The 128,539-nt window shown below is 36.7% G+C and overlaps 1 protein-coding gene and 1 pseudogene across 1 annotated transcript; both read right to left on the bottom strand.

The window, feature by feature from the left end:
* Nucleotides 1-8,016: 8,016 nt before the first annotated feature.
* Nucleotides 8,017-89,267, bottom strand: Tyr (tyrosinase). Its single transcript, XM_090349136.1, has 5 exons — nucleotides 88,449-89,267; nucleotides 79,282-79,498; nucleotides 60,820-60,967; nucleotides 15,093-15,274; nucleotides 8,017-8,243 (listed from the first exon to the last, which is right to left on the bottom strand). Exons 1-5 carry the CDS (start codon nucleotides 89,265-89,267, stop codon nucleotides 8,017-8,019), a joined length of 1,593 nt encoding a protein of 530 aa, XP_090205262.1.
* A 2,279-nt stretch (nucleotides 89,268-91,546) lies between these two features.
* LOC150053628 (small nucleolar RNA U3) lies at nucleotides 91,547-91,666 on the bottom strand (annotated as a pseudogene).
* Nucleotides 91,667-128,539: the final 36,873 nt, after the last annotated feature.

The raw sequence follows: 128,539 nt of genomic DNA, 5'->3' as shown, positions 1-128,539 counted from the left end.
TGTCCCTTGGTTATCTCATATTGTTACACTATCTCACTTTGTTACCTGATATATCGGATATATTTGTATTTGGTTATCTGAAATTGGATAGGGAACGGGGGAAAACAAGATGAGGGGTGGGGGAGGGGAGAAGGGAAATAGGGACCATGACATGTGAAAGGGTATCAATGTGTGGGAATTAAGGCACCATTTATCTGGCAAATATCATGTAACTCTTCTATTAATTACAATAAAATATACATATATATATATAAAAGAAATAAAACATCATGTTATAGAACTACCATGGAATTTCATCGGTTCAGAAAGACACCAAACAGTAAAGCAGTTGAAAGAAATCTTAATGCTTCAACTTTTTATTCTCCATATAATTTTGGAATAGAATTACAGCAGGTAGAGGAAATTTGTTCAATAGCACAGTGAAACATCGTACTACAGATATATGCCAATTTAAATTTAATTAAAAAACACTCCTCAAGAAATATTTCTTTAGTCATATAAATATAGAGAAATTAAAGAAATAATTTTATTGGTGCCTGCATTGGTTATTTATCTAAAGAAAAGATAGTATGTGACTTCAAAATGAAATATGAATTTTAGTTCCTTTGTCGAGTAAAAACTGCTTGTACACACAGTCTCAGCACTAATTAGCTTATTCACTGTCCAGTGTGTACCAGTAATGCAGTCAAGCCTGCTGGCCTTGACTTACATAATACAGATGACTTTTTCCTCATGTACTTGAAAATATCTTTCACTTTAAAAATTCAGTATCAGTTATACATGCTAGCTCACACCTGTAATCTGACCTACTTTTTGTGTCTAGGAGTAGATATAAGCTGGGGAAAAATAGCAATACCATGCTACAAAAACAGAGTTTTGCTTCAGTATTCTAAACTTGGACTTTTTTTTTTCTGGTCCTAGGGCTTAACTCAAGGCCAGGGGGCACTGTCCTTGGGCCTTCCTCAAGGTTAGTGCTCTACCACTTGAGCCACAGCACCACTCCTGGCTTTTGCTGTGTATGTGGTACCGAGAATTCGAACCCATGGTTTTGTGCATGCTAGGCAAGCAATCTACCACTAGGCCACACTCCCAGCTCCAAACTTTATGTCTATTCCTATGTACGACATACTTTTTGTTATCGAATGGTAAAACATTCAAGCTATATAGTATTTCTATTAAACTTTTCATGAGTATCACACCACTAATTTGGATCAAATAGCAAAACACAGAGCAAATATATGTATATATATATATATATTGAATTGCTAAATTAATTAACTATATATACTTAGTCATAATTGAAAGGGTATATATAGCTTTGAACATAGCTTGATACAATTGGAAAAGAAGGAAGACAGGAGTTTGGCCTAGTGGTAGAGGAAAAAACAATGAAGGTGAATGAAGGAGAATTTATCAGGATGAAAACATACCCCATGACAGAATTTAACCACATCCCAGAAAGAATTATGATGGCAGGCACCAAGCGACGATAAAAAGCAGAATTCCAGTGTCTAATAAATAAAGAACCAATGGACCAGCCAGAAAGGATGCAGTGATTGAAGCTGAAAAATTTCCTACTAATTACGTCTCATAGAAAACTATTATGAACCTATTTACCAAAGTCATAAAAAATCTCTAGAAAAGGCATCAGTGTTGTTGAGCAGTTCAGTGGTGTCCGTGTTCTTTAAGTTACAGCTAATGGTAGTTGATACAATTCTAGAACTAGGTCAGCCTCAGCAAAAGTACAGCATGGGACATAGCAAAGAGGATTCTCACGATAAATCACGTTATCCCTCACTCCACAGCTGTTCCCTTGTCCGTTTCATGGTAGGTAACTGGATAAAGAGAGTAGCCAATGGCCCAGAATATTTCAGAAATGTCACCAAAAAGCATCTGATCCTTCTCCAGGTGTGGTGGCTTTTGCTGTTTCAACTTGGATGTTTTGGAATACTGTCCCAGTTTCCTTTCTAGTATGATTCTAGTAGATATAATATAGGGCATTTGCTCATAGAGCTGAAAGACAGAAAGTGTATTTATAGTTACACATGTCTTCTCAAACAGAACTCTAGAGCCTCTTGAAGATATAATTAAAATTCATAATTAGCTCATTGTCAGGCTGATGAAAGGGAGACTATTTTGGTGTTTCCAATTTAATCATTTGTAAAGCCAATATGAAAGAACTTTGGCTTCCCCTAAAGGAATTGTTATCTGGGCCAAGAGTGTGGCTTAGTGAGAGTACTTGCCTAGTATGCATGAAACCCTGGGTTTGATTCCTCGGTACCACGTACAAAGAAAAAGCTGGAAGTGGTGCTGTAGCTCAAGTGGTAGAGCGCTAGCCTTGAGAAGGCCCAAGGACAGTACCCAGGCCCTGAGTTCCTGAGTTCAAATTCCAAGACTGGCAGAAAGAAAGGAAGGAAGGAAGAAAGGAAGGAAGGAAGGAAGGAAGGAAGGAAGGAAGGAAGGAAAAGAAGGAAAGGTACTAAAGAACCACTTCCCCTAGTACAGAGACTCCTATTGTCACCTTTGAACAACAAGGTCAGGACCTTGACATTCAAGTAGTCAAAGAAAAAGCTGAGTATGGCACTTCAAGCCTGTATGGAACTTCAGCTACCTGCAAAGTAAGTGTAAGTAAAAGGATCAAGGTCCAGAATCTGCCCAGGCAACCTTTTTCACTCCTTCCCTAAAAAAATAGCCCAAACAGGACTGGGAGTTTGGCCTAGTGATAGAGTGCTTGCATAGCATGCACAAAAACCTGGGTTCGATTCCTCGGTACCACATACATAGAAAGAAGGCGGAAGTGTTGCTGAGGCTTGAGTGGTAGAGCTCTAGCCTTGAGAAAGTCCAAGGACAGTGCTCAGGCCCTGAGCGCAAGCCCAGGACTGGCAAAAAAAATATAGACAAAACAAAAATTGTTTGAAGTCGTGGCATAAGGGTAAGCCCAAGACCCTGAGTTTAGTCTTCAGTACTGAAAACAAAACAAAACAACCAAAAAAAAGTTTTTTTTTTTAAAGATAATAGTGGTAGACACCTTATTTATGAGAAGCTCAGAAGAATCAGGGTCATGTAGTTTCTGTGGTGAGCCTTGGGAAAAATCATAAAGCTTTCTGAAAAAATGAGGTAAAAGCCAAAGGATGGGCAGTGAGGTTCTAGTGATAGGAGCTAACTTCGAAAGTAGGAATCCCTGAATTCTTTTTTTTTTTTTTTTTGGCCAGTCCTGGGGCCTGAACTCAGAGTCTGAGCACTGTCCTTGGGTTTTCTCAAGGCCAAATGCTCTACCACTTGAGCCACAGCACCACTTCTGTCTTTTTTTTTCTATGTATGTGGTACCAAGGCATCGAACCCAGGTCTTTGTGCATGGTTGGCAAGCACTCTACCACTAGGCCAAACTCCCGGCCCCAGAAATCCTGAGTCCTATTCTGAGGAAAGCTAACGAGACAGAAAGACAGACAGACCTGAGAATGGGAACTGGGTACTTCCTCCTATCAGGCTGGAAATCATGATTAGGTAAAATGCCTCTCCTGGCCTGAGCCTCTTGCATGGTAAGGGCCTGGCAGCTACTGACTCTACAATTCTAAAGCTCTAGGTACTCAGGCCAAATCCAGCTCCAAGCTTCGGCTGCTGGAAGCTCAGCACTTAAGCAGCTGGTAAAGTCCTTACCTCAAAGCAGCAATTAGCACTGGCAGTAGCATGAGATGACTCGTTTATTTAATGGCTCCTCAGCTGGAGGCATCACAGCCCTTTGCCTTGTACCAGCAGCTAGGATTGGCAGCAAGCAGCTGGTGAGGGCGAGTGTCACCCTCCAGGAGCCTGGAGTGGAGGAGACCTAGTGTCCCTCTGCCACTGTCTGGAACTCATTTAGTAACCAGGGTCTACGGAGTCCCAACCTTGGTGCTTTAGAGCCTGTGCTTTAAATCTAAATACTCCAGTCTTATTTATCCCTCCATACTTTTTTTAACCCTTGTCACCTCACGCACTGTAGATTCTGCTCCTGGTGGCTGCTAAGCCACCACCACTGTCGCTGTGACACACGTCCTGGGACATTGCTGTGAACATTTGACTGGGAGCTACATTTTGTTCTTGTTATGTTTAAAGCTATAACTAATATCATTCTCTACACAGATCTTTAGAGTCTGAAATTACTTTCTAGCAGTTGATATTCCAGCTGTAGAATAGAAGTGAATGGATAATCATTCTTTTTAGTAAATCATTGCATCGACTTTTTGGGGGGGAGGGGGGAATACGGTAAAGGAGTCTAAATGTAAGAGATCAGGAAGAATGAGGAAAAACATTGAAGTGGAAACAGCCTACAGGGGGGTTTATTCCTCTATAATTAGAAGGCAATTCAACCTGAAACCATTTTAGAATGATAATAACATGCGTGTTCGTCAGAACCCACACAGAGTATTTTCACAAATGTGTCCCTTAAGGAGAAAGGTGTGTAAGCTTCAAGAAACTGACAAGTTACAACATTTGTACATGTTGCATACTCTCTACTGCAAAATTTATTGAAAATCATATCAGAAAAATTGAATTTAAATTACAGGCAACATACCTAAGCAGTTCTTTGCATATCATAACTATTCAATAAATTGTCTTCCTTATTTAATTTTAAGATATTAGAAACAATGAGAATACCTTACTGTCACGATTATAAGATACACCCATCTGATAAGTGACTATGAAATCCTCATCAGAATAACTTCCTTCTTTGCTATTAGGAAAATAACTCAAAAGCAATAAAATAAATATGAACTACACAACAATTTCTTAAGGCTTTGAAAATACTGACATTGTTCATATTAAATCTTAAATTGCTGAACAATTTGAATACCCTTGAGGCCTCTGTGATGTTCATATCCAGTTTTTATTTCATTACATTGTTCACACTGGCAAATGCTTTTGTAAAGAAAAAATACAATGCTCATAAAAAGTACATCCTATTTCATTTGCATTTCAGAAGCTTTCAGGAATCTATTAGCAGAGGGAGGGGATCTTTCTTCTACTGTTGTGCTCTCCAAAATAGCAAATAGCACAGGCTCGTAATTGATAGCCTGAATGAGGTGTGTTTTATAGTAATCAAGAAAATTGTTCCTACAAATGAAAGGTCATCCCAACAAGAGAAAGGGTATTTAAGAACACCTCCATTTGTGTGAACAGCCAGCCTGCTAGAGGCACTGGTCAAAATGATCTCAGCCAGGACATATTCTGTTCAACATGTTGGGTACTAAAAATACACTTTATTTTTACAAAACTACACAAAGAGGAGAAAAGAGTTGCAGGGCCTTATTTCTGACTTTGTAACAAAATGTGACTAGTACTGGAGCCATAGAAGATCAATGCAGAAATGCCGTGATACCGAAGAGCCACAATGAGAGAAAATTCGTACAACATAATGTTGGTTAGAACTGAATGAAATTCTTAGATATCCTGAAATATCAGTCATGTAATTTTGTTACCCGATTGAGTAAACTTTGGGATCAAAGTGGTGCTGGTTTTACCACAGATGTGGCTATCACAGCCTTGCAATAACAACAAAAAAAACCAACCATGAGTTTATAAAGATGCCTGGTAGAGATATGAAGATTTATTGGGTATAAATGCTATGCAAGAGTTAAGAGTGGTGAGATTAGCTGGACACAGTGGCTCACACCTATGATCCTAGCTACTCAGGAGGCTGAGAGCTGAGGATCGAGGATCAAAGCCAGTCCAGGCACTAAAGTTCATGAGATGGTTATCTTCAACTAACCACCAGAAACCAGTAATGGCCTTGTGGCTCAAGGGGTAGGCCTTGAGCTGAAGAGTTCAGGAACAGTGCCCAGACCCAGAGTTCAAGTGCCATGACTGACAACAACTCAACAAAAGAGAGTGGTGAGGTTGTAGCCCTATAGTAGAACACTTTTCTAGCATACATAAAGCCCTAGATTGGATACCCAGTCTCTCCCTCCTCTCCCTTTCTTTCTCCCTCCCCTCTTCCTTCCTTACCTCACCTCACTTCCTCTGTTATGTCTCTATTACTATGTCTCTCTTGTACACAAACACAGACACAGACACACACACACACACACACACAAACACATACACACATAAACTGCTCTGCAAAAGTGGCTTAAAATAAAATCTTGGACTAAATTATTACTCTCAAATCAAGGCTAGAGATTAGTGATCTAAACATTTTGTAGTGTTTGTTGTTTACTGGTACACTAAACTCACTACCCATGTGTAGACTGAGACAAAAAGCTCCCTTGGTTACTGGAGTTTCTTCTTCAGAATCTTCTGCAGTATGTCCCATGATAGATATCCTTCTCATTCCTTTTGCTCTTGGTTTAGACAATCTCTAAATGTATTCTTTCAAGTAAATTAAGTCCAGGCTTAAGATGACATTGCTAATGATCTGTTTAAATCTTTAACTCTTTTGTGGTTCAATACCAAATTGAGGATATAATTTCCATTATTTGCATTCTTTTCTTACATCCTGCCACTGTGGAGATAGATAAACATGGAACTTTACCCTTGCCTGATTTTTCTCACCCGCTATTAGACGATCTAGCTTAAACAAGAGAGCTATTGAGAGCTAGTGGAAAATCATTGCTTACTGCAGAAGTAAACAACTATCAGTAATTTGTGATCATCAGTGACATAACAGAAGTAATTGAAATTTCCTTGTTTTTCAGAACTAAAAGCTGCCCAAATCACTTAACTAAATGTACAGCTAGATGATTTTCATTTTTCATTGGAATTTAAAATTTACTAAGTAATTGCAATTAGTTAAAAATTTCTAGGCATTGGTAGCCTACACCTGTAATCCTGGTTATTCAGGAAGCTGAGATCTGTGGCCACAGTTTGAAGTTAGCTCAGGCAGAAAAGTCTATAAGACTCTTATCTCCAATCAAGCAGCTAAATGCCAAAATTGGAGTTATGGCTTAAGTAGCAGAATACCAGCCTTGAGTGAAAAAGCTAAGAAACAGTACCCTGAGTTTAAATTCTATTATTGATACAAAAAGAATTTGATGAATCTAACTTTACATCAGTTTTACCTAAATGAAGATATTTCCAAGGACCCAGATATTTCAGTCAATTCATTTTCAAATCTTTTAAAATTGATGGAATGCTGCTCTTAATTTTTATGCTATAATAGAACATTTTATAGCTATATATATGGAATACATATATGGAGAGATAATATATAGATATAATAGAAATATGATATTCATTGGACTAGCTCAAATTTCAGCAGGGACCCAGAATTAAAATAGTAGGATATTCTGGACACCTTAGTTTAAGGTTTAATTAGCCAAGAAAAAATGGAAACTTATTATTTTACTAGAACTATGGACAGATTGATATTCAGCAAAATATCTATCTTCAAGAAGCATTTGTGGCATTCTAAATTCACTAATGAAAATAGACTTAGATAATATAAAAATGCTACTTGGCTTATTATTATCGAATAGTTATCAGGGAGGCAACTTGAGGTAGCGTTGATCAGGTTTACCCCCTTGCTCTCAATGACTTTCATGAGCGTAGTAAGGGGTCTGACAGGAAGGAGATGAATGCCATTTTCCTTATGAAGTCTACACACTGGGAAGCAGGAATGTGAAACACAAGGAAATTCTGATGACCAATGGAAGCAAAAGTGCATTAGCTCAAGGAATCAGATAGGATTGATTGGTTACCATTTTATTATAATCAAATATAGGGAGCCATAAAAAAGAAACATAACTTCAATGAAGAGGAAGAAAGTTTTAAAAGCACTTTTATTCAGATACAAGTAGCAGTGACTCATGATCAAATATGATACTTTCCTTGGCAGTAGGGAAAACTGGTAAGTGGGCTGAGCAAACACAGCAAAACAGAGGTTGTGTTCTACTTGGGAAGAATGGGAAGTGTTATTTGTATTGCATTACAATTCTGGGTTACAACTACCTTCAGTCACAACTACTAGGCATGTCTGTGCGAATCTGCTCACCTGTACAAATTGAGATAAAATGGTGTCAGAGTTTTTTGGCCTCACACCGTTTACAAATGGCTCTGATATAACAGGCTGTGGTAGTCTTCTTTGTCCGTGAGGAGTGGTTGCTTTTCCTCCAGAAGCACCTTTCTCTTGCGATAACACAGCAAGCGACTAAGCCCGACCAGCACCGCAGTGAGGCCAGCCCCAACCAGAGCTGCCCCAAGAAGCCAGGGCCAGATCCGACGGACTTGTTCCAAGTAGGGCTCAATATAATTTTGAAAAAAGTCTGAATCTGAAAGAGAAAGACATCTCAATGTTTTCACCATCATCTCCTCCTCCACATCACCATCATTCACACCAATATCATGACCATCATCATCAGCTTCATCATCACCATCATCACGGTACTCTGGTGTCAGATGCTTGGGTTTGAATGTCAGCTCTGCTCATTAGCTGTAAGACTAGGTAAAGTTATTCCAAATCTTCCTCAAGATAATTTCCTTCATCAAGAAAAAAAAGGAAAATTATGCCATCTTTTAAGATAATAGGAATGTAATTGATTATTCCTATACATTATTTGGTGCATGGCATGAAGTTTGCACCCAGTTAAATGCTAGTTACATACATTATCCATCAGATGCATTATCCATTGCATGATTAGCTCATGCCTATTATTAGCTCTATTATTAATAGTTCTAAGGTTTCTTCTGGAAACTGGGAAACAACCACAGCAATTTAGTACAACTGTAAATCAAATTTAAGTAAGAAAATAATGAAAATCTTCTATATGGATATGATCTAAGTTATAACAGCACCAAGAAGATGGAGGAAATATAAAAAGCTTATGAGAGAGTTAAAGTCATTATCAGGAATCTAGAGGTAAAGTTGATGAATTAAGAATAGTGACTGTTGTCCGTTATTTAACACATAAAGATATAATTTTCATAATAAGTAACTAAAAGTGTCATACTAGCTGATTTTCACTGAGGTATATTGTCTTTTATAATTTCAAAAAACAAAAAGGGGACAGAAGCCCAAACACAGTGGCAAGAGTTGGAGGATGGAAGAGAGAAATCTGTTCTTCTAGGCACTCCTCCTCCTCCTTCTCCTCCTCTCCCTCCTCCTCCTCTTTCTCCTCCTCTTCCTCCTTCTCCTCCTCTTCTTATTTTTCTTCATTTTCTTTTTGTTGGTTATGGGGCTTGAACTCTGGGCCTGGTTACTGTCCCTGAGATCTTTATCTGAAGACTAGCACTCTACCATTTCAAGCCACAGCACCACTTCTGGCATTTCTGTGTATGTCTACTGAGGAATCAAACCCAGGGCTTCGTGCATGCTAGGCAAGCACTCTACTACAAGGTCACACAAAACAATAAATTATGTTTGATCTAATCTTGTTCCTATAGTAGCAAGTTCACATGAATGCTTTGATACATTCTGGAATTAAACTTATATATACATTTAACCTATAGAAATCAAATCCACAAAACAAGGAAAGCAAATCAAGAAATAAAATATGTTAAAAAATGCTAACAATATAAAAAAGCATTACAAGTGAAAGAACCATTGTTTCCCATGAACATAGTCACATTCAAAATGTAAAACAAGAGTGTTTTCAATCAGGAACTTTGTTAAAAATGATTTTGAACACAGGCTCAATGGTTTCCCTCATTTGTCATAATCAGTAGAAACCTTGGGCTCTCCTAGCAGAAATTTACAATAGAACAAAATCTAGATACATAAGGACATCTAGAATGATGCTAAATGAAAGGACCTCTAGGATATAGAAACAAAAGCCATATAATGAGTGATTGTTGTCCTTAATGTACTATGTTATCTCTCATCTCTTTTGCTATCCCTTGGTTATCTCATATTGTTACAGTATTTCACCTGGTTATCTGATATATTGTATATATGCCTATTTGGTTATTTGAAGTCAGATAGGGAAGGGAGGAAAACAAGATGAGGGGCGGGGTGAGGGGAGGGAAATGGGGACCAAGACATGAGAAAGGGTATCAATGTATATGAAGTAATGCACCTTCTATCTGATGAGTATAATGTAACCCTTCTATTAATTACAATAAAAATATATGAAAAAAATGATTTTCTTTCAAATTCAAAGAGGATCAAGTGAAGTTCTTCTATCTAAAACATTGCTAGAGAGATTCCTCCAAATTCTCTTCTGTACCAGTTACTTCCCAGCCACTGTTTAGATCCTGCTAACTCTCTTACAAGTCACTAAGCATAATCTCAACAAACTGACTTTTATGTTTCTCCATCAGTAAATGAACATAGCTTGCAAAAGACTAACATTATGCAAATTGCAATTTAAAGAAAAAGATCTATAATCAGGTCCTGGTGTTCTTCTTAGTGGAAGAACAGATAACTCACTGAGTGCACTCACTTCCTGCAGGCTGTCTCACATGACTAGAGCACAACACGTTATGAAGCAGTTACAATAAGAATGTTTGAGCGAGGCCTTGGTAGTTCAACTCTGTCATCCTAGCTTCTCAGGAGGCTGAGGGCTGAGGATCACAATTTGAAGTCAGCCCAGGAAGGGAAGCCAGTGAGACTCTGACCGCTAATAAACCAGCAAAATAAGGCCAGAAGTAGAGATGTGGTTCAAGTGGTAGAGTGCTACCCTTGAGCAAAAACTATAAGGAACAGTGTGACCAGGCCCTGAGTTCATGCCCCAGGACCTACACATTCACACAAACACACACACACACACACACACACACACACACACACACACACTACACAAAATGTATAGGTCTGAAAGACATTACTTTGAAAGAACACAACCAATGAAGCTAAAAGAAAGAAGAAAAATGTGAAGTGTTCCCATTAAACATGAAAATTAATGTTTTAATATGTCTAAACATATATTGAAAATAAGACTTCAATGCCTAGTTCAGACTGCTATTGTTTCCATAGAATATTAAAAATGTCTGAAGTAATACATGAAGTTTGTATAACAGATAGTTATTTCCTCCATTATGAAAGACTCAGCTCAGGTGCTTTCACAGGTTTTAGTACTATTTTAATGTCTGACATTTGTTTTTTTCAGCTTCTTTTACTGTATCTATACTTTAATTCATTCCACATTACCTCAATTTTTACTAGTATATAAGGACTGCCTTCAAAACAGTCCTTTTCTCTCTCAATGCTTTCAAAGCTAAATTCTGAAATTGCTTTTCTTGGCTACTTCCACATGAAACCCCAACAATGTGTGTCTTCTTGTTTTTTAACTTTAAAAATTTTTTTATTGTTCAGGTAATGTATAGAGGGGTCACAGTTATATTTGCCAGATAGTAGGTACATTACTTCTCATACCCCTTCTTATGTTTTTGTCCCCATTTTCCTCCTCTCACTCCCTCCCATCTTGTTTTTTTGTTTGTTTTGCCAGTCCTGGGGCTTGAACTCAGAGCCTGGGCACTATTCTTGGACACTTTTTGCTCAAGGCAAAAAGTGCTCTGCCACTTGAGCCACAGTACCACTTCCAGCTTTTTCTGTATATGTGGTACCTAGGAATCAAAGCTAGGTCTTTGTGCATCCTGGGCGAGCACTCTACCACTAGTCTGCGCTCCTGGCCCCTCCTTGTTATTTTTAATGTTGCAATTTTTCTATCACCTTTAGTTATTTAAAGAAAATTTTTTTCTCTCATTCTCTTTGGAGTCATCACTGGTGGTTTATATGTTTAGTGTTCTATCAGTATCAAAGTGCATTCCCATTTTCCCACACATTAAACAAGAGAAAAATAATTCTGACTAATGAATTCGGAGTATGTGACTTATAAATTTTGGGAGAGGTGGGGAAAAAGAAGGCAATCAAACAGGTTACTCTAATTGACATATAATATATGCATGTCTAAAATATCAGGATGAAACTCTTTGGTACAACTAATAGCCCTAAAATATAAATGATGGGAAAATAAAATAGGGCTTTGTGAGGGAAAGTGGGAGGAGGGTGGGTAAGTGAGTGGAGAAGGTGAGTGAGAATGAATACAGTCAAAATAGTTTATCTGCATGAACAAAAATTTAAAAATGAAACCTGTTTTAGATGGTGGGGAAGGAGTAAGAGAGTGATTTGGAGGTTGAGTGATGGAATTCATTCTATCCATATGTAGGAATGTTGCCATAAACTCCACTTATGCACAACTCATATGCTAATAAAACCCTAGAAAACATTGTTGGTAATTTTTAAAGTACAGAATGTGTGGATTTTTCTTGGAAAAATTTTTGTTATATAAGACACAAGTAATGAACGTTACTGATTTCACTTTTGTACTTGGACAGAGCTTTACTTCAGGGCTTCATACTCTGACTTGGCTTTTTCCACTCAAGGTAGATGCTCTACCCTTTGAAACACAGCTTTATTTCCATCTTTTTTCCAAGCTTAATTGGAGAAGAGTCTTGCAGTTTTCTGTCTTATATGGTTTTGAACCTAGATTCTCAGATAGCCTTCTGAGAAGCTAGTATTGCAGGTCTGGGCCACCAATATCTGGCCTGTTACTGACTCTTGTTCTTTCAAAACAATTTAATGGACACTCCAAATGAGCCATCTCTAGTAAGAAATTTTCTCTCTCAAATCTGCTTTGATAATAGTCTTTGTTCTCTCTTTAGAGAGAATCATGTTTGTGATTCCATGACACCCCATTATTACAATTCTTAATTCATATTTCTTATTTTTAATTCCTATTACAAGCTCATGTAAGTATTATATCTCATTTTCTTTTTCATGCCTCCATGTAATCCTTCATTCTTTTTTTTTCTTTTCCATATTTTTTATTGTAATTAGTAAAAGGGTTACATGATATTTGCCAGATAGAAGGTGCATTAATTCACATACATTGATACCCTTTTACATGTCTTGGTACCCATTTCCCTCTCCCCCCCACCCCCCCCCCTCCGTAATCCTTCATTCTTAAAACAAATACTTTGGATACACAGTAAACAGCAGGAGGTAGTCTAGTCATTTGCACAAAAAACTACAAGCAAAATAGAGTAGCTGGCTTGAAAGAAACAATAATTATGAAAGGAGATTTGTAGGACAGTGAATTACTTTCTGTCATGTTCTAAGAGAAGCATGTACATGTCATTTTGAATCAGGCCCACTCTCTAAGCATGTACCCCTGTGAGATCCTGGGGAAAAGCCCCCTCCATTTGTTTACAGAGTGAGGAAAGGTGTCCCAGATGAGGATACCAGATGAGCTAGAGTTGAGAAGTGTGGTATTACCAGCCAGCAATTCACAGTGTACATACACATCAGGATACATGTGACCAAGCATGCCTGGTCAGCAAGTCCAGAAATGATATATGCATCATCAGACCCTATTTTCAGGACAGAGGAAGTCATTTTACATGTGGGTTCCTCATTCTTTTTTTTTTTGTGTGTGGGTCATGGGGCTTGAAATCTTGGCCTGCGCTCTGTTCCTCAGCTCTTCAGCTCAAGGCTGTGGCCCTACCACTTGACCACAGCCCCACTTCCCCTTTTCTAATGGTTAATTGGAGATAAGAATTTCAACGTGTTCAGTTCCCTGGCTGGCTTTGAGCCTTGATCCTCAGATCTCAGCCTCCTGAGTAGCTAGGATTACAGGTGTGAGCCTCTGTGCCAGTCTTCCTCATCCTTTTTTGAAGTTGAATTTTGAGTTTGTTTTACTCTACTGGAAGGAGAAGGTATCTCCAAGACAGAAGTACGTATGGAAAGTGAGGTTGCATTTACCAACAGCTCAAGGATATTGCTAAAACTATTTGTTCTCACCTTTTGCATGCAAGAAAATGGCCTGCTACATATTTTCTTTAAACTTCACTAAATTTTATTATAAGAGAAAATGTTTGACAAATGCCAGGCATTAGCTACCTTTTTAAAGAAAACACTTAAATAATTACGAACAGGAATATCTAAATGATAAATAATGACCTTCTTGAATTAAATTACCTGAAGGAATTTTAAAGGTTTTTTTTTAAAGAAAGCTTAAAGGTTAGCAATGAATAGAGGCAAATTTTAAATGCTTGAAAAGTACAAAGTAGAAGCAATAATAAACAATGATTCATAAGAGAAAATAGGCAACTGCTGTTGTTTTGAAGTCAAATTTCTCTAAATTTAACTATGTAAATTCAGAGCTACAGGAAAAGTATTCTAAGTAGATAAACCTTTTCAAGTTAATTTTATTTAGATAGTAGAAAAACTACCTTTCAGTCTCTATTTTGAATCTGAGCTTCCTCCCCAATGGTGTTTGTTGCCTTTACAGTATAAACATAATCCATGGTGCCAAGATAGGAACTGAGGTAGTGCATATTTAAGAGACAATATGGTGGCTAAAGGGAGATCACTTCATTAGAGCATGGAGGTTTCATATTTGAGGTTTATTGGCTTAGACTCCTACCTACTTCAATTACCAGAACTTTTAGGACCAATTCACAGTGATCCAATAACACTTGGAACATAATTTTCATATTGTACAATAGAATCAGACTTTTAAAAACATGTCAAAAGGAAGAACAAATGAGAGAGTCTGAAATATTTTGGCAATACAAATGGGTAATAAAGTTTTTTATGTTTGCCAGACCTAGGGCTTGAACTCAGGGCCTGGGCACTGTTTCTAAGCTTTTTAATTTTATCTATCTATCTATCTATCTATCTATCTATCTATCTATCTATCTATCTATCTATTTATTTGCTACAGGCTAGTGCTGTACAGTTTGAGCCACAGCTCTACTTCCAGCTTTTTGGTGGATTGTTGGAAGTAAGAGTCTCAATGGATTTTTCTGCCCAGGTTGGCTTTGAAACATAATCTTCACATCTCAGTTTCTTGAGTAGCTAGGCATATAAGACATCAGCACACCGTGGAAGTAAAATTTTAAACTCTAAATTTTAATGTTCTTTCTTTAGGCACTGTATGTGTAGTTTTGTAATTTTTAAGTGTTCTGCCATATTTGCCAGATACTCAAAAATCCTATATGGAGTTTAAAAATTCTTGTAATTTAGTTTATGTGAAAGTCAATTGGTGATGTTAAGGAAGACAATATGTATTTCTAGCTTAAGAGAATTTCATGATGAACTTACGGGACAATATGCTTTTGCACTTTCTCCTAAGAAATCAGTTAACTAGCTTCAGCAACATTTAACTTAAAAACCTTACCTGAATCTTGTAGGTAGCTATAGTCGTAGCCCAGATCTTTTGATGAAATAAAGAAATCACCATTTCTGTAGAGAGGTATGAAAGGAACCATGTAGGAGTCCCGGTTATGCCCAATGGGCGCATTGGCTACTGGGTAAACTTCTTGAAGAGGGCGGTGCCTTCGGAGCCACTGTTCGAAAATACTACAGAAGAGATGATTATCCAGTCTCAGAAACATGCTTCATAAAGAAATACTTTCAACTCTTAAAATAGGAAGGTATAGATGACATTCCCAGTGTTTACAAATATGCTCTCTTCAAACATTGAAATTTTCTAGGGCCAGGGGTATGGTTTAGGTGGTAGAGCATCTGACTAGCAATAAGTCCTGAGTTCAAGCCCATGTAACACTAAGCATCTTTTTTTCAAAAAATAAAATTGCTAGATCTTTTCCTGAAAAAGTTCATTCACTTAAAAACAAGTGAGAATAGCTTAGTTTCTTTCTCAAATGAGAGCACTGAAACTTCATTTAACTAGTCTACAAAGTTCAGACAACTATGGGACAAGAGCAATTATTGGTTGAGTGACACTTGGGTTTGAATTTATTTATTTATTTATTTATTTAATTTTCAGGGTAATGTATAGAGGGGCTACAGTTACACTTGTTAGTGAGTATATGACATTGTTACCCCTTCCCATGTTTTTCTCCCACTTTCCCTCCCTCTCCTCCCTCCCAAGTTGTAAAGATCATTTTCAACACATGCTCTTGTGAATATCACTGTTACACTGGTTCATCCTTTGTCTTTGTTTCATCATCTTGTTTTTCCCCTTCCCTTCCCTGATCCAAATAAACAAATAAATGTATATACAATACACTAGATACCAAGTCAGATACAGCAACAACAGAGGTTAAATCCTAAGAGAATAAAGAAAAAAATGAAAAAAAAGAATAAAGGAATAACTTCACCTAGTACATTAAAAACACCAATCACAAAGATAAATCTCTTGTTTCCCTATGCTGGAGTCCATTTCACTTAACCTCTTCCTATATGGCCATACATACACAGCTTTTGAGCTATTGCATTCCTCTGCTAAGAAAATCCTAGACACATACTAATTATTACACATGAGGGAAATCATGGATTCTGTGTACCTCTGTGTCTGGCTTATTTCACTTAATATGATTTTTTTCTAAGTCTTTCCATTTCCTTACAAGTGGGGCAATGTCAACCTTTCTGAAGGCAGCATAGAATTCCATTGTGTACAAACAGCACATTTTTCTTGACCCGTTCATCTACTGTGGAACATCTGAATTGGTTCCATATCTTAGCTGGGGTAAATAATGCTGCAGTAAACATAGTTGTTCTGGTAGTCCTTGTTTCTGGACATTTGGATAAATGCCTGGGAGTGTAATTGCTGGGTTTTGGTCTTGTTTAATCTTTTGAGGAACCATCTCCCTGCTTTCCAAAGTGATTGAACAAGTTTACACTTCCACCAACAGTGTAGTAGTGTTCCCTTCCAGCCACAGCCCCATCAGCATGTGTTGTCATAATATTTCTTGATAATGGCCATTCTAACTGGAATCTCAATGCTACTTTGATTCGCATTTCTTTTATGGCCAGAGTTGTTGAGCATTTCTTCATATGTCTCTTGGCAATTTATATTTGCTCTTCAGAGAAGTCTCTCTTAAAGACTGTGGCCCACTTTCAGTGGGGTGGCTATTTCTTAGGGAGTATATTTTTGGGGAATTTAATTTTCTGAGCTGTAGGTATATTTTAGATATGAGGCCCTTGTCTGTTGTATAGTTAGTGAAAATCTTCTCCCAGTCTGTGGGTTTCTGTTTACCTTGCTGGCTACATACTGTACTATACATACAGAACAATGCAGTTTAATGCAGTCCTATTGGTTTATGTCAAATAAAGTTAGCACAGAAAAGGAACATATAAAACCAAATCAGAAATGTTTGGTAATATGACAATTGTTTTGTTCATATGGGGATTTTCAATTACTTCAACTTCCATCTTATTCTTGAAAAACAGTATACTTAATGAGTCTTGATGGTAGATAGCATTTATCCCCAGTGACACATGTTGTAATAATTAGGTTTGGTTTCCAGCTTTTACTAAAGCTAGAATATGAGTATATGATTAACATTCAGCCCGTCATATACCCCCATGCCTGACATGAAAATCGGACCTAATGATACAAAGAAGAACATTCTAAACAATGGTAACCACTACAGCCATATCTAGTTGTCAGGGAAGCAAGAACAGTTCTATCAACAAATGAGTTGATGGCTACTGCCATTTTCCCATGTTACCAGTCTTTGGACTGGTTCCTCTGTAAATTTGGGAGCTGTTCAATATCTTCTCAAAACATCCTTTTCCTGGAGAAGTGGGACTGCATTAAACTGCAGTGCTTCTGTATGGCAAAGGACATAGCTAGCAAATTAACTAGAAAGCATACAGAGTGGGAGAAGGTCTTCATCAACCATACAATGGACAAAGGCCTCATATCTACAATATATCAACAGCTCAAAAAATTGAATCACTCCAAAACTAATCTCCAAAGAAAGAACAATCCCATTAAAAGATGGGCCAAAGGGGCCGGATGTTTGGCCTAGTGGTAGAGTGCTTGCCTAGCATACACGAATACCCGGGTTTGATTCCTTGGTACCACATACTTAGAAAAAGCCAGAAGTGGTGCTGAGGCTCAAGTGGTAGAGTTCTAGCCTTCAGAAAAAAACCCAAGGACAGTCCTCAGGCCCTGAGCTTAAGCCCAGAACTGGCAAAAACAAAAACAAAAACAACAAAAAAAGATGGGCCAAAGACTTAAAGAGAGTCTTCTCTGAAGAAGAAAAAAGAATGGTGTATAGACACATGAAGAAATGCTCGATATCTCTGGCCATAAAAGAAATGCAAATAAAAACAACTCTAAGATTCCACCTCATTCCAGTTAGAATGGCCATGATCAAGAAATCTAATAACAACAGATGCTGTCGGAGATGTGGCCAAGAGGGATCACTACTACACTGTTGGTGGGAGTGCAAACTCATTCAACCACTATGGAAAGCAGTATGGCAGTTCCTCAAAAGACTAAACATAGGGCTCCCCTATGACCCAGCAATTCCACTACTTGCCATTTACCCAATCATCCAGAAACAACAACACAGTAAAGCCACTAGCACAATGATGTTCATTGTAACATAGCAAAGATATGGAACCAACCCAGATGCCCCTCAGTTGATGAGTGGATCAACACGATGTGATATTTATACACAATGGAATTCTATGATGCTGTCAGAAAGAAATACATCCCTCCATTTGTAAGGAAATGGAAAGACTTAGAAAAAAAATCATGTTAAGTGAAGTAAGCCAGACTCAAAGGAACATAAGCTCAATGGTTTCCTTCATTTGTCACAATCAGTAGAAACCTTGGGCTCTCCTAGCAGAGATTTACAATAGAACAAAATCTAGATACATAAGGACATCTAGAATGACACTAAATGAAAGGACCTCCTGAATATAGAAAGAAAAGCCATATAATGAGTGATTGTTGTCTTTAATGTACTATGTTAACTCTCATCTCTTTTGCTGTCCCTTAGTTATCTCATATTGTTACAGTATTTCATCTTGATATCTGATATATTGTATATATGCATATTTGGTTATTTGAAGTAGGATAGGGAAGGGAGGAAAACAAGATGAGGGGCGGGGGTGGGGGGAGGGAAATGGGGACCAAGACATAAGAAAGGGTATCAATGTATGTGAATTAATGCACCTTCTATCTGGTGATAATGTAGCCCTTCTATTAATTACAATAAAAATATATGAAAAAAATAAAATATGCCAGTTTTTTGTTTATTTTCTCTTTTTTTTCTTTTCTTTTCTGGTGGCATCATATTAGAACTCAGGATTTTATTGTCTTGCATGGCTTCATTATTTGGCTGATGCTCCACCCTTTGAGTCACCCTTTGAGTCTGTTTTTTTTTTCTGCTAGTTATTGTTGTTCTTGGAGTGTCTTCTATCTAGACTCGTTTTGAATTGAGGTCATGTTGATATCAGAGTTCTGAGTAGCTAGAATTACAGATGTGAGCCACCATGCCTTGCAGGCAGTGTTAAGTTTTGTGGAGTGAAATTAAGAGCTCTAATAAAATAGCTGTACAATTAAGGGATCAAGAAATCCAGTGAGAATAGACTAGAATCTCAGGATATGGAAGGAGTTATGGCAATCCATGAAAGGCATTACAAAAAAATGGCATAAATTCTTATGCTGAGTAATGAGGCGAAGGAATGTTAGGCAGAAGTGGGAAAGGAAATTCCAAAACATTTTCTTCTGTGTCTCAGCTTTTTCAACTGAAGAAATTAACAAAAGAAATTTGTGGCTTCAGAAGCCACACATTTTATTCTAGTCTTATAATTTTAAAAATTATCTTTCTATGTTAATTCCTACTGTCCCTTTTGCAGAAGCACTATTTATTCAATATATGCAATTAAGAAAATGTAAGTAGAGGTGAAGCTATTCAAATGCAATTGTTCTATATAAATTGCTCTGATTTTGAAATATACATAAATATCATTCCCCAAGTACTTCGTTAAAAAGGAAAATTATATGACAGATGTTTTAAGACACTCTATCCATACAAAATCTTGTTCTGCCAAGTAGTAAATACATACTTAGTGAAAAAGAAGATCTCTGATAACTCCCTTCATACCCCTGTTACAATTTGACTGGTTTAAAACCAGCCTAGTCCACAATGAATAAGGGCTGAAGGCCATCAATTCTTAACATAAGACCAAATGGATAAAACCATCAATTTACTCACCCACCTTATCAACATTTAAATATGTTTTATTACATAGATCAATATGTATCTATGACATAAAAACCCTCAGCCTAGTTTTAATTATGTTCCAAAATCTAAGTGCCAGTGATTGTATATAGAGATTTTCTTCTTGAATACTTATTTGTTAAACCCTTCACTTGAAATAAGATGTAAAAATCAAGTTAATAAATTCTTTAAAAAAAAAACTCTGAACAGGACGGGGGCATGGCTGTACCTTGCCTTAGCTCCTTCTTATGTTCCCTCTGTTTCCTGTCCACCATGAAGTGAATAGTCTAGGTCACATTTCAACTACCCAGATGCTCTGTCTCACTCCAGGGCCAGAAACGTGGGCCATGTGAACACCAACTGAAACCACTGAAATGTGAGCCAAATAAATCTCTCTTCCCATAAAAAACAAACCTCTGAACAACAACAAAAAAGTATTAATCTTCAGTGCACTCTGTTGAAGTTCTTACCTTTCATTAGTCTCATCAGTATCTAAAATGCTAAACATTACAATACAAATGTAGAACTTAGATAAGCACACTGACATTTTTGAGGGAAAAACTTACAAATGATTTATTTGCGCTGTATCTGGAGAGTTTCCTGTAAATTTAGTCAACAGTGAAATTCACAGGAGAGGAATAAAGAAAAACATAAAAGGTGATCATCGGCAGAAATATTAAGAAATGTGCTCTGTAAATAATACTGGCTTGGGATGTCTCGTTTCAAGTCTGAAATGTGAAGGCCTTGCTTATACTCATCGTTATGATAACAAAAAGACAAAGAAAAAAATCCACAACCCCTCAAGGGCCCAAGAGACCACTGAGATTGTGGAGCAAAGTGTGAACGCTAGCACTGCAGAGGTGAGTGTATTTTAAAAAGCATAGTGCTAATAAGGTCCTGCAGTTGTCGAGAGATTCCTTTATGCATATTACATCCAGAAACTCCACAAGATCCTCATAATGAAAACCCAAGAAGAATTCTGGCCTGACTATGTCCAGAGCAGAGATAGGGCAAATATGTTTAGAAAGTAGATCAATCATTAGGAAGTATCTCTAGAAACTCCTCCAGAGAAAGGTTTTACCAGTCAATGGACATGACCACCAGGACCTTATTCCAGGTGAAAGGAAGGAGTTTTATTCCATTGACTCTTCCTCCATGCATCATCTAGGGGAAAGTATGCTGATTCTGGGCCCCAGAGTTCAATAGATTCGATTAGGAGGCTTCGGTCACAGAGCAAAGGATCCGGTGAGAAGGGGAGGGAATGGCAAAGACTAAAACACTGATTTTATCAGAGTATTTCACAAGGCCTCCACTTTCTCCACCCCACTACTGGAGCTCCCATGCAGCCATGGAATGCAGGCAGAAAGCTGAAGACACCATGGGAGAAAGAGTGTACAGATTTAGGAAAAAGTATCAGGGATGCACAAAACCTAGATAGGGAACAAAAATCAGACACAAGGCAAGATGAGGCCTTTGACAGCTGTAGCAACATTATAGCCTTGTTTCTTATGAAATTAATATCAAGGCCAGGCACAGTCACGCCTGTAACCCTAGCTATTCACAAGACTGAGATCTGAGGATCAAGGTTCAAAGCCAGGCACAAAAGAACCTGAGACTCTTATCTCCAATTAACTTCTAGAAAATGGAAAGTGGGGCTTGGCTCAGGGGTAGGTCGGTGGCCTTGAGCTGAAGAGCTCAGGGACAGTGTCCAGGCCCTGTTTAAGCCCCAGGACCCCTCCACACACACAAAAAGAAACTAATATCAAATCCTCAAATTAATTCCTTGTTTACTTTACTTCTATTCTTAGAATTTAGTCAACATGGATTCAATTCAAATAAGAAACAAAATACATGGCATGTCAAAAGGCAAGGCTATGCCTAAAGAGACAATATATATAACTATCAGAACTCAAATGAAACGTAATTTGTTATTTTGGAATTACCAACATGGAGTTTTTAAAATTCCCTATGATTCATATTTTAAGGGATCTAATGGAGAACTTTAGAAACCTATATGAACAGACATACAATTTAAACAGATAGGTGAAAACTCTAAGAAAAAAATCCATGGAAATTCTAGAGATCATACCTCAAGAGAGATAAATGTCTTTAACAAGTTTCAGACTTGAGTAGCTCAAAAAAATGTAAATTTGAAGATTAGTCAGCAAAAAATTAATTGTCCTCAGCAGAATCATGGTTACAGGCCAGTGAAGGCAACATGTGTGTAAGTCCCCATCTCAAGAAGCAAAGCTGAGCATGGGCGAAGTCAACTGAACCAAGTGACCAAGGCTGGAATAGTCTGAAGTATAAAAGAAATGATGATATGGTGAATAACTCAAATCACAGTGTATGTGTCCATACGAATGAATAAATACGTAGAGAATATATTTGTCTTTTTAAATATTGTTATTGTAAGGTTGATGCACAGAGGGGTTATAATTACCTTTCCTCAGGTAATGAATAATGAGTACAATTCTTTTTGAACCAAGTCTCCCCTTCCATCCTCTTTTGCATTTTTTCCTTCCAGTTAAAACATTTACATCTTGCATAAAGAAGACTTCCAAATAATTACTCTGCCTCTTAGTATGTAGTACATTGCTCTTTGTTTCCTAAGTGTGTAAAGACCGGTCCAGTAAGCAATATCAGCATTAATAATACTTTATATCATATACTCTGAAATCCTCTAAAGTCTTCCTCCCTAACAGTGAAAAAAATCATGAGACAAGTTTTAAATAAGAAACATTTGGCAAACCAAATGTACCCCTCAAAGTTGTTGAGATAATTACTTAAGGATAATGTAGAATGCTATCAGAGCTAAGAATTGACTAAGAAGGAACGATGGTAGAACGTAACCTGGACCAGGTGTTGGAACAGAAAAGTATATGAGGTAACTATCAAGTAAACTGAAAACTTTGCTGAATAATAATGCAGCAAATATTCATTTGTTAATCGCTGCAAGTGTTCCATCTCACTAATTGGCATCTATAATAAGAGAAACAAGATATGATGCATGTGAGAACTGAATACTATATGTTTGCATCACTTTTAGTAAAGAAAATGATGTCAAAGGAAACATTTATTTTAAAGAAAAAGCAAGTAGCAAGGAAGGCTTAACACAGTTTAACATTTAGAAAACCAATTTGCTTCAGAGAATCTAGCACCAGCAGCTCAACAAAGAATGTTGTATACATACATATCATCAAATTGAATTCACTTATTCACTTATTCTTCTACACAAGTAGATAAGTACTTTGGATAGCTGTAATGCCCTTGTTCTGTGCTTGGCATCGGTTAAGTTCTCCAGACTGTGGTACTTTGAAGTTCGTAGTAAAGATAAACACTGATCTGTAATTTCAGAAACAAATATATCATTCCAGATGGGTAAGCTCTGTGAAAGAACTGTGAGGAAAGGAATCCTATTTCATGGTAAGCAGTCTTGGTGGGAGACCTCATCTCTTCTGCAGTCTCAGGAAAATCTTTGACAGTGTATTTACATCAAGAAAAGAAGTGTGAATATTCAGAGAAAAGGAAAAACAGTGATTCTGAAAGAGAGAACGGTAATGCTCAAAGTGTTTGACAGAAGGTGCACAAAATTTCAAGAAATTAAAATATATTGCCTATGGAGAGCAAGAAAGAAATTATTTCACATGGAACACCAAAGGAAAATCAGATGAGCCTCAAGAGGGGAGGTCACTTGAGATAAAACATTATTTAGTTATTTCTAAAGAGAAGGAAGACATCCTTGTTTATATTTGGGATAGTAATTGGTAGCATGGTGAGACTGCCATTTAAAAATCACATACATTGCTTTGCAGTAAGGGCATAGTACAGCTGTAATGACTTGAAGGTATAGGTATGCATCCCTCCTGAATGAATTAATGTTGATAATTAATGGATTCCCTACTAGTAATTCATTAATAGTGTGGGTCAAAGACTATAAGGGGAGCTTGTTATAAAAGTGTATTTGGCCACCTGTTTTGTGCTCTTGGATCATTCTGCTCTTTAACTAAAGGATGTCAAATCAAGAAAAACATTGCACATAGAACCTTAACCTTCCAGCCTGCAAAACTGTATGAAATAAATCTTGATCTCTCATTAATTACTCAGTCTCAGCTAGTCCGCCATAAAGCAACTATAGACTTAAGAGTGTATGAACTGATGGATGCACAGTGCAAGGGATAAAGAATCAGTGAGAAAACCATGCCACCGCAAAAGATGACATGCGGAAATATCCAAAGTAACAGATGAGTGTGCTACCACAGGAGACCTGAAGGTTTATAGCTCATTTGACTGAGAAGCATTTTCATTCCCGGAGATAAAGATGACTGGAGAAGAAGCAGTGTATGAGGTGTGAGGATCAATATGATAATTGTAAACATGCTGTACCAAGTAGTGACTCAGAGATTTCAGTGTGAATGCATGTAGACAGGTAAACTTATTATTGTAAATTACAGAATGCAATTTACCTATAAATGTAAATTGAGGAGTTATCACCTCTTGGGAAGGAAAAAATGTAAGCTATGAGAGTACTGAACAACGAAAAAAGATAAGAGAATCACATAAGAGAGTCTGGGATTCTTTATTCATCTTGTTGAAAACAGGACAGATGAAGTGATAATCAACTGTGAGAACCACATTTGAGACACCTCTGGCCAGTCAAATTCACTCAAAATGGATTGCTCTATGGTTGTGTAGCAGCAACATCGGTGCCCTTCTATCTCCTTTATTTCTTTGATTCTTTGTTTCCTCCATTAGCCATTTTGAAGTAGTATTTTTATTACAGCAAACTAATTTTTCAATGACTATAAACTATTTGAACTTAGAGCAATCTCATAAAGTTTTAGTATACCCATTTATAGGACAAAAATAGTGCTACCTACTTCTAATTGGTTATGAAGAAATGAAATAAACAAGTGAAAGGTTGAAGAATAATATTAAAATACTATTCCACTATTTGAATATAATTTGGACAGAATAATACAATAGTTATTAGAGATGGACTGTGGGAAAGTATTTATGTGTTTTTCTCTCAACAAAGCTCTGGTTTGACACTGATCAAGATGCATTGTATTCATAAACTGCTTTGTAAATTGGTACCTTTTTTGTACAACTATTTAAAGATAATAAAACATTTTTAAGAAGAAAGCAAAAAGAAAAGCTGGGTGCCTCATGCCTGTCATCCTAGCTACTCAAGAGACCTCACAGGCAAGCCAGCACAGAAGCCAGCACAGGCAAGAAAGTCCTTGGGACCTTTATCTCCAAGAAACCACTCAGAAAAACCCAGAAGTGCTGCTGTAATAGCAGGTCAAAGTGGTAGAGTGCTGGCCTTAAGGAAATAAGCTCAGGGACAATGCCTAGGCCCTGAGTTCAAGCCCCGGCACTTGGAAAATAAAAAGAAAAAAGTTTCTCTCAGAAAGAGAGAGAAACAGAGGGAGGGAGGGAGGGAGGCAGACAGGAAGGCAGGGAGGGAGGGAGGAAGGGAGAGAGAGAGAAAGAAAGGAGAAAGATGAAAGAAAGAAAGAGAAAAAGAAAAGAAAAGAAAACAAGAAAGAAAAGAAAGAGTGCATGCCTAGCATACATGAAACCCTGCATTAGATTCCTTTGAACCATATACAAAGAAAAAGCACGAGGTGGTGCTGTGGCTCAAGTGGTAGAAAGCTAGCCTTGAGAAAGCCCAAAGGGCAGGCCTAAGCCCAAGGGAGGGAGGAGGGAGGGAGGGAGGGAGGGAGGGAGGGAGGGAGGGAGGGAGGGAGGGAGGAAAAGGAATTTGAAGCCAAATTTGACAACTATGTAACAAAACCAGGAATGGTTTTGACGGGCCTATGACTCTGCTGCTAGTTTGGGTGAATATCTATTCTGTGAGCTCACTTAGTTGGCAGCAGATTTTCTGCGACCGTGAATAGAAATAGATTTCTGCCAAGTTCTGATCTATACATTCTTAACCTCTAAGTCCACTTGGAAGAGATTCTGACCTTCACCTTGAAATATAAACTGTTTATTCTGCATTAATTAACATTAAACATTCAAGTGTTGTTTTAGTCCAATGACTCATTGGACTCACACCATTTGTACTAAAAGAACAGCAAATAATGCCATTGCATTCTACTGGATCCAGAAAAAGAAGAGAAAGAAGGGAACATTGAACAAAGTAAGCAAGGCTTTTCTGCCTCTTCCCTATGCCACTGGAGCAGACAGAGTGCTTCTATTGTTGTCTGACTAAACTTTCAGCTGGAGGCAATGTTTGGGATTGCACTAGAAAGAAGGAATAAACACATGCTGGAATAGAGATTAGGCAGGTTAATCCTTTAAGAAATTCGAACTATCAATTGCACTGTATTCCTCTGATCATTTCAAACTGCAGGAGAGACATTTTTTTTCCAGAAAAGGCACTTGGACATCTGGGAATGTGAAAATTCTAAACAGATTGACAGAACTGAGTTTCTCATCTTGTTTCCTTAATGACCAGTACATAACAAGTGTTGCATACTTACAAACAACCAATGTTCTCTTCAATTTTTTATTGTCAAGGATGACTTTTATTTTTTATTTTCTTTTTTAGTAAAGAATTTATTAACATTGATTTTTACATCATATTTCGAATGACATGTTTAACAAACAAGTGTTCAAGATCTCTTCAATTTGTAATCTAACTCAGAGGACTAATTTCTTTCCTTCTTTCGTGGGTCATGGAGCTTGAACTCGGCCTGGGTGCTATCCCTGAGCTCTTCAGCTCAAGGCTACCATGATCCTCAGATCTCAGCCTCGTGTATAGCTAGGATTACAGATGAGAGCCACCAGTGCCAGCTGTCTTGCCCATTTAAATCTCAGGAAGACAAAGTGACAACTGTTTTGTCAATCACATTTTGTCAAAGAGAAAGTTGAGTCAAAGGCCAGTATTTGCCAATATTGTCTCAGAATGTGGTATAAGGTCTGAAATTATTTTCAAACTTCTGGCTTTTATAATTGTATCTAGCTCCCTGGGATAGGCTCAGAGATCAGGTGCTCTATTCCAAGTTTCATATTTTCCCAATAACATGAAAAGAGTTGCTAATTAGGATTGAAAGCAGAGAGATGGAGAAAGCTTTAATAATTTGTTCTGGAAAAAAAAGTCCAAAGCTATAAATAGAAGCAGAAACTAGGCATCATTTTCTTTTGTCCATATGTGAGAAATAAGTATTTGATTACGAAATTTTAGAGTGCAAGGAGTTGAATCCACTAATATGAAAGCATGGCACTGATGGTATAAATAGGTGCTTTATCTTTGTGGAATTGAAATCTATGTTCTTTCACAGGCCACACGGACTCAAGACAAAGGCTGTCTTAGTAGGTTGCTACAAAGAAGGGGATGAAGGGTGGTGGGTGGGAGGAAAAAAGAACACTGGCATGGAATTGTGGATGGTCTGCACTGTGGAATGCTATCTTTGGTTGCCTGCCTTCCTGCTGGAGGCAGGTAGCACGTGTCCTGGGACTGTGAAGGTGCTGGGCGTGGCCTCGACAGAGGACATGCGCACTAAGCAGGTGAGAATGAAGGGATGAGCATACAAGAGGAGAAATCACAGCCACACTCAACTCCAACGTTGCCCTTAGATTTGGGAGTAAGGAAAGAAGCCAGAAACATAGAACCTCTTTGAAAGAATTCTAGTATTTGTTTATATTTTATGACAGTAATGGAGCTTGAACTCAGGGCCTTATGCTCTTGGTTAGCTTTTTTCTCCTCCAGGTTGGTGCTCTACCACTTGAATCACACCTCCATGGCTGGCTTTTTACTGGTTAGAGGTGAAAATCGCATGAGTCTATCTGCTTATGCTGGCTTAAAATGGAGATCCTCAGATCTCAGCCTCCTCAGTATAAGCAGGTGTGATCGGCCTCTTTTTAAGAATATTGTTTCAAATTACTGACATTCATTTTGTGATAGATGAAGAGGAAATCCATGTGTAAAATATCGATAATAACTGTTCCAAGGGCTAGGAGGTAAGTGAGATTAGGGATACAGCCTCTCCAGCCCTGTGCATTCCTTGCAAAGGGACCTAGCAAAGGCTGAAACCAACTACTCCACAGCGTAATACAAGAACCAGTTTGGGGGGCCTGTAGTGTAGCATAGTGGTAGAGTGCTTACCTAGCATGTATGAAGCCCTGGGTTCGAATCCTCGGTACCACATACACAGAAAAAGCCAGAAATGGTGCTATAGCTCAAGTGGTAGAGTGCTAGCCTTAATAAAACTCAAGGACACTGCCCAGGCCCTGAGTTCAAACCCCAGCACTGACAAAAACAAACAACAGCAAAACAGTCTTAACTACTTTTAGACCATAGAGTTCACTTTTCTATTCTTTGTCAAGGGCGATTTGTCTTTACCAAATAGTTAAGTGAGTTTCATACCTCATTTAAAAAATAAGCAGGGTGTAAAGGTAAACCTCAAAATTCTGAAGCCAGATGCTTGGGCTCAAATTTGGATTGATGACTTTACAAACTTAGGAAACCTTACTTTTGGGGGATCATAGTGAGGGATCATAATGAGGTGAATTATGTCCACATTTATATGCTGACATCCTCAGCCTATTACTTCAGAGTGTGACTGCACTTGGAAATGAGAAGTTTATGGATGTAACCAACTTAAAACTGGGGGTTTAGGGTAGACCAAAATCCTACATAATTTAAAAGAGAAAAGACAGAGGGAAGAAGTGTGGAAGTCCACTGAGAAAACAGTCAGCTATAAGTCAAGAAAAATATACCTTAGAAGAAAGTAATCTTGCTGACACGTTCACCACAGATTTAGGCTCCAACATTATAAGAAAACCAATGTTATCCTTTAAAGCCACCCAGTCTGTGATAGTATATTATGGCACACCTTGCAAAGTAATAAGTAATAATGCTTATCAAAGGTTGTTATAAATTTTTATTGAATCAACATATGTGATCTTACTTAAAATAATGTAGGGAAAATGTTATTAATATTCATGTTAATCTTATCATTGCTTTGCATGTAGAGGCATTTTTAAACCAATGTTTTTGTTTACTGTACAGAATGTTTACTTCAAAGAACAAGCCTTCCTCAATGGTTTCCCTTATTTGTCATAATCAGTAGAAACCTTGGGCTCTTCAGCAGAGATTTAAAAACCTAGGTACATAGGCCATATAGTATGACGCTAAAGGAAAGGACCTCTAGGATATAGAAACAAAAGCCATACAATGAGTGATTGTTGTCCTTAATGTACTATGTTATCTCTCATCTCTTTTGCTGTCCCTTGGTTATCTCATATTGTTACAGTATTTTACTTTGTTATCTGATATATTGTATATATGTTTATCTGGTTATTTGAAATTGGATAGGGAAGGGGAGAAAACCAGATGAGGGGCGGCAGTGGGGGGAGGGAAATGGGGACCAAGATATGAGAAAAGGTATCAATGTATGTAAAGTAATGCACCTTCTATCTGGTGAATATAATAATCCTTCTATTAATTACAATAAAAAATATATATGAAAAAAAGAGCAAGCCTTCAAGGTTTAGCTAAAATACTGCCATGTGAGCTGGTCAGTATCAGCTTATTCCTAATAGAGTCCCAGTCTTGAGCAAATATGGTAAAGGACAGAGCCCAGGCCCTGAGTTCAAGCTACAGTACCAACATACACACATACGGAATACTCACACACATAGAGTTACCACCATATGAAAACTTGGTATTGTAGTTACTTGGTTGTTTTTGATATGGAGGAAACACTGTGAACAATGGTGCTGTTTGAAGAATGTCACATAGCCTATGTCTACCACAGAGCCTATTCACAAGCCAGGGATTTGGATTCAAAATGTGAGGCCTAAATTAATTTTGAAGTTTGATGAACTTCAGTAAAAAGTTATTTCTAAGAAGTCTCCACTTTGTAAAATTCTGAGAAATCCCCTAACTGTCTCTTCTCAGGAGAACTGTAAGATGCGCCATCAGTTGTTTACTCAGACAGCTAGCAAGGACATTCGAAGGTCATCTCTAGAACTGCAGCTGTGTTCCACAGCTAGCAAGGACACCTAAGACTAAACTTCTGTGGGAAACGGTAACATAAGAAATTGTGAAATGTCTCTTACTATATGTCTCTGTGCTATAAAAGCTGTGCTAATTCAGTATTCGGGGCCTCCAAGTGTCACTGGTTTCTAAGGCGCAGAGGACCAAGCTTGAGCTTGCTAATAAATGGCTCTTGGTTGCTTGCATTGGTCGTGGACTCTGGTGGTCTTTCAGGTGGATTGGGAACTTTGGGCACAACAAAAGCACTTATAGTCTCTCAAAAGCTATATTTACAATTGATGAATATATCGTTCTTTTCTTTTAAGAATCCAAGCTATAAAATTCTTAAACCTAGTGCAAATTAAACAAGGAAGAGCAAGAGTTGCTGGTAATTTTGACTTGAAACTCTACAGATCTTCAACAGGTTGCACAGTGCCTGTGACATGCATTGTGTCAGATGGTAGAAACACAATCTTACCTTCCAGAACTTGAAGTTTGCTCAGTAAAGCAGCAGTATAGTGTGGATGACATGAGAGAATGTGAGTCTTCACATTGTGGGAGAACAAGAGAACGCTTGTGTGACAGGCAAGTCACCCCTTAATGACGTTTGGATTGAGTTTTGAGAAAATGAATAGCAGAAATCTTGGCAACATTAGAGAAGGGGGGGGTGAGGAAGAAAACCCAGAATTAATAAAGCAGAGAATAATGCAATCTAGGTGCATTTTGGTAGTTTTGCGAAGAAGAACTGTAAAAAGTATTTAAGAAGTATAAGAAGAATTCTTGCAAACACCTCTGGTTAGCCAGATAATGTATGGGTTGAACAAACAGAAGTGTGTCTCAATAGTTCTCTGAAAACTGTGAGGGATCTTTGGAGGATATTAAACAGCAGTATGACAGGATCATGTCGATAACTGGATGAACCAGCATCTTAGGCTGGAACCACATCACCACAGAAGAAACACATCATCTACTTATGTTGAGACCATTAGGGAAGATTTGGAATCTCTGATTGTGGATTAAAACCATCCCAATAGCTAAATTTCCTAATGTTCCTGACTAAACATGGGACACATTGAAGAGATATTTGGAGATTGTCACTGAAAAAAAGCTTCCCTTTCCAAACAAATTCACATGGTTTATCAGAGATGAGGAGCTTTAAGTGAAAAGCCTATCATATTATTAAGAAATTCAATTGGGACCAATATCAACTGATAGTGTTTTCAAGGTGTACAGCTTCTTAATTTAGCCAAAGAAAGTGAAAAGAAATCCTTGGAGAAATGAATAGATGCTTAAATCACATTAAAATCATTTAAACTAATGACTAAATTTGAAGGAGCTTAGCCTAATAACTAAAATTAAAAGTTCAAGAATGAAAAGAAGCAAGTTCCTTGTCTCTTTTCCCATAAACACTTAAGCATATTAATAAGTGGCAGATACTGTGCTATGAAGTGAGATGAAGGGAGCTGGTAGAAATGTGGACTTTGAATTGAGAGATATTGCATTAAGAAATTTCACTCAAATTCAATGAACAAGGCTGAACTCTTAAGTCACAGCTAATCAAAGTCATCTATGCAAAAGTATCCTAAAGAGACAGACCCTCAGAGCTACGTTTGATGTATAAAGGTGGGATGCCAGTGATTTGATTGTCAATGGATATTACTAATTGGCTTTTATGCCTTAGTGGTTTTACCTGTGAGGCCCTGATAAGACAGTTTACCTCTTCCCCTTTACTAAAGTGCCTGTTTAATTATTCAACAAATATTCCATCATGAACCATCAAGATGAAGGATAAAACAGTTTCTAATCTCAGGGAGTATGATGTTGGGATAAAAAAGTGTACAAAAAATTTCAAAGCACTGTAGGTGAAGCTCTTGGAGGCATTACCACTGGAACAACTAGCTGATGAAGACAAGGAAGGCTTCCCAGCAGGGGTGGCATTTGACTTGAGTGACTGAAAATTGTAGAAAAGGCACTGCATTCTAAACACTTACCTACAGGGAGATAGATGCCAATGTAGCTACAAAATAAAAGTGCTTTGGAGTAGAATGGAAGGCAGAATAGTACAGAAGTGGGAAGTGAGAAAAGAGATGGGTCAGATTGAGAAAAACCTTGTGTATGGAGGGCAGTGTTCTGACTTTCTCTGGAGGTTTGGTTTGCTATATTAGTGATTTACTTGAGTGACTGTGATCAAGTTTGAATTGTAGAACTATGGAAATAGTGGGTAATAACCCGAAATGTATTATTTTATCAGTCACAGACCAAGTGTCATGACATCCAATAGTGCAGAAGCAAACTAATACATAAAACAAATTAGTACAGTTAATACTTTTCACAGATTCCATATCTCTGCAATGACTGAAAAGAACAAATGAAAAAATTGCATTTGTACCTAGTTAGTTATGTGCAGAATTTGTTCTTCTCATATTTCAAACAACCACTAAAATGATTTAACTACCATTTACATTGTATTATTTGCATGTAATGCAAAGATAATTTAAAATGCATGGTAGCAGGTACATAAATACTACACTGTTATATACACAGCACTAGAACACTTGTACATTTTGGTGTCCTTGGTGTCCTGAATCATTTCCCTGAGGATATCAAGGAGTATCTGTCTTTCCTTAAGGCAGCTATGTGGTACCTCTTCCATAAATTTCACTTAGCAAAATGTTTCACTACTTTCTGCTATTCCTTTTAATTTTTTCTTTTCGTTTACCAATTCTAAAATTTTACTGGAGAGAGATTAGCTACCACAAATATATGACTTCCCTTAACAAACAAAGGAAAAGTCAAGGTAGAATCTATTTCAGGTACATAGATGAAAGTCAGAGTAGAAGGTTGTGCAAGCTTGAGAGAGTTATGAGTCAAGAGATAAAGTTCACTGAGGAGGGGACAGTGAATGAACAAAGCTCCAAGTATATTTCAGCTTTATTTAAAATTATGAGATAAAGACAAAAGATTTTATATTTGTAAGATACATTGTGATGTTTTGATAAATGCACACATTGTGTTTCATTTAGATAAGGATAATAATATCTATCTTCCCAAACATTCATTATTTGTGCTAAAATTGAGAGACTTTTGTCTAGCTTTCTGAACTATACAGTGCATTACCATTATCTACATTTATGCTACTATTCAGGAACACAGCAGAACTTATTACTTCTAGTTATAAATGATATCCATTGATCAAATTTTTTCCTTCCTCATGCCAAGTAGTGGAATTGCTGGGTCATAGGGGAGCTCTATGTTTAGTCTTTTGAGAAACTTCCATACTGCTTTCCATAGTGGTTGAACGAGTTTGCACTCCCACCAACAGTGTAGTAGTGATCCCTCCTGGCCACATCCCCTCCAGCATCTGTTGTTATTCGTTTTCCTGATCCTAGCCATTCTAACTGGAGTGAGGTGGAATCTTAGAGTTGTTTTGATTTGCATTTCTTTTATGACCAGAAATGTTGAGCATTTCTGCATGTGTCTATAGGCCATTTTTGTTTCTTCTTCAGAGAAGACTCTCTTTAAGTCTTTGGCCCATTTTTTAATGGGATGGTTGTTATTTTGGAGATTAGTTTTGGAGTGATTCAATTTTTTGAGTTGTTGATATATTTTAGATATGAGGCCTTTGTCCGTTGTATGATTAGTGAAGATCTTCTCCCATTCTGCAGGCTTCCAATTAATTTACTAGCTATGTCCTTTGCCATACAGAATTTCTGGGTTATCTGCAAATTCAACGCAATACCCATCAATATCCCAATGTCATTCTTTAAAGAAATAGAAGAGGCAATCCAAAATTTCATATGGAATAATAAAAGACCCCATATAGCAAAAATACTTCTTAGCAGAAAGAACAACACAGGAGGAATTTCAATACCATACTTTAGACTCTATTACAGAGCTATAATCATCAAAACAGCCTGGTACTGGCACAAGAACAAGCCTGAAGACCAATGGAATAGAACTGAGGACCTAGATATTAAACCACAGACCTATGGCCACCTAATCTTTGACAAGGGAGCCAAAAAAATAGAATGGAAGAAAGACAGCCTCTTCAACAAGTTGTGCTGGCAGAACTGGTTAAGCACCTGCAGAAAATTAAAGTTGGATCCTTCTTTTTCACCCTGCACTAGAATTAACTCTAAATGGATCAAAGACCTGGAGGTAAAAGCTGACACACTGAAAACTTTACAAGAAGGAATAGGAGATACACTAGACCTCCTTGGCACAAGTCGAAACTTTCTTAATAAGGACCAAGAAACACAAATCAGAGAAAGGCTGGATAAGTGGGACTGCATTAAACTGCAGAGCTTCTGTATGGCATTATTTCTTTACTTTTACTTTTTTCTTTTCTTCTTTTCCCCCCCTCCAGCTTCCTTCCTTCCACTCTAGTATTAAGTTATTCCAAAGTTAAGGAGCATTGTTTCTATACCTTCTCCTAGTAATTTCATAGTTGCAGGTCTTACATTTCATTCTATAATCTATTTTGACTAGTTTTGTCAAATTTATTTTTCTATGAATCTGAGACACATTACATTATTTGTTTGATGATAATACGATCCTATACTTCAAAAATCCTGAAGAATCCATCAAGTTGAGGTAAAAATAGCTGGATATAAAATTAACATACAGACATTAGTAGGTTTTCTATATACCTATAAAAAAAGACTAAAAATAAATCAAGAAAATGATTCCATTCACAATATCCTCGACTTAAAACAAAATACCCAGAAAGAAACTGAATGAAGGAATTAAAAGAATTATAAAATTAAGAATATAGAAGCTTGAAAAAATTCTTCAAGGAGAAACTTCTCATACTTATGGATTTGCAGAATTTATATCATGAAATGGCTACATTGCCAAAAGCAGTCTACAGATGATGTCATTTCCATCAAAATCCCAAGTTCATTCTTAACAGAACTTGAAAAAAATATCAGTCTATAAATTATTGAACCACAAATGACCTTAAATAGTGAATGAAATTTTGACATAATAATAATAATATTAATAATAATTATGCAATACTAGAAGTCTCACAGTGTCAGTTCTCCAACTATTCTACCTATGCTTAGCAAAACATCAGCAGAGTACTGGCACAAAAGAGACATGAAGACAAACAGAATGGAAAAAGACCTAGAGTGAAAACACACAGCCATCTTAGTTTTGACAAAGGAATACCAAAGAATGTTGAAAGACATGTGGCCTCTTCAATGTTGGTCCTGGGAAAACTGGATATATATATGCAGCTATCTGAGATACCTGTTTCTCTGTAGTAGCATCCACAAAGATGTCAATCTAAGACATGAAATTTTGAATCAACTATAGGAAAGAATATGAATGCACTGTGATGATAACTTATTGGACAAGATTCTAATTACTCAGAAAATAAGAGAAAAAAGTGACCTAGGAGATTACAATAATTTAAAGACTGTGGAACTATAAAATAAACAGCCACTAAATTGAAAACAGCCCGAGAGAAAATCTTTGCTCACTCTACATCTGAAGAGAAATTAATAACCAGAATATACAAAGAGCTAATGGAATTAAACTCCCAATAAATCAAAACCCTAGCCATAAATGGGCAGGTACATTGGACAATTTTCAAGAGAAAAAGTAGAAATAGCCAAGAAATTCCTGAACAAATGCTTGACATCTCTGGTAATTCTAGCTACTCAGGAGGTTGAGACCTGAGGATCATGGTTCAAAGCCAGCCCAGGCACTAAAGTCTGTGAGACTCATCTTCAATTAATCATCAGAAAACTGGAAGTGGTGCTGTGATAGCTTTGAGCTGAAGAACTCAGGGACAGTTCTCAGGCCTAGAGTTCAAGCCCCATGAGTGACAAAAAAAAAATCCCTAAAAACAAGAACAACAAAAAAACCCCTGTAAATCTAAAGGTCATTCAGATTTCATTACTTTTAGACAGAATGGCCATCATGATGCACACAAACAACAATTAATATTGGTGAAAATATAATATTGGTAGGAATGTAAAATAGTGCAACCACCATGGAAATCCGTAAGGTGTTTCTTAAAAATGTGATCCAGAGACACCATCTTTGGGCATCTGTTTAAGGAAATCTATATCAGGATGCAGGAGAAGCATTTGAAGATACATCCTGTAACACTATTTATAATAACTAAGGTATGGAGAGAGCCCAGATACCCTTTAACTTATGAATGAATTAAGAAAAAGTGGTATATATATCTGCCATGGATTATTAGGATTTGCAGATAAATGGATGGAATCATAATACTAATGGATTGATCATAATGTTAATCAAAATAAGTCAGGTTCAAAAGATAAAAATTCATATGTGTCTCTCCTACCCAGAAGACAAACAAGCACTAAATACATACAGGATTATATATACATATAAAGCAAATATTTTTAATTGTGGAACTAGAAGACTAGGAGGAGGAGGAAGGGAGAGAAAAAAATATGTTAGAAGGTGAAAATATAAAAATATGTTTGTATTAAGATGGCACTAACAAAACTCACTGGGAACTTACCAAGGAAGAGGGAGAAAGATAACAATGGACGAAAAAAATTAGATTACTTGAAGAAGTATATCTGTGAATTATCATGCTGAGACTTATTTGAACAAATATGCACCTAGTAAAATGAATGACAGGAATGTAAGTCCGATCCTCTGTGAGGGTGGTTTTAGTGTTCAAAGGGAGGTCAAAAGAAGGATGAGGGAGGATAATAAATATCAGTGAAGTACTTTATATACATATATGGAAATAGAAAAATGAAACTTCCTAAAACTGTTTTCAAAAGGATGGAGGACAGAGTGTGGGAACACTGAGTCTCATCAAGGTACATTGGGCAAATATGTGTGTCCAAGTAAAGTCTTCTTACAACACAATTAATAGATAATAAAAAAGAGATTTTAAATAAAGAAGGGAAAGAGCCCTAGAAAAAGAGGTTTGAGTGAAAAAACTCTGTGACATTTTCTATTAGAAATGAAAATCTAATTTCTTCACTGGTAGGCCAGAGAAGCTAGAATAGAGCTGGTACACAGTTGATAGTAAATAAATATTTGAGAAATAACTAGCAAGGAAGAATTCCAAGTCTATCTACAAGTAATGAAAATACTATCTTATGTATTCTCTTGAAATGTGTATTCAGCTTATAGTCATTAAGCATGTATCTCTTCAGGCAAGTTTAGGCAATGTATACAGGCAAAGTAGATTTAAAAGTTTCAAAAGGAATAGTCACTCTCTATTAAAAAATCTTTTGAGGGGAAAAGCCATTTACTGAAGTTACTTGTTCTACATATTCAGGAATTTATATTACTTCATGTCTTTAGTCAAGAGATCTAATACCTGAATTTAAAATGGAGTAATTGTTACAGAATGAGTTAAAAACACCATTTATGATAAACACTTCATAAGTTCAGGGTGTACACACATAGTATAGATACATTCGTGTATGTAATGTTCCTCTTTTGATCACCAGCCAACATTCTTTTTTTTCTATAGTCCTCAGGAAAAAATCTACTCCCTAGATCACTGACATTCAATATTAATAGCATTACTACTTTGCCAAATTGTGGTAGACTTTATTTTGTCTTGAAGATTAGAATAACAAAGCTTATCATACATCTAATAGCACTAGTGTAGATAAACGCCTTTTTTTGGAATAGCAAATCTTTACTGCAGACAAAAGGGTATTGTGTCCCTAATGTATATAGCTCTTCAGATACTAAGACTCCTAATATCACAGGGAATTAACATGATTGGATAAGTAATTAATTTTATCTAATAATTTACATCAGAACCAATATATCGTGCTGCATTGACAGTTGCACATGGTGTACAATTCTACTGGTCAACATTTCCAACACAACACCTGCAGTTATTTACTTCTGTTTTGGCACTAAGAGTGTTACTTTGTCATCCTATATCCCTAATAAGACACTTCTAAACTAATCTACCCTGACATGACCTACAAATCTTTTGTTTGTCTTTTCCAGAGCATAGGTCAGTTTCTTACATATAAAAGATTAAAAAGAAAAATAGAAACAAAGTGGGTAGACAAAAATAAAATATCATGAATTAGAGGACCAATCAATGAATTCTGAATTTGTTTTACATGCAGCAGGGGACTAATGGGAAAATTATAGTATACAGATAGAGTTATATGGATATGTCATACAGTACATATTTCTTTCCTGAAAGATTAGGTGTAGGGAATCAAAATATAGGATGGACTAAGTATATTGAGCCCATACTAAATATAAAAAGACTTAGAGGTAATGTGTATGGATGTGACAAAAAATGAAAAAGGTTACATGCACTTTAAGATCAGAGATTCCATCTGACAGGAAAAATTCTCTGTGAGTACAACTGTTTCTTTCCAACGAATAGTAAATGTTCGTTTATGTTTAGGAACATTTATGAAGTACAATTATAGAAGCATGCAAAAAAGAAGTATGCAGAATACAAATACACAAGTAATTTATCCTGTAATAATGCTAATATCATTAGAAATTTAGATGAAAACAAGTAGAATGTGTTCAAGTATGGCTTAATTAACAAAATAGATAATCTAAATCACCCTTCAGAAAGCAAATCTCTTGGATTTGACATTTTTATTACAAGTGATAGCAAAATGACAATCTGACATTTTAAGCACAACAAATAATTCTGAAAAATGAAAGGAAGGAACCCAAGAAAAGATAAAGACTGACAAAAATATATAATTTTCTGTGTAGATTATTCTTAGATAGCAGGTAAATATCTACCTTAGTCTCCAAGAAGTGGAAACAAGAGGATTTTTACTATCTTACTTCTTGTCTTTTTCCCACTTTGTGGCTGTTTTTATTTCTGCAGTTATTGTCTTGTGTGTAAGTTTTTCTGTTTGGTGGAGGGGAAGAGGGAACAGAGAAACTTTAAGACAACAGGTGAATAAATACAGCAGTGGTACTCACTAGACACCATGTTGAAAAAGAACTATACAACTTGTGGGAGAGAGGGACAGTCAGGAAAGAAATAAACTGGGAGAAAAAGAAGAGGTGACACGGTTCAAAAAGAAATAGACTCAGCTGGGAATTTGGCCCAGTGGTAGAATGCCTGCCTAGCATGCACGAAGACCGGGGTTCAATTCCTCAGAACAACATACATCGAAAAAAAGCCAGAAGTGGTGCTGAGGCTCAAGTGGTAGAGCTCTAGCCTTGAGAAAGTCCAAGGACAGTGCTCAGGCCATGAGTTCAAGCCCAGAACTGGCGAGAGGAAAGAGAGAGAGAGAAACAGACTCTAAGCTGGGTGCAATGGCTCATGCCTATAATCCTAGCTACTCAGGAGCTACCCTGGCACTAAAGACTTGGAAACTCTTATCTCCAATTAACCACAGAAAACTGAAAGTGGTGCTGTGGCTCAAGGGTTAGGGTGGTAGCCTTAAGCTGAAGAGCTCAGGGGCAGCACCCAGGCCCAGAGCTCAAGCCCCATGACTGAAAGAGGGAAAAAAATAAAGAAAGAAGAAGATGCATTACTTGATTTATGCAACTGCAATCCCTCTCTATATTACCTTTTAAACACAAACAAATAAAATACCACTAACAGCAGTTTTAAAAAACTGTAATGTGTTCTCAGAGGCTTTTTTTTGTATAATAAATCTGGATTCAAGCTCAACATAAAGATCAGTGAAGCTTGAAAAGAATCATGCATGTAATAAATTCGTTGATATTGGTGAGTAAGGATAAAGGGAACACGGTCTCCTTGAAACAATGGAAAGAAATGGCATTTGGGAAAAGCAGTTTTTTGGCAAAAAAAAAAAACAACAGGAAATTTCACAGATTCATAAAACCACAGAATATTAAGGCTTGGGTGAATGCTATCTTCTAGCTTAGGAGTTGACAAGTACTTGGCAAGGATTTACTCCAAGGACTTTCCATCTAAATAGGCTCCTGGAATCTTCCCTCAATCACAATGGGAGTGTTTATATTGGTGTTTGCCTTAGATATTGAGATGCTATGACAGATTTGATTAGAAAATAAGCTTCTAGATTTCCACCTCTGGATGAAATGGGGGGAGCTTCATAAACTTGGGTCTCTGCCAAATAAGCGTAACTGGTGGAAACCAGGGAAGAAAACAACCATTTAGTCTGTGGAAGTTGTTCTAAGGACATCTGGCATTTAAAGAAATATTTATTCACAATAATCTATTAAACAATCAAGACAGTTAGTCTGTGACATTTGGATAATGCCTTTTCACCTTTTCTCACTTGATAGGTTGTTTTAAGTCTGTATGCTCATTTCGAGGCTACTATCATCTCATAAGTAGTTATTTTCCAATCCATTAACATAGGATAGCTTTCTATTGATTTCCATCTTTAATAATCACAAATATTCTATGGTGGTTCCAAGTTCTTAGGAGGAACACAAGTTCCTGTTTCACCAAAGCAACATATTTTAACTCTCAAGAATAAGTAGAGAAGGTTAAAGAAGGTGAGTACAGTCCCCAAAACATAAGTACATGTGTGAAGATGGAACCATGAAGCATGTTGAGATTGGTTCAGAAAGGGAGGAGAGGGGACAAAGGAGAGTGGTGAAAGAGATGAGTAGATCAAGGTACTTGTATGCATGTATGGATATAACAAAATTAAATCCCCTTGAATTAATTGATGCTAATAAGAAATATTCCCACTACTCTCTTGGTTCCAGTGCAATTGCACATTATTTTCTTGAAAAAATGACCAAAAGACACATAATAAATACTCTGATATCTCTGGCTCTAAAGGAAATGTAAAGCAAAATGATATAGGTGCTACCACTCTCCAGTTAGAAAGGCCATTAACAAGAAATCAGAGTAGCAGATACTGGTGAATATGTCACCTAATACACTGTTACTGGGAATGAAAACTTGCTCAACTCTAGAAAGCAGTGTGGAAGTTTCTCAAAATATTAAATATAAAATTTCCATATAAATCTAGCAATTCTGCTGTGGGGCATTTATCAATGATTATCAACAGGATATAATAAAGCCACCAGAACAACCACATTCACCATATCCAAACTTTATAATCATCCCTGATAACTCTAAATGGACAAATGGATCAAACAAATGTGGCATATATATGTACAATGTAATGTTACCCATGCATTAGACAGAATGATATTCAAACATTTGTAAAGAAATGGAGAGAGTTGAAAAACATTAGGTTAAGTGAAGTAAATTAGGCTGGTGAGACAAAGAATTCATGTTTTCCCTTGTATTTGGAAGCTAATTTTAGCTTATAAACAATAAGTAAATGCACTGGGTAGTATGCAAGTATATACAATTATGTTAGCTGAAATATAACATATTCATAGGAGATTTCAAATGATGTAATTCCTTAGAAAGCCAAAATGAAAGTTCAGCAAATAAAGTGGGTATTCAAAAGGGGTTGGGTCAAGGGCAAAAGATCAATGAAGAAAAGAGGGAGAATGAAGTTAAGAAATTAATGTATATCCTACAAAATTAACCACAGAAAAATGGCAGAATTGGAGCTATGGATCCAGTGGTGAAGCACTAGCGTTGAACTAAAAATTTCAGCACACCTAGGCAGGTTCTGAGTCAAGACACAAGTCCAGCACAAAACAAAACAATAAAAAGAAAGAAAGAAAAGAAGGAAGGAAAGAGGGAGGGAGGGGGAAGAAGAGAGACAGGGAGAGAGAGAGAGACAGGGAGAGAGAGAGAGAGAGAGACAGGGAGAGAGAGAGAGAGAGAGAGAGAGAGAGAGAGAGAGAGAGAGAGAGAGAGGGAGGGAGGGAGGGAGGGAGGGAGGGAGGGAGGGAGGGAGAGAGAGAGAGAGAGAGAGAGAGAGAGAGAGAGAGAGAGACAGAGAGAGAGACAGAGAGAGAGACAGACAGAGAGAGAGAGACAACATAAAACCTCTTGAGCTGGGTGCAGTGGCTCAGGCCTGACATCCTAGCTACTTGGGAGGCTGAGATCTGAGGATCGAGGTTCAAAGCCAGCCCAGGTACTAAATCCATGAGACTCCAATTAACTACTAGAAAACTCCAATTAACTACTAGAAAGCCGGAAGTGGTGCTATGGCTCAAGGGGTAGGACAATAGCCTAGAACTGAAGAGCTCAGGGACAATTCCCAAACCCAGAGTTCAAGTCCCATGAGCTATTGTACTCCTCTGCTAGGAGAGCTCTAGATGTATACTAATTATGACAGCTGAGGGAGACCATTGAGCCTATATTCCTTTGGGACTGACTTACTTCACTTAATATGATTTTTTCAAAGTCTTTCCATTCCCTTACAAATGGGACGATGTTGTTCTTTCTGATGGCAGCATAGAATTCCATTGTTTATAAATACCACATTTTGTTGAACAATCATCAACTGAGGTGCATCTGGGTTGGTTCCATATCTTTGCTATGGTAAATAGGGTTTAGTATATTCCTGTTTCTGGATGATTGGGTAAATACCAAGTAGTGGAATTGTTGGGTCATAGGGGAGCTCTATGTTTAGTCTTTTGACGAACTGCCATACTGCTTTCTAGAAAATGGGAAATGGGGCTTGAACTCTAGGCCTAGGCTCTGTCCCTGAGCTATTCAGCTCAAGGCTACCACCCTACTCCTGAGCCACAGCCCCACTTCCCATTTTCTAGTGATTAATTGGAGATAAGATTCTCACAGTCTTTAGTGCCCTTGCTGGCTTTGAACTGTGATCCTCAGATCTCAGCCTGTTGAGTAGCTAGGATTATAGTTGTGAACAACTATGCCTGGCAAGGTATATTCTAAGTATTACAAATGAGGGAAACCATTCAGCATATGTTTTTCTTGGGTCTGGCTTGCTTCATTTTTTATTTCTATACAAATGGGGCAAAGGACATAGCTAGTGGGATAAACAGAAAGCTCACAGAATAGGAGATCTTTGCTAATTATGAGCAAACAAGGGCCTCATTTCTAAAATATACTTAGAACCCAAACAATGAAGCACCCCCAAAACAAATTCTCAAAGAAATATTAACCCCATGAAGAAGTGGGCTACAAACTTAGAGAGACTTCTCTGAAGAAGAAATTAGAATAGTTAATATACAAATGAAGAAATGTTCAACATCTCTGCTGATAAAAAAAAAAAACACCTCACCCCAGTTAGTGTGGCCATTATCAAGAAAACTAATAATAACAGATGCTGGCCTCTTTAGAAAGCAGTACGGAGGTTACTCAGAAGACAAAGCATTATGCTCTCCTATGACCCAGCATGACCCAGGAATCTGACTCCTGAGCATTTATCCTAATGACCACAAACCAGGCTGCACTAAAGTCTCCAGCACAACCATGTTCATTACAGCATTATTTTTCCCTAGCTAAAATTTGTGATCATGTCAGATGCCCCTTAGTGTTTGTATTTATTTCTGAGTTCTGATACTTTTGTTCTTAGGATTGTACTATTCTACTTCATAGCCTCTGTGGTGATTAGTTCTATATCAATATGTTTTAAAATTTTTATTCTATTCTTTTTTATTTTATTCTCTTATTATATATACATGCATTCTTTTATGTTAGACACTCTTCAATCTGTCAAGATTTTTTCCTCCTCTCCTCATTCCTTCTATAATGATTTTGCTTCATTATTTCCATCATAACAACACTGACACTTGTATTTCCTTTGCTTTTTGACTGAGAGGAGAAAATTGGCACTTGTCAAAGATAATTTCTGCTTAACAGAATAAAAAAATGATAAGAAAGTGCCATTGTTTATTTAACAACATGAAAAGAAGTTAAATTTATAGCCAGCCTTTAATCGCTAGTAAGACACGTGAGAAGGTACAAGATATGTCAGCTCAGGGACAGCGCCCAGGCCCAGAGTTCAAGCCCCATGACCAACAAGAAAAGCAAAACAAAAGCAAAACAAAACAAAACAAAAGATCATTTTTCCTTAAGTAAGTGTTGGGCTACTGCCCCTGATGATTACTTTGTCTAAAGATGCCTTGTTCCTGAGTTCTTATTCTCATTATTATGATGACTGTGATAGTTTGTATTTGATAAAACTTATCTCCATCTGCTTTCTTCTATATTGGAAACCAGCCTTTTTTTAAAATAATATATCCTGTTTCTTGTTTCCCTTTTTGTTAAATATACATGTGGAAATTTGGTCTTTACATGTCCTAAGGCCATAGACCATTACATTTATAAAACCAAGTCATAAAACAAAAATACTATATAATAATTTTACATGTGAAATTCACAATACATTTACTATGGAGGTTTTATAGCTCAGTAATATTTTCTTTAAATTTCCTTAAGGAAAATACGGAATCATTTTCATTAAAAAACAGTGCCTTTAATATCAAAGTCATTTTCTTCATAGTTTTAATTTCCTTCCATTAATATTAACTGCTAAATGTTTGTGTTAAGACAAATCGTACAAAATGTTGGTTCCACTCTGATACTATCAAACATGTATAATATAATTTTATTATATTAGTTTCCCTTCCTCACTCCAACAACTGAATCCCTTCCTGTTTTCAAGTAGTATCTATTCTACTTTAGAATCTTTTTAATAAATAGCTAGGTTTTGTCTATGAAGACTTGAGGTGTGACTCAGGTAGTGGAGTACCAGCTGTTAGCAAGATAGCTGAGCAAGATATCAAGACCCTAAGTTCAAACCTGGTACCTCCCCACACAAATTTCTAAAAGCTAGACTTGGAATATAAAAGAAAATGTGTTATATTTCTTCTTACCAGTCTAGCTAAGTTTGCTTAACACAATGTTCTCCTACTCATTTTCCTACAAATGATAAAATTTTGATTCTTTTTGTATACTAATATGTAAATATACTAATAGTATACCACACTTTTTAATTCACTCATTTATGGGCACATATACCAATTTATTAATGATTATTTTTAATAGTTTCACAATAAATAGAAGTATAGCGGTAGCTATTGTATCTTTAATGTATGAGGGATTTAAAAGCTACTTTTGCTAAGAAATGTTGATTCCTTAAGTGGGGCCCTGAGTGACCTAAAAGCATGGTAGCATTCACCCTTCACTTTGTGTCTGTGTTCTTTGTTCTGAGATATTCTCTCCTCTAGGCACTTTGTAATCACCTTCATTTCCAGTGAGAAAAAAGGATTTACTGATGAGTCAGTTGTTTGTGACACCAGGCAATACCCTCTTCTTATGCCACCTTGTGACAAAACTAGAAATTACCAGACAGGAAAAGAACAGTTAAGAACTGAGGACAGATAATCACTGCCAGATAACAGTAACAAGAATTTGGCCCCACAGTAGCAAGACAAGTTCCAATAACTTCTCCAGAAATCCCTCAGGATAGGGATTAAGATAATGATCTGCTGCTCAATCACTGCCTGGAATGTTTAATCACCATGTGAATTTTTATGAGCCTAGGTCTTTGTCTATGAAACCTGAACTCACTCTATGCCTTTAAAGATATCTGAAGGTCTTCAGAAGTATTCCTCTTCAACAGCACACATACCCATGCTATGGAATGAAATTCCTTTTCCTGAGTTTCACTACATTTCTTTATTTGTTATAAAGGGGCAAGCAGCTGGACGCTTTGGAACTCCTGGAATTTTGGCCTAGAGGAAAACTTTCTGGTTTCATGTTTACTTACATTGTTAAATGTATATACTAAAGAGAAGTATAGCTGTATCCCACGATATTTCTAGGTTTTGATAAAACTTCCTTACAGTTTTCAGAATGGCAAGACAAATTTACATTCCCACCAACAGTATACAAAAATTCTTCCTTATCCAAACCTCACTACCTCCCTTCCTACTTCTCTCCCCCTTTCTTTTCATTTGTTGGTCATGGAGCTTGAACTCAGGGCCTGGAGGCTGTCTCTGCTTTTTTGCTCAAGGCTAAACACTTTACTACTTTGAGCCAAAGCACCACTTCTGGTTTTCTTGAAGTTAACTGGAGATTAGAGACTCTGAGACTGTTGTGTCAGGATGGCGTTCAACCACAATTCTCAGATCTCAGCTTCCTGAGTAGCTAGGATTATAGACACTGACATATTTTATTGTCATGGTGATAGTACAGAGGGGTTAGGATTACATATATAAGGTAGTGAGTACATTTCTGCTCCAACACTGTTACTCCTCACTTTTGTCTCCCACTTTCCCTCCCCCCAACTCCCTCTCAAGTTGTAAAGTTCATTTACAACATATTCTCTTGTGTGAATGGCTATTAGTTTGGTTTGTCCTTTGTCTGTTGTCTCAGCATTTTGTTGTTTTCCTTCTCTTCCCTAATTCAAATAAATGTATGTACAATAAACAAGTTGCCAAACTCAGATGTTTGTTTTCTTGATAGCCAATTCAGTTTCACATGTTATGAGATCTTGACATTGATTTGATTTTCATTTCCCTGGTATCAGATTTTCATGCATATTTTTTCATTTGATCCGTTTAATGATTTTTATTTTGATTTTATTTAAGATGTATATATTCTACTTTTTTGTGGGTTGTGGAACTTGAACTCTGGGCCTAGGTGTTGTCACTGAGCTCTTCAGCTCAAGGCTTCTGTCGTACCCCTTGAGCCAAAGCACCACTAAGTTCTATGTATTCTAGATATTAATCTTCTGGAGAAAGATTTTCTCTCATTTCCTTATGGGCTCTTCACTTTTAAATTATCTTTTTCTATGTTAGAAGCTTTTTTAAAATTTGATATAATCCCATTTGTCAATTCCTTGTTATTATTTCTTAAATTAGTGGAACCTTATTCAGAAAAGCATTTTTTTATGTTCTCAACTTGAAGTATTTCTCTAATATTTTCATGTAGTAGTTTCAAACTTTAAAATATTGCATTAGGATCATTAATCTATCTTGAATTTATTTTGGAGCAGAGTGAGAGGTAGGGATCTAATTTCAGATTTCTACAGGTTGATATCCAGTTTTCTGGATGTGCTAAGGAGAATGTTTTCTCTGAAAAACAGTTTTGAAAAGTTTGTTGAGAATCAGACAGGAATATATATATATATATATAGTTATCTATACCTATGTCTATCTACATGTAAGTATCTTTATATATGTGTTATATGTAGGTCTGTTACTACTGCTCTTATTAGAGCAATCAGGTTGTGTGTGAGCTCAAAGGAGGATATTCTTTTTTGTTTTGCTTTGTTTTGCCAGTCCTGGGGCTTTCACTCAGAGCCTGCGTACTGTCCCTGGACAGTTTTTGCTTAAGGCTAGCACACTGCCCACTTGAACCACAGCACTACTTCCAGCTTTTTCTGTGTATGTGTTACCTAGGAATCAAAGGCAGGGCTTCGTGCATGTTAGGCAAGCTAGGGAGCTCTCTTGGAACCAAAGGAGGGTATTCTTACAGACGATCACATAGAGTGGTGTTTATCAAAATGAACTCCAGGGAAGATTAAACAAGAGGTTTTGTTATTTTACATTTTGGGGTTTTTTCCCCCTCTCTTGTCACTGTTTTTTATTTCTGTACATTTTGCCTTGTATGTAAGTCCATCTGTATTAAGGAGAGTTAAGGGGGAGCACAGAAGTGAGAAAGGATGAAATAATGCAGCAGTTATAATCACTAGACACTGTTGGAAATGAACAATACAACTTGTGGAGGAAGGGTGTCAGAGGGAAAAAAGAGTTGGTACTACTCAAAAAGAAATTTACTCATTATCTGACTTAGGTAACTGTATCCCTATGTACATCTCCTTTACAATAAAAAATAATCAAAAGTACTTTTTAAAATGTCAGGTTGTGTGACATTTCCTGCATTAGTCTTTTTTTGTGAAAGATTATTTCACTTACTAAGGGTCTTTTGTGCTTCTATACGAATTTGCATATTCTTAATTCTTTTTCTTTTCTTTTATAGATGTGAGGCCTGAATTTAGAATCCTGGACACTGACCCTGAGCTTTTACACTCAAGGCTAGCCCTCTACTACTTTGAGCCATAGCGCCACTTCTGATTTTCTGGTGGTTAATTGGAGATAAGAGTCTCTGAGACTGCCATTGTCATGGCTGGCTTTAAACCTCAATCCTCAGATCTCAGCCTCCTGATTAGCTAGGATTATAGGGATGAACTACTAGACCCAGCTTAAAACGTTTCCCTAAAAATAGCATCTGAATTTACTGTAATATGGCCATTTTAATCATACCAATTCCATTCATCCATGGACATGGAAAGTATTTCCATCTTCTAGTATGTAAGTTCTTTATTTGATGTTTTGTGGTTTTCATTGGAGGAGTCTTTCTGAATTGTTTAGATTTCTAGATAATTTTTGAAGCTATCTTGCATGAGATTTTTAGCCTTATTTACTGAGCACATTCACTATTACCATATAAAAAGTATCAAAAGCACAGCATAGAGAAAGAGTGTAGGGACAAGACATTCTTGTATTCTTCCTTAGTAGACGAAACATTTCCCATTGCTTTTACCATTTTGTACAATAGCTATCAATTTGTTTGTGCCTTTATTATGCTAAGTATTCATGAGTCTTCTATTCCTAGTCTCTTTGGGACTTTTGTTATGAAGAGATGTTAAATTTGTCAAACAGTTTTCAAAACTTATTGACACAAGCATGTGGGATTTTGTTCTTGATTCTACTTATGGGCTGTATTATGTTCATGAATTTCCATATGTTGAACAATCTTGAAAAGGACTGAAATCAGCTTAATCATAGTGTGTAATATTATTACTGTGTTTTTGAGTTAGGCTTGCAAGAATTTCATTGAATATTTTTACATCTATGTTTATTTAGTAAATTTGCCTACAATGTTTTCTTTTTTATTTTTTCCTTATCCAGTTTGAGAATCAAATACAATTGTGGTTTCATAAGAATGAATTGGAAAAAAACTGAATTTGAGGTGAACATCCATTTCTATTTTATAGAGAGCTTGAAAATCACTTGTGTTAGTACATTAAAGGTTGGATCAATTCAGCAATTAAAGCAGTCCATCAGGACTTTCCTTAATCTCTTCTCCTTTTCTTTCTTTCTTTCCTTCCTTCTTTCCTTCCTTCCTTCCTTCCTTCCTTCCTTCCTTCCTTCCTTCCTTCCTTCCTTCCTTCCTTCCTTCCTTCCTTCCTTTCTTCCCCATCCTGGAGTGTGAACTCAGGGCCTGGGCACTGTCCTTGAACACTTTTTGCTCAAGGCTAGCAGATTGCCCCTTGAGCCGCAGTGCTACTTCTGGCTTTTTCTTTGTCTGTGGTACCAAGGAATAGAATCCAGGGCTTTGTTCATGCTAGACCAGCACTCTACTGCTAGGCCATGCTCCTGGCCAGGGCTTTTCTTTCTTGGGACACTCTTATTATTGCTTTAATCTGATTGCTCATTCTAGATCTGTTTAGGTTCATAATTGACTTTTTTTGTGTGTATCATTCTTTGGGGCTTGAACTCAGAGTCATTCATTTCTGGCTTGATGGTGGTTAAGTGGAGATAAGAGTCTCACAGACTTTCTTTTCTGAGCTAGCTTCAAATGATGATTTACAGACCTTAGCCTCCTGAGTAGCTAGAATTACAGACACGAGCCATCAGTGTTTGGCCATAATTTGAAAATCTTATTAGTATGTTTCATTTAAGTGATATTTCCTCTATTATTTCTTTAACACTTTTTCCTTAAAGAATAAACCATATTTTCTATCACTTATTCTTGAAAGAAGAAAAGCTGTCTTAAAAAATTTCTTAGCTTGTATTCCTTCTAAATTGTCTATATATTATATTTTTGCATTGCAGTTTGAAAGTCTTGAGTGTAATTTAACATTACCAGTTCTTTCTTTGTTCCTTCCTTTCTTCCTTCTTTCCTTCCTTCCTTCCTAAACTGTATAAAAATAAACTTCTGCTGTGTAATCCACCCAGTGTGCAAAAGTGTGTTATGACAACCATATGAAACTAATACAGCACCCTAGAGATAATGTTTCTCTTATAATTATCATTGACTTCCTGAATTTTGATCATGACTGATGTGAGACTAATCCTATGTCAGTCAGTTAATGATACTAAAATTTTAGATAACATTTCAGAATATTTAAAAGGTTAAAATGAAAACTGAAAAATGCCAAAGGATGGTATATAAGGCATATTAGCATGGAATATCATATGTGAAAAATTATGGTAATAATCTGCATAGTAATAAGTAGATTTTAATGAAATGTATTAAATTCCTATTGTCTAAACCTGAAGCTCATTAAATTCAGCAGATAATTGCTGCATTAAATGACATTTAAAACAATTTATCTAATATTTCCTTAAACTTTGCACAATCCTTCTAATGATTATTCTTCCAGTCTGTCCTCACCTAACTTACAAACTTAGAAGTGATGACATCTACTCAGTTTTGAATGGGCAAATGAGAAAGAACCGGATCATTTTAAACTCAGCCTTTTCAACTCTTTTCAACAAGTACCCGTGCCTATCCTATATCTGTTCTCTACAAACAACACAAGGCACAGGCCCAGTCCTACCGAGGGCAAAAGTCCCAACATCTTCTTTGGCTTTGGACTGCATACCTCAAGGATTCTGTTGTGGTAGCTATTCTATTTTCCTTCTGTGTCTCTTCCTCTATCAGATATAATTCCAACAACATAGAAGCATCTTCCAATTTCCCCTATTTTTCAAAATGATGAAAAATGAAAAAGTGCCAACTCTTTCTTTGATATCCCATCCCCTGCTCCCCATTTTCCTGCAGTGTTTCTTGTGAAAACCTTAACAAGAGCTGTTCATAAATCTTCAGTCTGGCCCCTAAATCAGTATAGGTATTTAGCTCTCCTAATTCTATTGCTTTCTCAGGAGCACTCGATCTACTTGCCTATTTTCATGCTTTTCTTTTTCAGTTTGCCTATATGACTTTGGAACTCAATATTCTTTTTTTGAGATATTTTTTATTGTAATTAATAAAAGGGTTACATGATATTTGCCAGATAGAAGGTGCAATAATTCACATACATTGATACCCTTTCACATGTCTTGGTACCCATTTCCCTCCCCCCCACCCACCACCCACCCCCCATCTTGGTTTTCCCCCCTTCCCTATCAAATTTCAAATAACCAAATACAAATAAATTCAATATATCAGATAACAAAGTGAGATACTATAACAATATGAGATAACCAAGGGACAGCAAAAGAGATGAGAGATAACATAGTACATTAAGGACAACAATCATTCGTTATATGGCTTTTGTTTCAATATCCTGGAGGTCCTTTCAATTAGCTTCATACTATATGGCCTTACGTATCAAGGTTTTGCTCTATTGCAGATCTCTGCTAGTAGAGCCCAAGGTTTCTACTGATTATGACAAATGAGGGAAACCATTGAGCCTAAGTTCCTTTGAGTCTGGCTTACTTCACTTAATAGGATTTTTTTCTAAGTCTTGGAACTCAATATTCTTATTTCTGTCCATTTTCACGAGCAGTGCTTCTGCCCCTGCTAACTCATCTGTTCATCTCTTCAAGATATCTAGGCTTTTCTTAATACTCAGCTTCTTGGTGATTTCATCTTCTTTGTCATTTTAAATAATATTTATATCCTAAAAGTGATCAATTATGTGTCTCTAACCCCACTCTCTCCAAATGACTACTTGCAATTCACTCTTTGATATCTAATTACAATATCCCCAAAGTACTCTTATATATCCAGAAAAGAACTTAAAGTCATTTTCCTCAGTACCTTTGTTACTTGTCTAGCCTTTCTTTTTTGCTTCATTACTTCCCATAATATTCCCAATCTTAGGATTCACTTTTGAGTCTACCTTTTAAAAAACAGTATTTTCTATTTCATTGAGAATTCCATCAGTTTATCACTGAAATACAATGGGACTCAGTTTTCTTCCCAACAATTCCCTTGGTTCCCCCTGATTGACTTATTACTATCCCTCAATTGAATCAATTTGATGGAGTAATCCACATACTTGTTGATATTCTTACTCCAACAATAACAATAACCAGATTTGATATAGAACCATGAATGGTATTTTTTAGAATATACTGATATTATGGTCTGGATAAGTCCCCAGAAGTATATGTGTTAAAGACCACACTGAAAGTTGGTGTGGTCTTCAGCAAGGGAGGGGGTTCCACTAGAAGGTCTTTACTCATTGAGGTTGTGTCCTTGAAAGAGTTTATGGGATCCAAGTCTTTTATCTTTCCTTATTTATATACTTATTTATTTACTTATTTATTTTTAGCCAGCCTGGTAAAGATTTTGTAACTAGATGTAGCAGCTTTGGAATTTCAAATGGCACATGTCTGATTCCAAAACCCGTGATCTTAATCATTTGATTTATGGTCTGCTAGTCTCATGATTTCTAGCCTTTAATTTATTGTCTAGCCCCATTCATTGCATCTGCTATTTGGTGCTATTACAACCATTCTGACTTTTGGTATTCTAAATAATTATGATGAAACCTTTCCATGGCCAGATTACTTTTGCCTTTTTTTGTTCAATATCTGGCTGTCATTTCAAATATTCCATGCTACCTCCTAGGACCTTACAATCTATACTCATTTCTTGCTATGTTGCAACAAACTATGTCTTTGGGTAAGTCACTTTCTCTGTGTCCCACTTTTCTTAGGCAGAATAAGGGATTTTCAGTCACAGTCTTCAAATTCTTTCCCAGATTCAGAAATTCAGTAAAAATAATGAAAAATCATATTTCTCCTCTTGTATATGAGATATTTGGGCTTCAATTATCTTCATTTCAGCAATTTAATTTCTCTAGTTTGAAAACAAATTGTACTATAAAGAGTTGGGTGATTTTCCTCACTGTAACTAGAATAGTTTGTATGTTAATAGAGTATAGGATTTTTTTATCATTTGATGAAGTACAATTCAATATCCTTGGACTAATATTGTATTATACAATAAGATGTTATTGGAAACCCATCATATGGCTGTCTGTCTCTGAATCATTGATTGGTTTACTAAGCTCTTAAGGAATGACTCCTCTGGGTGTGAATATGTGGTATGGGAAAACAATGATCAATACATGGCACTGTCAGAAGGAACTTGGGATTCATGAGGAGAGACAGATAAGCCATGAATCAATATAAGAAATGCAAATTTCTCTGTGAGCTGAAAATAGCAACAAGAAAACAACTGTAGAAATATGGTCAAATATGATCCTAATAGCACCACTGCTATTTTATGCTAATATATTATATAATATAATTAAAACATATAACATATAATACTTATATATAATTGATTGTATTTCAGAGAATATAGGAAGCACTAAAACATGGTCATAGTTAAGCAGTAAAAAGAAACCCATGGGAAGGCAGTTTCTGATCCGCCATCCTATCTGATTGTGAGTACATACTTGAAGATATTTCTCTGAATTTTTTCCATATCCCTGAGATTTATGCTTTTCTGAGAAAACTTCAGCCTTGCTGAGTTTAGCAGGTAAACAATCTGCTCTTCATTCCTGAAGCCTCAGGAACTTCCTGGCAACTCCATTTCTTCCTATACTATTTCTGTGCTGCCAGGTTGGCAAGGCATCTGATTTGAGAGCATGAAGGTCAGGGCAGCCTTCTGGGCAGGATGCCCCAGGGGAGGGTTGGGGATTAAAGTGGAGAAGAAACCTCGAGGGTAGATGCAACTAAGAAATCCCTACAGAAGGTGTAATTAATGAGCGGTTGAGGAGTGAGGCAAGATAGTCATCCCAGAACAATATTGTTTCAACTTTACAGCTAACTGGAATTCCTATACAGTCAAAAGATGGCCTAGAGAATCACTTTGGCAAGAAGACAGTACACAGCCCATGATTGCTTAGGGAAGTTTCAATCTCCTGACATATCTGTCTTTGCCTAAGGAAAATCCCTGCAAAAGACCATCCCAAGATCACCAAAGGGTGCTAACATAAGACGCTGTAAAATACTGCCTACCTACTGCCACATCTTGATAACCAGATATTACCTCAACAAAGCACGACCCATACTCAGTTCACATGTTTAGGAAACAAGGACAGATTTGTCTGGAAAATCCAGATAAATGAGGACATGTGTAAGCATCTATATGTCCTATTTATTAAAGAGCCTGTCCATCAGACTACATAGCAAAGGAACATGCTAAATCTGCCCAACAATCTACCCTCTGAAAGATAGGAGGGAGTGCTGTCTTCCTCAAAAACTGGAATCAACATCAGAATAAGAATTCTCACTCTGGCTGGGAGTTTGGCCTAGTGGTTAAAGTGCTTGCCTAGCACGCACGAAGACCCAGGTTCGATTCCTTGGTACCACATACATAGAAAAGAGCCGGAAGTGGTAGATCTCTAGCCTTGAGAAAGTCCAAGGACAGTGCTCAGGCCCTGAGCCCAAGCCCAGGACTGGCAAAAAAAAAAAAAAAAAATTCTCACTCTGTCACCTTGTGACAGCCATATATCCATACTGGAGACTACTTGAACAAAAGGCGAAGAATAAAAGCGTGTGTGTACCTATTAAAAACCCCAAGAGCTCATCTTTCTATTATACATTGCAACTCATCACATATAAACTCATTCCTTTGAGACAGGTAAGATCCCTGCCACCTTTTCATCAGTGAGGAAACTGATACTAAGGGGCTCAGTGACGTTCTCAAGTATACACAAGAAGCACGAGGCGGCATCAGGACATGTGCCAAGATCCTCTGATCCTGGGGTCCTCAGTCACGCTGACCCCTCAGCTCCAGTCCTATCAAAAGAGGGTTTCAATGCTGTTTAAAACTATGAATCTGGGCTGGGAAGTATAGCCTAGTGGTAGAGAGCTCTCCTAATAAGCACAAAGCCCTAGCTTCGATTCCTCGGTACTACATACACAGAAAAAGCTGGAAGTGGCACTGTGCCTCAAGAGGTAAAGAGCTAGCCTAGAGCAAAAAGTTCTCCAAAGACAGTGCCCAGGCCTTGAGTTCAAGCTCCAGGACTGGCAAAACAAAAACAAACAAGAAACCCCTGCTAATCTAAACCTCTAAGAACTTTAAAGAGAAAATACCCCATTGTCATCCTACGCAGTGTTTCCATCTGAATTTTCTCCCCTTCTGATTCGCTTTATCTCTAATCTAAACCTTAAACCTCTGTTTCAACCTGCCAATTATTATTATTATTATTATTATTATTATTATTATTATTAACCAGACTGTTGTGTTCAAAATCAATAGCCAGCTGCTGACATCTCAGGCTTCCCCCTGGGAAATGAGTGTGCTCTGTATGCACATATGTAAACACACTTCTTCCATTAAGTTTTACTTTAGGTCCTTTATGGAACAACATTCAGTATACATTATTTATTCTCTAAACTTCCATTCAGTCATTCATAATATCGTGACAATAGTTTGACATTATCATTCACAGGATTTATGTAGATATTAAATGTCTATTTAGGTGACAAAATTTCATGTAGAGTAAATTCTTTTTTCCCCTAGTTGTGGGACTTGAACTCAGGGTGTGAGCACTGTTGTTGGACTTTTTTTCTCAAGGCTAGAGTTCTACCCTTGAGCCACAGTCCCACTTCCAGCTTTCTTCTCTGTATGTGATACCGAGGAATTGAACCCAGGTCCTTGTGCATGCTAGGCAAGCACTCTACCGTTAGGCCAAACTCCCGGCCCCAGTATATTCTTAATACATATTCAGTTGTGTTTTCAGTATTGAAGAAGAGTCTTAACTATTAGCTGTTGTCTGAAGTTTCTTTGAATTTCAGTGAACATTTCCATACTTCTAAGTAGTTTCTCTCCTACAGATTGATCAGTTTTATTTCCTATTTTATGTTTCAGAAGTTCTCAGATCACAACTATATCCCATACTCACATTTACTCATGTCAGGGTCTAAGTTAGTTCTCTTATATTAGTTTTTCTGTTTAAGCAGGAGTGAGGAAAGCTAAGGTTTATTTTCATTGAGGAGATCAAACAGTATAGCTCTTACTGGTCTACACTTGGAACAAAATTTGTCATAATGGACCACACCTGAAAAAACATAATGACCCATAGATATCAATCATAGAGCCTTTGGTTAAAGTTAAGCCAAAAAAGCCAAAGAGAATCAAATGAAGATCAAAAGTGCCACCACTTCAGCTAGTGGTGCCATTGCCCAATCTACAAACCATTTGGTAAGGCTCTAAGGTGAGGGCCTTGATTTCAAACCATTTTGTGACGGGACTCTATTGGATAAACCCCAACGATAAAAGACAGTGGGCTGTATCCTAAACGTAAATATTGTATCCAATTAATAAGGAGCATCTGGAATACCCCACCTTGGAATTATTTTTACTCTCAAATACCTATTAAGACACTATTACTGAAAAGTTGCATTTTGCTCTGAATTATATAATCATATATGACCTGGGGAGTTTAAGAGGAGAAGGGCACTGAGATTTAGCTTCATCAATCACAGTCTAAAAATATATAAAATAGACGTTTTATTGTTTATTGTTTTGTCAATGTATATGTTTATTGAATTAGTGAATGAGTGTGAACATTTGCAAAACATTTGGCATGGTTTTTTCCATGGAATCCCTTTTAGAGTGTTAAATGCAAAGGTGTGACATTTATCCCCAAAGCATCATCCAGTACCAACATCTTACTTTCTTCATCAGATCTTACTTTCATCAGATACAAGCTCCTCAGCCCACTGCCAAAACTTGAAAAATCCCTCACCAATGTGTAGCCAAAGGCAAACTCGATAGTATAAAAGAGAAGCATGGACTGGCAAGAGCTAATTCCAGAATTTCCATACAGCATCCAAACAGTAATTCCCATGAGGTAAGTCGAGCCCTGAGATGCAGAGCCCTTACCATGGGCAGGCTGTGTTCAGCTGGGTGGTTAAGCTGCTGCTAGACAGACATCAGATCAGCTTCTCAGGAAAATGACACTGCCCTGAACACAAGTGCCTAGTAGAATTCTTCATTTAACCAATAGGTGAGGGATAGAATTCTGTACTAGATACTAGGACACCAACTGCTTTCAATAAAACAGTTGCAAAGCAAAACCCCAAATGCAATCCTAAGACACTTTAAGTGTTCTAGACAAATAATTGCACATTTTTCTACTCCCTACTCTTTTATTTGCATGTATACCTGGCCAGTTTTCAGAATTGGCACTACTGATCATGTTAGTGTAAAAGTAAACAGACTCATTTAAAAGTTAAATGAAAAGAAACACATGAAAACTATGTCTTTTCTCATGGATTAGAGGTAAGTGATCACGACCTCTACTCTTCACCTCTACTAATAAATACACATACATGTATGCACACACAGGGACTGCCAGTTGAAATAGGATGTTATTAAATATCATATTGTATAAACATCCTTCCTTAATAACATCTAGAATATTTCAAATTCAACAATTGCAAGCATACTTTATTTTAACGGTTACTACCTCTGCCATTGTATGCAAGAGTTCACTGGGTGTGCAGTCCACATTTTGATAGCACTGTGGAGAATTATTTTAAAAATTCCTCTCTTGAATAGAACGTACTTAGCATATTGAAATTGGACATCATAATCTTTTATTCATTCAATTAAACATTATGAGATGGATATGCTGAATATTACAAACAAAAAGATGTGATAGACAAAATAAGAATTGAGGTAAGAACCCAAGACCTTGTTAGATAAACCAATAACTGAACGATTATAAAATGACATCTTAAGCTCTAACAGAAAATATCAATATACAAATTACTGACAATTCAGAAAAATGCAATGAGGGCCTTTGAGATGTAGACAAAGCAGTACAGAAAAGAGAAAGCTTGAGCTATTTCTTGACTTCCAAATGTTGGTGGAGTCCTTAGATTTATGAAGGAGGAAGAAATTAAAGCCCGATATATTGAAGTAGTATGAAAGCTGAAAAAATAGAGGACATAATGGAAAAATGGTGTTCTAAAATATGAATATTACCTATCATATTTATATAATTTTTATAAAACTTTTAAAGCCTCTGTAGCATACAGTATTTATTTTCAGTGTCCTATGAAGGTAATATCCTAAGGTTCTGAACATTAGAGAATGGTACTGGGGTTCAACTCAGAACTTTGTGTGCTCCCTTGGCCTTTTCACTGAAAATAGCACTCTGTCACTTCCACTTACTCTCTCCCTCCCTCCCTTTCTTTCTTCCTTTCTTTCTTTTTGCTGGTGAACTGGAAATAGGAGTTTCAATGACTGTTCTGCCTGGGCTGGCTTGGAACTTTGGTCCTCATAACTTTGTCTCTTGAGTAGCTAGAATTTTGAGTGTGAGCCAACATTCCCTGGCATAGCTATTTTATTTTATTAACAAATGTTATTCAAATTGTTGGATAATAATAATTATAGCTCTTTATTACAGAGTATCAACTATTTTTCTAATGTTCTTCATGATATTGTTATATTATCTATACAATCAGAGCTTCTATTTGGGTGACCAAGTCCTTTATATCTGAGTCTAGTAATAGGAGTTAGTAAGAAAGCAACAATCAGGGAATTGTCACCTCTACATTGCAGATAGTAGAATAAACAGATAAACCAAACAGGCTTGTTAATACAGGCCTGGAGCTAAAACAAAGGAGGAAATAAGTTAATGTTCAGTAAGGAGAAAATAATGAGGAAAAGTGGATGGAATATTAAACCTTTGGCACCATCACCCTTTAGGGAATAGGTAAATGACCCATCAGCCAGAAAGTGATCTTCAAGCAATCCAGTTTTTTCTGTTTATCCCAAAGTCAATCTCTGTGACCTTGAAAATGGCACAAGATGGTGGAGATGGCTGCATTGCTGTCTTCCCATAACACATGCCCCACTTTTCTGCCATATTTCTTTTCTAATAAACTTTCCTACTGTCTTTGCTAGGATCAAGTCTTGCTGGGGTTTTTCTTTCCCTAGACACTAAGACCAAGATCAACTTAGCATTCCAAAATTTCAGTAACACTAATTCTGATGGTTCTGTACTTTATTGTCCACCAATCACAGAAAGCATTAATTTAATTCTTCTTTGGTCTCCATAGTTTTCCTGTGAGTTAGGATCTTTAAAGACTCCTATTTTAGAGAGGAGGAAAGGAAGAATCAGAAAAGCAATTGGTTTTATCTAAGGTATTGGGGATTTTATTTTATTTTATTGCCAGTCCTAGGTCTTGAACTCAAGGCCTGGGCGCTGCCCTGGGTTTATCCTCAAGGCTAGTGCTATACCATTTGATTCACAGCACCACTTTGGCTTTTTTCTGTGTATATGGTGCTGAGGAATTGAACCCAGGGCTTCGTGCATGCTAGGTAAGCACTCTACCACTAGGCCACACTCCTGGCCCTTGGGGATTTTAAATAACAGATTCTAAATGTAAAATTAAATTAAAAAAAAAAGATTTTTCTTTCACTAGACCACACTATTTCCAATCCAGACTTCCTCTTGAGAAAACTCCTGCAATGGTATAAATTAGTGGAAATCCCAGTTGGTTTTGTATAGTCCAACTGACCGTTTTCACTGAACTCTTCTAACAATGACAGACCTGTCAAAGCAATACAGAATCAAAAATGTTTATGAAATGGAAGCCTAGCTGGTCATGTAAATTCCTACAAAATAATGTTTCATCTTTGTCCCTTCAGGAATGTATTTCTATAGTTTAATTAAAATTATTACCCTTAAGTATTCTTAGAAAGGAATTTCAATACAATGTGTCTGTTTGTGAGTATAATCAATCTTGATCAATGCCATCGCTTTCATCATTCTTCCTCATCTCTTTCAACCCCACCCATTTCCTCAATTGATCTAGTTTATTCTTCACTGTAGACATTGAATATTAATTATGATGTCATGACTACATGCATCTCTCGTTCCTCTTTTCACTCACTTATGTCTCTCCCCTTGACCTCTCTCCCCAACAGGCTCCAGCTTCCTGGTGGCATTCATTTCATGGAACTGTAAGTTGGGTTTTCAAAGGAGTTACATTATTGGAGTTCTTCCGTGCATGTATCATACTTCCGTGAGTTAATACATGCGTGCATTATGCTTATGACTCTGTATATGTTTATTGTGCTCAAGTATTTCTACAATTAACCTTCTTTTTCTCTTAACCTTTGCCTTTCCAACTTTCAGATATTAGAACTTAGAGCCTCATAATCTGTCAGGATCAAGTTTGTGTTTAGAACTTGATCCCTAATTCCCTAATTCTGGAAAACCTGTAGCTAATGGCTCTTCTGAAAAAGATTGGGAATCTGTCAGTCAGACCCAATGAAATGTGCTACCAAGATCTGGCTGACTCTGGATCTTCTTCTGAAACTGTACCATTGTTTGCCTTTTCATCCTTTCTTGTTCTATTTTACCTACCTGTTTCTTACTGATTTCTCTTTAATAAAACATTTCATTTCTAACAAGTACGCCGTGTGCCAGTAGCACACACCTGCAATCCTAGCACTTGGGAGGCTGAAATTGGAGGATTACAGCTCAAATCCATGCCATGCAGAAAAATCCAAGAGACTTTTTATCTCCAATTAACCAACAAAAAGCCAGATAGGGCTGGACTCGGTGGCTCACGCCTATAATTCTAGCTACTTAGGAGACTGAGATCTGAGGATCAAAGGTTCAAATGTAGCCTGGGCACAAAAGAACCTGAGACTCTTATCTCCAATTAATCTGTAAAAAATAGGAAGTGGGTCTTGGTTCGAAGATAGGGAAGTAGCCTTGAGCTGAAGAGCTCAAGGACAGCAATCAGGCCCAGGAGTATGATGGTAGCCTTGAGCAGAAGAGCTCAGGGACAGCGCCTAGGCCAAATTCAAGCCTCATGACCCACAAAAATAAATCCAAATATGGAGGCATAGCTGAAATGGTAGTGTAAGGCTTGAGTGAAAAAGCTAAGAAAGAACGTGAGGCCCTGAATTTGAGTGCAGTCAGTACTGGAACACAAACACACATATTTACTCATATACACAACATCCAAATCCTTAGCTTAGTGTTTTTCTTAAATGAAAATCCCCATAATTAATTAGTTTTTATGTGAAAACTAAAGTTGAATTTCACAGACATCCAATGTACAATGTATATAAATCCAATAAGCGTACAATTTATAAAGAAACATCAACCAACCTGTCAACAAATGCATGGTGTAGGAGAAAGATAGGATCGTTGGCTGACCCCTGTACTTTAGACATCGTTCCATTCATGTATATGTGCAAGGCATTGTGCATGCTGCTTTGAGAGGCATCTGCTATCCCAGTCAGTGGACTAGCAAATCCTGTGGGTAAAATGAAAACAGGCAAAGATTACCTAAATGTGAACATCTAAATGATACTTTCATTTGATTTACAAGTACAAAGAAGTCTAATTCCAAATGAAATCCATCATACAACAGGAAAAGAAGATTACCTAAATAGTTGGAAATCTAAGTGATAGCATCATTTGATTTATAAGTACAAAGGTAAGTCTAATTCCAAATAAAATTCTTAGGAAAATGAATATGATACTGAGATTCTTTACATTCTGAATAGCAATGAGTATTCAATACATCTTTGTAGAACTTATTAGTATTAGCATGTGTACAATGTGTGGGTCAACCAGAAGGAAAGGGCTTAGCCAATTCTTGTTTCATTCTTTTTTTTCCATATATTTTTATTGTCTTTAATACAAGGGTTACATTATATTCGACAGATAGAAGGTGCATTAATTTCCATACATTGATACCCTTTCCCATGTCTTGGTCCCCATTTCCCTCCCCCCCACCCTCATCCCTCATCTTGTTTTCCCCCCTTCCCTATCCAATTTCAAATAACCAAATACAAATATATCCACTATATCAGATAACAAAGTGAGATACTGTAACAATATGAGATAACCAATGGAAAGCAAAAGACATGAGAGATAACATAGTACATTAAGACAACAATCACTCTTTATATGGCTTTTGTTTTTATATCCTGGAAGACCTTTGGCATCATACTATCTGGCCTTATGTATCTAGGTTTTGCTCTATTGCAAATCTCTGCTAGGAGAGCCCAAGGTTTCTACTGATTATGACAGATGAGGGAAACCATTGAGCTTATGTTCCTTTGAATTTGGCTTACTTCACTTAATATGATTTTTTCTGTCTGTCCATTTCCTAACAAATAGGGCAATGTCATTCTTTCATTCTTTTTAAACATTCAAAGGTACAAGCTTTCTGCACTATTCACAATAGACAAGCAACGGAAACAACCCAGAGGCTTTACTGCAGATGAATGGATACAAAAAATGTGATATATATAGATATAGATATATATAATGGAATTTTACATAGCTAATAGACAAGATAAAATAATGGCATTCATTGGGAAATGAATGAAATTAGAGCGAATCATGTTGAGTGAGATAAGCCAAGACCAAAGGAACAAGAGGTGCATGGTCTCCTTAATATGTGGATATTAGATTCAAACAGTACAAGAGCAATGACTTAATATTCAGGTACTCAAGATTATGAACATGGTCCTGAAGATAAGAACATAACTACATAGGCATAAAAATATATGATGGGATAAATACTTTATAGACATAATGTTGTATTATATAGACATAATATTGTATTATATGTATCTATGACATACAAACCCTCAGCTTAATTTTAATCATGTTCTAAAATCTATGTGCCAGTGATTGTACATAGAAAAATCCTTTCTTGAATACTTGTTTGTTAGGTATGACATTTGAAATATGATGTAAAAATCAATGTTAATGAAATCTTTAAAAAAATCTAAAAAATATTAGATAAGAATCATCATTCACTCACTCTCTTTATTGCATTTAAAAGCAGTTCTTTGCAGTGCGCCAGAAACCCACCGAAATGATAGGTCAGTTCAAACAGCAAAGGTGTCAGTGGTTGCCCCAGCCATCAGTCAACCATGCTGAATTCCATTGGCCACCTGTATATGGCCAGCCCAACCACATGGCTGGGGCCTATAAAAGTAGCCTGTAAGATCAGGCGGGGTCGCTCTCTCTCACATCTTAGAGGCGGCCTTGACCGGTCAGTATGATTCTCGATGCTAGGTGCGGAATAAAACTCTGTTTAACTTAACTTCCAAATTCTGCTTTTGTGTCAGACTCGTTCCTTTGATCACGTACCCTAACAGATAACATATTAAAGATTGATTATGAAAATGTGGATAAATTGTTTTCTGTTTTACCTCTTCATACAGTTCAGGTCTTTGCTAGTAAAACTTCCTTTAAAAGACAGAACATTATTATACCGATATCAATTGCTTCTTTTTACATCTCTTCTGGAAAAGTAATTTAAGTCTAAGCATTGAATAATAAGTGATCATATTCATGGAATTCTTTCAATACCTTTCATGAACATGGTATCACATACATATAAGTACTCCTGACAGGAATGTATTGCCATTCTCCAATTTGACATTTGATAAAAAAAGAGTAAGCTTAAAATCAAATTATTGTTTGGGGGAATCAATAGACTAAACATATCTCTAATGATTTCCAAAAGCATGTGCTTCTTTCTGTGAGCCAAAGTTGAGGAATGTCTGGTCTAACTCAGAAACTTCTTTGTACTATGCTGAAATGTTCTGTGGACTTCTCATTTCCAAAATCCATTTAATTATAAAGAAGGGTAAATTGTTACTGTCTCATCCTTGTCCCAAGATTCCCTATGGGCAGAACATCTAACAAGCCATTAGGGACCTTGTTACTAGTCACAGAAGCCAACATGGCTCAAAGGTGTTTGCAAAGGGCAAGGACAAGATCCAAAACTACCTCATGCCATGCACTGATGTCATGTGGTGCATTCCTATGGGAAATTTATAGACACAGTTTCAGATGAGTGAAAAGAGGAAATTTCAATTTGTTGATCCATCTCCTTTTCTCTTTAACACTTCTCTGGGGAGTTTTTGTCTATTTGTTTGCTTTTAATACTGCTGCCTAACTCTGGTACCTGGAGATTTGCATTTAATTGGTCTAGAATGGAACTCAGGCACTAAAAGTTTAAAACACCCTAAGTAATTCTAATGTGTAATCAGGGCTGATATTCACTGAATGTGGCTAAATTGCTCTCTAGTCTCTAAACCTGAATACATGTTTCAAGAGCTTTGCTTCTGAATTGTACTATTTCCTGCACATGAAGTCTTTCTCTCTTTTATTTTGACAATTTGCAAACTTTTTTGACTTTTAAATCTCACAACACAAACTTCGACTGAAATGTGTTTTCTTAGTAATAACTGCCATAATGTGCTCCCTTGAATGGGAGTTTAAAATCAGAGCAACTCCCATATGGTAGGCACTTACTAGGGATTCTCATATATGTTACCTTATTTAATTACCTATCATTTCCTCCAAGAAACTGAATTATAGATGGTGATGCTTATGATTGCTGTCAAATTCTGAAGTATGAAAAGGTTCATGTTCAGAAGAGAACACATTTAATTTGATTTAAAAATCCATATGTAGGGGCCGGAAGTTTGGCCTGGTGGTAGAGTGCTTGCCTAGCATGCACGAAGACCTGGTTCGATTCCTCGGCACCACATACATAGGAAAAAAAAAAAAAGCCAGAAGTTGTGCTGAAGCTCAAGTGGTAACTCTAGCCTTGAGAAAGTCCAAGGACAGTGCTCAGGCCCAGGACTGGCAAAAAAAAAATCCATATGTATAGATTCATATATATGTATATCTATGTTCATATATGTTTGGGACTTAAAACTCAGAGCCTCAATTCTTGCTTGTTTTTGTTTTGTTTGAATTCAGGGCTGGTGCTCTACAAGTGAGCCACACCTGCACTTTCATTTTCTTGCTGGTTAAGCTGATTAATTAGAAAATGATTTTGTCAGCCTGAGAAGCTGTCCAGGCTGGCTTCAAACTCCAATCCTCAGATCTAGTGTTTTGAGATGTAGATTTAGGCCATTGGTACCTGAGTTAAAATCCAATATTGTAAGCTGTTTCAACATTCCATTATGATCTAGTGATTACAATGCAGAAAAGGAACTAAAACGAAGCTAGAAAGATACACATTTCTACATCTGAAGACAGAAAAGTAAACTTCAGACTTTTGACTTATATTCCTCCTAATGAACTCCCCTAATGAGCAATTTAATTGAGGAATAATGAAGTACAGTTTTGAAAATCACCTAATTATTTTAGGAGGTTGCCTTTAATGGCTGAGTCTGTTAAAAGGCTCATAATTTAAACTGCTTCTAGCAGAAATCTAACATTATCAATAATATATATATATATTGGCTCTAAACAAGTCTCCAAGTAAATATAATGAAAAGGGTTAAGTTTCAACTAATTTCTAGCTTTTTCAAATAAGTTACTAAGCTTTCTAACTATAGCCATAATTAATTGACATTTTTAATTATGAGAAAATGCTTTCACTTTTGAAAAGACGTTTTGAAAAGTCATTTAATGGTGGAGAACTACACCATAGAGCAAAGGTACTGGTGGGTGGGTATTTCTTCCGATGTAATTATTGTGTAATTGTAAAGCCATAAATGTACCACAATTCTGTGCTTTACAAGCATGGTCCAAAGCCAGTAGTATTTGTAAACTGACTATAAATTGACACTCTCTGGACCTCACACAGGATCACTGAATCATAAAGTGAATTGATCACACCAATATAAAGAAGTCCTCCAGAGATTCTAATCTAGCTTCTACTTTCAGAACAATGCATCCAGTTCTTGCTTGCACCAAGACAATGGTGAAGAGATCATAATTAATACCCTCTTCTTTTTTTGCCAGTCCTGGGGCTTGAGCTCAGGGGCTGGGCATTGTGCTTGGGCTTTCTCAAGGCTAGAGCTCTACCGCTTTGTGCATGTAGTACTGAGGAATCGAACCCAGGGCTTTGTACCTTCTTAGACAAGCACTCTACCCCTAGGCCATGATCCTGGCCCTAATACCCATTTTATAAACTGAAAGGAGGAACTTTTAGTTTTAGTTTCTGTTTTTTTTTTTTTTGAAAACTGGGAGCATCCAATTCCACAATTTGATAAGATACCGAGGTATGATTTTTTTTTTTTTTGCCAGTTTTGGGCTTGGGCTCAGGACCTGAGCACTGTCCTTGGACTTTCTCAAGGCTAGAGCTCTATCACTTGAGCCTCAGCACCATTTCCGACTTTTTTTCTATGTATGTGGTACCGAGGAATCGAACCCGGGTATTCGTGCATGCTAGGCAAGCACTCTACCACTAGGCCAAACTCCCGGCCCCAGGTATGATTTTTTTTTATGTGCATGTTATTATGTAATGTGTCAGGCACTTTCAGTATTTTTCCTAGATCATGCTAGCCTTTAACCATATGCACAATGTGATCTAGTATTGTACAAAACTCATGGTACATCAATTCATTTAAAGTTGTGTCTAAAGCTTATTGAAAGGCAAACTTTTATAATAAGCTTCTATACACAAATTTTTTCATATATTTTTATTGTAATTAATAGAAGGGTTACATTATATTCACCAGATAGAAGGTGATACCCTTCTCATGTCTTGGTCCCCATTTCCCTCCCCCCACCCTTACCCTTCATCTTGTTTCTCCCCCTTATCTACCTATTTCAAATAACCAAATAAACATATATACAATATATCAGATAACAAGGTAAAATACTGTAACAATATGAGATAATCAAGGGACAGCAAAAGAGATGAGAGATAACATAGCACATTAAGGACAATAATCACTCGTTATATGGTTTTTGTTTCTATATTCTGGAGGTCTTTTCATTTAGCATCATACTATATGGCCTTATGTATCTAGGTTTTGCTCTATTATGCACGAATATTTTAAGACCATAAAATTATCTATTTACTAAAACTTTTGTGAACCAAGTGTTATTCAAGCTACATTAGACATCTGTTCTTCAGTTCAGATGGAAATGATAGTACCTAGTCCATTTGGTATATTTTATAGCTAAATTTCAATTTGGATAGGACATGAACAGCAATTTTTTTTGTGAGTCTTGGGTCTTAAACTCTGGTCCTGGGCTTTGTCCCTGGGAGCTTTAGCTCAAGGCTATGACCCTACCCCTTGAGCTACCATGCTACTTCTGGTTTTCTAGTGGTTATTTGGAGATAAGTCTCATGGACTTTTGTGCACAAGGCTGGCTTTGATCCTCAGATCTCAGTCTCCTGAGTAGCTAGGATTACAGGCATAAGCCACCGTACCCAGCTGAACACCAATTTTTTTAATGTAAACTCAAGCTAATCAACCATTATAGACCTAGTTTGAGAAGACTATTTTTGTTTTTAGTTCTGGAAGTACTCTTTTAGAAAGGCAGCAACTGTGTTTCTTCAATTGGAACTGTTCATGCTTGATTGAAGTTTCTGCTGCTGCCACCTTGAATTCTTAATTGAACACATGTATTCTATATTTTCATTTGAGCTGCTCTTCTCTACAAATCTTATATCTGGCCTAGTGCTGGTCTTGGGAAATCCCACAGTTTCTTGAAAACAGCTGTACAGCAGGGTAAACTCAGCTGTAGCAACCTCATTGGATGCCTCACAGTGATCCGTCTAGATAGAATCAATCCCAAATGTTATCTTGCAAATGAAGATTACAAAATCTACATGAGTTATATTAAAGTCAATGTGTCTATTAATTAGCAATGCCAAAATTTAATCTTATTCTAAGTCCAGGGATTTCGCCTACTACCATTCTGATTTTCTTATATCTCATATGGATAAACTCATATAAAGGGATTATTGCTCTAAGCGTATAATGAGCAGGTACATATGTCATGGATTAAAATTTAGCATCAAATAAAGTTAATTCAAGGAAGGATAACTGATAAAACTTCTACTTATATCCAGTGTGAGTCATTAAGATTGAATTCACTTTAGAAGTTGGAATTTTTCATGTTTTTAATTTTAGTGTTTCATAGTCTTATCCTCAAATGCTAATTATACATGCTAATAGCATTCCTGTTTTTCTTACGTTTTGTCCTCCTTTTCCTTCTCTTCTTCCTCCTTATCTTTATCTTTCTCTTCCTCCTTCTCTTCTGTACTGGGGCTAGAAATAACTTGCAGCCTTACACTTGTTAAGCAGAATCTCTACCACTTAGGCCACTGGCTAGTACCCAAAGCATGCTATCATTATATCTTCTACTCCTATGTGGTAGGAGCTAGGCTGTTTTCTGCATGCTTTTATGGAAATTACTCCACTACACCACAAAGTGCCATTTAACAAACTTTCAGTTAGTGATAAAATTAAGACTTAAAAAAAATGGTTTACACTCGGCTCTTGTGATTCAAAACTAAAATTCTAGTTACCCAGGGAGCTGAGATATGAGGATCTTTGCTCAAAGCCAGATAGGACAGATAAATCCTTATATCCAAGTAACTCCAGAAAAATACTGGAAGTGGAAATGTGGCTCAAGTAGTATAGAGTACTAACCTTGAGCCAAACACTAAACAGGAGTGTGTGGTTGAGTTCAAATCTCAGTAATGACATACACATGAGTGGTTTAGCTGGTAAGTGATGGAATGAATACTTGTGCCAGTTATTAGCCAAACCTAATATCTGACTTTTATGATTCCATTAAATTCTCTCATTGATTAGTTGTATTGCAAGTTAAAATCATTGCTAAATGTTTGGTTCCAATTATATTCTTCTCAATTCTTTTCATGACCACTGAGAGAAGAGGCCGAGACTAGATTTTTTTCCAATGTGATCTGCCAGGGTAGAACAGCCTATGAAGGTATTCCCACAGCAGAAGAGTCCTTTTCAGCTAAAATAGCTTGAATATGGAAGAGCAGATGGCAGACTTGTCTAGATCAATCAGATTGCTGTCATAGGACAGAGAAGGCTGGAATTTCTAGCATGAGAACTGGATGCCCACCTCCTTATGGCCACTCTGTCATATTTAAATTCCTTTCCTAAACTTCAAGGGTTGATGGAAATTTATAATTCAAACTCAACTGCTACTCTTAAAAGTCATCCTAAGTAGAAAGCACTTTCAATTTGCTATTCTTTACTCCTTGAATATAAATGTGAGTTCAAATGTTTTTTCATATATTTTTATTGTAATTAATAGAAGGGTTACATTATATTCACCAGATAGAAGGTGCACAAACATTGATACCCTTTCTCATGTCTTGGTCCCCATTTCCCTCCCCCAACCACCACCCCTCATCTTGTTTTCCCCCCTTCCCTATCCTATCTCAAATAACCAAATATAAATGTTTTTGTGAAAACATTTCTTTTCCATTTGAAGTCTCAAGTACTAGTTTAGTCCATTGATTAGAATTTGGATTATAAAGGTAGGAAATTACAAACTGACTTAATGTTACTTAATGATTTTTTTGACCATTATAGAAAGTGGACTCTCCTAAGTAATTTACAAGTAATAACTTGTGGTTTTTTTGGTAGTACTAGGGTTTGAACTTGGGGCTTATGCCTTTCAGCTTGCTTGCTTCATTTTCAGTCTATCATCTGATGCTTCCAGTTGCTTTTTATTGGTTATTTTGGAATACAGCCTGAAGAATTTTTCAGCCCAGGTTGTCCTCAAATACTAATCCTCCAGGTAACTAGTATGATCTTTACAACACAGGAATTGGGTAATGTGACTATCTTCACTTTGTAAAGAAGAGCTAGGCTAATGTTAACAAAAGTCTTGTAGAACTATCAGGATTGAAAGGTAGATAATCTATCAAAAATAATTTGCCTAGGGCTGGGAGTTTGGTACAGTGGTAGAGTGCTTGCCTAGCATGCACAAAAACCTGGGTTCAATTCCTAAGTACCACATACACAGAAAAAAAAGCCAGAAGTGGTGCTGCTCTAGCCTTGAGAAAGCTCAGACCCTGAGCTCAAGCCCAGAACTGGCAAAAGAATTGCCTGTTCCCTCTGTATTGATATCTCAATAATTACAGTGTCTGTGTCTCAGTTCCCTCGTCTGAAGATGTACATAGAAATAAATAAAGTAAGGGGTTGGAAAGGAGTTGTAGTAATTGACATAAAAATATTTGGGAACTGAAAAGTTAGGATTATATTGATGTTAGTAGCTGTTATTAGTTATAGAGTTCTCTAGGGTTTTGTTTGGCTACTTTACAAGGATATTAGAAAGATTTTGTGAAGTTTCCCCTTCTTTGTGTTTTATCAGAATTTGTTCTTAAGGGTTCAGAGCCCCAAATATGATTTCATCCAATGACAGACATTTGGCTATGTCTCTTATTTTAATAACACATATACTTCCCAATTTTAAATCATTTTTTGAACTGTAGTTATTCATGATCTATTTCTTTTAATTTTTATATATTTTGTGGCACTGGAGTTTGAGCTCTGGGCCTTTGGCTTGCCAAGCACTCTTCTGTGTCAGCTACATCACCAGTTCCTTTTGTTGGATTTTTGCCAGTCCTGGGGCTTGAACTCCTGGCCTTGGCACTGTGCTTGGGTTTTCTCAAAACTAGTGCTCTACCACTTGAATCACAGCACCACTTCCTGCTTTTTATTCTGTGTTTGTGGTACCAAGAATTTGAATACAGGGCTTTATGTGTGCTAGGCAAGCACTCTACCACTAGGCAACACTCCTGGCCCCACCAGTTCATTTTTGATTGTGTCTTTTTTTTTCCCACAAATAGGCTCTCCCTTTTCCTAAGCTTGTGTACACTGTGATCTTCCTATGGGTGTTTCCTATGGGTGGATAACCCCATGCCTAGCTTTTTACTTATTGAGATTGGAAAATCACAGTCAATTTTGCCGGTTGGTCTTGTATGTTGATCCTCCCAATCAGTTAGGATAATAGGCAGTTAGTATCACACTTGGCTATGAATTTGACTCTAAATTCTAAGAGAATAAGGTATGGGTCATATTTACTAGTTATTCCTGATGCATTCTAAAGTGTCTGTACATTCTACATGCTTGGTAAATGTTAATAGGCACATACATATGAATTGTTTGAATTGTTTATGTCCTTTTCTTTTCTTTCTTTTCTTTCTTTTTTTTTCTTCCTTTTTTTTTTTTTTTTTTTTGGTTGGTCACGGAACTTGAACTCTGCGCCTGAGTGCTATCCCTTAGCTCTTCAGCTTAAGGCTAATAATGCTCAGCCTCTTGAGCCACTTCCAGTGTTCTAGTGGTTAAATGGAGATATGAATCTCATGAATTTAGTGTCTGAGCTGGCTTTGAACCAACTGAAATCCTCAGATCTCAGCTTCTTGAGTAGCTAGGATTACAGGTGTGAGCCACGGTGCCTGCTTATTTATGTCCCTTTCTAAAGCAGATCATCTCAGTTGCTAATGTAATTTTAAATGAGTAAATATATTATGGAACATTCTTATAGCATTTCTAAGGTTTATTATTGAGTAAGAAAATAGACCAAGGTTCTGAATCTGGCCCTTGAATTTTATGTTATAGGCCATTCTCTTATCAGTATCCTGGTGGGATAGTTATTTAGGAAGGAACAAATTTGTATGAAAAATAATTTTAGAATTGTGCAGCATGTTAGGGCAAAGTAGACAGATGATTCTTCATTCACACGAAGCAGATTACTTAATAAAATCAAACATTCACCCATAAAACACGCAGTCAATTTGGGGGTGACTTTTTGGATAAAAAGTATATATTGAGTAGGGCAAATAGAATTTCTTAGCTTTTCTCCTATTTGGTGAAAAGTGAGATAACATGGTAAGACAATATTTGAAGAATGCAATGGTGAGCAAGAAAAAGAACTTTGAACAGCTAAAATGATGTTTCCATGCATTTCAGACTAGAACAAAGGCCCTAGCAAGTTCAGGGTCCTAAGAAAGAAGAATCTGCAAAGAAAATGACAAAGCTTTCACCATTCAAGGTGTTTGTGAGCCTGTTTGCTCTAATTCTATGCACAGTGAAGTCTGTAATGAAATGTGATTCTGTGAGTGAATTGTGGGCAGTGAAATGAAGTCAGAATGTGAGAATGTAGGTGGGGACATTTTAAATATATATATATATACATACATGTATATACATATACATTATATATACATTTATATACATATACATATATACACATATATTTACATCATATACATATACATATATACATGTGTGTGCATGTTCCTCCTGTGCAATTCTCCATATACTACATTTTACTGTCTTCCAGGAAAATACCAAATTGATAATCAGGGCACTGAGGAATAGTTGTGTCTCCTCACTTTATTTGAAATTTTGTAGACACAACTCTCTGATAAGAGTAGTTGATTTTTGTGTGTTTCATTAAACACTAGGGAAGAACTTTGAGCAGAGACTGGTCATTTTTCTTCCAATACTATTTCTCTTTTCTCCCCACTGATAATAAATCTTCTGCTAGATATCATTAGATGAAGATAACATTTTTCAGTGTCCTAAAAGACGTGACTGAGTTTATTTGGCCATTGAACAGAACAGAAATGATAAGAGACTCTATCTATCTATCTATCTATCTATCTATCTATCTATCTATCTATCTACCTATTATCTATCTATCTATCATTTATCTTCTCATCTATCTATCCATGGTGATATAAAGGCTAAGAACTCAAGGCCTGGGAATTGTCCTTTAAATTTTATGCCCAAAGCTGGTGCTCTACTACTTGAGCCACAATTTCATTTCTAATTTTCATTATTTGGAGATCAGAGTTCCATGGACTTTTCTTCTTGGGCTGATATTAAACTGATTCCTCAGATCTTAACCTCTTAAGTAACTATGATTTCAGATATAAATCATTGATGTACTGTTCAACTACTAATTTTAAAGTCAAACTATTTGGGCTTTCTTTTATCTAATAATTTAAAGTTAGTAATAATAAAACTAATTATAAAAGGTGAAAGAAGGGCTGGGATTGTAGCCTAGGGTCAAAGTGCTTACCTAGCATGCACGAAGCCCTGGGTTTGATTCCCTGGTATTATATGCACAGAAAAGGCCAGAAGTGGTGCTGTGGCTCAAGAGAAAGCCTTGAGAAAGCTCAGGAACAGTGCCTAGGCCCTGAGTTCAAGTCCCAGGACTGGAAAAATAAAGAAGTTGAAGGAGTCTAATTTACCAGTATATTGAGCTAATGGCCTGTGCAATCTCAGAATGGTTCCTGTGAAAAAGAACTTTGCTATATTTACAAGTGAGGCTTCATATGCTTAGCTTTACCCTTCATGTATTGCAATTGATAAAGTTTATCTTTTTTAAGCATTAAAAATACACTTTCAAAACATATTGATCTCTTGCTGTAACATCGCTTATTTAAATAAAATTCTGATTTTGCTGCAGAATTAAAAACAAAAAATAAACTGGGTTAAATTTGGGAAATACATACTAAAACCTGAGTACTTTGAATAAATCCTTAATGTTTACTTTATAGTGTGCTAACAGAGATTTCCTATGCTTAGTGTACATTACCTTAGTTGACGCTCCTTAAAACTCAAAGCACATACTATATCGCTGTTTGATAGATGAGAAAGGTGAATTGGATTGGGGTTATATGATTTGCAGTCTTTTAGTTCTAGTAGTAGTGAACTTCCAAGTATGATAGTGTTTTTATCACATCTGTAAACACTTCATAGTGTTGTTGACAGCTTAGAATTCAGAAGTGGGTACCAGTGACTCATGCCTATAATCCTAGCTCTCTTGCTAGGCAAGTTCCATCCCCAGTACCAAAAAGGGAGAAACAAAAATACTTTCTAAAAAGTTAAAAATAAAACCCAAACAAGAATTGGTAAAGAATTATATACTTTCTATGCCTCGAATGGCTAAACTATCTGCTTGGCAGTCTGCTTTGCACAATTGGTTTCAGTTGAATTAATTGATTAATACAAGAGTTAGAATTTATACTTGCTATGCAGGTTCTCTATTCTTTGAGCCAAGTTGATAGATAGCTATTTGAATTAAATGAAATTGGAATTTGGCTTAACTTAAAATGTCCCCCCAACCTGTTCTTGAATATTCATGTAGGGATGCTATCCGAGTGGGTATCTGAACACAGTGTGGAATGGAGGACATACTAAGTCTTTTTCTTTTCTTTTGGTCCCAGACTGGGACTTAAATTCTACTGAAATCCAGTGCATGATTACCCAACATTCTACTAACTGAACAGTCTTCTAATGGCAGTGTGCCATGATGCAAACTTTCCTTTTTTAAAGGACAATAGTTAAGGAAAAGTAATTATCACTCAAGGGGATTCACATAGATCTACCTGGTAATAATTTCATTTTACAGTTTACTTACTATATATAAATGTTATAATGACCCAGCATTCTTTTTTTTTTTGCCAGTCCTGGGCTTGAGCTCAGGGCCTGAGCACTGTCCTTGGACTTTCTCAAGGCTAGAGCTCTACCACTTGAGCCTCAGCACCACTTCCAGATTTTTTGTATGTATGTGGTACCAAGGAATCGAACCCAGGTGTTTGTGCATGCTAGGCAAGCACTTTAACCACTAGGCCAACCTCCCAGACCCCAGCATTCTTTTTTTAATTGATTCACTGGTTAGTCAACTAAGTTTAATGTTAGCCACTGTGCTTACAGTAGGAACAAGCCATTAGACTGAATGTGTTACTTTGCATTTTGAACAACAAGAGATGAATGACTTTTTCCTGCTTCTCTAGTTCTGTGTTCTCTTGACTACGTTCACTTGTGTGTCCCCTCTAGTCCAGAATACCTCACACTCCCACACTTTTAGCTGTATGTTCAAATGTGTCTCTGAAGTGTGGAAAGCCTCCTAGACCTTGTTCTCTAAGATCATTCCAAATGAAAGGACTCGTGTCTCCTGGGAGACAAATGCTGATTCCAGGTGTAGGGCAATTTAGGGACAAAATGCAGAACTTATTGTACCAGAAAGAAAATTCTTCAATGATGTACATCTGAAACAGTAAACACTTGACAGTGTATATATGAGAAATTTTTGCACATGAAAATAATCATGTAGATGCATCGTACACCATTGAAAATAGAGAAAAACATTCTCCTTTTCAATAATCCAATAAATGAGAGATAGACTGAGAGAAAGCCTCTTGTAAATAGTAGAATTCTAAATGTTAGCTAATCACCCTAAAAGTAGTGTTTAAGTTGGAAACCCTAAGCCTGTGAACACTGATACATGCTGCTTGCATGAGAGAGCTGTGAATCTTTCCACCATCTTAACAAGTGCTTATAGACAGTAGTGAGTGGGAAAGCTAAAACACATCTGGATGTAGAACAGGTGATCAGATAGGCATCAGCAGTGTGAGACAGCAGACTCATTATTTGTTGCCAGATGGATAGCCCTCTGAGAAAGATACACAACTCCCTACAAGGAATTCTGATCAAATGCATGCCCTAATTCAGTGAGAAGGAAATTTCAAACAAACTCACAATAAAGAGCATTCAACTTAAAATTGTAGGGAGAGGGAAACTGTTTTCTCACCATATGTCAATTTCATTAAGATGTGCATTGGGGATTTCAGATTAAATAATGCCCGTAGTTTAAACACTAGTAAAATACACATACACACAAACACATACACACAATTTTTTTAATGATAAGTAAATTCTACCTTGTCATATGTTGGATCTTCTCTAGAATTAAAAAAATATTATAAAGAATCATGTTAGGGTTAGAGAATAAAAGCTGAATATTTTATGTAATTAACCTCTGTATACATCACATTCATAATAGCAATAAAAAATAAAAATTAAAAAAGTTGAACGTGGACAGTATATTAGATAAAGCCACTATGATATTGGAGAATGTACCGAGGTTAAAACTTCCCTGTGGTTTTTAAGAGGATATTTCCAACTTTATGAAATATTCATTGAAATTTATAGGAATGCTATTATTCATGCTTCTCACATTCACATGGTTAAACTGAGAGGTTAAGGAAGCAAATTGGATAAAATGTAAAATTTAAGTGAAACCAGAAATTGTGCTTTGCACCTAATATTTTTGCAATTTTCTGAAAACTTATGAATAGAAGTTTAAAGAAAGATGTTACCTTTTGTTATTAGTCAGAAGGAAAGTACTTGTGAGTCGTTTGTGGTTTTCAAAAACATTTTTCCAGAATTGAAGAATCAGGCCTTACCATGTTGAATGGTGGATTTGATGTGATATGAATGACTCTGGCTATTATTTATACATTCAGTTACCATAAACTTATGACACATCTGGCCCCTGCCAATAATCAGGTTATGATGTGCCTTTTATCTGATTCTTAAATAAGAATAGTAGGGTACATGTAAGCGAGAATCTATTACTGAAAAATAACTTGCATACATTATTAGCAACAGAAAGATCTTAGTAGTGAATCAAGAGATTTTCTGCACACCAGTGCATGTTAGAACCTCATCTGAAAGACACACTCATTCAACTAAGCCGATACCATCAGAGCCTTCTTGACTTGCAATCTTCCAGTAGTGAGATTCCTCTGTCTTATTTATATAACTAGGCCATGTTGTTTAGTATTAGTAATAAACTTTTCCCCCATGGTTGAGAAAGCTGCCTGAAAAAAACCTGCCAAGTACTCCCTTGCAAGTGAAATCTTGCTTTGCAAAGTCATGCAAGTCAGCATTTGGAGAACTCTTTCCAGCACCTTTAATGTCCAACGGAACAAAAAGTCTTTGCATTCTAGTGGCTGACAGTTGTGTGTGCTCTACTCTGCCCACATCTCTGAGACTTCTGTGGGAATTCTCTTGGAAAAAACAGACAGAAATTGTCTGTTTGCAAGAAACTCTCAACCCACTCTGGATCATCAATGTGATGGAAAGAACTTGAATTTTGAAACATCTAAGGTGCAGATTATAAAGATCAAGGACAGTCAAGTTATTATTGACCTCTTTTTCTGTCTTTCAATAGAATAATGACATAGTCATCCTCAGAGAAAGCTGTGACAATATTACAGTGCTCAGAACAGTATCTTGCACACAGCAAATACTTAAAAGGTATTAGTTCTTAATATTATTTCAAGAGGATAAATATAATTTCTATTTTCACAGCTAGCACCACAATTTCTCTTTAGGATGGGCTCTTCTTTATAAAGGACTTACAGACTTTATAATCTTATGATTTAGAATAAGATGCTACTGCCTCTTTTTCCTTATGGAAAGGAATTGGGAATGAAACAGTCATCCTCTCAATACATTTGCTCAATGGAACAATGAGTTACAAAACAACAAGAAAAGAAAGTTTAAGACCATGGAAGACAAGAGGCTGTCTTTAAGAGTAGGGTACAAAAAATTAAAAACAGAGACATCAAGGAATAAAGTGAAGGAGAAAAAAGAAAAGAAAGAACTGAAAATAGTATGATTTAAAAAAAATCCTATTTCCTCTGTGCTGCTGTCAGAAAGAACGACATCACCATATTTGTAAGGAAATGGAAAGACTTAGAAAAAATCATATTAAGTGAAGTAAGCCAGATTCAAAGGAGCATAGGCTCAATGGTTTCCCTCATTTGTCATAATCAGTAGAAACCTTGGGCTCTCCTAGCAGAGATTTACAATAGAGCAAAACCTAGATACGTAAGGATGATGCTAAATGAAAGGACCTCCAGGATATAGAAACAAAAGCCCTATAACAAGTGATTGTTGTCCTTAATGTACTATGTTATCTCTCATCTCTTTTGCTGTCCCTTGGTTATCTCATATTGTTACAGTATTTCACCTTGTTGTCTGATATATTGTATATATGCTTATTTATTTATTTGAAATAGGATAGGTAGGGGGAAAGCAAGATGAGGGGTGGGGGTCGGGGGAGGGAAATGGGGACCAAGACATGAGAAAGGGTATCAGTGTTTGTGAAATAAGGCACCTTCTATCTGGTGAATATAATGTAACCCTTTTATTAATTACAATAAAAAAACATATGGAAAAAACCCTCAATGTTAAGAAAACAAAAAGAATTTACCTTTATGGGTTTTTTTGGGTAAGCTTTATGTATACTGAAAATTTGTTCAAGGATATATTTCCTTTTAGCATATTCTATTTTAAAGCATAATCTTCAATATCTTGTTGAAAAAAAGAAAAAAATAAATATATACAATTAAAAAATCCTGTTTCCATTTCCTGGAGTTCATGCCAGTAAGCAAGATTTTATGATCATATTCATATAGCCATTAGGAATCTCTCCTAAAATATTCTCCTTTGTTTTCAGTGTGGGAATGCTTAGAGTGCTATTCAATTAATCATGTCCAAGTATATTTTTTGTCTCTTACCTTTCATTGCATTTACATGTAGATTTATTGACACATTCCAATTATTACAAATGAGGGAAACCATTGAGCCTGTTCCTTTGGATCTGGCTTACTTCACCTAATACCCTTTTTTCCAAGACTTACCATTTTCTTATGAATGGGGCAAAGCCATTCTTTCTGATGGAAGCAGAGAATTCCATGGTGGGGAAAAAAGAAAGAGTAAGGTACCCAAGGATTTGTGTAGGGACAATGTGTGCAGTAAGTCTTGATGTGCTTTGCCAGTATGTCCCCTATGTTTTCCTTCCTGTTAAGTCTGTAACTGAAGTATTTTGATTTTTGCATTCTGTTTCTCTTCTTCTATTGTTATTTGTTGTTGTTCTACTTGTTAATAGGTCTGCTTCCCTAAAGCTAATTGAGGTGGATCTATATTTTTATTTTAATTTTATTTTTTTTTGTGGGTCATGGGGCTTGAACTCTTGTCCTGAGCACTCTCCCTGAGTTCTTCAGCTCAAGGCTACCTCCCTACCCCTGGGCCTTGGAGCTGTCCCTGAGCTCTTCAGCTTTGTAGTGTCCAGGGTGGCTTTGAACCATGATCCTCAGATCTCAGCCTCCTGAGTAGCTAGGATTACAGGGGTGAGTCACCATGTCTGGCCTGAGATAGATCTATGACTGGGCTGGCTATTAACAAGGAAGAACAAACTGATGGAGAAGGGGCGATGCAGCCAGGATGGGGAAACATAAAGTAAACAATGGATAGAAAATGCTATGATAAGAAATTTCAAACAAGAAATGGAAATCTTGAGGGAGGGTAGAGAAGGCTTGAACTGTGTCTATATTATAGATAAGCAAACAACTTTGCTTCAGATAATCTACTATGGATAATACTTTAAATCAAAGGGGAAAAAAAGCCTTTAAAACTTAAAGTAAGGGGCAGGTGTTTTGTCTAGTGGTAAAATGCTTGCCTTGCGTGCACCTAGGTCCGAGTTCCATTCCTCGGTGCTACATACATAGAAAAAAGCCAAAAGTAGTACTATGGCTCAAGTGGTAGAGCCTTGAGAAAGCCCAAGGACAGTGCTCAGGCCCTGAGTTCAAGCCCCAGGACTGCAAAACAAACAAAAAAAAGAAAACGAAAAAAAAACTTAAAAATACCGCCTTCCATCTATAGTCCTTCCTTTATAATACAAAGAGCTCTAAAAATTGAGTTATTTTCTCTTGTACCAATAATATTTTTGAGGACCTATTCATTCTCGGCTGCCTCTTGTCTCTATTTATTCCTGTGGTGAGGCTATTCACACACTTGATAAACCATTATCAATGCATTGGATAATGATGTGCTGTCTAGAAAATGGTGGGGTTATTGTCAATTCAGCTACATTCTTACTCAACTCAGAAAAGTGTGACTTCCCAAACACTGCTGGGTACATAATTTTTAATAAGAGATTGTGAACCCACATTCAGGGAGGAACAATATAGGAAGTAAACAAAAGTATTACCTTCCAGTGTGTTTCTGAAGCTGAAATTAGCAGCTTTATCCATGGAACCAGATTCATACTGTGTCAAACTGAGGCAAAATTCCACATCCAATGAAGAGGGGAGGCGTGGGGTCTTGGATTTGTCATGGTTTCCAGGATTGCGAAGGATTGGTCCCTCGGGAGTGCCGTCACATAAAACTCGACGGCGGTTGTACTCCTCCAGGCGGCTGCAAACAATCTGAGCAAAAAAATGATTATTATTTTCATGATAAAACTATTGTCATCATCTCATAGTCAACTAAGTAGGAAAGTCGGAAGTTTTGATGACTGTCTTCAGATTCCTAGTCTTCAGGAGATCAACATTCCAAAGTAAAGGAATTAGTTCACTTGAATTTGCAGAATAAGTGAGCAAAAATTAAAATAATTGAGAAAAATTAAAATGACACCTGCTACTAAAGAAAAGACTTAGGTCCTATTGTATCTATTAGAACATAATAATAGGAAATACTTCATGTTAACATTGAATGAAATACTTAATCCAACAAATATTTATTAAACATTGCTTGTATGGTACAGTCAGTGCTAGTTACCAAGTCTAGGTTGACAATGGGAGAAGCTGTTGCCTTTCTATAAAAAGCCAAGGTTTGGCCTAGTGGTAGATTGCTTGCCTAGCATGTTCGAAGACCTGGGTTTGATTCCCCCGTAGCATATACATAGAAAAAAAAGCCAGAATGGTGCTGTGGCTCAAGTGGCAGAGCTCTAGCCTTAGAAAGCCCAAGGACAGTGCTCAGGCCCAGGACTTGAAAAAAAAAAGGAAGTTTTTGCCGTGCCTAGGAGTTTTAGTGTCTCTCCTACTTCATGAGGACAATTTTTTTTAACATTTCACTGTTTTGTTCATTTCTTTATTGTTTGAATTTAGAGTAGCCAACCAACCTTCTCTCAGGCTCATTAAACAGTTGTTCAAAGAATGATCAAAATGAGTGAACTAACAGGTGTCCAACACCCATTTTTCTTAGTACATTTATTGGTAGTAGTATTTACCTTAGAATATATTACCAAAACTATACCATTTCCCATAAAAATATACAATGTCCTGTTCCAGTACAAAAGAGGAATTTCTCAATGGGCTTTTTTTTCTTTTGAAATAAAGAAACAGTCATTTATTCCAATGGCTAGAATACTATGCTAAATACATCAGACAGTACAATCTGGTCAGAATTCCTCTGTGGAACATGGATTGATGACTTGTTTGTCTTTATGATTAACTGCCACAAACTTATTTACTAGGTCTCAATGTGGTTTTAAAATGGAAATTTACGGCCGGGAGTTTGGCCTAGTGGTTGAGTGCTTGCCTAGCATGCATGAAGACCTGGGTTCGATTCCTTGGTACCACATATCTAGAAAAAAGCCAGAAGTGGTGCTGAGGCTCAAGTGGTAGAGCTCTAGCCTTGAGAAAGTCCAAGGACAGTGCTCAGGCCCTGAGCTCCAGCCCAGGACTGGCAAAAAAAAAAACCCAACAACAACAAAAAAATAAAATGGAAATTTACATAGAAATTCAATTTCTATGATTTTTTAAAAATCACATTAGATAGAGAAACTAAGTCTGAGGGTAGAAGAATGTCAAATTCTAGTAGAATGTAAAATGATGTGTCATAATTGATAAGCTCATCAACAATAAGCAAGGCACTTGTAATTTATTCATTGTATGTGTGCGTGCATGTGCATGTGTGTTTGTGTGTGTATGGTGTGTGATGTTCCAGTCTTGGGGTTTACACTCAGGGCTTCATGCTTCACTTGTCTCAAGGCTAGCACTCTCCCACTAAAGCCACACTTTGCTTTCTGGCTTCTTGCTATTTATTTGAAGACTAGAACCTCATGGACTTTCCTGCCCGGACTGGCTTTTGAAACAATAATCCTTAGATCTTGTCCCATTATCAAAAATAGTTAAATGATTCATGTCAGTAACCTCAGTGATAATGTTAGATGAGAGACTTCCATGTTACTCATAGTTTTAATTCTCTGATGTATAATTTATGAACTGAAACATCATGTGGCAGGAAAGAATTGGACTTCAGATTCAAGTCAGTGCATACTTCCAATTGCTTAGCTAGCTACTGGCAAGCTACTACTTTTAGACTCACTATATCTCAATTTCTTCAGTTGTACACTGATATAATGTACAAAAAGGAACTCATCAACTAGTTCCCAGATCGATAAATGTCACTTACTAGTTTTATTTGTTCTCTGAAACATTTCTCAATCCCTTGATGTAACTATAATGGAAAACTAGACTGACTGGTTTTGCTATCATAAGATGTTTTGAGTCAGAACTAGAGCTCTAAAGCACTTTCTCTGTTTTCAAAGCTACATACACTGTGTTTATTTCTGCCTGTAAATGGCCCAGAAATGGTTTAATAAAACTAACCTATTGCACTCACTGCAGATGTCTTTATAATGTTAACTAGACACCACAGCAGGCACATAGACAAAAGCCATTCTCATTCTTCTTTGAATAATGAATCTCAAGATATTTTCAAAAGATCCTTTGGCATAAAAGACTCTCACAGCAGAGTTAGTTAAATTAGAGAGGTTGAATGGAGCTATTTTTACTGAAATTCCCACTGCCAAGAGACTTAAGTGTTCAGACACCAGGAGATATTTTCCAAGGAAGATCACCTCTTAATCATTTTCTTTGTATTTGATATAGAACAGGAGGCGGTGTAGGAGAAACAGCACTAAGCTTGTGATTATGGAGATTGCAGTCAAGAAAAGATTTGGTTCCCAACACTGTCTCTATTCATTACATGACCTTGGGCAATTTGCTTAAGCTCTCTATTAAGTTTTTCATGTGTCAATGCGATCTCCACAACTTTGCATCAGTGATCAATAGAGTGCCAGATGTAGAGTGTTTAATAATAGTGGTCTGAAGGTGTAAGTCTCTCACAGAATGCTTGCACAAAGGATGAAATGTCCTGGGTTCTATCCCCAATACCACTGTCTCGAAATAATGACAACTAACACAATAACAGACTATTGGACAACCTGCTAAGTTGTTTCTTATTAGTGTACATTAATTGTACAAAGGGCTTTCATTGTGCTAATTCCATGCATGAATATAAAATGTAATGTGATCAAACTAACTCTCCATTCCTCTTTCCTATTTTCTTTTTATTTTTTTTCCCAGTCATGGGGCTTGAACTCTGGTGGTTGCTGTCCCTGAGCTCTTCAGCTCAATGTTACTGCCCTACCCCTTGAGCCACAGCCCCACTTCCCATTTTCTAGTGGTTAATTAGAGATAAGAGTCTCACATTCTTTCATGGCCAGACTGGCTTTGAACTGCAATCCTCAGATCTGAGCGTCCTGAGTGGCTAAGATTAGAGTTGTGAGCCACCATGCCCAGCTTTTTTTCCTTTTTTCTTGTAATGAGTTTTATTTTTATGCATGCATATAAAATGTTCAGTTATACTTACTTCCTCATATATTTAACACTAGTTAGATAACCCTGATTGAGAATTCATTATTACAACTAATTTTGGTGCAGTGTATAAAATCTGTTATATTTCCCCCATATGGAATATAACTCCATCAGATACTAACCAAGTTATTTGCAAGCCAGACACTAGTGGCTCAGTCTGTAATCCTAGCAGCTTCGGAGGATGAGATCTAAGGATTGTGGTTCAAAGCCAGCCCAGGCACTAAAGTCGATCAGAAAACCAGAAGTGGCACTGTGGCTCAAGTGGTAGAGCTGTAGCTTTGAACTGAAGAACTCAGGGACAACGCCCAGGCCCAGAATTCAAGCCCCACAAGTGACAAAAGGAAACAAAGAAAGAAAGTGATTTGCATAAACATATTTCCCCCCATTGTTTTTTGCCAGTCCTGGGGCTTGAACTCAGGGTCTGGGCTCTGTCCTTGGACACACTTTGCTCAAGGCTAATGCTCTGCCATTTGAGTCACAGTGCCACTTCTATTTTTTTTTTCTGCATATGTGGTACAGAGGGCTTCGTGCATGCTAGGCAAGCACTCTACCACTATGCTCCCAGCCCATAAACATATTTCTTTAAAGCACTTTAGAGTAATGGTATATATAGAGAAATCTATCTCAGCATACCCAAGTAACATTTCTACTATGTTGCATTGTTTTCCAGTTCATTCTGCCCTCCCCATAGTACACAGAACAATTCTAACCCATTTTCTTTCCCTGAAAATCAAAGATCAAATCTCTAAATGTCTTATCTGGTAACTGAGGCTGAATTTAAGCTCCAATCTTTTCACAATGGCTTTATTCTTTATTTCAGCCACAATTGATTTACAACATTTATAGATAGAAAATATCAAGCATCCAGTCAAAAGGAAGGTGAACCTGGATGATGTTCCCTTTAATTTTAGGAAATAAACATAAATAGCTGCCTTTAAAAGCTTTCAGGAGGAAAGATTCCATTGTGGTATTAGGATTTATCTGAAAAAAAAAAAACAGTAAACCATATGACATTCCACAGAATCTTTTCATAAAGGAAAAGGAGAAGCTGTTATTTCACTGAGCCGTTGTCATGGTTACTTAAAAACCCATGACTCTCTGATGAAATGTGACTTTCTTTTTTTCCCCACTGTTTGCTTCCATGTGATATGCTTTTCACCTGATGAGTGAATTCTCTGGCCACAGTTTACTCATGTCTGTCATGTATGATATGCCGTTTCCTTTTTGTTCAGCATGACAGCATGTTTTTGGATATACCTTTTCTTTTTATAGCTTGCTTCTCTGTTGGTTGTATAACATTAGATCGAATCATGTTGAACTTTGTATTTTGAACATTAATGTTACTGAATAACCTCCTTTCTACAATAATAATGGATTGTTCCAATTGATGGAAAATATATTTCTAAATTTAAAAGCTTCTGGATATCAAACAAATGAACAAATAAACCAACAAACAAAAGGCATGAATTGTAGGTGAATTCTAAAATTATCGTTTATGACTGTTAGTTTTTCTGTGCTTTTATTCATAGAAAACGTCACAAATAAATATTATCAATCTAATTTAAACAACAGTCAGATGCAGTATGATTTTCTTCATTATGTTCTCTTTCACACGTGCCCATATCCCCATATGCAAGTCCAGAGAGAATTACATAAAATGAAAATGTTCTATCCTAGATTTTGAGTGAATGTAAGCTTAATAGTTATAAAATACTACAGAGTACAGATTATGGTCTACAAATCTTTCACTTATAGTGTTTAATTTGCTTTCTGTCTTTGGTAATGGCAAACAATATTTCTTTGATTTAAATTTTTTCAATCCAGTGGACATTTTTGTGTATACCTATACTTGGTGGAGCTTGAACTCAGGGTCTGGGCACTGTCTCTTAGCAGTTTTTCTCAAAAAGCTGAGACGTACTTCCATTTCGGACTTCTTTTCTGGTTAAGAGGGAAAAATACAGACAAGAATCCAATGTATATCCTACCAAATTAAGAATAATAAGCAAATGGGTAGGCAGGGGAAAGATGTGTGAGAATGTTGAGACGGGTAACATTGATCAAGATATACTGTATTCTAACCTCTTTTTTATAAATGCAACTTATTTGTATAACTACCTAAATATAATTATGAAATAAAAAGAAAAGAAAGTCTATGGGACTGCCTTTGAATCTTGATGTTGAGACATCAGCCTCCTGAGTAGCTGGGATTACAGGCATGATCCACCAGCCTGGTTCAACATGTATTTATAAAGCTCCTTTCAGGTACATATCATGGCCCTGAATGCTATAGATACAAAAACATTTATAAATGGTCTCTTTGTGGGAGGTGCTATAATAATTAATCTATATAAAATATAATGATGGAACAAAGGAGAGAGGGTGACTAATTTTATTTGACTAAAGAATATGATGACTCATAATATGCTTTCACATTAATGAAAAAAGATGCATTTCTGTGTCTCTTTATGTTTCTAGGACACATGAATTGAGTAGTTTTCAATAGCAGGGTAATCGGAGGGATTTCTGAGGTTTTCATCCTCAGATGTATGAATTTGGACATATCATGCTGTAGTCTGATGCCTTTCTGTCTTTTTATTAACTCATAAAACTGGAGCCCTAGGCTAGAAACCACGAGAGATTTCTTTGCTGGTAGTTAATAAATGGTCTCACATTTCAATGAGTTCCATTAGTGGGCCACATGAAAAGATAACCAAAGTCAACTAAAATAAGGAGATGCTGTATCACAGGTGCTCTCAGCCTGGCTAAGTTGCAAGGTATTAATGAACTCACTTAGCTTGGGAGCTTTCTGACCCTATCTTACACAAAAGAGTCTAGGTGAAGAATTTAAGTGTTCCATTTAGGCAAAAGCATCCAAGTGGATGGTGTGTTTATTAGACAGCATGAATTTTTATAAAGTGAAAGTATAGATACAAAACAGTCTCCATATTAATGAAATTAGTGTTTCACAGGACTGCCTGAATATTAGAATCGCATGAAGAAGTTTTACAAATAGCAACAGTTAAACTTCACAGGAGTCTAAATGTCTGGGAAAAGATTAGATATGTGAAACCTAGGCAACCACTTTTATAAAAAAATATACCCCCCCCAAACTCAAAAAATCCATTAAGCTTCCTCAATAGCTCTGACAATAAGAACTCCTGACTTAACCCCCCCAATTAAAAAATATGAGCCACCAGATGCCTGTGGCCCATGTCTGTAATCCTAGCTACTCAGGGGTCTTAAATCTGAGAATCGCAGTGCAAATTCAGCCTGGGCAGGGAAGTCTGTGAGACTCTTATTTCTAATTAACCACCAGAAAACCAGGAGCAGCATTGTAGCTCAAGTGGTACAGCTGTAACCTTGAACTGAAGAACTCAGAGACAGTACCTAGATCCAGATTTCAAACTCCAGGACCAACAAAAAAAATAATAATACATATATACATATATAAACATTGAAACATGAAATTGAGAGGATGAGTTGTGTTCAAAGAGATGAAAGAGAATGATAAACAGGGTAAAGTAGATCAAGGTACCTTGTACTCACTAACATGTTAAACTGAAACACCTTTGTACAACTACTTAAGAATAATAAAAATAAATCATAAAGAATCTTAATTTGTTGAAAGACTCTCACTAGACAGGTTACTATTGTAACAATTTTCACAATCAGCAAGAGAAAGGAGAAAACACTCAGTTCATTAATCAATAAATAATTAGGAAACTGTTAGATAATTGTGGGTGCTAGCATATACATCTTATAATATCATTATATACACATCTAATATAGAATATTCTGTGGACTGGTAAGATTTCGTTTTTATAATATAGCCTTGTTTAGGGAATTTAGATAACCCTTTAACCTTTCAGGGTCAAGTGAAAATCTGTAGTTAGGGAAGTATTTTAACTTCATATCCAAACTCCTACTATTTTCAGCAGTAATCAGAAGACACAAGTGCTAAATGAGAGCTTTGTAGTTGGAAGATTTAAAAAAGAGGCCTGAAAAGTTATTGAAATAGATGTTTTCAAGCACGGTGTTCACTCATTACTCTTAGGGAATAGCTGATACTCATGACATTCAGGATTAGTGGCCATTTTTATGTGGTTGTTAATAAGTTCAATTTTAAAGATGTGTGACCATGAGGAAGGGAATTGCACTTCAAAATTAAAATGTGAGGCAGTTGGTGCCTGGTACTTTTTCTTTTTCTTTTTTTGCCAGTCCTGGGGCTTGAACTCAGGGCATGGGCCCTGTCCTTGGGCTTTCTCAAGACTAGAGTTCTACCACTTGAGCCACAGCACCACTTCTGGCTTTTTCTGTGCATGTGGTACAAAGGAATGAGACCCAGGGCTTTGTGCATGCTACTCAAGCACTCTACCACTAGGCCATGCTCTCAGCACTGTGTGGTACTTTTTGTCCCATTCAAACATTGGATTTAATTCTATAAAGTATTGCTGGTCAGAAAAGTTTTATTAGAAAGTTTTGGAATACAAAGCAGAAAGGCATTTCTTTCAATTATATTTATTTTAAATAATAAATAACTAAACATATATCTCTTTGGTTATCTTGGTTTTGACTAAGAATAAATAAAAACTGAATAGAGTACTTTGAAAATAGCAATCCCTATATTATATCTGCAATTTACAATTACTAGGAAAAAATAATCTTATTTATTCTGAAGTCTAATAAAAGTAGTGAGGCAGACTGGGCTAGATTATTTGACCAGAACGCTTGTATGACCTTGAAAAATCATAGACAGTCATCAGGCAGACAGGCCATCTGAGAAAAGAAATATTATCTTTGCTATGTACCATCTGTGTGTTTTTAAATGAATTAAAAATTAGTTGATTATTTTATATTAATAGATGACAAGTATATGCACAAAACATTTGGCAATATGATTTCATACATGCTAAGCACTCCATGAATATTAATTGTTTTCATTATTAACCTATTTGAACTGTAATACTCATATTTAGTTAAAAATGAAGATTCCCATCCAATCAACATTCAAGTTTCTCCCCAATAATCATCATCATTGATACTAAACTTTGCCTTTTCAAGATTCTCTCTTGAATACTCTGGTTCATGGATCTGGGGCAAAACCAGAGATTTTGCATTTCATGTAAATAAGATTTTATGTAATTATTTTATATTTTATATATGTACTTGATATTTGATAATGGTGGGTTTTGAAGTAAGGACCTCATGCACGCTAGACAAGTATGTTACTATTTGAACTATATCGCCCAGCAATTTTTTTATTTTTATATTTTTGATTCAGTCTATTTTAGATAGGGTCTTTCAGTTTTAAATGATTATTTATTTATTTTTGCTTCGATTGACCTCAGATTACAGTCCTATCTCTTCTTCAAAGCTTTGATTGCAGATGTTCAACATATCTTACTTGTTTGTTGGGATAATATCTTAATCACTTTTGATTGGGGCTGGTTTAGAATCACAATTCTCCAAACTCCATTATCTCAAGAGTTTGGAACTCAGGCAAATACTACCATATCCACCCTCAATATTTTATTTAGAAACATTAGGTTAGATAATTTACTTGTTCATCTAAAATACTTGCATTCTTTCATCTATTTCTTCATTCACAAATACTTTCTGAGCCAATGCCACATGCCAGATTCCATCCCCGTGCTGGACATAACAAGAAGGAAAAAATGGTTGTTAATGACATTGTACATCCAATGACGCTTACCTGCCACGAGGAAAAGAAGGACACAGGACTGAGCAGGTTAGGGTTTGCAGGGTGGGGGCCTCCCATGTATTCATCGGTGCAAATCTCACAGCTTTCTGCATCCCTCCAGTCCCAGTAGGGAATGCTAAAATTCTCATCTCCCGTCAGCTTCTGGATTTCTTGTTCCCACAGCAGCAAGAACAATCTGTGCCAAGGCAGGAAACCTGGTGCTTCGTGGGCAAAATCAATGTCCGTCCAGATTTCAGATTCCCCAAGAAATGTGTCCATGGACACATAGTAATGCATCCAGACAAAGAGGTCATAAATGTTAATATCATTAAACATCGGAGCTGAGCCATTTTTCATTTGGTTATAGGTTCCAACGGGAATGACATAGTCTGGACTGATAGTATGCTTTGCTAAAGTGAGATAGGCCAAGAATTTATCCTTTTCTGACACACTTAAATCAAAGATGTTTTTTCTCACCAACAATCTCTTCTCTGTGCAGTTTGCTCCTCTGAATCCAAATCTACAGTCTCCACAGTTGAATCCCATGAAGTTGCCAGAGCATTGGCAGGTCCTGTTATAAAACACAGATGGCCAGGACTCTCGGTCATCCACCCCTCGAAAGGGAAACTGAGGCCCGAGTGGTGCGCTGGACAGAAGGATGCTCTCGCACGACCCTCTGCCCGAGCGCTGGCCACAGGGGCTCCCGTCGCCTTCCCACAGTGGGCAGCATTCCCTCTCCATGAGGCTCTTGGAGGAAGCACAGGCTCGAGGGAAATGGCCCGTAGAGATCTGGAGACACCACAGCAGGCAGCACACAACAGCCAGGAACATTGTTTCTCTCGACCTGACAAGATCTGCTTGAGCTGCCTAATTGGAGCCAAAGGCTTTCTTCTGCTGTCCCTAAGTGACCATCACATGTCTTGGCTAAGTCCTTCATAACTCCACCCCTACCTCGAACATCAAATACTCTCAGGCCTCATCTTAAGCTTTCATCTTCTGGAGAGCACATGACTGACTTCCCCTGTGAGCTGGCATACATCCCACAGTGGATAAGTCTAAAGACCATGAAGAGCTAATACTCACGATAATAATAATATTCAATTGGAGTAACGACTGACCCAAGTAAATTAATCATGGAATTAAGCAATGATCTGAGTTTGCAAATGAGAAGTAGTATGAGGAATTAAGAAATGTCTCACGAAGAAAAGTCAGGACATGCTCTGAATTATGGACACAAGGCTGTTTTTCAGGAATCTTAATGCAACCCCAGCATTTCCTGAACTCAATCTGTGGAAGGACTTAGTTCAGAACTGAGCAACTTCTTTCTCTGTTTCTTTCTTTTCTCTTTTATGTGTATTCTCCACCCTCCCCCCATTTTTAGATAGACTATTGAAATACTAGTTTCATATATTCAAAGAGAACATACTTTTTGACATGATCAGGAAAATTTCTTCCTTCCTTCCTTCCTTCCTTCTTTCCTTCCTTCCTTCCTTCCTTCCTTCCTTCCTTCCTTCCTTCCTTCCTGCCAGTCATGGGGACTAAATTCAGGGCCTGGGAACTGTCCTTGAGTTTTCTCAAGGCTAGTGCTCTACCACTTGAGCCACAATATCACTTTCAGCCTTTTCTATTTGTGTAGTAGCAAGGAATCAAACCCGGGTCTTGGTGCACGCTAGGCAAGCACTCTACCACTAGGCTAAACTTCCAGCACCCCACAATTATTTCTTATATCTGATTAGAAGAAAAAATGCTGCTAGATAACTTTCCCTGGTTATCTTTATGCATTTCCTATTAATGATGATAATTCTTTTTCTTAGCATGGACTACTTCAATACGGAAACTTCTGTAGTTTGATTTCCAAAAATCAGTTTTCTCTATTCTTCCTCCTTCTCCTTTTCTGTCTCCTTATAGTCACATTATTTCTAATCACAGACTGGGGAAATTAGAATTTTATTTGAATTATTTTGTAATGTCATTCTTGCAAGTGAATTTGCCAAGTGAATTAATACAGATGAAAGAAAGCATTTGTTTGACAAAAATTTTGATGACCTCAATTTTTCCAGGTGATATTTCTCTAAGTGTATATAATAAACTAAGGAAATTGAAAAGGGTATTAGCAATATACTCACAGCTACTTAGGTTTGTTACAAATTGCCTAGCAGAGATAAGAAGTACATTGTACTTTGAAGAGATTATTTTTTGTGTGTGAACTGGGAATCTTGGGAAAAGCTGTCATTTTGGTTAATAGTATGCAAATGGTATTTAGAGAGTGGCCCTTGAGTAAAACCTCAATTGGTAGAAATTAAGTTGAAAAGGTAAAGGGAATGGAGGAAATATTGAGGCAGGGAAAATGAGGTGAGGATGGGAATCATGTTTCGCTTGCTGAGATGGAACATTTGATTTAGATCAGACTTTTACATTGTTGGTAATTACTTAATTAGAGATCAATCATGAAGAGATTTGAAAACTTGGTGGTTAGAAGTAAAGTGGGCCTTGATGAGAATTCCTTCCCTACCTCCCATGTCACTTAAAGCTAGGTGGTCCTAGGAGCACAAGAGAATGCTTGAGGAAATCATTAGTGTCCAGAGCCTCAGCAGAACACAATTAAAGAAACATCACTTTCCTGGGCCTTCTGGAATGTCACCCTGCTCTGTTTTCTTCCCTTCTTGAAAGGATTTGTTATTTGGGAAAATGTCAGGACCCCTGCATATGACTCCTGTGAGATTCAGGCAGTCTTTGCAGGTAGATTGTGCAGTGTGTGGGAGCAGAGGAGGAGAAGTTTCCATGGAAATTCTGCCTCGTGCTGAGTTCACTGAGTTATCACATGATCTCCTTCAGGACACTAAGTTCTTTTTCTTTTCCTGCTTTCAAAACCAAAAAGGAGATTAACACAGGCTTCCTGCCCCTAGGGAGCCCTGGATCTCTAGGACTTTAACCACACTTGGACTTTGGAAGTGCTTTTCCATCTAGTTGCAGGCAGTAGTCCACTTCTTAGGTACAATTTAATTAAGAATTTTGCCTTTCATCCCATCTTTGTTACACTCCCCAGTTGGGCTTCTCTGTGAAGTAACATCTCTGATCTCCATTATGTGTTCTATCAGTGTTTGTGTCTGGTCTCTCGAGACTTAATTTTGTCATAATCTTCAGGACTGGCTCAAAGAATGGCCAAAATTTACTTTGCCCTCTTCACTTTCTTCACATACTATAGAAATGATCCCTGAAAGTATAGTCTTTCTCTTCACTTTCTTCAGAATGAATTTCTTTCAAGTGAATTCTCTTTATTCTTCCCAACATAGAAACTGTCTCTTCTAAGCAATACATATATAATATTTATACATATATCAATAAGTATATATAATATATACTTATATAAATATATACTGTTAAAACATATAAAACTATAATATATTATAAATTATCTTCATTATATTGTTTACATATTTATGACATATAACATTAATATATACTTACATATTTATATTTTATTGTTATATTTATATACACATATATGTATATATATATAGCCAGTTCTGGGGCTTGAACTCAGGGCCTGGGCACTGTCCTTGTGCCTTCTCAAGACTGGAGCTCTACCACTTGAGCCAAAGCACAACTTCTGGCTTTTTCTGTATATGTGATACCAATGAATTGAATCTAGGGCTTTATGCATGCTAGACAAGCACTCTGCCACTAGGCTTCATTTCCAGCTCTCTCTCTATAACAATCACCTTGCCAATACTGGCCCCATTGAAACTGAGTTTCTCTAAGTTCTTCTTGTTGCTGCTTTGGCTATTTATGATGATGGTGGCAGTAGTATTGCTGGGGTTTGAATTTAAGGGATCAGACAGAGGTGCTTTATGACTAAGCCATACTTACAACCCGTTAGCTATCCCACCCCTAAAATACCTCTAGGTTTTAGGATTTGAAGTTGTTCTACAACTTGTCCTGGGCAATTTTTTTTATGTTTTAACACAGAATTGGTGCAATACTAATTAGCTAGAACATGGTGTGAATATGTACTGACCATCAAGTAGGAGACATTTGCTAGGAAAGGAAACTGTGTTAAACACCAAAGAAAAGTCTTTCCCATTATGAAAGTTACTTTTTGGCCTAGTAGCAATGTCTCACACTTGTAAGCCTGGAAAGTCTAACCTTTACCTCATGAGCCCATGTGCATCAGGAAATACCTGTCTCTTGGTAAAGCATACCATTCAGGAGGTTCAGCATCTCTTGCTGAGGCATTGCAGGCCTAACCACATGTACCCCCCCACCCCCGTTTCCAGAAAAACCATGTCCTGTTATTGATGTCACTTACCTCTCCCACCTGCCCCCACTCTTGGGTCATGATCTGTTACCTTGAGTCTCCTCCTACTTCTGCTCTGACCAGATATAATCTTAGCCCTGGCTTCATGTGGGCCTGTTCTTTCTGCTCTATTTTCCTAACAGTCCTAGTTACTCAGAAGACTGAGATCTGAGGATTGCAGTTCCAAGCCAATCCAGGCAGGAAAGTCTGTGAAAATTGTATCTCCAATTAACCACCAAAAAACTGGAAGTGGGGCTGTTGCTCAAGTGGTAAAGCACTAACATTGAGCACAAAAGCTAAGGGACAGTGGCCCAGGCTCCGAGATCTAGCCCCAGCACACCAACAATAGCTTTTTTAATTTTAGTAATTTTAGTAATACAAGTGATCATATTGTGGTAACATTTTACTGTATTATATGACTTAAAACGGTTTAGCGAGGGTTTATTTATTTTACTATAATAATGTTAAAGTAGGGAGAAATAGTACAAGAGATAAACTTCTTGTTCACACACAGGGAATGGGAGTTAAACTCTTAAATGACTTTGTAAAGTTTCTATAAAGGAAAATTACAGAGAATAGTAAAGATGGTTGAAGTATCTATTTTTGGAGAGAATGTTTTCTTGGGGAAATGAGAAGAGGAAAACATTTGGATGTATAATAGAGAGTACAAGAAACTAGCACTCCGCATGACATTTTCAGTGCTCATAAGGACATTTAAAGTACCTATTGTGCCAAGGTACCACTGCTGTGACCTAAGTATGAAATCATGAACTGGCTCTTACTCTAAAATGTTTAAAGCAGAGTTTTGATGCAATCATTTGTGGGTTCAAACATTTCACTCAAGCTGCTGAGATAAGAACAGATATAGAGGTGATAAGAACTATAAAACGTAAACAAAATTGTTAGGAGACTGTTGGTGTATACTAGGCAAGAATGAGGCTTGGACAAGAGGAATTACACCTGTAATGGACATAAATGAAAACACGGTGAGATGCCCAGGTGATGGCTTCAGCCGTGTAAGAAGAGAGGGAGCAAGGGTTTTAGAGCTGCCCCTCAGGTCTGGAATGTGCTAGTAACCAGAATAACAAATAAGAGATAGTTGAGAGTGTGACCTAGTATTACAGTGCTTGGATGAAATGCACAAAGCCCTGGGTTCAATTCCTCAGTCCCACATATACAGATAAAACTGGAAGTGGTGCTGTGACTCAAGTGGTAGAGCTCTAGTCTTGAGAAAGCTCAAGGGCAGTGCTCAGGTCGTGAGTTCAAGCCTCTGGACTGGCAAGGAAAGAAAGAAAGAAAGAAAGAAAGAAAGAAAGAAAGAAAGAAAGAAAGAAAGAAAGAAAGAAAGAAAGAAAGGGGGGGAGGCAGGGAAGGAGGAAGAAAGAGAAAAGAAAGGGAGAGAGAAAAGAAAGAAAGAGAGAGAGGGAGGGGGAGAGAGGGAGGGAGGGCAGAAAAGAAGGAAGAAAGGAAAGAGGGGAGGAAGGGAGGGAAGGAAAGAATAAGAGATGGCCAAGGAACTGATGACTCATGCCTTCACTAGTTACTGAGATTGCATTGGTCCTTTTCCACTTGCTGACATCCACCTACTCTTTCCTCACTCTTCTTGTATGAATTTGCTCTTCTGGTTTATGGCAAATTGAATATTTTTTTCTGTTTTGTTGTCTATATGTTTTCTTGTCATTTATAACAATGGCTTCCATATAATCATACAGGTAGCATAAAAATTCACAAATAGCTTTTATGTAAAATAAAAATTTACTACTGGGACAGTTAAATGAGCTCAAAAAGAAATGTACTCATTACTTGATCAAATATTTCTTTAAATGTGCTCAAATAAGAGCACTAAGCAGCATACATTTGTCACCTAGCTCAATAACAATTCTTTTTTTTTTTTTTTGCCAGTCCTGGGGCTTAGACTCAGAGCTAAGCACTGTCCTTGGGCTTTCCTCAAGGCTAGCGCTTTACCATTTCAGCCTCAGGGCCACTTCTGGCTTTTTTTTGGTATATGAGGTATCGAGGAATTGAACCCAGGGCTTCATGTATATTAGACAAGCACTCTACTACTGGGCCAAGCTCCTGGCCCCTAATGTGACTTTTTTCCAGTCCTGGACCTTGAACTTTGGCCTGAGCACTGTCCTTAGGCATTCGCAAGGCTAGAGCTCTACCACTTGAGCCACAGCACCATTTCTGGCTTTTTTTTTTCTGTATATGTGGTACTGAGGAATCGAATCTGGATTTTGCTAAGCAAACAATCTTACCACTAGGCCAAATTCCCGGTCCCTAACATTTCTTTCTTTTTTTTTTTTTTTCCTAACATTTCTTTATAAGCATTATTTCTTCTGTTGCTACCAGCTTAAACATTCTGGAGTATTTTAAAAGTAGATAGTAAATAGCATACTTTATATAGATATAGACAAAATGAGGTGTATAAAAATACATCTCAGGGTCGGGAGTTTGGCCTAGTGGTAGAGTGCTTGCCTGGCATGCACAAAGACCCAGGTCTGATTCCTCGGAACCACACAGATAGAAAAAAAAAGCTGGAAGTGGTGCTGTGGCTCAAGTGGTAGAGCTCTAGTCTTGAGAAAGCCCAAGGACAGTGCTCAGTCCCTCAGCTTAACGCCCAGGACTGGCAAAAGAAAAAAGATACATCTCAAACAAAAATAAAATAATATGGTAGTATTTCAATCCTGTTAAATTTATTTTAATTATCTCTATGTTGTATTTTTTTTTCAAGATCCAAAGGAGACTCATATATCTCACTTGGTTTCTATATCATGTCAGTTTCTTTTCATTTATGTCAGTTTCATTTCCTTCATTTTTTAAATGTTTGCCTGGAGCAGAGTTCACTCTTAATTTATTCAGGAAGATGAACCTTTGAGGATCAAAATGTGAAGCTAGACAATGAAAAAACTCAGAGAGACTTTATCTATAATTTACCAGCAAAACACAGAGCCAGTTGTGTGACTCAATGGGTAGAGTGCCATCGGTGATCAACAAAGCTGAGTGTGAGAACAAGGACTTGGGTTGTAAGAAACACACTACAGTCTGGACAGACTGGGGTCTCATGCCTGGAGTCCTACTCACTCAGGAGGCTGAGATCTGATTAAGGATTATGGGTTGAAGCCAGTCCAGGTAGGAAAGTTCATGAGATTCTTATCTCAAACCAAATCCAGAAAACCAGAAGTGGTTCTATTTCTCAAAGTGGTACAGCACTAGCTTTTAGTGAATAGCTCAGACATAGCTCCCATAACCCTGAGTTCAAGTCCCAGGACAGACAACACATATACACACACACACGAATCACACATTATACTTATTACATGAGTTTTCTTAACATAGATATGATTGTGTAAGATCAAACTTTTAGCAAATTATGGCAGTTGTATCATTTTGAATAATTTCAAGTCTCATAAATCATTCATTGTTATCATAAGGATTTTTATAATGGTAGATTATTATTTTGGATAAAAATACTGATTGCTTTTTACTGTACTAACTTTTCAGTTATTTTACTTAGCCTGGGCAAAGTGTTTTCAGGTCCCCTCTGGCTATTTGACCAGGTTCTGGATCAGATTGTAGAGTAAAGATGACCCTTACTTGCCATTGCTTGAGTTAAAGGTGATGTTTTGTGAGGCATTATCTCAAGTTCATACAAAAGCTTTCCTCGGGGACTGAAGTTTAGCCTAGTAGTAGAGTGCTTGACTAGCATACACTAGACCCAGGTCTGATTCCTTGAAACCAGATACCCAGAAAAAGCTGGAAGTGTTGCTGTGGCTCAAGTGGTAGAGCTTTAGCCTTGAGAAAGCCCAAGGACAGTGCTCAGGCCCTGAGTTCACGCCCCAGGACTGGTAAAAAAAAAAAACAAAAACAAAAACAAAAAAACCCAGCTTTCCTCAGCACTGGCATTAACTGTGTTAAAGTACCAAGTACCTTGGGCTACTCACAGCTCAAATCCTAACTACTCAGAGGGCTGAGACCCTAAGGATAGCACATTGAAGTTTGCCTTGGAAGAAAAGTCTGTGAGTTTCCATCTCCAACTAACATGCAAAAAGCTGAGCTAAAGCATTGTTCAAGTGGTAGACTGCAAACTGAGCAAGTAGGAAATTCCAACTTCTAACTCTGGTGCCTGCAAAAAAGGAAAAGAATAAAACTCTGTTAATGTCACTAAGTCATAAGACTATGTTATCACCACTATGTTAAAATATTTTTGCTTTTTAAAATTTCATTTGATCACTCTACAAATTATCCTGAAGGCAGAAACTATTCATTTTCTGGGAATCAATTTCTTGATTATGCACACACTTCTACTACATGCAGAAAATAGTTCTGCTATTGTTTCATGCAAACACTACTTAATGAAATCTTTATTAGAAATTATTCCCATAGCAATACCAAAGAGCAAGATCTATGTTATAATAAGAACTGAGGGCAACATATAATACATATTACAGGAAAAATAGCTAATAGGAAAAAAGCAACTGGAATTTCAAGATGTCTTCTGCAAAGAACCTCCAGGTCTGTTTAAGCAAATCTAGCTATTGAGTCAAAGGCAAACCTAAAATGTACAGAATTTGGTTTATAAAGGAGCTTGTTTTGATGTCAACAAATTATTCAGATCTTCCAGAGAGAAGTACTGAAATTTCAGTGTCTATTGAACATAAACAATGACATAAGCTGTCAGTGTAGCAATTCTCTGTGCCAGCCTTAGAGGATATTGGTTAAAGGATGTAGTTCTAGAAAGGTTATTGCTCAAGATGAAGGAGATTGGGAAGGCAACAGTAGCAGGAAGGATTCCTTGACCTTTTCTAGTCCCATTTTCTTCTGTGAAAAGCAGAGTCATAGAGATGGGATTTCTTCTTCAACAGAACAATACATGAATCCGATTTCAAGGCCTAGATCCTGTTCCTTAGTATTTTTTGTTCAAGGCTGGTGTTCTACCACTTGAAGTACAGCACTAATTCTGGCACTTTGGCATTTGATAAGAGATTTGAATTGAGCTCCTCAGATCTCATCCTCTTTTTTTCATATATTTTTATTGTAATTAATAGAGGAGTTACAGTTATACTCGCCAGATTGAACCAGCATTACTTCACAAACATTGATATCCCTTCTCATGTTTTTGTCCTCATTTCCCTCTCCCTTTATCTTGTTTTCCCCCCTTCCCTTTCCTATTTCAAATAAACAAATAAACATATATAGAGCATACCAGGTAACAAAGTCAGATACAATAACAATATGAGATTAACCATAAGGGCAAAAAAAGAGAAGAGAAATAACATAGTACATTAAGAATAACAATCATACAAGATAAAGTTCTTGTTTCCATATCCTAGAGATCCTTTCATTTAGTCTCATCCTATATGACTTTATATACATAGATTTTGAGCTATTGTAATCCTCTGCAAGGAGAGTCCAAGATGCAACATCACAGTTAGTTTTAAAAAGCACTTTTCTGGAGAAACAAAAAATTAGCCTCATTGACAATTTTTTAATTAAAGAATTCATTAACATTGATTTTTACATCATATTTCAAATGACATGTTTAACAAACAAGTATTCAAGAAGGGAATCTATATATAATCACTGGCACTTTTTTTCAGAACATAATCAAAATTAGGCTAAGGGTTTGTATATCATGGATACATGATATACCCCTTGGTACCACACACATATAAAAAAAAAAAAGAGCCAGAAATAGTGCTGATGCTCAAGTGGTAGAGCTCTGGCCTTAAGAAAGCCCAAGGGCAGTGCTCAGGCCCTGAGTTGAAGCCCCAGGACTGGCAAAAAAAAAAAAAGAAAAGAAAGAAAGAACCCTCATTCCAATTAGAATGGCCATTATCAAGAAATCTAACAGCAACAGATGCTGGTGGGGATATGGCCAGGAGGGATCACTACTACACTGTTGGTGGGAGTGTAAACTCTTCCAAATACTATGGAAAGCAGTATGGTGATTCCTCAAAAGGCTAAACAAAGAGCTTCCCTATGACCAAGCAATTCTACTATTTGGTATTTACCCAATCGTCCAGAAACAAGGACATACTAAAGCAAATGATGTTCATTGCAGCACTATTTACCATAGCAAAGATATGGAACCAGATGCCCCTCAGTTGATGGGTGGATCAACAAGATGTGGTATTTATACACAATGGAATTCTATGCTGCTGTCAGAAAGAACAACATTGCCCAATTTGTAAGGAAATGGAAAGACTTAGAAAAAATCATAGTAAGTGAAGTAAGCCAGACTCAAAGGAACTTAGGCTCAATGGTTTCCCTCATTTGTCATAATCAGTAGAAACCTTGGGCTCTCCTAGCAGAGATTTACAATAGAACAAAACCTTGATACATAAGGCCATATAGTATGAAGCTAATTGAAAGGACCTCCAGGATACAGAAACAAAAGCCATATAATGAGTGATTGTTGTCCTTAATGTACTATGTTATCTCTCATCTCTTTTGCTGTCCCTTGGGTATCTCATATTGTTACAGTATCTCACCTTGTTATCTGATATATGTGTATTTGGTTATTTGAAATCGGATAGGGAAGGGGGAAACAAGATGAGGGATAGGGGTGGGGGAAGGGAAATGGGGACCAAGACATGAAAAAGGGTATCAATGTATGTGAAGTAATGCATCTTCTATCTGGTGAATATAATTAACCCTTCTATTAATTACAATAAAAATATATGGAAAAGAAAAGTAATACTATTTGTAAGCTTCTATGAAAGCTGAAAATCTGAGGATTGTAGCTCAAAGCCAGCCTGGCAGGAAAGTCTGTCAGACTCTTATCTCCAGTTAACTGCCAGAAAAATGAGCTGTGTCTCAAATAGTAGAGCACCAGCCTTGAAATCAGCGACAACAGCCTAAATCCAAGTCCCTGGATATCTCATATCTCTCTCTCTCTCTCTCTCTCTCTCTCTCTCTCTCTCTCTCTCTCTCTCTCTCTCTCTCTCTCTCTCTCTCTCTCTCTCTCTCTCTCTCTCTCTCTCTCTCTTTCTCTCTCTCTCTCTCTCTCTCATACAGATGTACACACACTCACATAATTAATTTTAGCATTATTTCACACCCTATATTTTAAATTTGGTACATAAATATCTGTTACGTTTTTATATCATTTTTATGGATTGTGCCTATGAACATATACTTATTTATGAAAGATGACAAAACTCATCTATATTTTCTTCTAGTTCTTTTTGATTGTAAACTAATTCTTACCTCAAACTATTCATGCAAAGTTATGTTACATAACTAGTCAAATTTCAATGGGATTTGGTTTAACTTTCATTTTTGTGAATTTTAGTCAAATCATTGTTAATGTCTCTGAAAAATCACCATTGTATGTTTTTATTCTATGATTCTACATTGACTCTCCCTGAGGTTACAATATGGAGAAATTAAAGCATTGATTATGTTATTAAGGACTTGATACTTTCACAAGCAAGTATTTTATTTTTCAGAACGGGAAACTGATACATTAAAAATCATTTCCAAAAACCAAATTTTAAATTGTTCTCCATTAAGAGGGAGCTAACACAGCTGTATGTGTTCGATTGTTGCCAGTGCTGGATTGTTTTCTTCTAATGGTTGGCAAATACATCTTATTCATAGTAGCAGCGTCCTCACTCAATCAATTCACGTATTTTTTAAACTTCATGAATGCACTTATAAAAGTCTTATATCACTTCACCCTCTCCTCCCATTCATCTCTTTCTATAATTGTGCGGATTGACCAAAAGAACTGTAATTTCTCATTTCTCTTAGTGAATATTATGAAATGACCTTTAAAGTGATAGTAACTGTAGTTAAAAAATATGTAACAGATCAGTCAGTGGAAATTCTGATGAAAAAGCTCAAAGCCAGCCCAGGTACTAAAGTCCATGAGACTCTTATCTCCAATTAACTACCAGAAAACTGAAAGTGGTGCTGTGGCTCAAAGGGTAAAGCACTAGCCTTGCACTGAGGAGCTCAGGCCCAGAGTTCAAGCCCCATGACTGACCCCAAAAAACAGAAAAAACAAATACACATATGAATGATGGAAAATTCTTATGCTAAAATACATTTCTGTGCTTTCTATAAAATCTCTAGTATGGAATAGTTGAAGTACTTCCCATTAATGATAGATCCAGCAGGTGTCAACTGTATCAAGCATACATGGGATCAGGTTTTACTGTGCACTGTCTTTATCTTTAAGATACTGTTCCTAAAACCTTTTGACATTAAAATGCATTCAGATGTAAAATGCATTCTAATGTAAAATAGAAGACCTCCAAATTGTATATTCAAAATGGTCACTGTGCCACGAAAATAAATAACTAAAAATAGACAGAAACCTTTATTTTCTTTAATAGAGAAAAATGAATGATATATTTAGGTAAATTTCTCCTTTTTTTCTTTTTGGGTTCTGCATTTTACAAAATACTAACCTTATTATTCACATTATTTATTTTCCTTTTAAAGAGCAATAAAATTAAACAATTGGGGTGTGTGTGTATGTGTGTGTGTGTGTGTGTGTGTGGGTGGGTGGGTGTGTGTGTGCTTATACTGAATTCAGGGTCTTATGCTCTCAATGGCATTTTTGCTGAAGACTGGAGCTCTACTATGAAGCTACATTTCCATTTCCAGCTTTTAAAAGGAAAATAAATAGTATGAATAATAAGGTTAGTATTTTGTAACGCACAGAACCAAAAAGAAAAAAAAGGGAGAAATTTTAAAAATGAAAGCTTCCTGATTTTATCTTGGAATGGCTCAGTGGAGAGCTCTGGAAATGGAGGCCGGAGAACTGCATGTTTAGTCTGGTGTGGAGATGGTGCCTGTAGAGTCCTGTCTGCTTTCAGGCTGCAGAGTTGTGTATCACTGGACTTAAGGAGATCAGTTTCTCTTATTAGTCTGAAGGAGGCTTTCACTTTCTCTCTTCCCTTCAAGTACCTCTTGAACATGTTTCTTATTCTTCCACATTTTGATCAGATACCTTCATCCAAAAAATAAATGTTGACTGGAATAAAGTGTTTTTGTAAGCACCTTTGAAGGGCTAGAAAGAAGAGCTTGTCTGGACAGCTCTGGGACTCAAGGGTGGTTCTATATTTTATAACTATGCTCTGAATTGAAGTCTAGAATATCTCACAGGCTTGTTGATTATGTCAATCAAACAGTCCCTGCAGGTGGAATAAACTGTTTCCAGGCCAAAAACCTGTCAGTAAACAGGAATCTCTGAGAAAGAAGCAATAAGTCTATAGAGAGAATCTGTTACAGTGGTTCATTCATGTAATTCCACCTTCAAACAAGTCAAAGATTAAAAGGATCATTGCTCGAAACTTTGTATCTATAAAACCAAGCCTAAGTAGGAAGATTATGATCCAAACACTTCAACATGGTACCTGAAGTATAACTAAAGCAAAAAGGACTCGGATGTTGCTTGTGTGGAAGGATGCTTGACTTAAGTCCAAGGCCTCGAGTTCAAGCTCAGTGCTGACAAAGGAAATGAGGCTGTTGGAAGGACAGCCACAATGTCATCCATCACCAGTGACTTCGAAGAAAGAGAAAGTGGGATTGGATCTAGCTTGGCTTGTGAGTCGCTGATCTCAGGCCACTTTTTCTACTATGTCTGTCCAAACCACCTGTGAAGTTCGAAACAGAGGTGCTGAGCCTGGGGTTCCCTGAAGCAGCAGGGAGCAAGACACACCTTCCAACTCCAGAGCCATCATTGTTTCAGAACCTAAAACTAGAATATAGTCGTTTTCAGATGTGAAGCCATTTCGAAGTTGTTCTCAAAGTGAAGCTTACACTTCCAAAAGCCAGCCTGTCTCTTCCACACTGACAGCACCTAGTTCCTCAGGTTCTTCTTGGATGAAGAAGGAAGAGCCTACTTTGACCCTTCAGCAAGTTGGAATTATATGTGAGCAACCCTTACAAGACAATGAAGAAAAAATTCAGGCGGAGGGGCCGGGAGTTTGGCCTAGTGGTAGATTGCTTACCTAGAATGCACGAAGGCCTGGGTTCGATTCCTCAGTACCACATACATAGAAAAAAGCCAGAAATGGTGCTGTGGCTCAAGTGGTAGAGCCCTAACCTTGAGAAAGCCCAAGGACAGTGCCTAGGCTCTGGGTTCAGCACCCAGGACTGGCAAAAAAATCTGAAGGAATATGGACAAATCTTCAATGCCAAACTAGCAGAACAGTATGAATCTTTTGCGAAATTCACACATGATCAGATTTTGCTGTGATATGGGACAAGGCCAACAAGCTATGGGTCCTGAAGCTCTTTTGCACACCTGTGGACCAGTTTTAACCTCAAGAGATGGCTGCTGTCCATTTTTACAACTGCTTTGATATTACATTTCAACTCCAAATTTGCACCCTGAGAACACTTCAATGTTTCTGCAGGTCCATTTTATGCAACCTGAAAGATCTTCCAACTTTCTGGTTGCCACAAGCATGTCTTTATTTTTGCTCATCCAACAAATAGCGGTGCCTTACCGTGATCAATTTTACAAACAAAAATACATTGAGCAGCAGTTGAGCAAAATATGACTTCAGTGAGAGTCAACAAATGGAGTTTCCCCAAGCACAATTCTGTAAGAATTGTGTGTGTGAGAGCGTATGTATGTTTGTTTTTGTGCCAATTTTTTTCCTTTTTTGATCTTGGAGATTCTGGCTGTGAATTTGATGCACGACAATTATGGTTAAAAACATTTGTTTGGTTCTACAAAAGAACATTCATATTTTGTGACCATTTAAGTTGTAACAGTAGGTTGTTTTATGGGTAGGTATTATTGTTAAAAAAACACAGGCATAATTTGAATCCTATGTTAGAGTGGACATACAATGTGATAATGATTATATAGCAATGGTCGTTAGTCTTAGATCTATAAGTGTGTGGCATTAGAACAGACTTTAGTCCTAGATCTATAAGTGTGAGACATTAGAATAGACTGGGGACAAGCAATGGACACATGGACTCATGGCTGGCCATGTTAGAAAAAAATACTTTGACTTCAAGCCTTAAAATACCCTGTGGAGTCTACACTCATCTCATTCACTAAAGAGCTTGCTGGACACTAAACCTCTATAGGGTTGGCAATGGAGCAGGGCCATCAGACTTTTCTCAGGACCAGCCACTTCACCTTTCAGTTATTAAAAATAGAATTTGGATCCTTACATCAGGTTCCTTCAAATTTCTGAGGTACCCATATTCAACTGCTTAAGCTTTGTTTTGGCAACACTCTGCCTGAAATAACTTATGTATTGTTCTTCATCTTTTTTCCAAGACTGTAGAATAGAAAGTAGCCTCTGTTTTGAGGAGATAGAAGTTACGTATGCATTTACTTTTTACTGTGACTTGTTCAGGACCACCTTTTACAAAATGTCTTGATTCCTTTGCTATTGTTTCTGAAAAGGAAAGTTCTATTAAAATTGTTTTAGTTTAAATATAGAATCGTATTTTTTAACATTATGGCTTATTTCACAAAACATCTTAAGTTTTAATTCAGCTTTATGCCAATACTTTCAAATTAAGGTAATATTCAGAGACAGCTGGTCTGATCAGATGGCTTAGAGAAATTTCTGGGATGTTCACCTTCAAAGATTCCTTATTGATAAATATCTTTGATTTGAATATCTTTGATTTGATTTGAATATCTTCTATTTAAATCTAACTAAAAACTGCAGAATATCTTTGACTTAAAACTAAACACTGCAATGTTATTTTTTGTACATTTTCGCTATTTAGTTGCAAACAAATAAAATACTTAAGCTATTTAAAAAGAGTAAATGAGTGGGAGAAAATCTCACAGCAGTACAAATGGCTGTATATGAGTTCTTCACATGTGAAGGATTTGCTTTCAGGGAATGAAGTCTTCATATCTTGACATCTTTAAAGTTGCTCACAATATTTGGAGGTGAAGAATACATTTAATTAGAGTCAGGAGAAGTGGACTTGGATTTGGTTGTTATTCTTTCTAATCATAATCTTCAGTACTTCACTACATTCCTTTTAACCCTGTTTCCCCAGTAAGAGATGAAAAAATTTAACTTTTAAATTCCTTTCCTGTTTAAAAAAATATACTCATCTAAATTTTTCATGCTAACCTTCACTATGAAGCATAAGAAGCTGAAAATTTGATACTAAGTCCTACAATACTACACAATACTGAGGGGACCTCAATCCCCTCAGTAATAGAGCCAGCAGCACTCAGTGAACGGAGCTAGGAGTCAGTTTAATAGCAGCACAGTGGCCACTCTCCACCTTTGGGCTGATAGAGAGCAGCCCTGACCTTCCTTGGGGCTGAGCTTTTAAAGGAAGGCACCACACATAGGTGGTCCTGATCACCAGGAAAACACCACACACAGGAGTCACAAGGAAACACCACAAACAGGTGGTCACAAGAAAACACTACATGCAAGTGTTCACAAGGAAAACGCCACACACAGGTGGTCAAGCAGTTTAAGTAGTTTTCCAAAAAACAAAAGCAGAATTAGACAGCTAATCCTGACCAGTTACTACATTACTAAATTATTAACCTCATTAGCATAGCAGAAGTACAGAAACCGATAAATAGAGGCATGAATAAATAATAGATAAGGATGATAGACAGAGGATAGTAGTAGATAGGTAGTTAATAGATAAATTAATAAAGGATAGATTAATATCAAATTCAGATCTAGTTCTATAATAACTATAATGTTTGCATAAACTGTTTGATAGTCACGATATGCCACCAACAAAGCGCTAGTGTAATCCAAATCTTGACGAGCTGGAAGAATTGATGACAGATACCTAAACAAGAATGAGGAGCATTCTTCATGCATGGATTCTTTTTTCTTCCTGCTTACTGTAGCTTATGACGTGAGAATGAGAACAGATGGGCTCAGCAAACATCAGTGAAGAGACTTCCTTTCCTTGATTAAATCAAGTGATATGCTTTGAAATTACATTGTTTGCTATTTCCTTTTTCTTGCATCTGTCTTTAATATATTCAATTTGGGATCTGAATGAGATACCTGGAAGATTTTGGAAAGAGAATGATACCAAATACGTCTGTTAGTCATGAAAATCCAAATGAATAGGAGTTCATGCCAACTGAAATCTTAATCTGTTCGACTTCATCCACAACACTTTCTGAAGAAGCAGATGAGATGTGTTGATATACCATTCCTTTACATGTTTCAAAAGTTCTCCATTGTGTGGGTATATCATATTTTATTTATTCATTGACCTAGTGAGAAGCCTCAGAGTTGTTTCCACCTTTTTGATTTATTAATATCAATGCTATAAACTTTAAGGCAGAAGTTTCCATGTGAATATATGTTTTTCTTTTTTCTTTTCTTTTTTGCCAGTCTTGGGCATGAGCTCAGGGCCTGAGCACTGTCCCTGGATTTTCTCAAGGATAGGGCTCTACCACTTGAGCCACAGCACCACTTCTGGCTTTTTGTTGTATATATGGTACCGAGGAATCAAACCCGGGTCTTTGTGCATGCTAGGCAATCACTCTATGACTAGGCAAAACTCCCGGCCCCTGGTTTTTCTTTCTGCAAGATAGATACCTAGCAGTGGAATTCCTGGGTCATGTGGCAACATCATTTTCAATGAAAATATTTTATTTTAAGAGATTCTAGTCATAGACATTTCAGGGAATGCTATTATAGTGTTGGTGGGAACATAAACCTGTTGAAGTCTAAAAGCAGTGTGGCAGTTCTTCAAAAGACTAAATAAACATACAGCTCCTCTATGAGCTGGCAATCCCACTCCTGGGAATTTACCCAAATGTCCAGAAACAAGGCCCTACTAAACCTTCCAACACAACTGTGTTCATTCAAGCATTATTTATCATAACTAAGATATGGAATCAACCCAGATACCCATCAGTAGATGAGTGGATCAAGAAGATGGAATTCTATGCTGTCATCAGAAAGAATGACACCGACCCATTTGTAAGGAAATAGAAAGACTTGGAAAAAATCCTATTAAAAGAAGCCAGACCCAAAGGAACATAGACTCTATGGTTTCCCTCATTTGTAATAATTAGTGTATGCCTAGGATTTTCATAGCAAAGGAGCACAGTATCTCAAAAGTTATGTGCATATGGCCGTATAAGATGAGGGTAAGTGAAATGAACTCCAGGATAGGGAAACAAGAGATTTATTCTTGAGCTTGTTGTCTTTAATGTACTATGTGACAATATTTCTTTATTCTTTTGGTTTTTTTGTTTGTTTTGTTTTCCCTATTTTTGCTTTGGTACCTAGTGAATTGTATATACATTTATTTGTTTATTTGAATCAGGGAAGAGAAGGGGAAAAACCAACATGATGAGACAAAAGACAAAGGGTGAACCAGTATAACAGCAATACTCACAAGACAATTTGTTGGAAAGGAAACTTGGTAAGCGGTGGGGGAAGGAAAGTAGGAGAAAAACATGGGAAGGGGTAACAATGTTCAAGAAATAATACACTCACTACATCAAATTTAACTGTAAACCCTCTATACATAACCCTGACAATAAAATAAATTTTTAAACAAGAAATGTCTTTATATAGTCCACTCATATAAGGTTATGTTTGGAAAGTCCATAAAGAGGAAAACCTTCAATGAATATGTACAACTTGAAGAAGAGAGTGACTAGAGAGGATAAAAGCTAACAGGCAATGAATTTCTTTAGGAAGAGATGAAAATTCCCTCAGTTTGACATTTATAACTATACTGAAATCATTGAATCATAATCTTTGAAGAAGAAAAGCATAAGATGTAAATTTGATCTCAATGAGAAAAATGCATTCTCATTAAATTAAGAAAAGAACACAAGGGAGCATTTTACCATACTCAGAACATTTTTTTACACATTTAGTACTAAATTTTCATTCCAAGAAGTGCTCTGTTCCCCAGGCTGATGTAAGTGGAACTATTCTGGGCTTGGAATGGTTCCAGCTCCTATTTGTAGTGAATTTATCTGTGTCATGGCTGTCTTCACATCAGATTGTTATCCCTTTGGGAAGTACAATAATATAATATTAATAATTATTCCCTAGAGCTAAACTCAGAGTCTTGTACATAGTAGATAAAGTAAATATAAGATATGGGTTAAGACCCTACATCATTTCCCCCTGGAGAATTGCAGAGCTGTCGTAAAGAGGCATACAACAATAATTAACTTAGGCCTATCAACTCTACTAAATGACAACTCAGACTTTTTGTTTAAACCAGCCCTATAACATTAGTTCCAGACCTACCAAGATATTTGAATGATAAAACTACACATTGAATGATAAAAAGGTGCAGTGGCTCATGCCTATAATCTTAACTATTCAGAAGGCTGAGATATAAGAATTATACTTCACAGCCAGCCAAAAAAGTCAAAAGGCTCCATTTCCAATTAAATAAGTACTGGCGGCATGACTCAAAAGGTAGGGCCACAAACCTGAGTGAGAATGCAAGGCCCTGAATTCAAGCATTGTTCCAGTGCTAGAACATAGGTAAATATAAGTAACTACTCAACTACACATCAGTAAGTGTTCTAGTCATGGATTATTCTTTGACATAGAGGAATCAAGATCTATGAGTGAAATAAAAGGAATGGCTTATCACCACCTATTTGCTTGGAATTCTCTTTAGATATGTAGAACTTTTGTCAAATAGGATAGTCAGCGTTCATCTTTCCAAAATAACCATTTCTTTATGAAGTATATGCTAGATATGTAAGTTTACTTTTCATTTGTACAACTCTTGGACCCTTCCTTTGATTATAAAACAATTTTCTTTTAAGAAACCAGATAGAGCTGGGCACTCATGGCACACTCCTGTAATCATAGCTACTCATGAGACTGACATATGAGCATTACAAAACCAGCTTGGGCAAGAAAGTCTGAGACTTATCTCTAGTATACTACTCAGAAAAAGCCAGAAGTGGTGCTATGGCTGAAATGGTAGAGCACTAGTCTTGGGCATAAAGAAGCTTAGGACAGTGCCCATGCCCTGATTTCAGGCCCCAGGACTGGCTTAAAAAAAAAAAGGATTAAAAACAAAAAAGAAGAATAAATGGAGAAATATTCTGACCTAAGAGTTTCGGAGGAGACCACCTTTGTGTTAAGCTAAAATTTATAGCTTTACCCCTTTCCTTTTTCTTTGATTAAACATTTCTGCAGGTATTGTGTGAGTTTCATTTACATCTCAATTTGAAAACTTAAAGCAGGCACTGGGAGTTCAAGTGTTAGCCTAGCTACTCAAGAAGCTGAGATCTGAGTCTTGAGGTTTGAAGGTACCCTAGACAGACATGTCAGTGCGACATTTATGTCCAATAAACCAGCAAGAAGCTGGAAATGGAGGCGTGGCTTCATTGGTAGGGTTCCAACGGGAGCGAAATGGCTAAGTAAAGTGCAAAACACCTAGTTCAAGCCCTAATACTGGGGGACACACACACACACACACACACACACACACACACACACACACACACACACTTTTTGAAAAATAGGAACAACTGTAGGATTCTTTTAGATTTGAGTCACTGAGGGAGCAGCTTCACTTTCAAACAACCTTCGGATTTCATTCGACATGAATACATTTATAGTTGCTTTATAGGGCTGATCAAATTGCTTGAAGAAAAGTTCCAATATTCTCCCTTAAGAAAAGCAAGCAAACAAACACTGGGAACAACAACATAACAGCTCTCTGAAAATTTAGAAATTAAGTTTTGATAATGGTTGAGGTTAGGGATTCATCGTGCTTTCTCCAGCCTCTTCTTTGGGGTACCCTTATCTCGGTTCAGGACTGCAGACAGGCTACTTGGAACACATTTTTCTATGTTCCTGTTGGCTTTTTAGTGTGAAATAGGAGTCAGGAATCCGGAAATACACTACTATTTATTTATTTATTTATTTATTTATTTATTTATTTATTTAATTGCCAGTCCTAGCTTGAACTGAGGGTCTGATCACTGTCCTTGGTCTTTCTCAAGGCTAGAGCTCTACCACTTGAGCCACGGCAACACTTCCGTTCTTTCTATGTATGTGGTCCCAAGGAATCAAACCCTGGGTCTTCGTGCATGCTAGGCAAGCGGTCTACCACTTGGCCAAATTTCTGGCCCTGAAATACGCTACATTTTTTAAAGGCTTTCAAAGAAACATATTCATTTGTTTTCCCTCTAAGCTGACTTGCATGGGGAGGAAGGTGGACAATTTCTCACTCTGCAGTGCAGAGTGACATGCTCTGTGGATATCCACTCTTTAGTACAAGGCTCGTCTTTGTTAGCAGTAATTTTTCAGGATGAACCCACCTCACATTTGTGTGCAGTCACCCCTGTGCATATTAAATGATTGCTTTATCATCTGTTCTTCTTTAACTGTAGTAGTACACTAGATTAAATGATGCTTTAACCAAAGTCTGCCAATAGATTTTTCCCATTTAAAATTGTCTTCTAATCACTGAAATGAATTCTAGCTTGTTATAATGTGTTACTTTAATCGCTTTTCAAATTCCCTAAAGATTAAACTTTATTGAGATTTTTGCATCACACCAATAAAGGACATTTCCCAAAGATTTGCCTTTTTGTGGTGTTGAGGTTTTATTTTCAAGTAAAGTGGACGCATGAAATTAAATGTAGAGATATTTCTCAGTTTTATTATGGGACACAGACTAATGTATGGGTGCTCATAGAAGCCTTGACAACTGAAAAATCGTCTGGAAATATGATCCTTTCAAACAGGCAGTTATTTTATTACTTTTTAAATATGATTAGTAGTTTTTCATTTGTTTAGATGTTTCTTGTAAGCTTATTTATACTTTGGTTGTTGTATTTTGCATCCAAAGCCTGAATTCAGGGCCTTGTGCTTCCTTGCCTTGCTTACTTGGCTTAGAGCTGACACTTTACCACTTAAGCTGTTTCCAGCCCAATTTTTTGTTGGTTATTTTGGAGTTAAGAGTCTCATTCTACCCACACTGGATCAAATGGAACTCTTTCAGATCCCAGGCTCCTGTGTATCTAGGATTATAACCATGAGCCACCAGTGTAAGCTCGATTAGTATCTTAAATTTATGCAGTAATGTTTAATTATATTCCACAGTGTTTTGCGAATTTCCATGGATATGGGCATCAATATAAAACAGGAAAATAACAGCTGAATAATATAAAACAGAGGAGAAATATATTGTTCCAATTCTGTCAAGCAATTCTCTTTTCACCCCTCTTCTTTTTTTATCTCCTTCCTCACTTGATTTTTAACCAGTTAGGATGTTTTGAATATAGATTTGTAAATATGGAATATATTAAGTGTAGAATATAGATTTGTCCTAAAGTACTTTGAGAGTTAGGAGTGATTTTGTACTTCTTACATTCTATAAATATGTACTATATCTGATAGGTTTATTAATTTTATTTTAACTTTTGTTTATTTTTTGTTATATACAGGGAGTTCCATGCAATAAATAAGTTTATAAGTATAATGCATCTTGGTTAATATTATTCCTTAATTTTAATATGTTGGCAAATGACTACAAATTTACATTCCTGTCAACCGTATTTAGGTTTGACTTACACATATATCTTCTGTCTTCTTGGTGGTAGCCATTCCAACAGCAGTGAGATGATATCTTATGAAGGTTTAATTCGGATTTCCCTGATGTTACAGATTCTTTCAAATAATTTCCTATGGGAGAGTTCAAATTTATAAGGAATATAATTTATATATCTATAGACTATATTACACATATATTTTTGAGAAACATCTATTCAAGGCTTTTACTCATTTTTTGTTGTGTTTTGTTACTGTTGATCTCCTGTTTGAATTTTTAACCACTTACCAGATGTGTAGTTCGCAAACCTATAGGTTTGTCTGTGTTTTATTACTTCCTTTGCACTGTAGAAATATTTTTAACTTGATAGTGTGCAATCTCACTACTGACTTGTGTGAAAAGGCTCATAAATCAGTATGTTGATTAGACTTTTGCACTTCTTTATTGAAACATCACTGCTCATAGTCAAGGTATGGCTATCAAATATTTATCAACAGAAGAATAGATAAAAAACTTGGTATATATTGTACTATATATGGAATTCTGTTCAAGCATTAAAATAAGGGACAGAAATTTGGTAATTTGTCACTGCTTGGGTAAACATAGAAGGAATTAGGCTAAGTGAAATAAATCATCCACAGAAAGAAAAGTGTCACATACCTTCATGCTTATAAGGAATCTAAAATATAATCTTCTAGAAATAAACAGTAGAATAGTATTTACCAGAGACTGAGGATAGGGGGTCTTAGAAAGATGTCACATAGAGGAATGGAAACAACAATATACAAGGAATACATTCAGATCTAGTATGTAACATTGTGAAAATATTGTTAATATAATGTATTCTTGAAAAAGTAGTTTTCTTATAAAATAGTGAATCTCTGAGGTAAAGTATATGTTAATTAGCTAAATTTAGTCAAAGTAATGTAGAAACATATATGTATGTATAAAACATCATATTTGTTAATAAGTACAAAGAATTTTACTTGTTGATTTAAAAATGAAACAAAATAGAAAAGTGGAAGTAGAGGCCTTTTAGTCTCAGCAATTTTGGAGGCTAAGATAGCAAGATTTCTAGAGTTCAAAAGGTTGAGATAATTCCAGGTGCAGTGGCTCATGCCCGAAGTATTAGCTAATCATGAGGCTGAGATCTGAGGACTAAGGTTCAAAGCCATTCCACGCACAAAAGCACCTGAGACTCTTATCTCTAGTTAACCTCTAGAAAATGAGAAGTGGGGCTTGGTTCAAGGGTAGGGTTGTAGCCTTGAGCTGAAGAGCTCAGGGGCAATGCCCCAGCCCAGGGGTAGGGTGGTAGCCTTGAGCTAAAGAGCTCAGGGAAAGTGCCCAGGCCAAGTTCAAGTCCCATGACCCACCAAAATAAAAGAGATTAAGATAAAACTGAGCAAAACAAAGGGGTCTCATCACAAATATATAAATAAAAGAGAGAGAGAGGAAAAAGAAATCTGAAAGGAAATTAATTACATGACTTTCTAGAAGTTTATATTTGTTGTTTGTTTACTTTAGTAACTAAAAGATAATAGTGCAGTCCTTATTAAGAAAATACTGTAAAAAACTTATAAGCCATTACAGAGCAGCATTTCATAGTAGACGATGTAACCTCTGCAGAGTAGAGCCAAGGCTGTGAAGTCAAAGAAAGCGTTGTGTTCTTCCTTCTTTTCTCCATTCTGACAGCTCTATGATGTCCTCAGCTCACCCTCTTAGACATCCAGGATCCTCTGGCTGTTTGTTTAATCATCAGACTTCAGTGAAGTGAAACTGAGTCATGTACTTAGCACAAAAGTGTGTGTGATATCCATCGGTGATCTGTGTATTTCCTGTTTTATAACAATCATCTTGTCACAAGGTAAAAGGGAGGAAATCAGTGGTTTTATAAAGTTACAAGAAGGAATTGGAATTGTATATCATACAGCTTAAGTGGAGTTTCTCCTTCTGTGGAGGAGTGGAGCGTGAATGTGGAATTTAAAAATTAGATTTATTTTTAACCAGTTCTGGGGCTTGAACTCAGGCCCTGAACACTGTCCTTGGACTTTCTCAAGCTTTTTTTTTTTTTTGAATGTATGTGGTACCAAGGAATCGAACCCAGGTCTTTGTGCATGCTAAGCAAGCACTCCTGCACCATAAAAACTATATGTTTTCACTCTCTTTTTCTCCAAAATCACATCATGCAATGGATTGCTCTTCCTCTATTTCTTCTTTGCTGCACCAGGCCTAAATTAAGATTGCATTTAAGTTACTTACCTGTGGCCTAAAGTATGTTTTCCCCATATCCCTGTGCCTGTTGATTATATGATACAAATATGCCTATCTGCACACCAGTACTTATCATCTGGTTACATGGAAAAGCTTTGCAAATATCAAATCCTCGAGGGTAAAGCAAGGATAAAGAATGGAGAAGTCTAATCCTGGGAATGTAGTTATAGCTATTAAACACTCCTGAGATCAAGAAGTTTCTCATCACCTTTCCCATCTGAATGTTTTTGTTTTTTGGTGTGTTGGTCATGGGACTTGAACTCTGGGCCTGTGCACTGTCCCTGCGCTCTTCAGCTCAAGGCTATTGCTCTACACTGGGACCACAGAGCCACTTCCGGTTTTCTAGTGGTTACAGATAAGAGTCTTGTGGTCTTTAGTGCCCAGGCTAGCTTTGAACCATAATCCTCAGAACTCAGCCTTCTGAGTAGCTTGGATTACAGGTGTGAGCCATGGGTGCCTGCCCCATCTGAATTTTTAACATAGGAAATAGAAATACTACATAGAATTGTTATAGGAAATATTATTTATCATTTAATAAATTAATAAAATTAGTAATGGGAGAAAAGCTAGTAATTCAAAATTCTGTATAATTCATTTTACATATAAAATTTTCAATTATCTTTTAGTTGTACAGAGGGGTTTCAATTTAGCATGTCAGTTTTTAATCACAATATATCTTGATTAATATCACCCCTTTCATAATTTTCTGGAATCTCTTCCAAATTCACCCATCCTTTCAATTCATATCCATTCAACATTATGTTTATAATTGCTAATGTAGAATATAGTTGTATGAAATATAGAAGAAACCATATAAAATATCTTTGTAATTTTGAGATACAAACTTTCATTATATTAACCCTTTCATCTATTATAACCTATGAATACTTATAATAACACTGAGAGATGATTAAATTACACCTATTTAATAAAACAGAAAAATAAGAACACAGTGAATTGATGTTCTGCATTGTAATATTTATTGGGTGTTGTGTGTGTGTGTGTTTGTGTGTATACATTGGTCTTTATGACAGACAAAATTGTTTTCAGCCCATTTGTATATGTGTGTTTGTACATGGGTTAATTCTTTTTTCTGTATATCATGATTGCCACTGTATATTAAGGACACACTAGAAGCTCACACCTGTAATTTTATTTACTCAGGAGGCTGAGATCTAAAGAATGTTGTTAGAAGCAAACTTTAGAAGAAAAGTTCATATAGTGTCACTTCCAAAATAATCAGCAAAATGTCTGGCTGAAGGCAAGGCTTAAATGGTAAATTTCCAGCTGAATTAGCAAGCATGAGGCTCTGAATTCAAGGTCCCAAAATAATAATGATTATTAGTAGTATAATCATTATAATTACATATTACAATTAATATTGATACATTGACATTATAATTATTGATACTATAATTAATAATTATAAAAGTATAATTGTATACTTACTATTAATAGTGGGAATAATTACAATTTTCATTATTGTTATTATTAATGGTAATAATAACTAAATTAAGAGGCTTATTTTATAAAAGCACTAAAGTTAATATGTAAGTTGAGTATCAATCCATGACAAATGTACTATTTATAGAATTTCTAGGCCAGAAATCTTACCAATCTCCTTATAGTTTTAGCTTTTATTAATCTTTATTAACTTTATATGGCCACTATCCATGTGCTTTCTCAAGGCTAGGGCTCTACCACTTGAGCCACAGCACTACTTCTAGCTTTTTCCTATGTATGTGGTACGGAGGAATCGAACCCGGGTCTTCCTGCATGCTAGGCAAGCACTCTACCACTAGGCCAAACTCCCCGCCCCTGTGACCCTATTTTTAATGATCACTTTTCCAGATCTCTCCCACTTATTTTCACTTGGAATAATCCTACTCATTTTTATATGAATCATTATACCTAGAAGCCATTAAGTGTAATACATGCAATCATTTGTCCATCTAAATATTGCTAAATCATATTGACTTTTCTCACTGCTACTCTAGAAGCCCTATTTCTTTAATTTTTCCTGTGCTTTTCACTTCAACATAATCTACTACATAAAGTTCTAAAACTGTCTTGTTAATTTGTAGATATTTTCCTGCTCTGTCTGTTAGTACAGCAGTTTTTTTTTCCTTCATGTTTGTTACCTATTCCATTCTCTGTCAAGCCTCATATCTATTCCCAGTAGACAACCTTCTTACCCAGGCCTATGTCAAATTTACACACAAGTGAGTTATATCTTCATTAAAGTATCATTTGTCTCTGAACCTTAATCCCAATACGTAGACCATCTTTCCACACTAGTTAGTTCAAACCTTGGATCCACCATCTGCCCTGGTTAAGCCTTGAAACTTCCAAAACATTATTTTTTTAGATAAAAGTTCAATATCAGAATACATATTAATACACGATAGTTTCAAGGATTAATGACATTTCATGTTAAAAAAAATAGGGCATTTGTTTTCAACTATCATTGATTTGGGGCCTTACCAGCTTCTTGCCTTCCTTCTTTGCCTGTTTTGGGGCTATGTGAGGTTTATTTGTAAGAACTTGATCTTCTGGAATAAGCTTGGCTTCATTCACAGAAGCACACAGAAGATTAAGGGGCAGAAGAAAATTGAAGAAGTCAGGATAATTTAGGGTCATATTTCCTCTCTACCACAAACCAAACAGCCATGAATTATTTCATTCTTCTCCGAGGAAATGGCTCCGCTAAACTTGGTCAATACAATCATCTCCGGGTTCCAATCATTATTCTCTTGCCCTTTTCCTAATGCCTGGGGTACTCCATTATCCCTTGATCATTCTCTTAAACCATGTTTCTGGAAATACAAAGCTGCTTTGTTTAAGTCACTTCAAAAGAAAAAAAAAAACCGACCTTGAGTGTGTCAGCTGTTTCCTGCTGGAGCTCTGACTGACCATGGCTGATATTACACTCAAAATTATTAACAATATTCAATTAATAAACTGTCTTAAAAAAACATATTTTAATTTCTCTGAATCTGTTGCCAGACTGTGAACCACTCTAAAGCAAGGGATTGGGTCCCGTGTCACTGCTGCCCTGATGTCACAATGTCACTTGGCAAAAAAGAAGCAGAAAACAAATGGTTTCAAGAAGGAAGGGGAAGGAATGGAAAGGAAAGGAAGGGAAGAAGAAAGGAGAAAAAGTAAGGAAGGGATATTATTCTGATTCATTTAAACAATTCTGGATTTGTATTATTAAAGCCAAGTGCAAAGAATCTTATTGGATAATCTACAGGTCTTCTGGGCTGGGAGTTTGGCCTAGTGGTAAGAGTGCTTGCCTAGCATGCACAAAGACCCAGGTTCGATTCCTCAGCACCCCACATACATAGAAAAAGCCGGAAGTGGTGCTGTGGCTCAAGTGGTAGAGAGAGCCCAAGGACAATGCTCAGGCCCTGAGCCCAAGCCACAGGACTGGCAAAAAAAAACCCCAAAAACCAAACAACAACAACAAAAAAAAAATCTACAGGTCTTCTGTGAGAAATGTGAATTTGCGCAGGAAGAAGAGTGCAAGATGACTTATAGGAATGTTTCTAACAAATTAAACTTGCAAACAGATCAATTTCAATGACCTAGGAAATCAAAATATGATGTGCATGGCAGTCTTAACTAGTGAGCATCCAAGTTCCTACTTGAGCAATACATCTTAAAACTTGTAAGTAATTTCACAACTATATGAAGAAAGGATTCAGAGAAAAGTAAATTGAGAAGGAAGCATTGTGCAGGTAATTAAAGTTAATATTTTTTTCCAACCACTCTTTGAAACATTATTGTAGAGCATCCATTTAGAAAGAAATTTTTTTTAAAAAAAAATTGTCACTGAGGGCTATTGTGAATGGGATCATTTCATTGTGTATTGTTGGTGTACAAGAAGGCTACTGACTTCAGAAGGTTAATATTGTATCCTGCCATTTTGCTAAAGTGGTTTATTAATTCTACAAGTTTGGGAGTGGAGCTTATTGGGACACTCAAGTAGAGGATCATGTCATCTGCGAATAGGGATAGTTTAATTTCTTCTTTCCATATGTGGATCCCTTTGATGTCCTTTTCTTGCCATATGCTCTGGCTAAAGGGTTCCTGCACTATATTGAAGAGAAGTGGAGAGAGTGGCCATCCCTGTCTAGTTGCTGATTTTGAGGTAAATGGTTCCAGTCATTTAGTATAATACTGCTGTAAGTTTGTCATATATGGCTTTAATTATTTTTAAGGAATGTACCTCTTATTCCTATTTTTTCTAGTGCTTTCAACATGAATGGATGTTGTATTTTGTCAAATGCCTTCTCTGCATCCAGAAAAATTATCATATGATTCTTATCCTTAACTCTATTGATGTGATGTATTACATTGATTGATTTGCAAATGTTAAACCAGTCTTGCATCTGTGGAATGAAGCCTACCTGATTGTAGTGTATAATTTTCAAAATTTGTTTCTGGATTCTGTTGGCTAGTATTTTATTGAGGAGTTTTGTGTCTGTGTTCATTGTGCCATTCGGAAAGTTAGAAATCCATACAAGGACTACAGGAGAGAAAACTATATACATGGAAGATGAATTAATGCGATGGTGCCATAATAGTAAAAATTACATGGAGGGATCACTACCGCACTGTTGATGGAGTGTAAACTCGTTCAACCACTATGGAAAGCAGTATGAACATTCCTCAAAAGACTAAACATAGAGCTCCCCTATGACCAGCAATTCCACTACTTGGCATTTACCCAACTGTCCAGAACAAGGACATATTAAATCCACTAGCACAACAATGTTCATTGCAGCACTATTTACCACAGCAAAGATATGGAACCAACCCAGATGCCCCTCAGTTGATGAATGGATCAACAAGATGTGGTATTTATACACAATGGAATTCTATGCTGTCATAAGAAAGAACGACATTGCCAAATCTGTAAGGAAATGGAAAGACTTGGAAAAAAATCATATTAAGTGAGTAAGCCAGACCCAAAGGAACATAGGCTCAATGGTCTCCCTTATTTTCAACAATTAGTACACATCTGGAAGTCTACTAGCAAAAGATTACAGTAGCTCAAAACCTAGGTACATAAGGCCACAAAGGATAAGGCTAAATGAAAGAACCTCTAGATATGGAAACAAGAGCTGTATGGTGAGTGATTGTTGTTCTTAATGTACTGGTTATTTCTCTTCTCTTTTGTTGCCCTTTGGTTAATCTCACATGGATACTGTTTCTGACTTTGTTACCTGGTATGTTGTGCATGCATTTATTTATTTGAAATAGGGAAGGGAAGGGGGGAAACAAGATGATTTGGAGGGGGAGAGGGAAGGAAATGGGGACAAAAACATGAGAAGAGGTATCAATGTGTGAGAAGTAATGCACTCACTATCTGGTGAATGTAACTGTAACCTTTGTATACCTCGATAATAAAAATAAAATTAAAAAAAATCCTATACAAACCAAAAATATCTAAATAAATAAATAAATAATAAAAATTATATAAATGATGATAAAGAAATACCTAAATATTTTATTTTGTGTAATGGAATAGTATATTGAAATTAATAATTGATCATCAGAGAATACTAAATATAGACAGTGAAAGTTAAATTTCAGAAAGGCCAGATCACTGAAAATAACAAATATGAAATATATGAGCTACAGCAATCACACAGTTTTACCCAAGCCTGCATTCCCACCAAGAGGGAAGCTTCAGGCTATGATGTTTGCCCTCTAATAGCTTAAAATTCAGAGCTGGTATTTGGGCCTAGAGTCACATATATTTCTGTAGATGTAAAACCTGGAATTAAAATAAAAGACCTACTGCAAGGGAATAGATAAACAACTAGAATAATCATAACGTATGACTTTTTATAGTGATTAAGATTCTCATAGTTCGTAAAATGTTACAGCTATATTAGTAAAGCAGTGTCTTTTTCATAAATTTAAACATACATCTGTTTTGTGATAAAACCCATCAGTTACATTTATATAACCAAGAAAAAGACTCTAAAGCATATTTGCAATGTTAAAAAAGCAGGACCAGGAATGTGGCCTAGAGGTAGAGTGCTTGCCTATCATGCACAAAGCCCTAGGTTCAATTTCCCTGTACCACATAAATAGAAAAAGCCGGAAGTGGTGCTGTGGCCAAGTGGTAGAGCACTAGCCTTTAGAAAGTCCAAGGACAGTACCCAGGCCCTGAGTACAAGCCCTAGGACTGCCCAGAACAAAACAAAAACAAGATATCTATCAGCATGCAAAGGGATAAAGGGATCTTGTTTTGCATACTCATGCCTGTAATTCTAGCTATTAAGCAGGCTGAGATCTGAGAATCAGAGTTCAAAATCAGCCTGAGCAGAAAAGTCCATGATACTATTATTTCTATAACCACCAGAAATCTGGAAGTGGTGCCATGGCTCAAAGTGATAGAGCCCTAGCCTTGAGCCAAAGAGTTTAGAGATAGCATCCAGGCCACAAGTTCGAGTCCCATGACCAACCAAAAACAAAAGCAAATCAAAACATGCAAAACCAAAAAACAAATCTTGAAAGTTCAATGTGGAATGAAAAAAAGAAAGATTTGGAAGGCTGCATACAGTGCAGCATTTATGTACAATCAAACCTGAAAATATCATGAACACTGATGTGAACATTTAAATAAAATGAAAGATAAGAATAAAATTTATGGAGTGTCTCTTGCTGGAAAGGACTGAACAGTGTGGCTGGAAATTGAGGCACAAATCATTTATCCAGACTTACTTCCTACTCCAAAATAAGATATGAGTCAAATACATAAAATGAGCATTTTCAGAACTTGATGTTGGAATTTGATTTATCATTTCAAGTAATAATTTTTTTGGCATTCTGTTTCCTAGATTTGTGAGTTGTAGAAGTCTGCGATATATACAGAAACATCAGTTAGTTTAACTAATGGCAGAGACACTTTAAAACCAACTAGGTTGGTAAACATAGCAATTAAACAAGATGATTTAGGGTGAATGCAGTCCTAATATTGAATGTATCTATGTGAAAATGGAACCAGATAAATTGAGGGATGGGTGGGGTTGGGGAAATGTTGTTGCATGATAAAAGGGGTCATACTGACCAAGATACATTGTATTCACAAACTGGTCATGTTTCATTGAAGCCCCTTTGTCTATTTAAAGATAAAACTAAAGGGAAATAAAAATTTAAAAATCAGATGAGGTAAGAGTGATGGAGAAAATGAAAAACAGAGGCTCAGGAAATGCAGAATGGGAATGATTGGAAAAGAGTTACAAAAGGAGAAATCAGAGAAGAGGTGTGAGGAAGTCTGGTGGAGCACATAGAAGACTTGGAGACAGGAATAAATAGCCTGTGCAAGGATCTTGTGATTTGCCTTGAAATTGTTGTAAAGTTAAGACATGATGTTTATTTTTCTCCCATTTAGCTATATAATTGGCCACTGGATTTCTGCATTGTGTCTGTATATATTGAGTGACCAAGTGAGCCATGTTTTCCTGGACAGTCTCTTAAGTGCTGCTGATCTACCCAGGATTTGTACTAGTGTGTCTTTATAAAAATAAGTGTTCATATTTTCATATTCCCAGATTTTGTTCTTAAAGTATGTCCTCCTTAGTGTTAGCCTATTCCACTTTCATATAAAATACAGAATGTCATGTTTTAGCACAAAGGTCAATAATATGCTTCTGAGGTGATTATTTCAAAACTCAGAGTCAATTGTGAATTAACAACCTTACAAAATAACAAGTGTCCCTTCCATGAACAGAATATGTTCCTTTATATATTTTACCATGTCCATTTTTAGAAGCATGATGTATAGTTATATGTAGAAATAATTTTAATATATTCCTTAAGGACTGTTTCCTTGTACTATTATAAACACACCAATAAAATTAATTTGCTTGATGCTATTTATGAATATTCCTCCTCAAAATCATATGATGAAAATGAATCTCAAATCCAGCAGGTTTAAGAAATGGGGTGTAGGTACCACTGTTGTATTGGTTCATACTTTGTACCTTGTTTCACCATGTTGTCATTCCCCTTCCCTTCCCCAAATCAAATAAATGTATACACAAGGCACAGGTACCAGAATAAAAAACAGACACAACAGGAGATCAAAAGAAAAGTTTCCAAAAGAAGGAAAAAAAAGGAACTTCACAAGACAGTACATTGGAAATAAACTTTACAACTTGTGTGTGGTGTGGGGGAGTTGGAGAGGAAGAGAAAGTGGGAGAAAATGAAGGAAGAGATGAAAATGTTCAATAAGAAATGTACTCACTATCATGTCACTGTATCTCTCTGTACATCACCCTTACAATTAAATTAAATTACACACTGAAATTGGATAGGGAACGGGGGAAAACAAGATGAGGGGTGCTGGAGAGGGGAAGGGAAATAGGGACCATGACATGTGAAAGGGTATCAATGTGTGGGAATTAAGGCACCATTTATCTGGCAAATATCATGTAACCCTTCTATTAATTACAATAAAAAATATATTTAAAAAATTACACACTGAAAGTAAATAGAAGCAAAGGGAGAAAAAGAGAGGAGGAAAAGAAAGAAAAGAAAAGAAAAGAAAAAGAAAAAGAAAGAAGGAAAGAAAGAGAAGGAAAAGAAAGGATGACTGGAAGAAGAAAATGTACACAATTTGATGCTTTGTATAACCATCATTGTAATTCCACTAGTAGAACTGCTGAAATATTAAAAGATTTTCTATTGCTATGGACCAACCAAGTCCCAAATGTAGTGGCTTATTTTAAATAATATCTTTTTTTGTCGGTTGACTGAGCTTAACTAAGCCATCCTCTTCTGGGATTTCCCAAGCAGTATTGTTCAAATGAGAGTAGGACTGTTGTTTTTCAAGAGCAACATTGGATTGGACATCTAGGATATTCTGAATATATGGATGGCATGTGACATGTAGAATATTTAGAAAGAACTATTGAACATATTATGCACAGGTGACAGTCACTTGGTGCAGGCTTTTCATATCCAAATAGGGTTCAAATGTGCACAAAGGAAAAAGGAAATTAAAATTTGTCTGTGTAATTAAGAGCTGGACCTAAGACTTCTTAGTATTTTGTTCTTTTATTTCCTGACGATCAAAGAAATGTAAAGACATTTACATTCTATTTTGATGGAGGTTTGATAGGCAAATGCATTAATAGAAATAAGCTTGTTAATAGTGCTTACCTTAGGGAACAGAGAATTGGAAGAAAAAGTACTTGAAGAAGCTGACACTTAAAGATTTGAAATTTTAACTTTTGTGACCTCAATTTTTTTGAAAAAATTCACTTTAAAAAGAATGAAAAGAGCATGCTGGGTAAGAATATCGGCAAAAGTCCTCCTATCATTCAACAGGGAATAATAAAAGAGACTACTTTTGGAGGAGGGGTTTACTTGTACAGCTTCCTTTTTCTAAAATATTTCTTTAGAATATCACTACTATATTTTTGTGTTAAACAATTTATTTTACATCGAAAGAATGTTTAAATCTTTGAACACTGACAATAAAACCGGTCTTCCAGATAGGGGGTTATACACATTTCTTTTCTTTTGCTAGTGTACTGGTTGTTGCTTCATCCTCATTCATTCTCTCATCCTCTCCCTCCCATCTCTGCCCTTGCTTTGCTTACTTCTGTCTCATCAATGTCTAGTGCATTTGATGGGTGACATTGCTACACTGTGTCACCTGCTTTCCACTGATTCTATGACCTTCTCTCACCTTTCTCAGGCGGGCTCAGGTATACTCCATATATGAGGTACCCAAAAATACAGTCATTTAATATCGATAAGACAGATTAAAAGAAGGGTCATTGTTTCCTTCATATGTACATTCTGTGTACATATGAAGAGGTGATTGGGTCTGACATTTTGATGCTTTTCTCTTAAGACTGTCTTCTTTTGGTCTTGGCTTATCTCAATCAACATTATTTGTTCTAACTCCATCCATTCCCCAGTAAATGCCATTGTTTTATCTTTTCTGGTGGCTATGTAGAATTTGCATTGTACACAGGCACCGTATTTTTTGAATTCATTCATCTATAGTGGTGTATCTGGGTTGTTCCCATCTCTTGGTTATTGTGAATAGTGCAGCGGTGACTACTATGTTTTTAAATATATCATTTATTTTGAAGGGTCTTTCAAGAAAGTTAGTTTTAAATGCCATAAGAGTAAAACTTTGCTCCCTGCCTCTCTTTTTCTCTTTTCTTTGCCAGTTCTGGGGCTTGACCACTGGATGTGGGCGCTGCCCTGGGCCTTTCTCAAGGCTAGTGTTCTACCACTTGAGCCACAGCACCACTTCTGGTGAAAAAAATTTATGCGGCATCAAGGACTTGAACCCAGAGCCCTGTACATGCAAGGTGAGCAATCTACCACTAGGGTATGCTCCCGGCCACTTTGCTTACTCTTGGACTCCACCTTGAGCCAGCATTGCAAACATTCTCTCAGACTTTTATTTTGGCCATCATTTCAGTCTCTGAGGATTTTTAAAAGATTGTTTACATTTTTGTTATTAGCTTTAAGTATTTGTAGAAAGGACTTGCCATTAATAAAGCCATTTATTAATAAATATATCTTGACCAATATTACCCCTTTCAAAACTCTTACCCATCACTTTCATTTTTCATCATTTTTGGGTTATACTTTGGATTCTTGATTTCATTCTCCCTCTCTTCTCCTCTTCACTTGTGTACTTTCCTCTTGAACCTACCCCCACCCCTTTCAGATACTCACAGGAAACAGGTACTCTAAAAGCAAGGAATTCTTTAAAGCATAATGTTCAATTTGTTGTTGTTGTTGATATTGTTTTAAGGAAAGGTATAATTTGGAAATGATATGGGGAAGCCATGGGATGAGTTAGGATTAAAATACCTCCCTCATTGGTATTAATAGCATGGATTGCAAAAAAGGAAGAAATTGATGGGTACTGAAAATGTTATTGTGATTTTTTTCTCATATAACATGTGCTAATCCAATATGTGAACCCTAAGTTATGAAATCTCTTCTTCAGACAGGCTTGGTTTAGGCAAGACCACACAGCAGAGATAGTCTCTAAGGTCTGCTAGGTAAGTTATTTTGGGGTCTTTCTGTATTTTTTTCACCCAAGAATATTTACCTCCCCTGATTTGCTAAATGGGAAGAGGATGATGTGGGGGGAAAAGAAAGGATTTTGAATGTTATCATAAGGAAGAAATGACACGTAAAGATGCATTTGGAAGTGGTGGCTTAAAGTGGAAGAGCAGTAGCCTTGAGTAAAAAATCTCAGGGACAGTGCCCAGGCCCCATGACAGACAACAAAACAAAACATAAAAAAGCATTCAGTTGATTTAAGCATTGCATGTTACATACACATATTGAAGCACCACACAATTTACCATTCATTGGCTTCTTTTTTTATGTATGGGTTAAGATTAAACTTGAACTTTAATTCTTTATATTTTAGTCAAACTTCATTAGGTAAAACTGCCATAAATTGAATGGAATTTTTTTTCAGACTTCAAAATGTAGTCTCTAAAACTTTAAAGATTGACATAACCCAGATCTGTCACTGATGACATTTTTAAAATTCCCTTTTCATACTGGTGACTTCATTTCATAAAATGCTCTCTCCCTGATTCCTTTTATGTTTTGAACTTCTATGAAAACATGTATGACAGTAGACATTGGAGGAGCAAGTTGTAGATTTAGAAGTATTTCTAGGATAAATTCCCCTTTCTGATTTTCTCCTGTCCTGTTCATGAAACTATAGAAGTCTCAGCTGTCTTTGTATAGTCTGTATTGCCACTTAGTAAGGTATATCAAACTTTAAGCCTAAATCTATTGTGACAAATAATAAACCACGTGCATTTTCCCACTTTCTTTTTTTTTTTTTTTGCCAGTCCTGGGCTTGAGCTCAGGGCCTGAGCACTGTCCTTGGACTTTCTCAAGGCTAGAGCTCTACCACTTGAGCCTCAGCACCACTTCCGGCTTTTTTCTATGTATATGGTATCGAGGAATCGAACCCGGGTCTTCATGCATGCTAGGCAAGCACTTTAACCACTAGGCCAAACTCCCGGTCCCGCATTTTCCCACTTTCAAACATCAATTATAAGGGGGTTTCATTTTTACATGCTTGTATATAGTCAGCCATTGTACTTTGATCGAACTAACCTGCTACTTTCCCTTATTTTCTCATTCCTTTCCAAACCAATTTCAGTAAGCTTCATTGTTTGATTTGCACACACAGACATACAGCAATTTGACATTATTCAATCTTCACATTCTCCATTTGTTTTCCCCCCTCCACCCTAGAAGGCTCTGTTTTAAAAGTATATGCTAATTGTTAAAGTAGTTTCACTAGGATGTGTTATATACTTGCTTATACAATGAAATTGACCCCTTCCCTCACTATTAGCCTTACTGTGCCATCTTCATTCACAGATAAAATATATTCCCATATTGTTCACTTTCACATTTCTTCTATTCCTTCTCATCCCTTCAAAGAGTCCCCAAATTACAATTACTTATATTTATCTATTTATCTATCCATCTATCTTTGATCTCTCTTCCTCTTTCTCTCTCTCCTTTTTCCAAAATAAGCAAGAAACCTTGTGAGTTTCATTTTTAGCTTTTTTTTTCCTTTCAAATTCCAAAGATGGCACCACTAAGCAAAACAAGACAAATGCAAGGTAAGTTTTGGAGCATCCAGGGGACTTTTGAGGAATGTATTTATCTTGTTCACAGTGGGAACTGTTCACCTCTTCCATACACACATGGCTTGTTGACAAGAGCTCAAAAATCAAGGTTTTTATGTGTGTGTATATATGTGTATATACTTGTGTCTGTATTTGTAAGAGGGACAGAGAATGAGAGATTGAGAGATTTGAAGGCCTATGTGACTACATTGGTTGGTAAACAAAATTTATGAATAGTACAATTCCTTCTGGGAGGTCAGTGTTTAATCCAATGACGATTTCACCTGATTTGATGAAATTATGAGGGTGAGTGGCTTATTACCAATTTAAATGTTAAGCTCAGCCTCCAATCACCGGCATAGAACAATGTTTGACAAAATACTTCATCACCGGGGCAAACTGCCATGTAACATTAGCCACTCTATTTGCTCTTTTACTTTAGCAATGAATGTCTTCTGCATTCACAGGACCGGAACTTTTTACCCTTCTGAGGTCAATGGTCCCTACCCACTTTGCCACATCCAGTTTGTCTCGTAACTTGCTCTTTGCTCTTTTTCTTTCTTCTTCCAAGTCATTTCTATGCTTGGATTAAAAATTTCAACCTTGCCTAGAGTTTATCCCTGGTGAGCAGTGGAGAGATATCATGTTGACATTTTGGGATTAGTATACCTGGATTAGTCATGTTCCAAGCTTCCCTCATTTTTTTCCCCTACAACTCCTCACTTTCCTGTCCACTAATCTGAACACGTTCCCTTCCCCTTAGGTAATGCAAGCTAGTAGCGGGTTTCTAGTGGTTATAACAATGACTTTTTCTTGGTTCCTTTCTGTGAAATCTCTCAGAGGTGCATTCTCTTGAGTTTCCCATGCTGAAATTCTCTCCTCATGTTCTTTGTGATTTTCTCCTCCTCAAAATTCTACCATTCTCTCCAACTTGCTTTTCTTTCTTTCCCTTCCTTCCTTCCTTCCTTCCTTCCTTCCTTCCTTCCTTCCTTCCTTCCTTCCTTCCTTCCTTCCTTCCTTCCTTCCTTCCTTCCTTCTTTCCTCTCTCTCTCTCTCTCTCTCTCTCTCTCTCTCTCTCTCTCTCTCTCTCTCTCTCTCTCTCTCTCTCTCTCTCTCTCTCTCTCTCTCTCTCTCTCTCTCTCCCTGTCTCTCTCTCTTTCTCTCTCTCTGTCGCTCTCACTCTTTTTCTTTCTGGAGAGGATGGGTCATGAGGTTTGTTCCTGAGCTCTTCAATTCAAGTCTACCGCCCTACCCCTTGAGCCAAGCCCCACTTCCCATTTTCTAGAGGTTAATTGGAGGTAAGAGTCTCAGGTCTTTTGTGCTCGGGCTGGCTTTGAACCTTGATCCTCAGATCTCAGCCTCCTGAGTAGTTAGGATTACAGGTGTGAGCCATCATGCCTGGCTTCCAACTTGTTTTTCTTCCTCCTGTTTCCACTTAAACAGAAATTGTGTATTCTCAGTTCTTTCCTATAATGTGTTTATTCTCTTTCATTAGTAAGACATCCAGTTTTATAATTTTAACTATGTATATTTCTTAAAAGATCTCTATAAATTTTTCTCTCTTAAAATGGCTCTTCCTCTGTATCCTAGTTTCCAAGCTAAAACTCTGGGAGTAGGTGGTGAAATTCCATAAATAAGTTTGTTTTCTTCATTCACAACAATCAATGTCCCTTCTATCCTTGTTTTTGTCCCTTCTTCCATCATTTAATGCTGCATACTCATTTGTTCATATACCTGAAATAGACTGAGTGCTTTGTCTTCACTTTCTCTTTCTTAAATTGCTAGAATATTTGTTCAGCACATGTCTAAACATGTCTCTCTTTTGCCTACAGTGAATTATTTTTATAATGCCTTTTCAAAGTATGCTCCACTCAACACGAAAATGTGTTTCTTTTGAGTTATTACTGTCTTGTGATAAATCAATGCCTTCTTATTTTGTCATGTCTCAATAAGAAAAACGAAACTAAAGAGACAGACTCAGACTGTGCTTGCTCTGAGATGTAAAAATAGATCTGAAAAAATGATGATAGTCTTGATTTCGGTATTTGCTTATCATGTTGTTTAGATATACTCATTTAAATCAAGTCTGTTCTTCTGTAAACAAACAAAAATTAATGAATGTTATTGGTATCTGTCATGATGAAAGCCATAATTCAAACCAATGGCTGTCAGCCTGGTGAGAATTGAAATTCCCTGAGAACTAAGAAAATGTTGCTACATAGGATTTAACAGAATTTCTGGGATAAGGGTTTGACACCATGTTTGTTTGTTTGTTGATTAATTTTGTTTCTGAGTAGAGCCTAGACACAGACAGGATTAGAAAGTAACAGTCTCTCTTGCTACTCAGAATGTAATCATTTGTAATGGTCTGTGCAATA

This window comes from Megascapheus bottae, chromosome 16 (assembly GCF_031878675.1).
Source record: "Megascapheus bottae isolate mThoBot1 chromosome 16, mThoBot2.hap1, whole genome shotgun sequence".
Taxonomy (NCBI): Eukaryota; Metazoa; Chordata; class Mammalia; order Rodentia; family Geomyidae; genus Megascapheus; species Megascapheus bottae.
Note: the sequence above shows the minus strand (reverse complement) of the source record. Positions and strands in the feature narration are given on the sequence as shown.

What these genes read in the sequence shown, in the direction of transcription:
- Tyr (XM_090349136.1), bottom strand. Translation starts at nt 89,267, where the DNA reads ATGTTCCTGGCTGTTGTGTGCTGCCTGCTGTGGTGTCTCCAGATCTCT. An exon ending in CCTTCTTTTCCTCGTGGCAG is followed by an intron (nt 79,499 to 88,448) that starts GTAAGCGTCATT and finishes TTTTTTGCTCAG; the next exon opens with ATTGTTTGCAGCCGCCTGGA. An exon ending in TAGCTACCTACAAGATTCAG is followed by an intron (nt 8,244 to 15,092) that starts GTAAGGTTTTTA and finishes TTTCTCTTTCAG; the next exon opens with ATTCAGACTTTTTTCAAAAT.